Source organism: Emys orbicularis, chromosome 14 (assembly GCF_028017835.1).
Source record: "Emys orbicularis isolate rEmyOrb1 chromosome 14, rEmyOrb1.hap1, whole genome shotgun sequence".
In the NCBI taxonomy this organism is placed as follows: Eukaryota; Metazoa; Chordata; order Testudines; family Emydidae; genus Emys; species Emys orbicularis.
In genome coordinates, this window is record NC_088696.1 from 46,110,931 (window position 1) to 46,237,522 (window position 126,592).

General features: G+C 54.9%; 3 protein-coding genes across 3 annotated transcripts; 1 reads left to right on the top strand and 2 right to left on the bottom strand.

The window, feature by feature from the left end:
• The first annotated feature begins 485 nt into the window (after window positions 1-485).
• On the top strand, window positions 486-93,389 carry ZNRF1 (zinc and ring finger 1). The gene is made up of 5 exons (XM_065416763.1): window positions 486-912; window positions 78,493-78,588; window positions 89,627-89,732; window positions 91,420-91,510; window positions 93,344-93,389. Exons 1-4 carry the CDS (start codon window positions 486-488, stop codon window positions 91,475-91,477), a joined length of 687 nt encoding a protein of 228 aa, XP_065272835.1. The 3' UTR covers window positions 91,478-91,510; window positions 93,344-93,389.
• Window positions 93,390-101,090: 7,701 nt separating this feature from the next.
• Window positions 101,091-112,323, bottom strand: LDHD (lactate dehydrogenase D). The gene is made up of 10 exons (XM_065416838.1): window positions 112,258-112,323; window positions 108,803-108,915; window positions 107,861-108,002; window positions 105,931-106,072; window positions 104,806-105,252; window positions 104,562-104,690; window positions 103,975-104,102; window positions 103,266-103,356; window positions 102,111-102,222; window positions 101,091-101,256 (listed from the first exon to the last, which is right to left on the bottom strand). The coding sequence occupies exons 1-10, from the start codon at window positions 112,321-112,323 to the stop codon at window positions 101,091-101,093; spliced, it is 1,536 nt and encodes a 511-aa protein (XP_065272910.1).
• A 639-nt stretch (window positions 112,324-112,962) lies between these two features.
• Window positions 112,963-118,047, bottom strand: LOC135888797 (chymotrypsinogen 2-like). Its single transcript, XM_065416582.1, has 7 exons — window positions 117,996-118,047; window positions 117,456-117,559; window positions 116,309-116,388; window positions 114,975-115,053; window positions 114,477-114,662; window positions 113,914-114,042; window positions 112,963-113,124 (listed from the first exon to the last, which is right to left on the bottom strand). The coding sequence occupies exons 1-7, from the start codon at window positions 118,045-118,047 to the stop codon at window positions 112,963-112,965; spliced, it is 792 nt and encodes a 263-aa protein (XP_065272654.1).
• Window positions 118,048-126,592: the final 8,545 nt, after the last annotated feature.

The following is a 126,592-nucleotide window of genomic DNA, read 5'->3' on the forward strand; positions in this document are numbered from 1 at the left end:
GCTGGGCTGAGCGGCGGGAGGCTCCGCTCCATGGAAAGGCCCCTTGCGGGCCTGAGCAGGCCGGAGGCTGAGCTAGCCTCGCTGCGGGCTCCGGCGGCGGTTGCCGCCTCGGCGTGGAGGAGCTAGCGCAGATTGTCTCTGTAGGCTGCTAGCCGAGTCCCGGCCCTGCAGCCAGCCAGGCAGGCAGGCAGGCGGGCGGACCTTGCCTGCTGTTCCCCCCGGCCTGCAGCCAGGTGGGCGGACCTTGCCTGCTCCCCCCCTCCCTCCAGCCCCGGCTGTGGATGAGCGGCTGGGGGCCTCTCGGGACCTGGCGGGGCGAACATGCCGGAGGCGCGGAAGAATTTTAATTCCTAGTTTGTCGTCCCCGCCTCCTCCCTTTTCGTCAGCCTCCCTTTCCCCCCCCGCCCCCCGCCGAGGGGGTGTCTGCAGGGGCTAGGTGCTGAGCGCTCTCGTTCGGGCGGCGGCAGGCCGGGCCGGGCCTGCCCATGGGTGGCAAGCAAAGTACCGCGGCCCGCTCGCGGGGGCCCTTCCCGGGGGTCTCCACCGACGACAGCGCCGTGCCCCCGCCCGGGGGGGCGCCCCACTTCGGTCACTACCGGGCCGGCGGCGCCGCCATGGGGCTGCGCAGTCGCTCCGTCAGCTCGGTGGCTGGCATGGGCATGGACCCGAGCGCGGCCGGCGGGGTCCCCTTCGGCCTCTACGCTGCGGCTGCCCGGGCGGCGGGCGACCCCGAACGGGCCCCGGGCGGCGGCGGCGGCTCGGGCGCAGACTCCACCTACGCCCATGGCAATGGTTACCAGGAGACGGGAGGCGGTCGCCATGGAGACGGGATGCTGTACCTGGGCCCGCGAGCCTCGCTAGCCGACGCGCTGCCCCTGCACATCGCGCCCCGCTGGTTCAGCGCGCACAGCGGTGAGTCCCGTGGCCGGCGGGGAGACGGGGGGCGCGGCCGGGCTGGGTTCGGGGATCGGGCTTCCTACGGGCTCCCCGGTCTCCTCCTGCCTCGGCACTGGAAACCGGAAGGGGGGTTATTCAGTTGGCTTTCTGGCATGTGTAAGGAAACGGGGGGCCCGCTGGAGCTCACTGGGGGTCCGAGGGGCACATTGGAGTTACCTGGAAAGGAGCAGATTGCAGCCACGCTTTTAAATTCGGAGAGATTGGGCCCCAGGGGCTCTCCCCAAGGTAGATGATAAAATATAAAATAAATGATCAGTGGCTGGGACCTGTCGCCACTGGTTGGCTGGGGTATAGAACTGCACATGGGCCACGCCTGACTCAGGGCAATGCCTGCCCTTTACCTCCTTAGAGTGCCTGGTGTAAGAGTTGAGGCTGGCATTAACTCTTGTGGTCTGTCTCATGGCAGGAGGGGAAGGAGAAAGGGGGAGGCTCCCTAGAGAAAGGATCTTGATCTGCCTTCTAGAAGTGTCAAGTGGGGGTCTGGCAACTTTGACAAAAGTGGGCTGAGGCTGGTGTAAACTCACTACAGTTCAAGCCATTGGCTTGGAAGGATTGAAATGGGTTTTGGTATTGTATGTGAAAGGGGGTTGGTTACAGTCCTTATTGTCCAAATATCCTTAGAAAAGAGGAAGGAGAAGAGAGGGTCACGGGAACCTCAGAAAACAAGAAGTAGGAATTTCTCATTTCTTCTGATAAAAGGCCAGGAAGAGGCCAAAGGGGGGTTTCCCATCCTACTACCTGTTATGGTCATGATGCCCTGGAGCAAGTGGAGAGAAAGAGAAAATGGCTTCTTTGGCCTGCTTGACTAGCCTAGGGAGCCAGTTGGGCGCTGCTACAGGAAATATGCTAGGCTGAGGGGAGGGAGGAAGCTCCCTCCCCTGTTCCTGACCTCCACGCTTGAACCATTCCATTAGCTGGGCTGGGTGGAAAGAACCTGGCTCTCCCAGTGGGATTGTCTCTGACCTGGGACAGGGGAAGAGGTGGGAGCCCTCCCTGCTATGAAGTCATTTCAGGGATGTTGTCTTGTTTCCTGGAATAGTCTGGGACTTCTCTTTTCCTCCGCCCCCTTCCTGAATATTGTAAATGTTCTTGTTATGTGACATGGTTCTGGGAATCTCTGTACATCTTGGGAAAATGCCTCATTTCAAGAGGGGCTTGAGACAAGGGAGCAAAACATAGTAGAGGGGAATTGAGTACAAAGCAAGACTCATAGGACTTGTTTCCCACTCCTCCCAATTCATAGGGGTTGCTGCAGCCACTCAGATGGATGCTGTCTGGTGTCCTGTGTTAAGTCCTAGATTGCAGAGTGCCACAAGCACAGTTACTGCTGTTTACTGCCTGCCTGATTATCTGGGTTAAGTCAAGTAGCTGGAGCACAGGATTGGGAGTTAGTACTCCTGGGGTCTGTTCTAGCTGCATTGGCGTGTGACCTTCTGCAAGACACATCATCTGTGTTTGCCTCTGTTTCCATCTCTCTTTTTAAAAAGAAGATACTTCTATAAGGCATTTTGTGATCTCCTGAAAGCTGCTACAGAAGTTCAAAGTATAATTGTTGCAGTAGAATCTCACTGATTTGCACCTCCCAGCAAAGATTTTATTGCAGAGATGGTACTGTAGGCCTTGTATTCCTAAGGCTTCATTATACAGAATATACTACAGTATTCTTGATAGCATTCTCTGTATGTGATGGCACTAGTTCAATTAGAGCTAAGTACCATTCTCAAAGTATCTTTCTGAGAGGCAGAATCTGAACTTTTGAAATGTTTTCTCGCTTACTAGCTAATTTGAAAAATGGATTTAAAAAACCTCCTGGGTCTCCCAGTCGTTAGTGTGAATTAGTGAAGGTTTGTGCTTTTACTTAGACCTTAGTCCATCCCGTGCTTTGCTGCACACTGGGCTTACCCACATTTGCCATCCTTGCCTGTCAACTGCCCTTCTCTCCAAATCTTCCTATTTCGTGTTGAGGTGCTGATGTTGTTCAGAACTGTTAGTTTCCATGTTACGTGCAGTCTTCTCTTTTTTTCTTGCGTTTTCTGGCTTCCATTCAAGGGCGGTATTTGGTAAGTGTTCTTTTTCCATTCTCAGCACGTGTCCCAGCCACTGATGTCGTCTTTTGTAGATTATTTGTGAGAGGGTACCTTTTCCAGTAATTTTTCTGACTTCTTCACTCATCTTCCTATCTCTATATGTTATTCCCAATATTCTTCTCAGACATTTGTGATGAAATGCATCCAGCATGTCTTTCTTCATAAGTTGCCATGTCTCACTGCTGTATGTTGTGATGGCAATAACAGTTGCTTTGTACACATTCAGTTTTGTCTTGAGGGAGATGTTTTTGAGTCTTCCAAATGCGTTTGCCTTCCTTCTTCTTCTTCTTTCCTTGGAATTAGTACCATCTTGGTTGATGGAACTTCCAAGATATGTAAAATTGTCCACCTTCTCCACTTTCTCTTTTTCAGTTTTGATTTCTGTCCCTATCCCCATTAACTTTACATTTCTTTGCATTGAATCTCAAACCTATCTTCTCCATTACTTTTTTACTTGGCTTGTACATTTTTGTAATCCATTGGCATCTTCACTGATAAGAGCGATTGTTGTCAGCAAAGTCTAGATCAAATAGCCTTGAATTGTTCCATTTTAGGCCATATGTATCACTGTTGCATTGTTTTTACTATTGTGCTTCTACTACTGCCCTCTAAAAATTGCATATGAAATGCTTTGCTGTCTGTGTGACACTCTAGGCACTTGGTCTCTCTGGTGTCTGCTTCAGGGTCCTGTAGGATGTTGTGGATTTGCTCTAAGAAGTGCATTGCACTGTTTGGCCTAAGCCAATAACCCTCCATGTGGTGGTGCCCCCTGTGCTACTGATAAGAGGAGAAAACAGGAGCACAAAAAACTAATAATTCTGGAAACTTGTCTGATTTTTTTGGTATTCACCTCCCATGTCTTCCATGTGCGGGCATGTCTGTGGGGAATTTTGTAGAGGAGCAGTTTGAGGGAGGGGGAAGCAAGCTATCTGGCTAGTGTAGCCTTTTGTTGTCCATGGTTAGAATGGAGTGGGGGGGGGGGGAGAATTCAATTCACCACAATAGATCGTCCTCTGCCATTCCTCTTCCTCTGTGGTCCCACTGCTGCCTGGAGCTAAACCACTCCCTATTAGCCACAGTAAAATGCTGAAACAACAAAGCTTTGGTAAATGAAGAGGAGCCTTGATATTGGCTTGGGTGACTTTACCATTCATTTGTTAGGGGGACTTGAAAATGAGAACAGGGAGAGTTGCTGATACATTGAACTGCATTTGGAGTCCATACATTTGGTCCTAAATGCACTTGGTCCTTTGTTAGAATAGATTTTAATCTCCTTCTGCAAGGAGGAACCTTCAGAGCATGTTCCCTCCTTGCAGAACACAACTGATTGTCTGAGGATCTTATTTATATTGCAGCAGTGTCAAGAGGCATCAAATGAGATCAGAGCCTCCTTGTGCTAGGCACTCGGCATACTCCTCAGAAGAGACAGGCTATTTTTACTGAACAGCTGCCTTCCTTGTACTGCTATTTCTTGGGTACAGTGACACAAGAACAATACTACCTCTTAACAGCCTCTAGATCTTCCTAGGAGAGATGTGAAGAGACTGCAGACAGAATGATTCTAGAAAACAGCCCTGCGAGTGGGTTGGTTAGAGTTTCCTGTCAGACTGAGTGTCCTCTCCTTAGGGAAGGAGTCTCCATTGTTTACTAAAATGAATTTTGCTTCCTAGAGGGTTTCCTTAGGGGGGTCTAGCTCCACAGTTAACTGTGGTTGTCCTTTTAACTGGAGCTGTGATTGGAAAGTCATGGTCTTATTTGGTGGTCATGGCCTTTCTTATGCTTCATTTGATTAGGAGGCCACAAAGTCTCTGATAACGTGTGGATTTGCTTTTAGGACATTGGCTCTTCATAAGATCGAGTAGGGGATGATTTGTTTGTTTGGTTTTTTTTTGTGAGGGAGAACAAATGGCAGGGAATAACTCCTCTAGGCCTTTTCACAGAAGCCAGTGCTAATATATAATTATGAAGGGCCACAGTAAAATGAGGAATGTATGGCTGGCTGACATATCCCCAGCCTTGTTTGGGCATGCGTACCTCAATCCATGTCATGCTGACCGCACGCACAGCTTCATCACAGGAGGTTGTGAGAATTGTACAAGATGTAAATGCGCTAAATGTACCTGGAAAATCCACCAGCAGCAGCCCCAGAGTTCCCAGTCCTTGAAGGTCTGAAGCTCCTTGAAAAGCCAGATCGCTTTATATGATAGTCCTCTGCTGATCTCCGGAGATGCCCAGACATTTGTTTTGGTTTGCTGTGTCTTGTTGTTAGGAGTATCATAAGCTTTCTAGGCATCAGCTCTGACAGGACACACATTATGTGTGGTTAAACTGTTGTCTTAAATGTCTTGGGCATTGTAAGCAGTTGAGCCATTTAAACCCATTCTTGCTGTGACAGTCTCCACCCTGTATTTTCAAAGTGAACCAATGGGTTCTCTGCAGCTTCTCCCACCCTTGCACAGAGGGGCTACAGATGTGCACTATGCGCATCTGAGAATGGGTGTCTGGAGGCGACAGACCAAGATCAGGGTGGTGGCAGGTTTGGTAGAAAGCCCAATATGCAGGAAGCTGCTGATTCTAGTCTTCTTGCAAAGGAACATGTATGTGTTTTTTGGTCGGCTCTTCAGAAGGCAAGCTGAGAGTCCCAGCTTGTGTGTGTCTGTGTTGGAAGAGCATATCCTCCCTCTAGTCCTGCTCCCTACAGCTAGAGAGGAGGCATAGGATGATGAGCTGTAGTAGTAGAACTTGGATGTGGTGGGGCCTGAAGTCCCAGAGCTTTCTCATAGCTGCTGAGTGACTTTATTCCAAGATCCTGGTCTGCATTTGAACCCTCTGACTCAAGACCTGAAACCAGCCCAGTCACAAAAAGAGAGCTTCCTTCTGACTTGCAGGTCAGCAAGCTGCTGATGAGCCCAGAATGCAGCTGTTTTGGTTGGTTTGTACAGATCTCCAGTACATAAATATAACCACTCGTCCTCTCCCTCTGCTCGCCCCCTCAGCCTCCACAGCCAAAGTTAGAGAAGAGTGTCTCCAAGTCGGGAGGCAGTCACCACCAAGAATTCATCTTTATTAGTGGAAATGTCTGGGGGGCTGTATCTGGGCCACCGTACATTAGCACGGTGCCTGTTACTCTTGCTAGCTATCTGTTGGGGCTTACAGGTCTGATCTCCAACCTGGCCGTTGGGACTGTACTTGTAGAGGGAGAATCAAAGGTCTGATCTTGACCCACCCCCAACAGCTTTGCCCCACCACGAAACCCCACCCTAGTGCCTCCTTTCTCCCAGCTCAGCCCTGCTGGCTTGGCTGCACTGCTTTGTCACTCTCTTCCTTCCCCCATAGTTCTCTTGTGTGTGTGGATCGGGGATGGCAGTGTTGTTAGGGTGTCTAACTTGATACTGAAGTTGTGTGTGAAGTTCACAGTGGATTATCTGTCTTGGAGACAGGAATCTTCTCTTTCCAGAATAGCTTACAGCACTGGGAGTGGCAGGGCTAGCTTCCTCTGTGTTGCTGGCCAGTAAGTCTTGCTGCTGCTCTGGAGATGGTCCCTTGGCCTTTTTGCTGAGCCCACTGAGGAGGGCACTAACTTCACATGTGGATGGATTTGATTGGTTCATGTTTCTCTCCTAAATTCCATGTTTTCCCTACATATAGAGATTTTCATATTCATCGCACCCCACACACGCTCCAGTCATGCTTATCAGAGATCTGGCCAACCCATTTCCCTGTCTGAATTGTCTTCCCTGTCCCTGTTCATGAACTAGATTTATTCCAGACTTGTTTTGTTTATGTTCCACTGCCTGGAAATGCTGTAAAGGCTTTTTGCGTATCGCTTATTTATTAACGTGTTGGTAGGGTTTGTGTGTCTCATTCATTGCTCTGTGAGTCAGTCAAACACAAGCATCCTCAGTGAGGAGATGATCCTAAATAATAGGAGGAAATACAGTTACACGGGGAACATGAATTTCAATCCTGGAAGAGAGTGCCTTTTCCCACAGATCTAGTCTCCTCTGTGCCAAACCAGACAGGCTGTAGAGAGCTCGTTTAATGAATACCTCTGAGATGGCGAACAAATCTCTTGGCACCATAGTAGCCAAGTGGGCTACCACAAGATAGGGCTAATTAACTCGCCATTAACTTGTGGTAGCCTCCAGATGTGTCCAATAAACAATGTGAGTTTTTTCCCTTTGCTAGAACAAATATATGCACCAGTTTTTCTCACTGGATTTGAGCCAATATCTCTGATCACAGAGACTCATGAGTAATGTACAAGAGATTTCAAGCTTAACTCACCTGCTGAAAACCACATGAAAGAAAGGCTAGAGGAACATTGTAAAACAGACAGCCCAAGGTCTAGCTTTCCTTAAAATACTGCAGTCAAGATGTCTGTCACTCCACTGAGGTCCGTGGGTTTACTCTTGAGTTACCCGGATATAAGTGTGGTCAGAATTAGGTCCCAACTCCCTTTTTTTTTTTTTTATTTCTCAGTGCCCTTGTGGGATAGACAGGGTTAAATCTGCTAACCTAAGAGATGCAGGAGCTGCAGATGGAGAGGTGAAATAGGTTGCCCACAATAGCACAGGTAATGGCTGAGTGTGACGCAGTAGGGAGCGGGGCGGATTGACCTGGGAATGTCTTCTAGTTTTACTGGTTTCAAAGTAGCAGCCATGTTAATCTGTATCCGCAAAAAGAACAGGAGTACTTGTGGCACCTTAGAGACTAACAAATTTATTTCAGCATAAGCTTTTGTGGGCTACAGCCCACTTCTTCAGATGCATAGAGTGGAACACAGACAGAAGATATTTAGGCCTTGGCTACACTCGCGGATTCACAGCGGTGCCGCGGCAGCGCTGTGAAGCACGAGTGTAGTCGCGCCGCCAGCACTGCGAGAGCTCTCTCGCAGCGCTGCAAGTACTCCACCTCTCCGAGGGGAATAGCTTGCAGCGCTGCGAGCGAGCGTGCAGCGCTGCAGGCGCTGATTACACTGGAGCTTTACAGCGCTGCACTCGCTGTGCTCAGGGGGGGTGTTTTTTCACACCCCTGAGCGCAGCAAGTGCAGCGCTGTGAATTGCCAGTGTAGCCAAGGCCTTATACATACAGAGAACATGAAAAGGTGGAAGTACGCATACCAATTGTAAGAGGCCAATCAATTGAGATGAGCTATCCGTAGCAGCAGAAGAAAAAACTTTGAAGTGATAATCGAGATGACCCATAGAAGGTGTGAGGAGAACTTAACATGGGGGGGGGGGAGAATTCAATTAGTGTAATGACCCAACCATTCCCAGTCTCTGTTTAGACCTAAGTTAATTGTCTAATTTGCATATTAATTCGAGTTCAGCAGTCTCTCTTTGGAGTCTGTTTTTGAAGTTTTTTTGTTGCAAAACTGACACCTTCAAGTCTGTCACTGAGTGATTAGAGAGGTTGAAGTGTTCTCCCACTGGTTTTTGAATGTTATGATTCCTGATGTCAGATTTGTGTCCATTTATTCTTTTGCGTAGAGACTGTCCAGTTTGGCCAATGTACAATGTTTTACTGGGACTGTCTGTATGGGGGATGGGAGAGCAGGGGATGTCTTTATTTGAGGGATGATACCTGAGCCTGTAACGTGAGCCAGGAGGGGGTTGGGGCCAGGTGACACCTTTCCCCCGGGGAAACTGGACAAAGGGCTGCTTTTGGGCTGGCTGAGAAGAGGCAGGGAACCCCAAGTCTGGGCTCTAAGCTCCTTGCCCCCCAGAGGGACCTCGCTGAGGGGTCCTGGTTGTACCTATAAGCCCTGCTTGGGACTGTGTTCCTGTCATCTAATAACCCTTTTGTTTTACTGGCTGGCTGAGAGTCATGGTGAATCGCAGGAAGTGAGGGTGCAGGGCCCTGACTCCCCCACACTCCGTGACACTGAGCTGGGAGTAGAACCCAGGAGCCCTGACTCAAGTTCCCTGCTCTAACTGCTAATATACTCCTCCTCTTTGAAAGTGACTCTTTAAAAGAGACGAATGCCAGTAAGTGTTGGTGGCAATAGAAGTTGCCCATTTGCTGCAGGGAGACGGAGTCTGGAAGAGTGCAGCACATAACAGAAGCAGTGGGTCCCTTCTCCATTGTCAGACCTGAGTGCGATGGGGAACACCGAAGCAATACTTTCTTGTACCTTTGCTGTCTTCTCGGGCTGATGTTGTGGCTGCATCATCAAAGAGATGCCCCAGAGTGGGTTGCTGCCGGGTGCTTTTGGGGCTTGCACTAACTCCAGTTTTGGAGGGCCAAAGTAACTCTGGAAGCTTGCTCACTCCCTGGCATGCTGCTGCTGTGCCTGTGAGCCAGTCGGAGTGGCTTGTGTTTGTCAGACCTTGTGCCTGGGAATTGCCGGAGCGTGAGTGAACAGGCCCAGTCTCTGGAATGTGCCTGGAGGAGTTCCATGGGCTGTCCGCTCCTTCCTTCTCTGGAGTCTTTGCTTGGGCTGCCTGGAGTGTGCAGTGCTGTGAACCCCATCCCTTCCCTTGCCTGTGGCTAGTCTGACTGCTCAAACTGTCCCCCTCCAAACTCTTCTGATCAACTGGTTCTCTGTAAAGAGGAGGAATGTCTTAGGGGAAATGGAGGGCCAAGCAGGAGTCTGGGGAGCAGCTGCAGGAAGTCAGTGATCATGGTGGCTTGGCCTCTGTAAAAACACACCACCTGATCCTTGTACAGTTGCGCACCACTTCCTTTGGGCAAAGCAAGAAAGAGCCTGCAGGTTTCCTGTGCTGCTCTGCTGAAGTGTGGGGTGGGAGGGGGCTTAGCAGACTTCCTGCGGGGGTGGGGGGAGGGGGAGATGAACACTAAGAGGAAACACCAGTCCTTTTTTCCCCCCCTCGAAACTGGACAGCTTCCCAGTGCTGGTGCCTGTAGTGCAGAGGGCTGGTCCTGTGAGGTGTTGAGCACCCAGATCCTAGCCGAGAGAGAGGGAGTTCAAGATGGTCGGCATCGCCTGAGCCCATAGCTTGTATCCAAGGCACCAGTGGCAGTGGATGTTTTCAAGAGGAGACTGCTTGGACCTTTGCTTATTCTGCACTATTTTGAGATAGTAACCATAATCCAAGAGCTCGGGTGACACCTGCGTAGTCAGCATCCACTGGGCACAGACTGGAAGATGCAGGAGTTTGGGTGGCTGCCACCCAGATCTCTGGATGATCCAGGTCAGGAGCCAGTGACTATCTGCTTGTGTTAGTGGCTGTGTAAAGTGCTGCTCACTTTCTCTGGGTACAGAAGCCTCCCAGACCAGGTATAAATATATGGAGATATACCGATCTCCTAGAACTGGAAGGGACCCCGAAAGGTCATAGAGTCCAGCCACCTGCCTTCACTAGCAGGGCCAAGTACTGATTTTGCCCCAGATCCCTAGGTAGCCCCCCTCAAGGATTGAACTCACAGGTACACAGACTCACTGACAGGGCTCAAGCTAGCACACTAAAAATAGCTGTGTAGATGTTGTGGCACCAGTGGCATCTTGGGCTAGTTGCCTGAGTATGGATCTACGCGCCCAGCTGAGTCTGAGCTCCAGTACACATGGCTGGCTATACTGCGAGGCTGTCTACCCGAGCTGAGCAGCTCGCTCGCTCGCAGCTGCAGTGTCTAAGTACCCTGTGTGACTTGGCTGTGCAGACACTCGTGTGGTGTGCTTCTGAAGGGAGGCTGGCATATGGGGCTACTCTGAGCAGAGCGCGGTGACTTGTAGGGGATCTGAAGGGAGCTGCGATGAAAGGGAGGGATTTCCATGTTTAATGAATCCAAAAGGGACCCCAAAGCCTGTTGCAGCTTGCTAAAAACTCTTGTCTCGCATAGCAGCCGACCCTTTAAATGCTTGCAGAGATGCCAGTGCTCACCTGTGTGCTGGCAAGAGAGCTTGCAGTGATCCGTCGCCAGGCCCACTCCTAGAAACTGCCTTGGTTCCTTCCAGCCGAGCACAGGCAGGCATTGCTGAGTGACTTGCGTTGTCCCACCCCCAACACGCTCTTTTGCATCCTGTGTGCAGAGGAGACGTTTCCACAGGAGACCAGGCTTGTAAGCACTGAGCTCAGTATGGAACATGGAGGCCCGGTACAGAGGCTGATGCAGAGCTCTGAACTGGAGGAGACTCTGAGTATCCCCTTGTTTCTGCACTTACCTGCTCCCAAGGTGTCTCCTGGGCCACCTCACTTTGGTTTGCTGCTAGAAGAATGAGCTGTGTTCTGCTCTGCTTCACACATCAACACAATTGCTAGGCAAGCTTGCATTCCAGACTTGGACAACCCCGGTCTCTGCCTTATGATGGCATTCTATAGCTACCAGCCTGAGCTAGCCGGGTTGGGAACGGTTTTGAGCATACAGAGACAGGCTTTCTATGGAAGTTGCTGATAGGGAACAAATAGCGAACCTCACAATGTGATGATTGGGGTTCCTTTTCTGTGTCTATACTCTGGCAGATAGTCCCACAACGCAGCGTGAATTTCGTTAGGCCAGGAGACTGGTTCATAAACAGTTTATCTGCCACCTCTAGAGATCATGACTTGTGGTGAGGCCACAATGACATATCCTCTAAAAGCTCAGAATGATGATGGAAATCTTTACCCTGTTGCAAGGTTAGTACCAGTAGCAGAAAATGCCAAAATCTGGATTCTGTATTTCCCCCCACTCCAGTAGCTCTCAACCTTTCCAGACTATTGTACCCCTTTCAGGAGTCTGATTTTCAGCCCCAGGCCGAAGTCTGAGCTCTGCTGCCTGGGGGGCTGAAGCATGTATTTTAGCTTTTGGGGGCCCCCTGTGGCATGGGGCCCCAGTCATTTGCTCTGCTTGCCACCCTCTAACACCCGCCCTGCATTTGTGACCCTCCCCAAACCCATCCCATGACCCTGTTGGGGGTTGCAGACCCCAAGTTGCGAAACACTGATATAGTGTATGTAGAGCAGTATGAACAAGTATGAAATTTTAGTTTGTACTGACTTTGCTAGTGCTTTTTATGTAGCCTGTTATAAAACTAGGCAAATATCTAGATGAGTTGATGTACCCGGCTGGAAGACCCTGTGTACCGACAGGGGCACGCGTGCCCCTGGTTGAGAACCACTGCCCCACTCAACACCCATAATTCTTCCTTGTCAGGACTACTTCAGGTGTGTAACCATAGTTTCATAAGAATATTGGACTTACTTCAATGCTTGTTCTTGAATTTAGTAAAGAATGAAAACAGGTCTTGGCACAACCAGGAGAGTAGATGCACATGAAGAATATAATTAAATGCAACTTAACCAGTCTTACCTGGCTTCAGAGAGAAAGGGCAGGAGTGTGTCGAATGAATGGCCGGCTATTTTTAGAGGCTGTTTGTCTGTGGAGCGTGGCAGAGGGAGAAGCGTGGAGAAGCTTTCGTAGCAGCCTGGTTTGTGTAGCCACTCTGTGCTGGCAATAGCCGCAGATGTGCATGCCCAGCTCTGGCTTGCATTCGCTCCAGACTGCAGAAGCTGGGAGTACAGTGAAGCTCCGGTGCGACACGTGGCGTGTTACAAAGAGGTAATGTGGTCCCTTTGTTTCAGCCCTTACAAGTGAGTGGCCTCACGCTCCAGCTTCTTCACTGCTCTCTGGAAGCCCTCCAGAGTCTCTTGCTGCCCTGCCATTTGTTCCTGTATCTGGTAACTCTGCCCTCTTGAGAGGTGTGAAGCTTGAGCTGCCTGTGAATTTTTGTTGAGCGTCTCCAAACAAGGGTATTGACACGAGGTGATGGCCAAGGGGAGTGGAGAAGGTTATGGTGGGGTGAGGTGAGAGCAGCCTATGTCTGAAACCCGGTAATTGTTGTTCAGGGCCAAAGGTGTTTAATGAGCTCTGCAGTGGAGTTAAGGATCCGGCACCCCACTGCGGCTGCCTGCTGGTTTTCTCATTCCGTCAGCAGCCACTGACCTGAATTAAAACGAGCCTGCTGGCTGTGTTGGCTCGCTTGCTTGCGTGGCTGGCTGGGGTAGATCAGACTTGGGATTTCGTAGCGTGGAGCAGTTTAATAACAGAGCATTTCTGGAGGGCCTTCCTTGGGGAGCATCAGTTCTAAATACCCTTTCTTCCTTTGCCCTTTTGGGCTCTTCTCCCCAATTCAGTTTCTAACTGGCTTGATTCTTATGGCATGCCTTGGGCTTCAAACAATGGGGAGCCCTTCCCAGCAATCTGGGACCTATAGGCAAAGGCAGCAGCACTTCTGTTGGGTACAGCTTGAGAGGGATAGGCTGCTTGGCATGTGGGCTAGTGGGGGGCCATCGCTAGGTGCCCTAGTGGATTAACGTCTGCACCTGGGTAGCTGTGCCTTTGGTCAGTGTTGAGACTGGTCTTTCCTGCTCTCTAGAAGACACTGGGCCCCTCTCCCAACACTGCTCTAACCAATGGGGTGGCCATTCTCTGAGCAGAAAGCTTGGAGGCAAAATGGGAATGAATTGGCAGAACTCTTCGTGTGGGTGCAGAAGGACAGCAGGGCCAGGGCTGGAATAGCAGGGTGGTGTCAGGTGAGGACTGCAGGATGTTGTTAGAGCTGTGAGGACTCTGTAGTCTGGGGTGCAATAGCAGAGCTATGTGCTGGGAGCTCTCCCTGCCCCGGAGCTCTAAGGCTGTTACTTCGTCAAAGGTGGCTGCAGCGTCCCATTTTCTGCAGTACTAAAATACACCAAATATTCAAGCAGACAAAGCACTGGCCACACTGAATTGGAACAGGGCAGTGACTCCAGGGGAATCTCTTCTGGCTTGTGGACAGTCCAGATGGTGAACCAATGTCCAGGTTGAATAGCTGTTTGTTGGCACCTGCTGTGTTTTGCAGGCTTGTGCCCTTAAGCACGGGTGCTCTGCAACCTGGTGTCTGATGCCCCCTGTTTCTGGCTACAGTCTCATTGATTCCCATATGCTGTTAATAAAGGAGCTAATCGTTGAATTTCGAGTTTGCCTTTGTGTGCAAGAGCCGTGATCAGGGTCAGGGAGGGCTTGGTTTGTGCTAGGCGCTTAGGAGGAGAATTTCAGAGACAGATGTAGATGCCTAACTCCCATGGACAGTCAGTGGGAATTAGGCACCTCATGACCATTTGTGCCTTTGAAATTCTCCCCACTTCCCATCAGCGTGGGGTGGGAATCAGTCCAGGTGTGAATGGACAGATCTAGCACAATCTCTTGGGTATGCCTCTGCCACTGGGGAGAGAAGGCTGGAGGAGGGGCTGTGTCTGTGATTCATGCTGGAGTCTCTCTGTGGGAAGTGATGGAGTTGCATTTCCTCAGAAGTATGCTGCAGAGGAGCTAGCCCAACCTTTCAAACCATTCATCAAAGCGCCTGCACTTCCCTTAGCCAAGGATGGGAAAGAGGCACGAATACCAAACACACACAGGTGCTCTGCATGCACAGCCCTTAAATAAATGGTGGCTGGTGGGGAGGGGAGACAGTCAGTGCGGATCAGGACTGGCTTTTGGCCACTCTTTAATATTCTAGTTGGCACTTGTGTGGGATCGGGTCAGGCTGAGCGCTCTACCCTGCTGTGTAGCTCTTGCCAGTTGCCGGAGGCACTGTCCCTTCTAGGAAAAACTGAGTTCCCTCCCACCTCCAGTTTTTCATTTGACTGCAGTCCAGTGGCATAATCCCCTTGTTCCTTCGATGAGCATCAGTTCAGCCATGTGTGGCGAATCCTCCCAACCTGCTGCCCTGAAGAACAGGTAATATCCATATTGCCGTGCTATCTGGGCACAGTTTATTTTCTGACTCTAATCTCTCTGCCTCTAAGCAATTGTCCTTTGGTCCCTGTTAAGAATTTGCAATGAGTTACAGCTTTTGTCTGTCTCGTTGGGAATAGTTACTGTTCACCATTTTCTTTGTAGGTCACTTTTTTTTGTCTAAAGTGTACACTTCCTTCTGTGTGATTTTTTTTTTTTTTAAGTATTTTCATACACAATGGTATTTGCTAACCCGTGCACCCATAAAAAGGAGGGTGCAGGTTACCCCTAAATGGGACAGTATGAGGGTATCCTAAGCCCAATGAAACAAGCTTGGCAGGGGATCTTGGATTCCTTTCAGGTCCGCCTGCTTCAGCATGTGATTCCTGGCCCTTTGGTTTGGGCTCAGGTAGCACAGAGAAGATGGCCTAGGAGGAAGCCATGATTGCTGTAGAGGGCAAGATGGGAACAGCAGGACAGGGCTGTATCTGGAGGGTTGGTTCTAATAGTGATTCAGCAGGCAGCTAATAAGCCATCTGACCCAAGCAAGGCTTCTTGCTATCAGGTACTGTTTTGTGGTGAGATCTCTGCACTCTGGAATAGCAGCGTTTATGACTGTGTTTATTTTAGGCATAGGCTGGTGCTCTGGGCAGAAGCATTGCAGTGCACTGAGTTGTGGGGGAGAGACGGCAAGGGATTTCCATTACAGAAAAGGGCAAAGTGATCCCGGTGACTGATGTGCAAAGTGTTGGTTTAGCTGCTGCAAGTGTTGCTTGAACAATAACCGTAACCGTACCCTACAAGTAAGTGTTGCGTTGGCTGCATAGCCAGCCAGCTGCTGCTGCTTAACCAAGGCAGCATCTCCCTGCCTTCAGACTGGTGGATCTGTTGTAGGCGGGACCCTGAATAGCTCCTCCGTGCCTGCCTGGGAGGAGGAGGAGAAGTGCTTCATACTCCTGAGGCTTCGATTGCAGTACTGGGTGTCTCCTGAAAACCAGGCTTAGCTAAACCACCTCCAGCAGCCTTACCTATGCTGAGAGAGCCAGCAGGAAATCAGCTGGCAGTGCTGCTCCAAAGCCAGAGTGTGAATCTGGCTGGTGTGGCTCCATTGGACTGCAGAGGTGCAACCACAATACAAGTGGTGGAGCGTAGTGGGCAGACTGGGGATTGACAACCCAGGAGAACAGCCATGTGAATGGGCACCAGCAAGGTGACACGTCTGTGGGGAGTATGTGTCCCCCATCCCACCCATCCATCAGGTGGTATTGTATTGCAATGCTGTTGCCCGGCCCATGTGGAACATATGCTTTCCCTGCATCCGGAAGAAGCAGGCTTGTATCTATGGTAAACTGTGGAAGTGCTGACTGTAGATTGGCACCTCGCTAGTATGTCCAACATCACGTTCCTCACTGATGGCCAGGGGACAGGATTTCCTACAAAGCACCTGTGCTGCTTTTTGAGTGGCCAGAGGCTCCATCTCCCATATATGTAAAATCTGCCTCTTTCCTGAAAGTGAGGCAGAAGGAGCTGGAGCCAGACCTAGCATGCAGGCCAGCTCTGTGCATGCTTCCTCCACTTAGCACTGCGCCCCCAATCCTGACCTGCAGCGCACTTTGTTCCTCCAGTCCTCGGTCCAGCCTGCCCCTCTGCCAGTGCCCTGCTAGTCCAGTGCTGGGCTCCTTGCACAGGCCTGCCGGTGCACCTCAACCCTGATGTGCTTCACTGCCCACTACCCTGGTGCTGGGGCTCTGAACTAGCTAAAATATCATTGCAGCTGCATGATGTGGATGGACTTCTTGTTTGAACCCAGTTCCCTAGAGATGAAAAGTCACTGCAGAAGAGCATGATGCTACTTCAACCCCGTGACATCCCCTGTGTGGCGGGAGGTGGAGGGGGCTTTTCTGACTTATAAAAGTAGCCTTGGAAGAGTGAGCACAACAGTGATAGTCTGGAATGTGCAGCCGGTGTGTGTAACGCGTGTGCTTAGCTTCCCTGGGTGCTTCCTTTGCCCCCTTGCCCTGGCAGCCGTAAGGGGGAACCAGCTGAAATGGTATCCACCTTTGGGGGAGAAGCCCTCTGCTGCTTGTCATGAACAGCTGTGTAGCATTGTTGTGCTGTATTCCTCCCTGGATGGGGTAGATGAAGCCACTGCTGTATGCTGGTTGGTACAGCGCTCTGGGGTGAAAGGTGCCATGGAAGCTGTCCCTCTCCCTGCTGTAAACGTAATGGGGGGGAAATGCAATCTGAAAGCAACTGGATGCTGGCCAATACTTTAGCCAAACTGTCTCAGGGTGATCCCAGTTCTGTAGTGTCCTTGAACCCCCTGGGAGGGTGGAACCAAGCAACAGGTTTTGTCTTGCTATGTATGAGGAGGATGTCCCAAGGCGAGGGATGGATAGAAGGATATGTACTTGGCGTGGGACTGGGGGAAAGACAAGACTGGAAACTAACTCTGCCGTTTCTCCCACCTAAAGCTATTTTTTAAGGTACCTTTCTGGGGAGACCTGCAGTGTCTGTCCGTTTGGACTCAGACACCCCAATGATCCCTCAAGACCATCCAGATTAAACCCAGCACAGTTTATATTCTGCTCTGTGAAATCTGGCTTTTTGTAATGCCCCTTGTCATGGGGTGGCTGGCCCCTTCAAGGCAGATGGGCTTCTCACAGGTGGACTGGGCCTGAGGTGTGGAAAACAGGTCATGTGACCCAGTCAGGCCCTCTGGGATAAGTAAGGGGGATGCCTGAGCAGAAGGGGTTTGCCTGCTGATCTCTTGGACTTGGCTGAGGCTTGTGGCAGGACCTCAGGTAGGAGAGGTCTAGGAGTGGCTGCTTGAGTTATTGCAGGACTTTGAGGGTGGTATGAATTGTTTTGAACTATGTTAATAGACTAGATCCCAAGAAGGGCTGTTGGATTTGTGTAGCTCTCTTGTGATCTGAGGGGAGACTGAGGCAGGACTCCATAGAGCCACCCCAGGCCACGAGGGGTGCTCAGGGGAGGCAGTCACCGACCTATGCCCCTCATCCTGAAGGATCCCAAGTGCAAAGCATGTTTACAACATATAGAAACTAGTTCATCCACCACTGCAGTGGGACTGCCTCCGTAGGCCAGCGGGGTAGCTCTTTGCACCATTTCAGCCCAGAAAGCGAAGAAAAGTCAATCTCCCCTGCGCCATGGCTGTCCGTACACTGTAAGGACAATACTGATGTGGGGAGAGCTTTCAGGGCTTATACACCTCTACACCGATAGAACGCTGTCCTCGGGAGCCAAAACATCTTACCATGTTATAGGTGAAACCGTGTTATATTGAATTTGTTTTGATCCACCACTTTAGTGCGGTATATCCGAATTCGTGTTATATCGGGTCACGTTATATCGGGGTAGAGGTGTAGTAAATAGCCACAAATGCCGTCAGTCTGTGTAGGATCTGTATTGTATTGGGTGGCAGTTCACAGGCTGGTGCTTGGGCCAAGGCACAGCTTCATGGAGCAGCTGGTACGAGAACCCACAAGAGGAGAGGCAACTCTAAATTTAGTCCTGAGTGGAGCGCAGGAGCTGGTCCAAGAGGTAACTATAACAGGACCGCTTGGAAATAGTGACCATAATACAATAGCATTCAACATCCCTGTGGTGGGAAGAACATCTCAACAGCCCAACACTGTGGCATTTAATTTCAAAAGGGGGAACTATGCAAAAATGAGGGGGTTAGTTAAACAGAAGTTAAAAAGTACAGAGACTAAAGTGAAATCCCTGCAAGCTGCATGGGCGCTTTTTAAAGACACCGTAATAGAGGCCCAACTTCAATGTATTCCCCAAATTAAGAAACACAGTAAAAGAACTAAAAAAGAGCCACCGTGGCTTAACAACCATGTAAAAGAAGCAGTGAGAGATAAAAAGACTTCCTTTAAAAAGTGGAAGTCAAATTCTAGTGAGGTAAATAGAAAGGAGCATAAACACTGCCAAATTAAGTGCAAGAATATAATAAGAAAAGCCAAAGAGGAGTTTGAAGAACGGCTAGCCAAAATTTCCAAAGGTAATAACAAAATGTTTAAGTACATCAAAAGCAGGAAGCCTGCTAAACAACCAGTGGGGCCCATTGATGATCGAGATACAAAAGGAGCGCTTAAAGACGATAAAGTCATTGCAGAGAAACTAAATGGATTCTTTGCTTCAGTCTTCACAGCTGAGGATGTTAGGGAGATTCCCAAACCTGAGCTGGCTTTTGTAGGTGACAAATCTGAGGAACTGTCACAGGTTGAAGTGTCACTAGGGGAGGTTTTGGAATTAATTGATAAACTTAACATTAACAAGTCACCGGGACCAGATGGCATTCACCCAAGAGTTCTGAAAGAACTCAAATGTGAAGTTGCGGAACTATTAACTAAGGTTTGTAAACTGTCCTTTTAAATCGGCTTCTGTACCCAATGACTGGAAGTTAGCTAATGTAACGCCAATATTTAAAAAGGGCTCTAGAGGTGATCCCAGCAATTACAGACCAGTAAGTCTAACGTCGGTACCGGGCAAATTAGTCGAAACAATAGTTAAGAATAAAATTGTCAGACACCTAGAAAAACATAAACTGTTGAGCAATAGTCAACATGGTTTCTGTAAAGGGAAATCGTGTCTTACTAATCTATTAGAGTTCTTTGAAGGGGTCAACAAACATGTGGACAAGGGGGATCCAGTGGACATAGTGTACATAGATTTCCAGAAAGCCTTTGTCAAGGTCCCTCACCAAAGGCTCTTACGTAAATTAAGTTGTCATGAGATAAAAGGGAAGGTCCTTTCATGGATTGAGAACTGGTTAAAAGACAGGGAACAAAGGGTAGGAATTAATGATAAATTCTCAGAATGGAGAGGGGTAACTAGTGGTGTTCCCCAAGGGTCAGTCCTCAGACCGATCCTATTCAACTTATTCCTAAATGATCTGGAGAAAGGGGTAAACAGTGAGGTGGCAAAGTTTGCAGACTATACTAAACTGTTCAAGATAGTTAAGACCAAAGCAGACTGTGACGAACTTCAAAAAGATCTCACAAAACTAAGTGATTGGGCAACAAAATGGCAAATGAAATTTAATGTGGCTAAATGTAAAGTAATGCACATTGGAAAAAATAACCCCAACTATACATACAATCCGATGGGGGCTAATTTAGCTACAACAAGTCAGGAAAAAGATCTTGGAGTCATCGTGGATAGTTCTCTGAAGATGTCCACGCAGTGTGCAGAGGCAGTCAAAAAAGCAAACAGGATGTTATGAATCATTAAAAAGGGGATAGAGAATAAGACTGAGAATATATTATTGCCCTTATATAAATCGGTGGTACGCCCACATCTCGAATACTGCGTACAGATGTGGTCTCCTCATCTCAAAAAAGACATACTGGCACTAGAAAAGGTTCAGAAAAGGGCAACTAAAATGATTAGGGGTTTGGAACGGGTCCCATATGAGGAGAGATTAAAGAGGCTAGGACTCTTCAGCTTGGAAAAGAGGAGACTAAGGGGGGATATGATAGAGGTATATAAAATCATGAGTGATGTGGAGAAAGTGGATAAGGAAAAGTTATTTACTTATTCCCATAATACAAGAACTAGGGGTCACCAAATGAAATTAATAGGCAGCAGGTTTAAAACAAATACAAGGAAGTTCTTCTTCACGCAGCGCACAGTCAACCTGTGGAACTCCTTACCTGAGGAGGTTGTGAAGGCTAGGACTATAACAGCATTTAAAAGAGAACTGGATAAATTCATGGTGGTTAAGTCCATTAATGGCTATTAGCCAGGATGGGTAAGGAATGGTGTCCCTAACCTCTGTTCGTCAGAGGATGGAGATGGATGGCAGGAGAGAGATCACTTGATCATTGCCTGTTAGGTCCACTCCCTCTGGGGCACCTGGCATTGGCCACTGTCGGTAGACAGGATACTGGGCTAGATGGACCTTTGGTCTGACCCGGTACGTCTGTTCTTATGTTCTTATGCTCTTATAATTACAGAGAGCCTCGTAAATAACCTGGCTGCAGAGGGTGCCTTTAGGGGGGGTCTGTGGCACTAGAGCACTGCTTTGTGCTTCCTCTGCTTTTGTGAATGCCAGCCTGGCTGATTGGCTTGCTCTGAGTCCTCGCTGCTCTCTCTGCCCAGGGTTGGGTTTTTAAAGGAGCACAAAACTGCCATGGCCTCAAATTTGAATCTACTCTAAAAGTGCCCCAACTTTCCTCCTGATCCTGAAACACCCACACAACCCCACTTCCTCCACTCCCTGAAATGCATGCATGCACACCTTCCCCTCTGCTCTGTCTGTGGAAGTTCCCCCACCCAGCCTGGTGTGCCTGCCTGTGCCAGTTTAATTGTGGGCCCGGTCACCTTGCTGGTGTCTCCTTGAGCATTCCAGGCAGTTAGATGCTTCTCTCAAATGGTTGTGCGTTTTAAATGCTCAGGCCTGCAGTGCTGCAGGACTCGTGGGTGCAGGCTGCTGCTGGATGATGGTGTGGTCTGCTGCCTTTGAGTTCTCCTGGGACCCTTGAGATATTTCTAAGTCACAACAGTGATCTGTGTGTTAAAACACACAACTGCTCAAGGCTGCTAAGAGAGGGAAGGACTGCTGGGGAGGGGCATCTGATTTTGGGCCTGACATGTGGCTGCACCCCTCTGGTCTACTGTCTTTAATCATAGAATATCAGGGTTGGAAGGGACCTCAGGAGGTCATCTAGTCCAACCCCCTGCTCAAAGCAGGACCAATCCCCAATTTGTGACCCAGATCCCTAAATGGCTCCCTTAAGGATTGAACTCACAACCCAGGGTTTAGTAGGCCAATGCTGAAACCACTGAGCTTGCCCTGCTAAACCCAGGGTTGTCAGTTCAATCCTTGAGGGGGCCATTTAGGGATCTGGGACAAAAATCTGTCTGGGGCTTGGCCCTGCTTTGAGCAGGGGGTTGGACTAGATGACCTCCTGAGGACCCTTCCAACCCTGATACTCTATGATTCTATACTGTCAGTCTCTCTGGAACTGTTCAGCAAATCCTAGGTCCCATGAGCATGCTCACGTGCTGTCTCGTTGCTTTGGAGAAGCTTGGCGTTGGCTGACCCTTGAGACAATGGGGTGGTGGGCCATTACCTTGCAGTTGGGAGCTGTTGGTTCCTCGCCGTTCCCATACCTGGCAGTAGCCGTGCCCACAGGATGTGCGCTCTGATAACCACTAGTTGGCGCTGAAACAAGGAGTGTCTGGTTTGGGACTGGTTGGTGGGAACCAGCCCAGGGGGTGTCCAGCTGTCTGCTCTGTAGCTGCAATCGGATTGGCCTGGGAACAGTGTTTCCTCCCTCGGGCACTTGTTTTGCGTATTGCAGGCTTGATGCTGGAGTGGTTCACAGCTGTCAGGAGTTGCCATGGCAACTCTAGCCATAGGCCTTTCGCTGTCCACCTGCATGCAGTGTGTGTAGGAGCAGCAGAAACACCTGTCCCAGCCAGCCGTGCCCTGTCTCGGGGCGGTAATGCCCATCAATACACCTCCAGAGCAGGCGGGGAGGAGGGCTGACTCGTCTGTATGGCATTAGTTACTTGTCGTATGTCGGGTAAAGTGTGACGCGGCTGGGTAGCTTGCCGAGTGCTGGGACCAAAGAGCATCATCCCAGGATACAGACCCAGGTGGGCAGAAGCCAGCGATGGGGGCATGGTTCCCTGGAATAGCCCAGGGTTGATGCCTGGTGGAGTGATGCTGGGACTGCAGGCTGGGTTTATTCCCTGCTCAAAGTGGAGGATTGGTGTAATCTGGAATGGCACTGGGCCGAATGGGTCGGGAGCCTGAGCCTAGTGTGCAAGTGGCTGCTTAGCACGTGTCTTAGGGAGCAGATGGGATGGCATTCGTTCGCGTTTGGTTTGAGACTATGCAGTTGCTGCTGCTGCTGCTTTGAATTCTTCCAAACAACCTCCTCTCTCCTGGCCTACGGAGCAGATTCGCCAGACTGCTGCAGGGAGAGGGCACCTGTGTCCAACCATTGCTGGCTAGTATCCTGAGCTCTGCTCCCTGTGGCCTGTCGTGTGTCTGGTGAACTGTCCCCTTCGTCCTGAGGCATGTCAGCCAAATGGCCAGGGATTAAGGAACTGATCCTGCTCCCGTTGATATCAGTGGCAGATCTCTGTGGCTGAATCAACCGCAGCATTAGGCCCTGAATGAGCAGCGAGTGCCAGCAAAGCAGCAATATCCCATGTGTCACTGCAGGGTTCTAATGCACGGCCTGAGACTTAGCTAAGCTTGGAGGCAAAAGTGCCCACTGGACCAGGGCAGGGGACTTCTGCATCTGAGGATTGACGAGGCACCTTCCTTCAGAATGAGCTTTGTCTCAGCGGGCAGAGTTGCCCATGTGTCCTGGTGGTGGATTCCTGACCCTGATCAAATCTTACCCATTGGAACATTCGCACTGTCTGTCTCCTGGTCAGGGGGTTAACTGTTCATGCTGGGTTACTGTAACAGGCTGTGAAATGGCTTGGCCTCTAAAACAGGAAGTGTGCACAGTAGGCTTTTTAAAGGATGGCATAGTAAGAAAAGTGACTCATCTTATGGTTCCCTGTGCTGAAGTCTCATCTCAATCTCCTCTAGTCCCCTTCTGCCAAGTTTTCAAAGCCAAAATCTCTGTGTTGGTAGAGCACAGCCCTCCAGTACCTGCCAACCCAGTGTGTTCTTCCGCCCTCTAACAAGCCAAGATTAAGTATATCACTCCTCTTGCTGAGCCGTGGCCGGCTTCTCCCCTAAGGGCTGGTAGTAAAAACTGAACTCTCTACCCCCTGGAAATCCGCTAAGGTACTAATGGTGAATCTAGCAAACAAGCAAAAGTAGTAGTCCTGGTGTCTGTGCAAATGCATTGGGTGCTGGGCTGAGACGCAGGGAGGAGAAAGTACAACAAAGCCAATTCAAACACACCTGCTTTGTGTGAAATCTCCCATGCGTGGTGTGTAGATAAGCAAGGCTCTCCTGCTGGCACTGCAAAGTAAGCAGAGATGACCAGCAAGGTGAGAAGGTGCCAGGCTCACTACAACTGCCCTGCAATATAAATACAGATGTAACCACCTGGCAGGCAGCCTGTTGCCCTGCTGCTGTTCAGCACACCTCTCCCGGTGAGCGCTCTGGGCCTCCTGCCTGCTGGTGGCTTTGACAGCCCTGCAGGGAGAAGGGGAGAAAGTCAGGCCAGCATCTCTGGGTGCTTAGGGCCCAGGAAAGAGAGATTGGCTCTGCCCCTGTACGCTCTCATCCTCATGTGCTCAGCAGGTGTGACTAAAAAAAAAAAGTGCGTTTCAGTGACTTGGTTGTTAGGTGCTGCTCCGCCTCCCGCGGTGCCTCCCACACGGACATGTCCACACCGCCCATCATGCCAGGGTTTCGTGGCTCCAGTGAGTCCCGAAACTTACCTGTGACTCAGAATAAACTTGAACTCAGCCGTCCCATGGTGAGAATCTCTGGTGTCAATCCAGTCTCTTTCCCATCACCGGCTGCCCCTCCGCTTAGCCTTGCTGCTCATCCCGATGGTCACATTAGCAGTGTGCTCCCAGTAACTTTTTGTTTTAAAACGCCTGTTTCCCAAGAGCCTCTGGGGGCATTCACTTGATTAAAGGAGAATCCTAAATGGGACTGAGTGGAAAACTGACACAACCCTTCCTGCAGGAAAGTATGCCCTGTTCCCTCCGTTCAAAGTGCTGCAACGTGCCCTGGAGGTACTGAGCTGGGGCTGCATGGGACATGAATTCCAGGTCCAAATCCCACCCACCTGCCTGCCAGCTGCTCCCCAGAGTTCCTGTCTGGGAACCGCTAGCTGTAGCCTCCTGACTGCACTGTCACCTCCTTGGTGCATGTGAATTAAAATCCCCAGGATCCAGGCTGTGTGGGAACTTGTAGGTGGCAGATTGCACCCATAAACCGGGGGAGGGGGGAGATGTTCAAAGGCAGAGAGGGCAGTTGGACACCTAGCCAACCTTTGAACAAAACAGAGAGCCTGTGAGAAGGGAATCTACAGGCAGAACATATTGTATTGCATAGCTGATAGTTTGGCTCAATCTGCAATAAAGTAGCTGCCACAAAATATCTAAAGTATCTCCAAGCTGTCCTAGAAATCTCCAAGCTGTCCTAGAAATCTCTTTCCTGTGACGAGAGGAAGGGTGACCTTGTGGTTAAGGCACAGGATTAGGAGGTGTTTGATTCCTGGCTCTGCTACAGATTCTCTGTGTAACCTTGGGCAAGTCACTTAATCCCTCTATGCCTCAACTTCCCTTCCTGTAGCACATGAATAGCCCTTCCCTTTCTTGTGGGAGGAGTCCATTGTTGTCCCATGGGCCTAGCTGCCATGGGGATCAGAAAAGCCTCTGAATAGAAGTTATTAAAGAAGAGTGGCTGCACAAAGAGCCTTAACATTCTGCCCTGCTACAGAACTAGTGTGCCCATGTGTGCGCGTGCACATACATGTCGTGAGTCTCCCCTCCCCCAGCCCTCTTGATGAGTCTATTTTTCTCCCCTTAGGAGCAAGCAGAAAAAATCCTAAAATAAATGGCAAGCAATAAATAGCAGAGGCCCTTGTGCCTGTGGCGCATGGTGATGTCCTGGGATGGCTGGTTCCCTCTTCTGTCACTTGCGTATCACTTGTTCAGTTTGAATGTTAAAGCTTTAAGGGTGGGGTCCTTTTTGGGGAGGAGGGTTGGCCTGGAAATTGGTGTCAGGGACAGAACTGTTCCGGCCAAGCTCAGTGGAGAGGAGGGCATCCTGGCTGAGGGCGTCTTCTCTCTGCAATCTGCGGGTGGTGGGGTGGCATCATGGAGTTAAATTAAAGCAAATGACTGTAAAGCTGACTCCCCACCCCTCTTTCCACATGTTTGTGTATCCCCACACCACTGAAAGAGTCCTCTCGGTGATCGCAAACCTCACCACCTTCTACTCCAAGTGCAAGCCGCCTTTCATTTTAATGGGCCTTCTTGAATGTAAATACAGAGCAATGTATTGTTAACCCCCCAAACCCTACCAAACAAGACACTCCACTGCACATGCCTCGTCCTCTGGGGTGAGGAGGAGAGAACAAACATGGGACAGATGTTGGTCATGTTGCTTGATTCACTGCTGGATAGTGGGTACTATGGTGATGAGCGTGGGGTAAAAATCGATGTGGGATAGCAGCAGGGGCAGTGAGCGGTGCTCGTCTGGTGGAGTTCTTGGCACTCGACTAACTCTTGCCTGGTAACTCTGGCTCTTTGAGTAGGATACTAACAGTGCAATGTAAGATCTTTGCTGCTGTGTACGGTGAGCCAAGCTGGCACCGGTGTCAGTGGAGTTGAAACTGTCATGGTCCAGAGCTAGCTCCACTTTTGACCCCTCAATCTCTTTTGAGCCCACCCTTCCAGGTGTTGGGCCTCTTGCCTTTCCCTGGCCTGGGGTGGAATCCCTTGATTCTCCCAGTTTCAGATCGGGTCCCTGTGATGCAGTGTCTGGGCACAAACTGTTGGCTCAGCAGACCTGGCTGGGTTTGGCAACCTGCATGTCTTCCCTATGAGAGCTCTGAGCAGCGCTGACTTAGTGACCCAAACCAGCCTTCTCCAAATGAGTAACACCCAGCTCGTATTAAGCCTTATCATCCTTTGATATCTGAGTGCTGCGCAAAGAGGTCGTGACCATGGGAACACAACTCCATCAGCATCACTTCTGTCGGCGGCTTGCTTGGTATGGCTTGCTTGGTATGTTGTTAGGGTGGAAGATCAGCAAATGAAGAAGTGCATTCACCAAGGGATGTCACTACCTGGCCGGTGATCATGTGGACACCAGAAGCCGCACTGGTGCAGGAATATCGCCAATGATTGCCAGGCTGAACAGCCTGCCAGATTGTCATAAGGACCTAGCAAGAGACTGGTCCACATGACACTTGATCTGCAAGTGGGTGACCACCCCTTGGGGTTTGCCTCACTGAGCAGGAACATAACAGAACCAGAGAAAAGGGCTCTTCACGTCCCAGTCTTCCCAAAGGCGTAGATAGGCCCAGCTTATCCCAGGCATCTCAACTCTGGGGCATGGGGTTCAGCCTGCTCCCCAGCAGTCTGCCTCTCACTCCCTTGTGTTTCAGGGGCTGTGGTTTTTTTCCACCCCAGAGTTCTTTGTTTCTGTCCTGGATTTCCCCTCTGGTGCTAGGACAGGTTGCTGAACTCAGCATGCTCAGAGATGAATGTCAAAGGGAATGAGCTCTGCATTTACCCTTTAAGTATCGAGTAAATGAGGTGTGGGCTGCTTTCCTGTTTGTGCTGGACTTACCCCTGTGTAATCGTGTGGCCAGCTACACACGAATAATCGCCAGGCAGACAGAGCAGGTAATAGTCACAAAATGTTAGACTGCTTCTCTGTCCTTCATGGTGATCTCTTACAGGAGGCCTGGGTATGTGCTCATGCCTCTAGACTGACTGCTCCCTAGGCGTTCCCATGGGAGAGCAGAAGGAGCTATGGGGAAGATGGGATAAGCTGCAGGGCAAGGCTGGATCCTGCAAGGCGCAGAGCCCTCTGGCCCCAAACCAGCCAAGTGCTTAGGCACATGCTTTGCCAGATTGGGACCAGAGTGCTGAGCACCGTGCAGCTGCCTGCCTGTCCCTTACCGCTGCAGCTCCAGATGTCTCACTGCAAAGCAGATCTGGCCTCAGTAGCATGTTTCTAAAAGAATCTCACTTCTCCTCTAGCTAAACTCTCTTCCTCCCAAGTGCTCTGAGGCTTGCAGACGATTTGCCTGCAGGGTAGAGCACCTCTAATCACCTGTCTCGAGGATCCTGCCCACCCCTTGGCCACTGCTAGAGAGTGACAGTCCCTCTGCTTTGAAAGGCGAGATGCGACTTCTGTGGGGCCATCAGCATGGCTACTGAAATAGACAAAGGGTTGGGAAGGAAGGCACTTTCCGCTCTTGCCCTCGCTTCCTTCAAGGGCTGCTCACCCTGCTCCTCCAGTGCTTGCCCTCAGCCAGTGCCTGGGTGAATGGCTTGAGTCTAATCTGATGCTACCGCTTGCCCAGTCAGACCCCCAACTACCTGACTCTGCTTGTGCGCATGGGCTCCCATTGGGAGGTGAACTGGGGCCCATATGGTGCTATTTATGCACTTGGGCTTCAGCCAGGATGGGAGCCCCCTTGTGCCAACTGCAGTACAGCCTCTGTCCCAAAGAGCTCAGTCTGGACAGGCCAAGTGTGGGAGGGGGAGCAGGGAGCAGAGGTGTGGTGAAAGGAAGTGACCCTCCCAGCTCGGAGCAGCCAGGACTGGAACGCGGGAGCTGTGTCCCAGGCACTAGACCCCACGCCGGCCTCTGTCATGGGTAGCACAGCTCTGGAGCCAGTTGCTGGAAGTCACCTGTGTGTTTCTGCTAGCGTCTTTCTTGGTAACTCTCCCTCCTCCTCCTGGCCTGCTTCCTAGGCAAACGCTCCAGCTTGGTTGTGGTGGTGTGAATGCACTGTCTCTCACTGGGAGCCTGCTCTTGGAGAGACTGGCAGCTACCAGAGGAGTTAATGACTGAGGAGCGGTCAGCAGAATGCTCCCTTTCCTTGCTGAATGTCCATGGATTCCCTGCACAGTCAAGGAGGCTGACACGTGGCGATTGCTGTTTGCTGCCTCTCTGTGCATGGCTGCCGGCCTTTCCGGTACAACTGGTGATACAGCAGAGGGAGGAGATGCAAAGCTAGGTTAGACTATAATTAAACATAATTGGCTGAGCTCTCCCCCTCCCCCTTGTGGAATTAGGACTCTAGTGTGACCTGCTTCCCTGTTGGCTGGAGCCAGCTGTTCATTGCTTTCTGCAGCCTGGCTGCGAAGGGGAGATGGGAAGGGGAGATGGGCTGCGGTAGTATGTACCTTGCTGCGTGAGGGCAAACCGCTACACCACCGCCCTCATTACATGAGCATTGGGTACACAGCGCGGTGCTGAGAAGTTCGGTCTGGGTGGGGTGTACGTGTGCAGTGTGGCACCCTTAGGAGTTGTTCTCTGCTCTGACATCCCCCTTTTGTGTAGGTGACAGGGTGCCAGACAGGTTTTTCTGCTGCTTTTTTTCCTTTCATTTGTGGCTTCATGACACTCTTCCCCCCACTCCCCCCCCCCCATACACACACTTCCCCAGTACACTTGGTGCTGCTTCTCCTCTTCTCTCCCCCCCCCCCAAAATCTCATAGTTGAAATAGACCAGAAGTTTTTCTGCTAAACAATCCAACTTTGGAAGGGGGGGGGGTTGAGCATCCAGAATGTAGCTGTAAGTGTGAACTGGTGTGGGTTCTGCTACACTGGTATCTCTTAATCCTGTTGAGATGCTGTGTGTTCAGGCTGGCTGGCCTCGCTCATCTCGTGTAGATGCTTGGCTCATCTGAGAAAACAAGCATGTTTGTCTGGCTCTGTCAGTATAAATGCACCTGAGCTTCCCATCTGTGGTGGGACTGACTCTTCGGGCTTGTCTACACTACCAAGTTTTGTTGACAAGATTTATTGATACCCAAAAGTCGACAAAACAAAAATCCAAAGGGTGTTCACACTTGCTCCCTGTGTCGACAGATCATGTGCACAATGGGGACACCATCATCGACAGGGTGAGCAATGCACCGTGGGTATGTATCCCACAGTGCAGTGTTGTGGGAAGGAAGAGCTGATCGCTGCGCATCTTGGGATTCTCTCCGAGTTCTCCCACAGCCCCCTCCGCTGCCGAGAGCAGCATCCCGAGTAGCTCTGTGAGCTCTCCATGTTGAGGAATGGCAAAGCAGCACAGCAGTCTGTCCCCCTCCGCCTGCTGCTGTGTTCCTAGTGCCGGGCAGAACAGGAGCAGTCCAATGATTTGCTCTTTGTTTCCCAAACGGAGCAGCACGCAGATACTTCCCGGAGCTTTGAAAGGGGAGGGCACATACCTGCAGGGTAGCAGAGATCAAAACACTGAGCAGAGCAATCAGCGCAGGCATTGTGGGATACTGGCAGAAGCCAGTTCTGTTGACAAAACTCTGTGTTTCTGCTAGTGTCTTTCAGTGTCTGCACTGGCTCTTTGTCAACAGTGAAGGGAGGGGAAAAGACAAAAGTCTCTCGTAGGAGTGGAAGTTTTTTGTTGCCAAAAGTCCCATTGTAGTGTGTACGCTCTTGCTGTTTTGTCACCAAAAGGCAGTTTTTGGCGACCTAAGGCCTTGTCTACACTACCAAGTTTGATCATCTCTGGGCACTTGTGCAACACTAGCCCAGCAGCATGTTTGTGTATGCATGCCTTAGGGTGAGGATGTGAAGGTGAATTTCATGTCTCTTGCTCATTCCAGGAGATGAAGCGGCAGCCTATGGCATGAGCTAAGACCAAGTCTGTCCCAAACACATTGCATTTGGGGTTCCCATCGCTGCCCAACAGCGCCTCGCTGGTTTGGAGCTACTGTGCCACCTCCCCGAATAGCTGGCTCCTACAGAGTGTAGTTTGGTATTTTCAGGCTTAGCAATATGTTAGCTACTGGAAAACAAACCCCAGAAAGGAGGCTTACAAGGACGCTGAGTGCATATTTTTGAAAATGTTTTTAAGAAACCCCTCTTTCTTTTTCTTCCTCTATCCACTCCCCAGACTCGAAACTGCCATCTTCCCCTACTGAATTCCCCTCTTCGTTTGCAAGCATATGCTGGTATCTGTTATCATAGGGCTGCCGTATGACTATTGAATGTATATATGATATCTTGGTTTTATTTAGAGCACCGTGAACCATTTAATTCTTGTGGAAATACCACACACAAAGAGTTGGCAGGGCCTCTTCAAACCAATATGTGACCAAAACAGGGCCACGCTGAGGCCTATACAGAAACTGACAGTAGGAATGGGGCCCTGAAACAGGCAATGAAAATGATTGGAAGTGTTGAAAGACTTTCCACATAAGGCAAGATTTGGACTCTCTTGTTTAGAGAGGAGATGGGTAAGAGGGAACGTGATCGTGTGCACAATAGCAAGTGATACAGAGGTGGCAAATCCCCTCTCCTAATACGGAATAAGGGGGCGTCGAAAGGAAACCATTTTAAAAACTAATAAAAGGAAATACCTTTTTTATTTGTACACAGTATACAACTAGCTTGTGGAACTCATTGCCACAGGATATCCTGTGGCAATGAGCGCTTTAGGCTTTGAACAAGTGCGAAATCCACAGTTCTGTTAGCTAGGATAGATTGCTGTAAGGGATGGAAACCCAGCTGCTTCTGAGCATTACAGCAGACCTGGTACCGGCAGGGGTTAGCAATAGACTGCTTCTGAGTGCTGGAGCGGCCTGCTGATCTCGGTAGCGGGTTTCTTGGACCTCCCAGTGAGAGATCTGCTGTCTGACAGTGGCCAGTACTAAATATCACCCTGGATGGGGTGCTGATTTGATCCTATCAGGCAGTTCCTATGTTCTGCAGCCTCCTGTTCTGCCTATGCTATATCACTCTCTTTGAACACTGAAAGGCATCTTGCCATAGGTCCTCAGCTGTGGGCTCCTCAGTATTTTAATCCTACCTTGCCAAACAATCCCCCAAATGGACCAACTCAGGCACAGTGTGCTTGCCTTCCTTCTCCCGTGCAGCATGCACCGACTGAGGACCACTGCCCTAACAAGGCTGCCTTCAGGCAGTAATGGACTGTTCATTTTCCATGCACTACCAGGTTGGGACAGGGGATAGAAGATCTCTGCTCTGCAGACTTCCTTCCCCCAGCCATAAAGGCAGTGACCCCGCCCTGCTTCTCCCTACTAGCCCTGCATGGACCCACTGAGGCTTTGGCCTTGTCAGCCAGCTCCCTGATGCTGTGAACGCAGGTTCCATGTGTGCAGTGTAAATCCGCCATCTTCCTCCTTTCTCCCACCTGTACCCTGAGCTGCAGAAGTATCCGACTAAACCTCCATGCTGGGAGGTTCCCCATAGGAGGGAAACGCGCTTCCTCTTTGGACATGTTTCCCACCTTCCCTATACTCTTTAGAGGCAGGGAACTCTGGGTCTGGGATTAGAATCCCCCATCTGAGTGCGCCCTGGGATGCACTGCTGTCCACGTGGGGCGGGGAATGGGAGGAGAGGCACATTCCCTGGAAATGCCTGGAGAGATGGCAGTGGGGAGGTGGGGTTTCGCTCTTGGAGCTTTGCCTCTCTAATGCACCCAGTCTGGGGAATATGGAGAGCCACCCTTGTGTGCAGAGCATGAGCAGTGTTGTGGGTCAGGGCTGTAGGACCCTGAGGCGTTTGTGCTGGGGGGAGGGATTCGTGTGGCACGGCTTACAGTTGCAGGTGGCTATGAGAATCCTAGAAATGTGGGGCTGGGAGGGACCTCCAGCCAGGACCAAAGTGCATAAGGCTGCAGAAATCCCCTCCCTCTTTCTAGTCTGCTGACCCTCCTCACTTCCCGCCGGGGTAAATGTGCTGTGTAGTACAACTCTCTGTAGAACTTGTCATGAGTGATGTACCCGAGTATTCGGATTCTAATATCTAACCTGTATTGTTACATTTATTCACCTAAATTGGTTGCTGATTATGCACTATATGTATCCTATGACTTTTTTTAAAACAAACTTTGTATTGTGGATAATCTAAGCACTATACCCATATGTACAGACACTCTTTTCTTAACCTGTGTAATATATATATTTATTTTTAACATTAGTTTTGATAATTTTAAATCTATTCCCTGGGGCAGGGAAGAACTTGCTCCACACCCCATCCCCCAGCCCATCCGACTTCTCTCCAGCAACAGCAGGATGTCTGAAAGGCAGCAGAGTCCAGGCCAGGCTTTTAATTACATTAACACGTCTCCCTCCCAGACTGATGGACTGGAGCCTGAATTAAAGATTCCCCCCCCCCCCCCAATATTGGCTTTGATTTTTAAAGCCAATCTGTCTCTTTCAGCATCCATCCTGCAGCCCCTATTCGTGTGGCACCAGTAGAAGAGCTTAGGGAGCAAGGTGAGTCTCGAAGGGAGGGGTGGGAATTGTTACATTTTGACAATGAAGTGTGGTTGGGTTTGCCAGCGCTGCAGCTGCAGGGGGCAGGAGATCCTGTGTCAGGGAGGGGGAGGGGCAAAGGCCACATGGGCTGAAATGCCTGCAGGTGTGTCTTCTCTTTGAAATCCTGTCTTTCCTCAAGTAGCTCTAACCAGTGATGAGCTTCCAAAATCGTAACAACTGGTTCCCTCCTCACCCCACGAGGGGGTCGTGGCCCGCCCCCACCCCCTGGGACTCCTGCCCCATCCAGCCCCCCGCATTCCTTGACGCCCCCCCTCCGGATCCCTGCCCTGTCCCCTGACTGCCCCCCGCTGCCCCATCCAACCCCTCCTCTCGTTCCTGATGGCCCCCCGGGACCCCTGCCCCATCCAACCATCCCTTCTCCCTGTGCCCTGACTGCCTCCCACCACCCCATCCAACCCCTGCTCCTTCCTGACTATCCCCCCCTGTTCCCTGCCCCCATTCAATCCCCCCCTGTTCCCTGCCCTCTGACCGCCCTGACCCTTATCCACCCCCCCACCCCCCCGAACTCCTCTGCTCTTTATCCAACACCTGCTCCCTTACCGCGCTGGCGGCTGGGGCCAGGGCCGGGCCGCCTCGCAGCGCCTGGAGCCGGGCCAGCTGTGGGGCAAGCTGAAGCTGCAGTGGAGGGGGAACAGCTGGGGACTAGCCTCCCTGGCTGGGAGCTCAGGGGCCGGGCAGGAGGGTCTCGTGGGCTACCGTAGTGGGTGCCCACCCTGCCCCTAAGAGCCAGAGGGACCTGCCAGGGGGCGAGGTGGGGAGTCCTGGCGGTGCTTACCTGGGGTGGCTCCCGGAAAGCATCCGGTAGGTCCCCCTGGCTCCTAGGGGCGGGGTAGTGTAGCTAGGGGGGGAGCAGGGGGTTACTTGCCGTGGCGCGTGGCCCTCCTCACGCCCCCTGCCCCAGCTCACCTCCGCTCTGTCTCCCTGGGCCTGAGCGCGAAGCCACTGCTTGCTTCTCAGCCCTCCCAGGCTTCCCGTGCAAACAGCTGATTTGCGGGAAGCGGGGGGGGGGGGGGGAGCGGGAGGAGAAGCAGGGCGGAGCATTCAGGGGAGGAGGCGGAGCAGAGGTGAGCTGGGGCTGGGGCCGGGGAGCTGCCGGAGCTTTACTGGTTGTTAAATTTAAAAGCCCTTTTAGAACCTGTTGTCCTGCACGGGACAGCCGGTTCTGAAAGGGCTTCTGAATGTAAGAACCGGTTCCCGCGGACCGGCTCCAGCTCGCCACTGGCTATAACCCTCTGGCCTCGTCCTCCGCTGGTGTCAGTCGGCCCGGTTCAAGTGAAGTCAGGGAGCCTGCAGCTCGCTGCTCACAGCCGCTTTGGGTGAACATGGGTTAGCTTGCTAGCAGGGGCAAGGCTGGACGAGGTGGCCTTGCAGTTAAAGCTCCAGGCTGGGATAGAGGAGGACTCTAGTGCCTGGCTCTGCCACAAGACTCCCTCCGTGCCTTAGTTTCCCCATCTGGACAACGGAAATAATTGGCCTTTGTTTTCAGACTGTGAGCTCTTCGGGGCAGTCGGACTCTGCGTGCAGCGCTGGACCCGGTGGGGCCCAGTCTTCACTGGGACACCCAGGTGCTTCTGGTACCCAAGTGGTCAGTAGTAACAACTAGCTAGTTGACCAGGTGTAAAACAGCTCCAGGAAGGGCAGCTCCATTACCCATGTAATGGACTCTTGGTCCCTGTGACCTTGCACCCCATAATGCTTTATAGAAATATGCTTATGAGTGTAAATGACTTAAAACATATTCCAGTTATGCTAGATATGCAATGTAACATATCTTTGCAAAGGTTATGATCTACTGAATATATTCATCCTATTTGTATGCATGTATCATTTTTATATCTGAATTTGAGTGTTGGCTCTGCTCGTATTTAAAGCGTTTGCTGTAGGAAGCACATAAGACAGATTTGGTCAACATAGTGTGAAGGGGTTATTCAAGTAATTGGGAGTACTTATCTAACAATGGACTTTGGGAGATGCCAATCCACATCTAAGCTTTCCTGGGAACATTCAAACTAACATGTAAACAATGGCGTTGGCCTGCAAAAAGCTGAATCATTTATAGACATGTGACTTGCCCAGGTGACTGCAAAACTCCATCTTGTTGAGGGGATTTTACACAGGAGAAGAGAGGGGTTTCCACCCACAAGAGAGACTATATAAGCCCTTGGAAACCCCTCCATTTTGTCTTCAGCTGGCTCAAGAGAGAGCCTCTCCACCCCAAAGAGATGCCTGAAAGAAACTGGAACAAAGGACAGTAATTACGGGGGTCTGAGTGATTGTTGGAGCCAGACTAGGAAGGAGTCCAGTCTGTCAAAGAAGCTTATTGGAACATCTCTGAGGGTGATTTAACTGCATTTAGTTTCCTACTGTATTAAGCTTAGACTTGTGTGTTTTTGTTTTATTTTGCTTGGTAACTTACTTCGTTCTGTCTGTTATTACTTGGAACCACTTAAATCCTATTTTTTATATTTAATAAAATCACTTTTTGCTTATTAATTGACCCAGAGTAGGTAATTAATACCTGCGGGAGCAAACAGCTTTGCATCTCTCTCTATCAGTGTTATAGAGGGTGAACAATTAGAGTTTACCCTGTATAAGCTTTATACAGAGTAAAACAGATTTATTTGCAGTTTGGATCCCATTGGGAACTGGGTATCTTGGTGTTGGAGACAGGAGCACTTCTTAAGCTGTTTTTGGTTAAGCCTGCAGCTTTTGGGGGACATGGTTCTGACCTGGGTCTGTGTTTGTAGCAAGCTAGCGTGTCTGGCACAACCAGGTGAGGTACTGAAGTGCCAAGCTGCCAGGGAAAACGGGCTTAGAGGTAGTCTCAGCACATCAGGTGGCAGTCCCAAGGGGGTTTGTGTGACCCAACCTGTCAGTCCCCATACCTCTTGGGGCTGCCAAGGGGCTCAGGGATAGGTTAGGTGTTGTGGAGAAGGTTAGGTGAGAAGGAGGGGTTTTGTGACGGACCCCAGATCAGCGTGGGCACAGAGAGGGACCTGCTTGTTTCAAAGCCTGTTGAGCCATAATATTGTAAAGCATAGGAACACTGTCAACTGCTGCTGACCTGCGCGAGCTTTGGACAGTGCTGGGTTTTGCTAGAAGGATGCTGCAGAGTTCTATGCAGGCGGTAATCCCTTCTGTAAATACTACCCTCTGTTCTGTTTCTGCATTGAATTGTTAAGGTGTAACGTCCTGCGCATGCCGATACAGCAGAGCTGGGTAGAGACATCCGGGAGCAGTAGATTCAGAGACTCCAGCAGCTCTTCTAAGAGCAAGAAATACCTTTGCTGAAGCTGTGCATAGCTGAGTCCAGCTCTCCCCTAAACTGCTCTGGCAGTCTCTCTTCTCCCAACAGATTCTGGAGAAGGGCCAGGCTCAGGAGGGCAGAGACCCTGTGCACTAACTCCTGGGTTCCAAAAAGGCTTGCACTTAGATTGCCCTTGGCTCCCAGTGGGAGGGCACTGGGCAGGGCTCTTTGCATTGCCCAAGGTATCCAAGGGAGTGGAGGCTGAACAAAGGTGGGCAAATCTGCTTCTCCTTTCCTGCCCACAAGGCTGCAGGGTGTCCTGGGGACGCTCATGTATGAGAAGGTTCTGTCTCTGTAATTCGAGGGAGCTGTAGTGCAAAATGACAATCACATGCAGTGGGCTAGAGCTGTCCTGGCCGAAGTGCCCCAAAGTCTGACAGCTGCTCTCCTTGTCCCCTCCCTCCCTCACACTTTGGAGTCGGAGTGGGCAAGAGAGGGACAGAGGCGTGGGAAAGAGGAAGGGGTGTGGGTGGGGAGATGGGGCATGACTCCCATCTTCTCCCTGTCCCTTTCCTCAGCCCGTGCTGCCATTTACCTCTTTACTGGGCCCTTCCGTGACCGTCTCTGGAGCCTGGGCTGGGGGAGGAGGAATGGTGCAAGCAGTGGAAAAGCCAGTGCTGTGGGCTGACCAGACCCCTGGTATGGCCTGTGCTGGGGTCCCCATCTCCTGAGCCTGCGATCAAGCCATGCCCAGAGAGTCTCATTGAATGGGGTCAGCCTTCCTTCCCTAGCTCTCCAGGGCCACAATTGGCTAAAGGAAGGTACACCCCCCTCGGGTCCCCAAGCCCTCCAGTCACTGTCTTCCCCCTTCCTTAAGGGAAGCTGGAGCCCATTGATCTGCTGCTGGCTCTGAAAGATCAGCGCACTTGGCATCCAGAGGTGGAAGTGCTTTGCAAAGGTGGAGATGCGTCACTCCCCACAGGTGGGCTGTCCTTCCGGAGTAGAACCCACACTGCCCAGTCCGCTCCGCTGTGTTTTGCTCCCAACATACCCCAAAGCAACCAGGTCTCTGTCATGAGCAGTCCACGGCATGAAAGTTCTGGGCTCAGTGGAAAAAGCTGGAAACTTTGGGAGCATTTCTTTTTTTACTGTCAGAAGAGATTCTGTGCAGCCTGGAATAGCTCCACAGCTGTGAGGGTTAGCGCAGGTTGTGTTAAATGTTCAGCGGCAACGGGTTGTATGGTGTCTGGGGAGGCTTTTGTTCAACCCAGTGCTAGGTCTCTCACTGTGCTCATCGTGCGTACGATGGCACATCTGCTCCAGGAGGTGGTAGGGACACTGTGGATGGGAGAGCAGCCAGCAGGTGCACATGCTTTCGATTGCTGTCACAGCACCCTGTGGACTCCTTTGGATACATGCCTCTTCTAAAGGAACGATCTCTACAAACAGCAAAAGCAGATTGCTTGTAACTGGTGTGTTTTAGCACCGGTCTAGTTTGGGGGGAGGGGAAGGAGTTGGCATCTTAGGAGTAACCTAGTATGGTATCAGAAAAGGGGGGAATTTTTAATATACGGCATCTGGTTACACTTAGCCCATCAGGGCATACGCTTTACTAGCAAATGATTCACAGCGGGTGTGAAGCACCTCTGGCTAATACTAGATCCATCTTCAACTGCTGTTAGAACCGTCTGCTGCATCTCCTGGGTTGGCCTTGCCTACTGCTGTATCTGGCTGCCATTGGCTCCCCTGACAAGTCAGTTTCTTTGAAGGACAGAATGTGGAGATCTCACCGGCTGTTGTGCTTAGCTCACCTCACAGGGATGTCTTCACTGCAGAGTCTGCTCCAGGAGAGTAAGCAGCCACATTGCAAAGCCCTGTCCAAATTGCCGCATCCTCTCTGGTGCCACGCTCCCACATGTAGCTCACTAGAGCTGCTGAGGCCACGTCCCATCGGTCTCTGTGCTGCAGTCAGCTGGGCCGTTTGGATTCTCTCCCACAATTTGCTGGGAAAGCTCCTCTGCTCTTGTGGGCACATGGTGGAGGGAGGGGGAGAATGGTGGGAAGACATGGGAGGACTATCTGCACTCGAGTGATTTAACTTGCATCCTTGCTGCAAAGTGGACAGGTTCCAGCCTGGGTTGAAAGCATCACCTAACTCAGGAGAGAGGGTTTTGGGTGTGGCCAGCAGGGAGGCTTGTGGCAACACTTGGATAAGAGCAGTGACAACGTGCCCTGAGAACAGCAGCACAGTGTCCTTCAGACATGCATGTGCCAGCTGGGGCATTTAGTGCTTACAGTACAGTTGGCAGTCAGCATTTCTACTTGGGCTCCACTGAAATGCCTTCTGAAGTGACTTGTTGCTTCTGTTTGTAGGGCTGAGGAGATCCATTCCTGCAGGAGGTCTGCCTGAAAGGGTAGTCAGGCCAGGCCTATCATCCCTGACCTTAGGTCTGGTGGTATTTCTACTAGTGCCTGGCAATCTCTCTTCAACCTTCATTCTCTTTTATTACTGTAATGTATCCCTCTTTGTTTTGCACTATTGCTTTGCTGTTAGATTAGAATGAAGTGCCCAGTTCCACTCTGGATTGAGGTTTGCTGCTGCTGCCATTAGTTGGCTCAAAATTAGAGCCTATTACAGTTACGGCAGCTTGTATATTTCTATCCTTGCTTTTCTCCTTTCTCAGCATGAGCTTGTTCCCCTGGACCCACCTTGCCGTGGAAGGCACTGAGTGAAATGGCCTCTTTAGAAGCTGGAAAATGAAATGCCTGAGGATTGTGTCCCCTGCTTTCTGCTGCTATTAATTCAGAGATTCCAAGGCCAGAAGGGACTATTGTGATTATCTAGTTTGACCTAGTGTATAGCACAGGCCAGAGACCTGGCCCACCATAATGCTTACGGCACATGTTTTTGAAAAACATCCAGTCATAAGAACATAAGAGAGGCTGTACTGGGTCAGACCAAAGGTCCATCTAGCCCAGTATCTGTCTACCGACAGTGGCCAATGCCAGGTGCCCCAGAGGGAGTGAACCTAACAGGCAATGATCAAGTGATCTCTCTCCTGCCATCCATCTCCATCCTCTGACGAACAGAGGGTAGGGACACCATTCTTACCCATCCTGGCTAATAGCCATTTATGGACTTAGCCACCATGAATTTATCCAGTCCCCTTTTAAACATTGTTATAGTCCTAGCCTTCACAACCTCCTCAGGTAAGGAGTTCCACAAGTTGACTGTGCGCTGCGTGAAGAAGAACTTCCTTTTATTTGTTTTAAACCTGCTGCCTATTAATTTCATTTGGTGACCCCTAGTTCTTGTATTATGGGAATAAGTAAATAACTTTTCCTTATCCACTTTCTCAACATCACTCATGATTTTATATACCTCTATCATGTCCCCCCTTAGTCTTCTCTTTTCCAAACTGAAGAGTCCTAGCCTCTTTAATCTTTCCTCATATGGGACCCTCTCTAAACCCTTAATCATTTTAGTTGCTCTTTTCTGAACCTTTTCTAGTGCTAGAATATCTTTTTTGAGGTGAGGAGACCACATCTGTACACAGTATTCGAGATGTGGGCGTACCATGGATTTATATAAGGGCAATAATATATTCTCAGTCTTATTCTCTATCCCCTTTTTAATGATTCTTAACATCCTGTTTGCTTTTTTGACCGCCTCTGCACACTGCGTGGACATCTTTAGAGAACTATCCACGATGACGCCAAGATCTTTTTCCTGACTCGTTGTAGCTAAATTAGCCCCCATCATGTTGTATGTATAGTTGGGGTTATTTTTTCCAATGTGCATTACTTTACATTTATCCACATTAAATTTCATTTGCCATTTTGCTGCCCAATCACTTAGTTTTGTGAGGTCTTTTTGAAGTTCTTCACAATCTGCTTAACTATCTTGAGTAGTTTAGTATCATCTGCAAACTTTGCCACCTCACTGTTTACCCCTTTCTCCAGATCATTTATGAATAAATTGAATAGGATTGGTCCTAGGACTGACCCTTGGGGAACACCACTAGTTACCCCTCTCCATTCTGAGAATTTACCATTAATTCCTACCCTTTGTTCCCTGTCCTTTAACCAGTTCTCAATCCATGAAAGGACCTTCCCTTTTATCCCATGACAGCTTAATTTACGTAAGAGCCTTTGGTGAGGGACCTTGTCAAAGGCTTTCTGGAAATCTAAGTACACTATGTCCACCGGATCCCCCTTGTCCACATGTTTGTTGACCCCTTCAAAGAACTCTAATAGATTAGTAAGACACGATTTCCCTTTACAGAAACCATGTTGACTATTGCTCAAGAGTTTGTTTTTCTATGTGTCTGACAATTTTGTTCTTTACTATTGTTTCAACTAATTTGCCCGGTACCGACGTTAGACTTACCGGTCTGTAATTGCCGGGATCACCCCTAGAGCCCTTTTTAAATATTGGCGTTACATTAGCTAACTTCCAGTCATTGGGTACCGAAGCCGATTTAAAGGACAGGTTACAAACCTTAGTTAATAGTTCCGCAACTTCACATTTGAGTTCTTTCAGAACTCTTGGGTGAATGCCATCTGGTCCCGGTGACTTGTTAATGTTGAGTTTATCAATTAATTCCAAAACTAATAAAATTAATTCCAGTCTCGATTTAAAAACCATCCGAGATGGAGAATCCACCAGTGACCCTTGGTATATTGTTCCTGTGGGCAAATACCCACCTTTATGTCCAGTCTGAATTTGTCTAGCTGCAACTTCCAGCCATTGGATCATGTTAGACCTTTGTCTGCTAGATTGATCAGCCTGTTATATATTGGTTTCCCATGTAGGTATTTATTGATCAAGTCACCCCTTAAACTACTTCATTCAGCTAAATTGCTATACGGGAGGTTTTCAAAACTTTTAATCATTCTCGTGGCTCTTCTCTGGCCCCTCTCCAATTTATCAACATCCTTCTTGAACTGTGGGCACCAGAACTGGACATAAGTTTCCAGCAGCGGTCGCACCCGTACCAAATACAGAGGTGAAATAGTCTCTCTGCTCCCACTCGAGATTCCCATCCCAAGTTCACATTAGCGCTTTTGGCCACAGTGTCGCACTGGGAGCTCATGTTCAGCTGATTATCCACCACGGCCCCCAGATCAGAGTAGCTTCTTCCCAGGATAGAGTCCCCCGTCCTGTAACTCTAACTCTCTTTGCTTTCTTAAAGTACATGTTCTGTCTTGAGGAGAAGACCTTGCTGACTCCTGCTTAACTTTTTTCTTCCGAGTCATTTCACCAAGGTACATGGTGCCTCATATTGTGTGTCCCTTTCCCTGCCTTGCTTGCAGCATGAGGCACTAGTAGAGCAGTGACATCTCTGGTGTGATGGGCAGTGGAATATAATAAGCTCCATCCTCCACAGTTGAGAGTAAGAAGCCATTCAAAGAGCATCTCTCTGCTCAGCAGGGAGGGTGTGAAATGGTGCTCTGTTCATATAACCTCCCCCGGTTACATATACAGACACAACAAGGGCTTTTAAGCACTTGTGGCAAACATATCAGCCTTCTGTCTTTGGCTCTGATCCTGTTGTCACTGCTGTCTGGTGCCTCTTTCCACTACAGAATCGGTGTCACGTAGGTGACAGGCTGTCAGGTTTCTCCTGTTTGTTTTTTTTCTGGGCCTTTCTCTCCATAGGAACAGATGAGATTTTGCATGTCTTTGTTGTGCAGGCTTGGTTTTGTTGGGTTTTATAAGGCTGGAAATGTCGCTAAGAGTAACTCAGAGAGCTGCTGGGGAAGGTGGGCTTCGAGAGTATAAATGAGGTGGTGAGTTGTGGCAATTGCTCAGCTGAGTGCTGGCCAGGTTTCTGAACCACTTGGGCCGCTGTGTCTGCACTGCAGCTGGTGGAGGGAGTTGAGATTGCAAGCAACTTTTTTGGCTGTGGTTTGTGGGTGTGTTACCCCCCCCCCCCCCCCAAAAGTCCCTACGCTTACATTGGCTGCACTGGAACTGTATTAACGAGGTACGAATTAGGAGGCGAGCTCTTGGGATGGGTACCATGAAGTAAATAACTACACCAGCAGTATTTGCAGAACCTTATGGCACGGAGTGGGGGTGTCAGATGCCGAACTCCCTTTTGCACTGTGGTGAATGCATGTCAGAACTTGTTATATTCAAAGCCTATTGAATTGCACTCCAGACAGCAGCCCTGCCTGGGGAAGGGGTCTGGCACTTCCTTCAAGGACCAGTGGGAAGAGCCATCACGAAGCTACCCAGAGCCAGCAAGTTGGATTGTCTCTCATTGGCTGGCCCACCTCTATGGACCAGTGGGGCACCCATGACTGGGGTTTGGGGGAGGGGCTGTTGGAGCATCCCAATGAAGCATGTGGCAAGAAGAGATACTATTTAAGAGCAGCATGCAGGCAGCCAGCAACCATCACCACACATAAGGAGGCTGGGTAGGAGGGACTCTGCCCAGCCTGAAGTGCTGACACCCCTTGGACTCCTAGAAGGGGTGAGATCAGACTTGGGGGTGACAAGCACTCAAGTTCCAGATATTTAAGAGTGAAGTCAGTACGGTTAAGAAATCCCTTTCCAAAGCCTGTGGTCCTTGCTTTCCTGTTATGTTGTCCCTAAATGGGTTAAACTAGCAGCCCGGATTACCCACAGCGAGTGTTCTCCTGCAGGTAACATAACTACTCATTTAAACTGGGCATTTGTACTTGCTAGCAGGTAGCTAGATGCATAACTGGCTACTGGTGCGGGTTTGTGCACGCAGTCATTGTAATGGAGAGTAAAGAGCGCAGGATCAGGCCCTTTAGTCATAATTTAATTGGACAGAAGTCTAGCAATTGGAACGCTTGAAAGTAGCATACAAGTGGAGGCAGACAAGCATCCTGCAACAACTAATTCAACCGCATAACACATCTTTGAACTGTCTAAGGCATGCCTAACTACTACATGCTACCAACAAGAGTAAATACTCCAAAGAGAAGGAAGAGTTTGTGCAGCAAACTCCTCATTTACCTCCTTTTCCCTTCCTTGCTGCCCCTGTAGTTCTGCCTAGAGACCACCAGGTCCTTGAGTCTGTCTTCAGTCTTGCATTGTCTAAAAGAGCTCATTGGTGTATTGCAGAGACAGAAATCTGGAGTCATGGCTATGTGCTAGTACTTACCATGCAGAGAGGGTAGGATGCGTGCTTTGCTCCTCTCCAAGGGACGAAAGCCCAATGGCCAGGCAGAACTGCATTGTCACTGGTGTGGGTGACCCTCCTTGAGCCACTGCAGAGGGGAGTGGATTGTGGAGGAGACAGGAGAAGTCTGTTCCAGTGAGTCGTGTTGCTAGGCTCCCTGTTCCTGACACCAGAGCAATGGTGGTGCTGCTTTCACTGCACTTAGTCATGAAAACACAAGAGGCCGTGAGACCGGGAGCCAAGAGTCACTCCAGGTTGTGTGACGCTTGTCTTAACAGAGTGGTGGTGATTCTGGCCAAGGTTGCCCCATTCCAGTTCCTGCTCTCCAGCCCTCCTGGTGGGAGCTCTAGGGATGGGAAGATGCTGGGGACTAAGGGTACGCCTACACTACCTGCCGGATCGGCGGGTAGTGATCGATCTATCGGGGATCGATTTATCGCGGATCGTTTTATCGCATCTAGTGTAGACGCGATAAATCGATCCCTGATTGCTCTGCCGTCGACTCCGGAACTCCTCCACGGCGAGAGGCGGAAGCGGCGTCGATGGGGGAAGCGGCGGCTGTCGATCCTGCGCCGCGAGGACGCGAAGTAAGTGATTCTAAGTCGATCTAAGATACGTCAACTTCAGCTACGCTATTCTTGTAGCTGAAGTTGCGTATCTTAAATCAATTTCCCCTCCCCCCCCCCCCTCCCCCAGTGTAGACCAGGCCTAAGAGCTGCGCAGCTAGTGGCTGGATTGAACCATCATCACCACGCCACATACCCATATATGGTACAAGTGTGGATGCTTGCACCCCACCCTAGACTAGCCAGCCCCAGGTTAACTCTGCCCTGGCACCTGGAAGATTAAAGCGCTCTAAAATTAATCCTCCAACCTTCCTAAAAATACTCTGAGGGCTCAGAGCACAGCGTGCTCGGCGTTTCTAGACCAGGCCACTGGGGAGATGACATCACAGCAGAGTCAAACCTTTCCAAGAGCAGCAAGCCCTTGGATTTTCAAAGCCTCTTCCACAAGAGGCCTCCTCATACTCTGCTTAACCACGAGGAGAGCTCTCTGGCTAGAGGAACTGCACAAGAACTTCACAGCCATTCTGATTATTAGCTGGGTGGGGAGGTCAGAACAGAGGGTGCTGTGGGAAACCTATTAGAGGAACTGGGGAGTTGAATCTGGGGGCTCTTAAGTGATCTCTCTGTAGTTTGACAGTTCCAGTCTGGGAGGGATTTGGCCTTTGAAGCCTGACTTCTATTGGAGGTGGTTAGCGGAGGGACAAGTCACACCCTCGATCACCTCCGGCAGAGGTTTGGCACTTTTTACAGTAGCTAGCAATACTGTGCCAGACTGGGCCCAGGGCAGGCAGTGTTTGCTGGAGGGAGCAATACAGAGAGGCTGCACGAGCCAGTAGAGATCCCTGCCTGCAGCATAGCTGTATAGCTCCCCCGTCCCTCCCAGCCCACTGACCAGCTTGGCTCTCCAGCCTAGGTAATGAGATGGCAACGTGTTGGGTAAAACACAGGTAAGCATGGACGAGGTGAAGGTGTGTGGGGCATAGTGTAGGGCTACCGGGCACAATGACAGTTCTTGGCCATTTGTTCCAGTTGCTTATCATTTGCATCTCTGTCTTGGCTTGCACCCCATGCTGGGGCTGCCTGGGATCCTTGGGGGTGTGTGCAGCAGCAGTAGGAGGGGGAGTAACTCCAGGAATGTCCCTGCAAAATCTGTATGGTGCCCTGGTTTGGAATGGGCCTCTAGGTACCGCTCACCTACCACCACCATGGCCCTGAACATCTGAGGCTAGCAGGTCGGAGGTGGGGTGGGGGAGGTTTCTCTGCACCTTTTCCAGGCAGTTCTGGTGTTGAGTGGGGCCAGAGGCTTATTTCCCCTGCTTGCTGAGGCTGCTCATAAAGCCAGTTGTGATGAGCATCTTATCCCTACGTGTATGTGGGGGACGGGGGATTCTCGAGGGCCCAGCGTTGTGTGGGGAACCCCTCCTGTGGCTGTCAGCAGTGCTCAGAAGCTGTTCCTGTATGGAAGGGGAGCTCGGTCTAGTTCCCAAGCTGCCCACTGCCATTGGAGTGGGGGCTGGATCTGCAGGCTCAGCAGAGCCACCTGGGTGAGTGAGGCTCAGCTGTTTCCCATCTCTAGAAATGCGCCCTGCCCGGTCCGGGCTGGGGAACGGGGCGGCGGGTGGGGGACGCTTACCCTGCTGCATCTCTGCTGCACCTGTTCTGTGGACAGAGGGCATCAGTCTCCAGGGCAGTCAAGCCAGTGACTTTCACCAGCACTAACAGACTGTCACTGTCCCTTATCAATGGACAGTATGATGCAGAGGGGTGGGTCACACCTGCTCCCTCTGTCTTGGCTGCAGATCAGAGCTGTTGCCTGGACACCACCTACCATGAGTCAGACTGGGCAGAGCAAGTGAGTGGGACGGTGCTGTGACTGGGACAAAGCAGGGACCCCCCCCCCCCAACAAACAACCCAGTATGCAGGCTCCGGTGTGGGAGTGTCATGCAGAATGCCCCGGAGCCCGACCTGGTTATCCTTCCCTCTGCGTTGGGAGCCCAAGCTTAGGCTTGTTGAGTTTCTCCATGGGGGTAGTGAAGTGGCTGAGCTGGTTTGTAGTGGTGTGAGCGTTGAGCGGGGGCTGTGGGATTCTGGGTCTGTTCTTCTGTAATGGCTCTCGATCCAGGCCCTGCTGTTTGGGGGATGTGCATGGCAGGGGTAGTTAACTATTATAACACGGGTAATTGCTCTGTCTTAGGGGCTTGGTGTCTCTGCTAATGGAAGCAGTGTAAATAGCCCTGGTCTAACAGAACTGGCTTTGCCTGCTTGGAAAGGGTTAATGGGTATGGAGGTGGGGGGTAGGAGAGACAGTCCGGGCCATCTGTATGCCAGCTGGCACAGAAGCCTTTGCTTCTGTTAGCTTCCCTGCTGCATCCCTGGTTATTGGTCATCCTTCTGCTTCATTCTCTCCCCCTGCTCTGGCTGCGCTCTGCATGTCTACAGTGCCTTTCCGCAAGGGAGCTTGAAGCACCTACAGGGAGCAGTCAGTGCTGTCAACCCCCTCTTACACCTGGAGCACCGAGAAGCGAAGAGACTTGCCTGAGGAGAGCCAGGATTGGAACCCAGGACTCCTGACTCCCAGGCCTGTGCTCAAACCATCAGGTGACACTTCTTTTCTGATCCATGGCTCGCTGGAGCCCTGCTGTGGCAGCAGTCTGCTTCCCAAAGCCATTGCAATTCCCAAAGCATTCTGGATGCTGCAGCACGTGGAAGGGTTAAGTTGTGCAAGAAGGATGCAGAGTGGGAGACTCGGGGGTGAAGAGCAGACGCCCTGGGCTTTTCTGGGCAGCTGATGAATGGAGTGTGTGAGGCCATAGGTGAGCTAGAGGCCTGATGGGCTGAGATAGGTGGGGAGGCCAGTAGCTGGCTCCCATCTTAGGACCTGGGTGTGGGAGGGGCATGGGAAAGGAGGAAACTCTTCCAGGGGAGGCAGACATGAGGGGCAGTTGAAGTGGAGCAGGGAGTGATTTGATTTGCCAGGTGGTAGCTAGAGAAGTAGGTAACCAGTTAGCAGGGCCGAGGGCAACTGTAGGGAAGGGGTTTAACCCCCACTTGCTATGGGTCCAATTACTCAGTAGCTGGCGTGGTCTGTCTAGTGCCTGTGCTCTGCAGGATGACTACAGCCCTTGGGCAGGGGGGAGATGCTACCAATGCCCAGGGGAGGGGTGGAAAGCCTGCTCTCTGAGCATAGAGACCCAGCTGCCTGACATCTTGGTGGGTTCCCTCTGGCCCTCTTCCTGCAAAGGCTAAACATGTGCACGGGCCAGTCTCCTCGCCCCATCTTGGGGCAGTGCGCTGCTGCCAGTTTCCCCTGTGCGCTATCGTCCACCTCTGGGTGAAGGCAGCCCTGGGGCTGGGGTAGGTCCTGTGATAAAATCAAGGAGGGGCATGCAAGGTAACATTTGAGGCCTAGCAGGAGGCTTGTGGGTGGCCGATTATTGAGCTGATCTATAAGTAGAAAAGCGAGGTTCTGCGGGAGCTGCCAGTGGGAATTGGGAGCCATCCAACTGTGAGGCTCATTAGACACCTCTGCTGCTGCTTCTCTTCTGGGTGTGGAAGCAAAGCCTCCTGTCGTTGGTGCCTGGGGGAGAGCAAGCAGTGGCATGGTCCGGCCCTAGCAGGAGACACAGTGAGGTGGGGGGGATCCCAGTTCTGCGTGACCCACTCCTGGTGGGCAGAGGGTCCTGCTTGTCTTGTGCCACTGGCTGTGGGGCAAAGGAGGCTGGCAGCGGTCTCCAGCATGCTGAAGGTCCCCTGTAATGTGGAAGGTGTAGGGAAGCCCCAGCTAATCCCTGTTGGGCAGTTGGTGCAAGGAAGAGTCAGTAGTGTGCTGAGCTCCAAGGGCAGGGCAGCCCTGGTGAACAACACAATCAGGCTGGGGGCTAGAGCAGCTGGAACTGAGGCTGGGGGGCTGGACGTGCCTCCTCCATCAGCCCATGGAGGGGGACAGCGAAGAGCAATGGCCCCTCCCTGAGGGTAGGGGCTGGAGCTGTCTGCCCCGGGGGTGTTCTAAGCCATGTCCTTGCAGCTGCCAAGTTTGAGCTGGAGGAGACTGGGCAGCAGGTGGCTCAGGGTGATGGAGCCTGTGACCCCCAGCTCACCAGTCTGGCTGTGAACCCAGTTACCCTCCAGCGATGGGCGGTGGCCAGTGGGAAAGGAGGGTGGCTTTCCAGGTCAGTCGGGAGTTCAACAGGTGCACACAGCGTTCATCTGACAGCAACTGGTCCCTTGGTGACAGGCTGAGCAGAGGTCTGAGGATTGAATGTGCCATGGAAACCGAACTCCCCAGAGCTGGTCCCGTTAGGATGGGGACGCAGCATGCTCCTTGTGGGGGGGATGGCAGTGTGCATGCTATTGCCCCTCAGTGCATGCTCTGAATAAAGAGCGCCTCCATCTCCTGGGCTGTCAGGTGGCACCTTTCCTCACTTAAAGCTCCTAGCTCCAGATCCCTCAGGCAGTGTAGTAGTGTCCCTTTCCAGGTGTTGTGCTGCTGCTGCTGGGGCCCCTGGCAGGAGAGGGGAGGAGCACCCAGGAGGAGAATGGCAGGCGGTTCTTGGGACTGGCTGGCTCTTCCTGGCATGTCTCTAGAGGAAGCTGGTAGTGACAGTTGAGGTTACATGAGCGTTTCCATTCTAAGTCCCTATCTCCAATTGCTCACATCTGCTCCCTTTCAGACAGGACAACATCCTGCCTTGGTCTCTGCCCAAAGGTGACCTGTTTTGAAAAGTTGCGGAGGAGGCGACAAAGGATGGTCCAGTGGTTAGGATACCAGCGTGGGACTTGGGAGACCTGCGTTCGTTTTCCTGCTGGGCCACAGATTGCCTGGGTGAACTTGGACAAGTCACTTAGCCTCTCTGTGCTTTGTTTTTCCCACCCTGTCAGATGGAGCTGACAGCAGTGCTGTGCCTCCCAGGGGTGTAGCGAGGATAGAGGTTGAGAGGCGCTCAGATACTGTGGTGAGGGGGACCAGATAAGTACCTCCCATGGATGATGCTTTCCGCACAGCAAAAGCGCAGCCAGACAGGCTTTACACAGGGCGAGACCTCAGCTGGGCACGTGCTGCGACCTGGAAGGGAAATGGTCCGTGCTGCGCGTGTCCCAGCAGCAGCCTTCGAGGTGGGTGCTCTGCTGGGCGCAGGGCGCGCTGCACGCCTGCCTTCCCTGAGCTCTGTGTGTGGTCTAGGAAGGCCACCCACACATGCAGGGCTAAGCTAGTTGTGCAGTCAGGCTGGCGTTCGGGCACCTCCCTCCCTCTGGCAGCCCCCTTGGGACACAGCATTCTGCTCTGCCCAGGCCAACTGGGCAGTGGCCGTGGGGCTCCATTTGGGTTAGGAAGGAGTGTATGGTGTTCAGCCAGTGCAACTGGCTCGGTTTTACTGTGCGCTGTGCACACTATGTGCCGGGTGAAGCAGTGAGCCTGGCTGTCTGCCCTTCTGTCCTCCCCTGGTCCGAGAGCAGCGGGGCTATGCTCTGGATGGAAGGTGAGCTGCTGGGTCAGTGCTGCTCTGGAGATGAGCACTGGTCTGGCTCACGGGGGGGGGGGGGGCACCCACACAGCAGCAGCTGCACCCCACTAGCGATCTGCCTCCCACCAGATGGCCCAAAGTCATCCCATAATCCCAGTGCCCCCAAAGGATCGTGGGATGTGGTGGGTCACAGTGGGACTCTTTTGGCCAGCCTATTGCAGACCAAGCAAATTTGACAGGCAGCGTTCTGCGCTGTAGAAGTCTGAGCTAGACTCTCTCCTTCAGTGTCCAGACCTTGGGCTAGAACTGGGCTCCTCCTCCAGTCCCGACAGAGGTACTTGGTGGGTGGGTGAAACGTCCAGTGAAGCCTGTCATCTCAGCCCATAATTGGGGAACAGGTGTGTCGTGCTAGCCCCATCTGTTCAGTCTCGTGCCTCTGTCTTAGCTGGGCAAGCTCTAATCTGCTCTTCATCTCCACCCAGCATCCTGCGCTCTCCTCTGCTGCGGCAACTTCCCGCCTCCTCCAGGTGTGTGCGCCGAGGAGTCCGGTGGGCGGCTGGAAATGCTAAGTGAGCAGCGCAGCAAAGGGAAACTGGAATGAATCTATCTGAAGCTGGCTATTTCCAGCGTGACTCAGCTGCGTGTGTCTTGGGGAGACAGTCCCTTGGGTTACATGACAGCCAGCTGGGGAATGTCCCGTTTTGTCACCGCACCTGGTGCAAGGGGTGAGCATGCTTTGTTCCTCGTCGTCCTCATCCGTCTCTGATCTGGGCTGTCTAGGAATCTCCCCCGAACTTTGGGAGGATTCCCTGCAAGTACCAAAGTAGGGCAGAGGGCTCTTGGATGTAGCTAAACACTAAGCAGCTCCAGGGGGAAGGTGTCCCTGGGTTCAGTTGAGTTGATCCAGGGGGTAGCTGTATTCCAACGCAGGCTGCGTTGTCACCCCAGGTAACTGACATACCCCCAGCAGGTAGAGCAGGGGTGGAAGGAAATCAGCTCTGCGGGAATTTCCCCATCTGGTGAGCTGCCGTTTCATCCTTGGACCAGGCTTGTTCCTTTCTCTGTCTACCAAGAGACTTGATAACCAGGGAATGAAGCTTTGAGAGCTGCCATGACCTAGGAGGAGGTGAAGACTCCTAAAGAGAAACGATCAAATGCAATGGATTCAAATGCAGACACATGGCCAGGCAGGCTCGCGGGACAGTGTGAGGAGAGGCTGCTCTAGTGTCTCCAGTAAACAATCAGCACTGGCGCTAGCACTGTGCCTCCTCCCAGCCTCTGTACTAGCTTGGCTTGCCCAGCACATGGCTTCCGGGCCAGGGCTCCTGCCTCGATGTTGGTGAAGTTGACTGACTGACTGTATTTTCCCCACTCTTAAGGCGACCTAGTGGCTCATGTGCTGTCCTGGAGTTTAGGAGACCTGGGCTTTCGGCATGCTAGTATCCACTGCCTTTGGTGGCTAACGTCACAACTCTGACCTGCTGAAGCCTTTGGCAAGTCGCTTCCCCAACCTGTGCCTCCATTTCCTGATCTGCTTGTTGAGCTGAGGAAAGCGCTTTGGGGTCTGTGGCTGAAGCCCCACTGAAGTGCGCCTGGTGTCTCTTCCCTGCACCTTTGGCCTTGTGTCTCTTCATCCCTGGGTCTGCGCTGAGGGAAGCCTGTTCTCTCAGGAACTCCTTGTCCATTCCATTCCCGTTGCTGTGCCAGCCGCATGGGTCAGCTGAGATGGTGGGTGAGGTGGGACGAGCAAGCATGAGAGGCTTGGCACACAGTGCCTCTCTCGGTGTTGGGGGGGACCTGGAAAGTGGGGATGTGGCTGAGCACAGCACTGGATCTCACTATTTTCCCCAACTGCCTGGAGGTGGTGACGAGCTTAACGTCACCCATCAGGTCGGTGGCAGAGCCAGGACTTAGACCCCAACTCTCCTGAGTCCTAGTCTGGTGCTCTAGCCACTAGGTCATGCTACTCCCTGTCCTGTGCACCACAAGGCGGGTGCCTGGGGTTTGGACTCTGCCCCAGCCCTTGGGAGGTCTGGCCCCTTAGGGACGTTCCTTTCCAGTGCTCCCCAGTGAGGCTTCTTCCCATGTTGTCTGAGCTGCTGGGCTGAGCCCAGTGCCTGCTGTTCTGCCGGCAGAGAATCCACGGGGGGCTGGTGGCCCCTGGATACCTCGTTCCTCACTTCCTCCTCTGCGTCCGAAAGCAGCTGCGGGTGGGATGGGGTTTGCGTGGAGGGCGGAGAGGTGGCAAGGCTCTCTGCTGCCTCTCCTGTATCCCAGGGGGCCTGATGGGAATGGGGCCACTTTGGGGCTTACGTGGCAGGGCTGAGTGACTGGGGCATAGCCAGCTGCCTCGGTGCTCGTGGTTGGGTGTGGGGAGGAGCTGGGAGCCTGCTGTGGTCCCTGTATCTGAGTTTACAGGGCCGGAGTGAGGAGGGCGAGTCTCGTTCCATACGGCTGGGCAGATCCTTCCTCTCTGGGAAGCCTGTTTAAAGCATGGGGGAGGAGGGCGCGAGGCAGGCGAATTTTCCATAAGCAGTTGTCAGTGTAATCTACAGCGTAGCTCGTGCTGGCAGCTTAAACTGACTGGAGATCTCCGGGAGTGTGGAAAATACCCACCATGGCCCAGAGGGCGGGTAGCTGCTCTCTGGGAGCGTGCTTGCTGCCTTGGGGGAGCGCAGGGGAGCTGCCTGAGCACCATACAGTTGGAATGGGCTCAAGGGGATATAGGCATCTGAACTCCTCTGGCTTCAGGAAGAGCTCTAGGCGGGCACCAGCCAGAGTCAGTCCTGCTGGCGAAGGCTGGGCCTGGCCTGCTTGCCGTGCCTGTGATCCAAGAGAGGCCGCTGGAGAGCTGAGCCCTGGGGAAGCTTCTGCTGTTTGCCCACCGCGGTAGCCCTGCGTGCCAGTGTGTTTCCTGCTCCAGTAGCCAGCCCTGGGGTTTGGCTCAGCCGTTTGGAATCCCTAACCCCCTGGCTGGGCTGGGAAGCAGAGAGCTGGCGTTTGGCCATGACTGGGCCCACACAAAGCCAGGGGAGATGTCTGCCACTGCCGGCACACGGTGGGTTCATATTGCTGCTCTTGGAGTAACAAAACATGCTGCACCTTGCTCTGTGGCCGGGGGCAGGAGCCTGATAGAATGAGTGCAGGCTGGGTCCCTGGAATCTAGCAAAGCTGGCGCCCCCCAGATGTAACTGTCTATCTTGATGTCCCTTCTGCCTCCCCCCGCTCCTGAGAACAGCAGTGTTCTGTTCCTGCTGTTGGGGGTGCCCAGACTCCCCTGGCACAGAGCATCACCCGGCCCAGGAGATGGACCATTCGCTGAGGGCTGTGCCCCCACGTCTACTGTGGGGGTTTCAAGGCTCAGCACCACCTAGGATCAGATCCCAAATGGACTGTTTTTCCCTGCCTCCCCCACCCCAACAACCATGCAAATGAGTCTGCACCCCACCCCACCCCTTTCCTGTTCCTGGCTCAGCTGGGGGAGGGGGTGAGGTGTGGCGTGTGTCATGTTGCTCTCTAGCTCAGGCTGACCCTGGTTTCCTTTCTCGGCTGCGGGGAGGCTCAGGCAGGATGTCGTCATGTGGCTTTGCATGTTGCCGTGTACCCTGCATGCCTGTGTCTGTGCGCCCAGGTGTGTAATGGTGAGCAGAGAGCCAGGAGCGTTTCCCATCCCCTCTAGCTCTGGTGCCCTTCCCACCTGGCGAGAGGGGTTTGGTTGGATGTTCAGGACCCCTTCTCACTGGCCATTTGCAGTCTGGTACCAGGGCACCCACGTGCCCTTGACCCCTGGTGCTTCTGTGACCAGCTCCTCTGCCTGGGGAGCCGGAGTATAAATCTCTCTGGCTCCCATGGCTGACTGCCTCCTGGTACTGCAGGGTTTCTCCTCCCAGTGCCCAAGGGAGAAAAGTCAGTGTTCCTAGCCCTGTTTTACAGATAGGGAAACGGAGGCACTGAGGGATGTGACTCTCCTGAGATCACCCAACGGGCAATGACAGAGTGGGAATAGAGCCTCGATCTTGTGGTTGCTATCCCCTGGGCCATGTGCTAAGCCATATATGGCATGTGCCTCACCCCTTCCCCTGCTGCCTGCCAGAGACTCGGGTGTGCAGTGGGCAGGCAGGAATTCAGGGTGGTATTCCAGGACTTGGTACTGTGTGGAAAGGAGGTATGTCGGGGGTGGGGAAGGGACTGAGGCGTCTCGCTAAATGGTCTCTTGCTACCTTGTACTGTTCATTCCCCGGAGAGCTTTATCGATGGTTTTGCCCTGTGACCCAAGGCCCCGCTCTCGTACCCTTCCTTGCAGAGCCCCGTGGTGAGAGGTGCAGGTCACGCACGCTGACCCGTCCAGGCGCACAGATGGTTCTTCCAGCCAAAGCCCTTGACTCACTGCACAGGGGCGCTGGTGGTTACCCAACTGCTTCCGCACATCCAACCCTGCTAGCACCCCAGCCTGCTGCAGGGGCTGTGAGACAGTGGAGGGTGCTCTGCTGGGCAGCTTGGGAGCCCCCCAAGCAGAACAGTGTTTGCAGCCTACCCACCCCGGGCCTTGCGGAAGCTGTGACCTCTGTGGGTTCTGAACAGACATCCTGCTTTAACAGCTCGCAGTCTCATAGCCTCGGTTTAACCCTCTCCTCTCCTCCACATTCAACAGTATTGAAAGAGGGAGGGAAAGCTTATCTTTATTCTCAAACCTTTCCCCTTTCCTCCAGTTCTGAAACCCATTGTCTCCAGCCCTGAATACAGGCCATTCTCCTCATTGTAATCTGGCTAACTCCCTTCCATTCTTGTTTGGGGCAGACGCCCAGTTGCTCTTGCGATGCCAAGTATTTGTGGAGACAGCTGGGGTGCAGAGCTCCTTGTAGTTATTGGAAGGCTTGTCCATTGCTTGTGTCATATGGTGGCTGCCTGGCTGCTCCATGCCCTGGGCTCGCTGACTCCAGCTCAGGCTGGGGAATTTTCGATGTTGCACTTTCATGAGGTTTTCTCTCTCCTTGCGAAATTGGAAGCCAGGAAAGCCTCAAATTGCATGCTTTGCCTGGCCACTTTCCAGGGCCAGCTCTGAACTGATTTGGTGTTTAATACCCTGTAGTTAAGGTTCACTTCCCCTCTCTTAATCTCTGCTTTATGTGGGTAATCTAAGCACGTTGATGGTAATTGAACATTGTAAATTGTTCTGAACTGTCCCATGGGTTGCTAGCCCCAAAAATTCAGAGCCCTCAAATTTCTGCCCTGATTGGTATCCTCCACGGCCATCCTGCCAAACAAACCTTGAAGCTTTTTTGATTGACTGAGATTAGCAAAATTATTACAAATTGATGTCAGTGGAGGGGGGGGAACCCACCTCTGCCAGCTGCTGTTTGCGTGGAAGCATCCTCTGTCAGACGTAACTTCCCCACCATGTGTTCCTCGAATGGCTGTAATGTATGTCCGTACACATATAGAGCCAAGGTATTTGCAACCTGCACTGCTGAAATGCGGCTGTGTCTGGGGTGGAAGGCTGCAGGCGGGCAGCATTGCAGTGTAGAACAGAGTGAGGAGATGGAGCAGGAGAAGCTTTGGCGAAGGACACTAGAGCTATCAAACTGTGGCGCTCCACTGATCTACCTCGGGAGGCTGAACTGACGGGTTGGCTGTGGAATCTTTGGTATCAAGCAGCCTTTCATATCTGGCCCCACAAAGCCAACCCCCAAGCCTGTCTGCTGTAATCAGCCAGCCCCCAAATGCTCCACCACACCCACACCCACCGCCTTTCCTGCTGCCCAGGGAGGGAGCAGGCAAGCCCCAAGTTGGTCTAAGACCGGGATAAGGGCGGATACCTGCCAGCTCTCCAGTCAGGACAGCCTGGTGGAGGATGACCACTGGTGTCTGTGTGTTGGCAGTGTGGCTAGCCAGAGCAGCTGGCCATATTGGGAATGCTAGAATAGACCCACTGCAGTTGCCAGCCAGGCCAGGTCTCTACCTGCAGAACTTCTGCCCACCCAGTCCCCTGCCCTCCAAAGAGCTGTCCTGGACTCTGCTCTGGGGGAAGTGATGGACAGAGAGGGGTTTGTGACCCTCAGTTCTGGGTGCTGGCTGCTGCTGCCAGTCTTCTTCAGCATGTCTTGAACTGCTTAGCCCTGGCATGAGCAGCCATGCGGAGGTTCAGGGCAGTAAATGACAAGTAACCTACTCACTATAGCCTCTGGGGGTGTTGAGGCTGGTAGATTGGAGTTGGGATTTCCCCTGGACACCAAGGTTAATGCCCCGGGATTGCTAGCCAGGGCATCCTATGGTTGTCTCCCAAAGCACAGCACTGCCACTGTCTCAGCTCCCTCCAGGACATAGTTCAGCACTGACTGGGAGGGAAGAGTGCCCCCTGCTGGGTCACCAGTACCGTGGGGAGCGTTTCCATTGCTGTCCCCACAGGCTAGTTTGAGATCTGGCAGCCAAGCCAGAAGGGCTGGGGTTTGCTCTGGTGGTGGTGGGGGAATGTGTCTGCAGAAGCAGGATGTGTTTGGGAGGAAATCTTCATGGATTCTAGGAGCTTCATCCACCTACCTCGACCCCAGCAAAGCACCATGCAGCCGGGCCAGCAGGACTCCCCTCTCTGAGTACCCAGAGACTGCATGTGGGGGTAGGGCTCTTCCCTCCCGCATGGAGGTACAGCTGGGCATGCGAGCTGCTCGCAGCTGGGCAGGGAGCTAGCCAGCTTGCGGTGTCCGGCACAGCTCGGCCAGCGCCAGGACAGCGTGCATGGCTGGTGCCTGAGCCAAGTGTTCATTGATTTTTATAAAGCAGGGGCTGAGCCAGGTAACGAACCCTGCTTCAAACAAAGCGGGAGGCCAGCCGGTTGTGTGTCCAAGCCGAGTGCTCTGTGCCGCCTACACAAGAGTCCTGTGTCCCTGTCCCACATCCTGCTTCTCGCTGTCTGGGGCTGGCAAACTTTGTATCTCAAACCACTTAATGGCACCAGCACATCCCGGTCCCAGGTGTGTGGAGGGGTCTTGGCTAAGTGGGGCCAGGTCATTGAAAACTGGGCTGCCATGGGACAGCTTTCTGGGGTGGGGAGGACTGGAAAGCAAGCCTTGAGCTGGGGTGTGGTTGGGGAGCTCCCGCCATAATAGAGCCCCTTGCCCACCTCTGTTAGGGCCGCCTCACATCCTGTCCCAGCCAGCACCCCCAGGCCAGTGGCCACGGTGCAGGGTCTTGTGGGAGCCTGAGAAAGGAGAACGGTCTGGGGTGTCCTGGGGCTCTGCCAGTGCCAAGAGTGTTATTTCCTGAGGAAGTGCCAACCTGGTTTGCACCAGAGCAATATGGAACGGGTCAGGCACTATCGTCAGTGAGGGGGCTGGGCATGCAGCAGCTGTCTAGCTGCCTGGGACTCCATGGACATAGCCCCAGAGGCCAGATGGGCTTTTGCTACCTTGGGGTGACTCTCCTGCTGCTGGGGAGGAATTGCTGGGGGATTCCATGCAAGCAGCTGGAGGCTGAAGTACTGAACCTTGGGTTACCCCAGGTGAGTTGTTTGAATTGACCCATCCATGTGCAGTGATCCGGTTGGTCTCCCTGGAATTAAGGGGCGGGGCGAGACGAAGGCAGATGGAGCTGTTCAGAGCTGGAGGAGGCAGCAGCTTGTGCTGACATGTTTCTGGCAGCTCGTGGCTGGTTGTCTAGAACGCCTGAGTGCCTGAAAGTCCCAGCAGGCCTCGCTGAGCTCAACAGCAGTCAGAACCTGAGCACCAGCTGAAGAGCAGGATCCCAAAATAGCCAGCGAGCAGTTGGCATGTCGGGTTTCTTGATCTTCCTCTTTGCTGGCTCCACTGTGTGAAAATAGCCTGTATCTGGGAACTGGCTTCAGGGTGAAATCAACAGAGCTGGGATCACCCAGGAAATCCACCTGAAGTCCTAAGCTCCCCCAGTCTGATCCGTTTGTTCTTACAGCCCCATGCCATGCATGGCCTTGTGGCTGAGTTGGGTGATTGGGTTCTAGTCCCAGCTCTGCCACTTAACCTTGGGCAGGTCTGTTCCCTACCCTGTGCCTCAGTTTCCCCGTCTACAAAATGGGGCTGCTTCTTGCAGGAGGCTGGTAAGTCCCAGCTCCTGAGATAGAAAGCCCTACATAAACACTGATGATTAAATACCATGTCAGTCTCTTCTCCCACGTGGCCACCGTGGTGGGTATTTCAGCTAGCAAGCTTCGTCTGGCTAAGTTCCTAACCATAGATCACCATCCGGGCCCTGGAAGGGTCAGTATAGCTGAAGGAAGCATGGGATGCTGACATACCTTGGCCTAGTTTTCATACAAATCTAAAGAATTGCCTGGGCATGCCAAGACTGTGCCAGCAGCTGGGGGCTTAGGTCAGAACAGCCCCCCGACCCTGCCCTTTCTGGGAGTGGCGCTGTTAGTGCACAGAGACATGCCCTGTGGGGGCTGGCATGTCTCATTCCCCCCCACGACCCCTCAGCGCTATCTCACACATGTCGTTCACTAAGCCCTCTTGTGTGAGGGGGTCCAGGGTAAAAACTCTGTGCTTCTCTGGCCTCTAGTAGCCTCTGCCTGTCTAGTGTCTGGGGATGTATTTCTTCTCTCGTTACTCGGTTGCCTGGTATGTTGTCTTAGTTGCTGCCTGCTGGGTGGCCAGCCCTTTGCCGAGGGGTCCTGCGATAGTGCAGGGCTGTGTGAGTGACTGTACGTAAAATACAGGCAAGCCACCTGTTGGAGTCTGTGGGTTCTATTTAACGTGCGTATGGAGCATGTTGATGGAGCAGGATGTGTCCCATGTGACTTACTGGAGTAAATCTCTAAAATAAACCTGCTGGGGTCATGCCCTGGCTTTGAACCTGTGTCATCTGCTCTCTTTAGCTCTGTGTCTCACCACCTTTGCTTTATTCTGCCCCCTCCCCTCCGAAATTTTCCTGCCCCTGGAAATAACAGCTGTTGCAGAACGGGCCAGGTAGCTGGCTGCTCCTGCCAGGTGCCCTCAGCATGTCCCAGACGGTGGCATGGTGCGAGGAAAGGGACTAGTGACCTGGCAGTTGGCAAGGGGTTCTCCTGGCAGGGCAAAGGAGAAGGCGCCTGGGATCTGTTGCTTGCTTAGAAACACCTGTTGTTTGCTACAGGCCTGAGTAGCCCAGTACCCTTGAGGCTTTCCCAACAATCTGACAACGTGAAAATTCCCAAGAATAAGCCCTTCCTGGCACATCCGGCCAGTGCCGCATGGGCAGCTGCAGGGGGCGCTCTTCAGGCTTAATGTGGCCTAAACAAAATGCGAACTGCCTATAAGGCTGCCGTGTCCCCTCTGCTTCCCCATTTGATGCTGGCTGCGAGAGGAACCACTCCTGGTGCAATCAGAAGACTGCTTGGTGACCTGGATCTGAAGGGAGTTTGACAGTTGCAGTCCCGATCCCAGAGAGCTACCAAAGTTGACGCGTCCTTCCTGGCACTGTTGGCAACATGATTTGTGAGGTGCACTTTGACCTCTACCCCCTCTCGCGCTCCATGTATATTTAGCGGGGTGTTAGAGGACTTTCCCTTCACCCCCTCCCCTGGTTCTTGTCACGCAGACAGAAAGCAGAAGTCCGAAGTGCGGACAATGCAATGGTTTTTGGGGTTAGTTCCAAGCAAACATATCCAGAGCTCTACATGCGGCAGAGTCTGTTTCCCAGTGTTCCGTTCCCAGCTCTCACACCGCAGAGCCTTGCCTGTGTCCCTGTTCCCCATTTCCCCCTTCCCTCCCTATTCCTCCCTCTTCCTTCTGAGGCCAAATATGCCTGCAATGCATGCCCACAGTCCTCCTGGGAGGGGTAAGGAATGAGGTTGTGCTGCGGTCCCCTCCCCCCCCCCCCACCCCCCAGCCTCTTTACCTTCCCGACTGGTTGCTTGACTTTGGATAGGGGTTGAGGCAATCTTAAAGTGTGCTCTGAGTAACACTTAACTGCTCTCATCTGTTCCTGTTGTATTAACAAACAGTCGGGGGCTGCAGCCTCCTCCAGGGACTCCCCTGCCTTCTCCCTGCGCTGCTGCAGTGTCTCTCTGTCGCCAGGCTGTGATCGATAACGCTTCGAGGACAAGGCACAGGATCGTTGGCGGCTGGCTTGTGGGGGGTGGAAATTGCTTTGCTGCTGTAACCAGCCCCATAGGAGCATGCCTTATGTAGTTCCACTCCCACCCCCACCCCGGCTGTGTCTGTGACATCAGCATGGACACTTGTCCATGCAGAGCAGCGGCAGAGTACCAATCAGGGGCCAGCCGATGTTAGAGCAGAGCACTACCCTATGGATTGCCATGCCAGAGAGTCTTGGCACCAGGCTGGGGCTGGTAAGACTTCAGAGGGCTCACAGAAATGCAAGGGATTGTTGCAAAGGGACAAAAGCAGGCAAGCTGAAAACCAAAGGGAATACTGGATCTGACCCAGAACCTGTGGAAATCCATAGAACTTCAGGGGGCTCTGGACCTGGCCCTTCGATCCCAAAGGGCTGACTGGCTGTGGGATCTGCCTCGGGCAGGGTGAACGGTGGGATCTCCTAGCCTTCGGGCCTCTCATGTAGCAGTGGCTTCTTTTGACAAGGGAGCTGTGCAGTCCCACTCCTCAGGCACCGGTTTGACTCCAGCCTGCTGTTCTGGAGCATCAGGAGCCAGGGAGCTGGAGGCCGGCTTGTTGGAAAAGAGCTTTTGGGTCCCATTTGTGCTCCTGCGTCCCCCATCATGCACCCCTCCAGCATGATGGGTACAGCTGAGTGGAGAGGCCTGGGCTGGGCTGTCCCCTAGATGCAGTCCCTGCCAGTCTGAGAGGAGGCACGTTGGCATGTCCGTGTAGGGAAAGGTTGCCCTGCAGCTGCTAGGGCCATCCAAGGACATCACACCCTCTTCCAGCATCTTCTCCCAAACCAGCAAAACTGCACTAGCTCCACAGCAGCTCCTAGAATGGTCCTCCTGTGCCATGTTCGAGTTCAATTCCTTCCCCATAGCACGTGTGCACTCGCTGTCCTCTTTACCCTGCTAGTTTAGCTGTAACGAATCCCCCAGAGAAGGGGCTGCTCTCCCCGGGAGCGTGTGGTTGGGACATCAAGAGCCAAGGAGTTGGAATCGCTTTATAGGGAGGGGGTTGGTCTCTTTCCTGCCCTTAAGGCAGAGGCTGGAGAACAGCGAGCCAACCTCCTGCTGTCGTATTCGCTGGCCTGGCAGGGACGCAAGGGCTGTGGCTCTAGCAGATCGGAAGCAGAAGATCTCATCTGAGCTCTTCCTCTTGCTGTGCCGCTTGACCGATCCCTTCAGGTGATCCCAGAGGGGGGCAGAACTGGGGCAGCTGTTAAAATAGCACGTCAGGTGGGGGGCTGGGGCTGTGAAACGCTGTTTAGCAACTGCCAAGTTCAGTGAGAAATCAGGGCTTTAAAGGAACACGTACCTGTTCTGGGCTTGGCACGCTAAAAGCCTGTGAGTAGTGGACACGCATTGCAGGGACGGCGAATGCCCATCTGTCAGCCAATCGCTGTTAGCTCCTGCATGGAGCTGCCTTGTTCTGATGCTGCTTTTAACGATGCACAGGGTCACTTTGTAGGGCACTGACTGGAATGGGCTCAAAGGATTGTTCCTGGGATCAATTTACTATAGTATATAATTATACTATAAAAATAGTACTCCTATTCTTCCTGGGATCTGGCACTCATGCAGCAAACAGAGGATCTTTGCAGCCTTTGAGGGTGCCCGTTGGCCTGGCATGCAGATACCAGTGTGGGCTCCCAATGGAGGCCTGGACTGGACAGCACCAGCTGCATGCACTGTGATGTACAGGCAGACTAGATACATACCATCTTCTCTTCCTCTCCCTCCCTGTGACCCACAGGCCCCGGGGCGACTCTCATGGGTTGCAGGGAGGGTGATTTGCAGTCCCAGCCCTTAGCTGGGAATCTTGCCCTGAACCGGATATGGAGTTGTCGTCCCTGGACTGTTTCACTTTAAAATGGGAGAAAGGGCTAAAAGGCTCAGAGTGTGCAAGACTGCTCGCTGGAACCAGGCTCCAGCTGCTGCCATCAGCCTCTGCCGATCGCCATAGGGTTCGGGCGGGCCCCATCCTCAGGGGGTGGCCAGCCCAGCCCCCATCCAGCGCGCTCTGCCTGGGACGTTCCAAAGCACTGATCAGTCAATGGGAGACCTTCGCTCTGCTTTAGTGGGAGCAGTGGAGCACCTTCCTGTATCAGAGAGCTGGATCAATGCTGACCCAGGCCGCTGCTCACCTCGCATGGGGAGGGAGGCTGGGCCAGCCTGCATCTGTCTCCTGCACCCAGAGGGGTGCTGCAGCCTCTCCTGGGGCTGCCGTTCTTGCCGATGTCTCTGTGGCTGTGTGGAATCCGGACTGAAATGGCCAGGGGTGTGGGGGTGTCCCCCCATGCACTCCCAGAATCCCTCCTCATGGGCAGGTGGGGGGCCCCTGATGGGCTGAAGTCACTGCAGGTGCTTACCCAGTGGGGTGTGCAGAAACAAGGGCCATGGAGAGTGTGGGTTGTAGGGGAGTCCGTGCAGAGGACAGAGATGGAGCGGTGGGGATGCAGCCTGCTGGAGCCCTGATGCACGCTGGAGCTCTTTGTGCTGCTAGAAGAGCTCGCCCAGCTTCGGCAGGGAGCCCTGTGCTCCAAGTGGCTTTTCCTTGTTTGTCCCCACAAGAAAGCAAGAGACTTTGGCATGCGATAAAGAGGGCGCTGAAGGCAGGGCAACGTGTGCCTGGTTGCTAGGTAACTGGGAAGGCATGCCCCTTGGTTGCCTGGCAGACAGGATGTGTCTGTGGTCTAGGTTGCTCTTTGTTTGGTCTGGTATTTTCACCCCTCTGAACGCTGGGCTGCTGATTCCTGTTAATGCCTCTTCCAACCGAAGTTTAAACTGCCCTTCCAGGGAAGGAGTGCCTCAGACTCTGCCACTTCCATTCAGCCTTTCCTCCTTTTGTGCCTGGGGGTGCCCCTGAGTTTGTATCTGAATGGAACAGCATGGAAATGGGTCGCTCTCCCCTGCCCCCAGTCTGCCATGTAATATGTCACCACTCTTGGATCAGTGCTCCTGGCCCAGGAATGGCAAGGAACACACCCATCGCTTACAGCCTCTTACGTTATGGGAAGTAACCATAACAGTGCCACTGTGGACTCGGTATCTGTCCTCTCTCTGTGAATTCCAGTTTTAAATCTGCCCAGTTTACAGCTCATGCTGTTTGTTCTACATGGCAGCTCCTGCCACCCCTGCTTGGGATCTGAGAATCAAGCTGGGTTCTTTCTGGCTCATCAACAGTAAAGAGTCTGCAATCAGAGCTTGGCTAACTAGTCTGTTGGCAAAGCACGAGCCTGCAGATTCCAGTTCCCTCTCCTGGGGCTCGGCTGGCTGGGCAGGGCTAACAGAAATGGGAAGCAGTAAAAACTTATTTTAGTCACTGAAGTAAGCTGCTCTGACTCGGTCCTGAGTGTCTGGGTAAGAAGATGCCTTTATTTCTGGTCACTTTCCAGGGGATAATCATAGTTGTAAGGTGTAAGGCACTCGGTTCCAGCAGGAGGCGCTGCTGTGTGGAGGAGCTGCAGAGTGCCCCGTTCCTCTTGTCTGCCTGCTGTCATTTCCTGGAGGAACCCCCCCCCCCCCCTTTTGGCAAGACATTCCCCCCAGGGCAGTGGCAGCTCGACAAAGGAAAATGCAGGCAGAGCAAGCCAATGGATAGATTCGCACTGGCGTCCTGTGGATCGGGGAGTGCTGGGCCAGGCTTCTCAGGAAAGGGCTCTGGAGAGATCTGTCGCCACCTTTTGTGAAGCGCAGCTTGACAGTGCTCTGCACTAGGTAGTAAGCACAGCCTGTCGCAGCCAGAGACACACTCTCCCTGCAGGGGTGGGCAGGAGAGGTTCACATACATCTTCCCTAAGTATGTCTGGCCCCCAACCTCCTGTATCTGGAGCTCTGGAAAGGCACCGGTCCCATGATATACATGCTCTGTACTGGTCTGAGTCAGACCATGCGGGCGCAATCGGAACCAGGATGTGTCTCTGTCCCAATCTGGGACTCCCTCCCGGACAGCATGCCCTCCTCACAGCTTGTAAGGAGCCGAACTGAGTGGGAAAGCTTTGGGGCCTGGTGCAGAAGGCCCAGGTGGGTGCTGGCATGTGCCCCACATCAGACTGCCCAATGTACCCCCTCAAGCTGGTGGAGTTTGGTTATGAATGTTCTCCAAGGATAGGCAGTGATTGCTTCAGCGTCCCCGATCATAGAGGAGGCAGACCCGTTTCTCTTGCCCTTAGCCATTGGGGTGGAGAAGCTTATTGCTTTTGACACAATCCTTGGAAAGGCCTGGTTGGGGGGTGCTAGGATGCCATACAAAGGTGATGGGGCTACTCTCCTCCACGCTGGGATTTCTTACCCAGCAGGTCACTTTTCCTGCTGGCAGTTACGCTGCTCAGTGAGCCAGCGTCAGACCCTAGTGTGAATCATAGAATATCAGGGTTGGAAGGGACCTCGGGAGGTATCTAGTCCAACCCCCTGCTCAAAGCAGGACCAATTCCCAACTAAATCATCCCAGCCAGGGCATTGACAAGCCTGACCTTAAAAACCTCCAAGGAAGGAGACTCCACCACCTCCCTAGGTAACCCATTCCAGTGCTTCACCACCCTCCTAGTGAAAAAGTTTTTCCTAATATCCAACCTAAACCTCCCCCACTGCAACTTGAGACCATTGCTCCTTGTTCTGAAAGCAGCTATCAAATCCCCCCTCATTCTTCTCTTCTGAAGACTAAATAATCCCAGTTCCTTCAGCCTCTTCTCATAAGTCATGTGCTCCAGCCCCCTAATCATTTTTGTTGCCCTCCGTTGGACTCTTTCCAATTTTTCCACGTCCTTCTGGTAGTGTGGGGCCCAAAACTGGACACAATACTCCAGATGAGGCCTCACCAATGCCGAATAGAGGGGAGTGATCACGTCCCTCGATCTGCTGGCAATGCTCCTACTTATACAGCCCAAAATGCCGTTGGCCTTCTTGGCAACAAGGGCACACTGTTGACTCATATCCAGCTTCTTGTCCACTGTAACCCCTAGGTCCTTTTCTGCGGAACTACTGCCTAGCCATTCAGTCCCTAGTCTGTAGCTGTGCATGGGATTCTTCCGTCCTAAGTGCAGGACTCTGCACTTGTCCTTGTTGAACCTCATCAGATTTCTTTTGGCCCAATCCTCTAACTTGTCTAGGTCCCTCTGTATCCTATCCCTACCCTCCAGCATATCTACCACTCCTCCCAGTTTAGTGTCATCTGCAAACTTGCTGAGGGTGCAGTCCACGCCATCCTCCGGATCATTAATGAAGATATTGAACAAAACCGGCCCCAGGACTGACTCTTGGGGCACTCCGCTTGTGTGGACAGTGTGCTAGGGAGACTGACCTTCTTCCCCAAGACGTTGGTGGATTTCTCCCTTCTTTATGCTGGCATTATTGCAAGCCCCTTCTCCACCAACTCCCCTGACTTCCGCCTGCAGGGGTCCATAGCCTTTAAAGCTCACCTAGGATATGAACGCTCTGCACCCTAGCTCAGCAAGCCCTTCGTTGTCCAGGAGAAGCCCTGTCTACATGTGATCACTGCTCCATAGCAGCCTTGCAACTTCCAGGTCATGTCTAAAGCACATTGGGGGGAATATCGACACTGCAGTTAAAAACCTGTGGCTGGCCCGTGTCAGCTGACTCGGGGATGCAGGGCTGTTTAATTGCAGGGTAGGGATCCAGGCTTGGCAGGAGCCCAGGCTCTAGGACCCTCCCAGAGCTCAGGCTGCAGCTGGAACTGCTACAGTAAACCGCTCCTTTGCCCAAGCCACACCACCCACAGGGGTCTAATTGCAGTGTAGACCTACCCGGTGCCTGGGGAGGAGGTTAGCTTCTGCAGCCAACCTCTAATCCATTCCTAGGCAGAAGATTTGCAAGGTAGCCATTGGACGGTGTTTTGTTGCTAAGACTCACTCTCACAGCAAACATGGTTCAAGGACTGTTACGGATCTCTTCCTGGGCTAGGGGTGCTCCAGTTCTTCTCCCCCCCCCCCCAGCCCCCGTAGGTGGGTTGTTGCATGTACCTTAGCCCTTGCCATTGTTCCTTTAAAACCGTCTGTTTGTGGTTTCGGTATGCTTGCGAGTCTTGCTCCACATCCTGTTTTCATTGTCAGTTGCAGCAGCTTTCGATTTTTTTTCCTACAAAGCTGCAAGCTCCTGCTCTATTTAAAAGGTAGCCCTGGGGTGTTCGGCCCCAGAAGTGGGGGGGTGTACTAGGGGCCTCTGTGAAGAAGAGCGGATTACTGCAGGCCTTGCTTACACAGGAAGGCCTAACCAGTCATGCAGGAATAAAGTGTCCACGCAGGGGTGGGGTTATTCTGGTGTGAGCGGCTTTTCCGGGTTCTGTTTAAGCTCCTTCCTAAGCAGCTTACTTAGGTAAATGGGAAAATGCCACTATTATTCCAAAATAAGTGTCTGTGTGAGGGGCTACGCCGGTAGGACTCTGTTTAAATTCCCACCTTGCTCATTGCGGGAGAACTGCCCTGTGCAGACTGGCCTTCCGTGTGACTGTTGATCCCTGAAGACTACCTAGCCCTCAGGTCACCAGTCTGCCCTCTCCCTCATTGTGGAGAGGTCCCCAATAACTTTCAATGCCCATTTCAGAGTGTCCAGCCGCTTTGCTTAGAGAATCTGAGAACTGGGAGTGGTTGTGGCTTCTGCTGTGGGGCTTGGTGTACTGGTCTAAGCGCAGGACTGGTAACTAGGACTCCTATAGTTCTAATCCAGGTCTGGCCCTGATTTTTCACTGCCTCTCAGCAAGCCAGTTCATCTCTTTCCCTGTCTGTAAGTACATACCTAGCTCTCAGGGAGGCTTGATGAGTTTCAGGGGTGAAGGATGGTATGTTGATCGCATCCTTGGTAATACCGATAATCACCACAGATCCCTCCTCTGTGGGCCCGTCTGGCTGAGGTCTCACTGCCCTGTCCTGGGATTTATCTTTGATTTATGTTGTTGGCAGTTTCCTGATGGCCCCACAGAGAGCTGCACTAGTGGCCTATGTACATCCATCGTGTGGCAACCGTAGAAACCCCAATGGTGCTGCATGGAGTGCTGGGTCTCCCTTTGCGTTCCCCCCGGTGCCGGGATGAGACCCAACACACAGGCCCCTATCCATTTTATGACCACTGAAGGTGCCATGATTCTCTCTGCAGATTTCCAGGCCTAATGTCAGCTCAGGCAAGTACCTTCTGTCTCCTGCCCTGTCCCCCAGAGACAAGATTCTTAACTTCCTGTCCTGACCAGTGCGGCGTTGTGCGCGGTTCAACAGCCCTGTGTGGCACCCCAGAGATGGCCGCCTTTCAGTGGTGGATGAGTGATGTGTGTGTTGTAATTCTTTTGGCCGCCTTCATGCTGAAAAGTGCTAAATAACGTATATTTTGCATTCCTATTGAGGCCAGTTTAAGTTTACAATCGTTATTCTGGCTCTGTGCACAGCAAGAGTCTGAACTCTCTCACTCTAGTTAAACCAGGGGGCATTTGCATATTGAGACCCGCTTTCAAGAGCGAAAATGACCCAACTAAAGCCATTTGGTAGCAGAGAAAAATCGGATTCATCCTTAGTCAATTTGTATACGTTCCTTCACCTCTACGGGCTATGCAGAAGGCTCTTAGCACTGCAGTCACACCTAATCTAAGGACCTGTCTTCTTAAAGCTATTTATCCTCTCCCTCTCTGCAGGCAGGGAATTTCCTGAAGTGCACGAATATTCTGATACAGATCTGCGTCAGTAGCTTATGAGCGCCGGCTGCATCAGAGAGTGCTCTGCTCCACTGAGCCCAGGGCGGGCAAACCGGTAACTGACTGCGTAGCTTGGCCACGCCTGCGCTAGTTCAGCACGCTGCCTTCTGGAGCTCTGTGCTGGAAGAGGTGGCTGGTTGGTAAAGGGTTGGACTGGGCAGTACTGAGCATGACTGCACGGGGGTGTGGGGAGAGACAGGGCCAGCCCGCCTGGCCTAGGGTTAGCACTTGCCCTTTCAATGCAGGAGGGCTGGGGTCTGGTGGGGCTGTGAAGGCAAAGTTCTCAATTGGCATGAGTCCCTTGCACTGCTCAACAGCAGTTCACCAGCCCTGGGGGAGCAAAGGTTCTGCCACCCCCTTGTCCTCTAGATAGGAGAACATAAGAACATAAGAACATAAGAAAGGCCGTACTGGGTCAGACCAAAGGTCCATCTAGCCCAGTATCTGTCTACCGACAGTGGCCAATGCCAGGTGCCCCAGAGGGAGTGAACCTAACAGGCAATGATCAAGTGATCTCTCTCCTGCCATCCATCTCCATCCTCTGACGAACAGAGGCTAGGGACACCATTCTTACCCATCCTGGCTAATAGCCATTTATGGACTTAGCCACCATGAATTTATCCAGTCCCCTTTTAAACATTGTTATAGTCCTAGCCTTCACAACCTCCTCAGGTAAGGAGTTCCACAAGTTGACTGTGCGCTGCGTGAAGAACTACTTCCTTTTATTTGTTTTAAACCTGCTGCCTATTAATTTCTTTTGGTGACCCCTAGTTCTTGTATTATGGGAATAAGTAAATAACTTTTCCTTATCCACTTTCTCAACATCACTCATGATTTTATATACCTCTATCATGTCCCCCCTTAGTCTTCTCTTTTCCAAACTGAAGAGTCCTAGCCTCTTTAATCTTTCCTCATATGGGACCCTCTCTAAACCCTTAATCATTTTAGTTGCTCTTTTCTGAACCTTTTCTAGTGCTAGAATATCTTTTTTGAGGTGAGGAGACCACATCTGTACACAGTATTCGAGATGTGGGCGAACCATGGATTTATATAAGGGCAATAATATATTCTCAGTCTTATTCTCTATCCCCTTTTTAATGATTCCTAACATCCTGTTTGCTTTTTTGACCGCCTCTGCACACTGCGTGGACATCTTTAGAGAACTATCCACGATGACGCCAAGATCTTTTTCCTGACTCGTTGTAGCTAAATTAGCCCCCATCATGTTGTATGTATAGTTGGGGTTATTTTTTCCAATGTGCATTACTTTACATTTATCCACATTAAATTTCATTTGCCATTTTGTTGCCCAATCACTTAGTTTTGTGAGATCTTTTTTAAGTTCTTCACAATCTGCTTTGGTCTTAACTATCTTGAGTAGTTTAGTATCATCTGCAAACTTTGCCACCTCACTGTTTACCCCTTTCTCCAGATCATTTATGAATAAATTGAATAGGATTGGTCCTAGGACTGACCCTTGGGGAACACCACTAGTTACCCCTCTCCATTCTGAGAATTTACCATTAATTCCTACCCTTTGTTCCCTGTCCTTTAACCAGGAGGGGGTGTGAGATTGAGACGGTTTGAGACTAAAAGGCTGGGGGAGGGGCCCCAAGGGCAGGTGGGGGTGGAAACCTGTTGGAGCAAGAATAGCTGTTGGGATGTGGCTTTTGCTCCTGGAGGCCTGCACTGGAGGGGGAGGGGAAGCTGCTGTTCCTTGGCCCTCAATCAGCCTCGACCTTTGCTGCAGCCTGGGTGCCTGGTAGTACACACTGCACACAGTGCTGTTGCTCACTGTGGGCTTGTCTACACACAGACTTGTTCCTCGTTAGCTGCAGGTGTGGAGACTTTGCTCTGGAATAAGTGTGTCCATACATGGAGTTAATCGGGAAGAACTTTGTGTAGATGAGCCCTTAGAGCAGAACATCAACACCCTCCCTCTCTCCTTTTCTGTCCCTTCCCCTCTCTCCCATGGTTATGTTCATAGAAATGAATCCAAGTCTCTGATGCAGCTGGAGTGCTCCAGGGTGGCATGTTGGCATGACAGCGTGCGTGCTCCCAGCTGAGGTATCATTTCAGAAAAATGGTGGGGGGGATGCAAAGTTGTAAATCACATCTAATGTTATCTATGCTGACACATTATATGCAAAGTCTGGAGGGGGTGGGGGACAAAAAGTGGAGCGAGCATATAGACCTATGCAAAGCTGGGGAGGTAGGACATGCCCCTGCTTCTGACACAGTGCTGGTCCCCATTCATGAGGCTCCCAGGAGCCTTAGAGTTAGTGCGTGGCGAGCCAGGGTGTGAACATACAGCGCACTGGCCTGCCGCGGGCTAAGTGGCTGCATGGACCCTGCGTCTGTGTGCTTTGATGTCCTGCTTTTTGAAATGGGAGTACATCGAAGTGCACTAGGGAGCTTTTGGAGCGCGGCAGCAGGGTCTGCACAGGGCTTTTGGGGTGCGCAGGTGGGCTAGGGTGCTGTATGTTCACACACTTGTTTGCAGCGTACTAACTTTCCATGTAGATTGTGAGGTAATATCTTTTATTGGACTAACTTCTGTGTGTGAGAGAGACAAGCTTTCGAGGAAGGGGAAGGGTCCTCTGTGTCACAGCTAAATACAAGGCAGGACACTTCCTTAAGTATAAGGAATTAACACATGTTGCAAGAAACACCTTTAAAGGAGAGTTATGGGTTACCAGTTGTGCTACTGAGACATAAAGCCAGTATCACTGTGGGGTATCATCAAACAATTACAGCCCACGCTTGACGGTGACCATGTCCTGGAAGAAACCTTTCCCAAACCACCTCTTCAGGCCTTCAAACAACCTCACCAAGCTCATCAGAAGCAAGCTCCCCACAGATCACGACACACCAACTAATAGCGGCATCAGACCCTGCCGGAACAACAGATGCCAACCCTGCAGCCACATCTCCACTGCTATGATGATCAACACTCCCCACAACATGCCTTTCAGGATCCAGGGGTCCTACGCATGCCTATCACAACACATGGTGTACCTCACGCAGCGCATCAACTACGTGGGTGAAATCAGACAATCCGTGTGCGCTCGAATGAAGTCACGCAGAAAAATAAGACCGAAACACCACAAAATGATTGCTCCATATCTGACTTCTCAGTCCTCCTCCTCAAAGGAAACCTTCCCAACATCTTCAGAAGACGAACCTGAGAGCTGAAATTCATAACTCTGCTGGATACCAAAAATCATGGACTCAACAGAGATGGTGGTTTTAGCTCGCATTACAAGGACCTGTAACCCAGTAACTCTCCTTTATCCTGCAGAGGTGTTAATAGCCACTTCATTTGGAATTGTCTCTTGCAAGGCATGCTAACTCCTTATGCTTAACAATCTGGTCCACCTTGTATTTAGCTGTGACACTCTGAGTCCCTTCCTCAGACTAGGAGAGCTTCGGGGCACTCAAGTTTGTCTCTTTACCAACAGAAGTTGTCCCAGTAAAAGATATTACCTCACCCGCCTTGTCTCTTTTAGATCCTGGGACCAGTGCAGCAACAATGCAGCATGCAAGCAGGTAAATTGTGACAGAGATGGCAATTTCCTGGACAAACCTTAAAAGAATTAAGTTTAAGTATTTTAGGAGTTCAGTGTATTCAAAATGCAAATGGTTATGTATTGTAGTGAGACTGTGTAACGTCCGTAGGGGGCAGCCATGACTAATGTAAACTCTGGGAAGTATTCTGAGCCTCAAAAGACTGTTTGAAACAATGGGCCAGACAAGAGTGAACTTTGAAAGTTCTGTGGTTTCCCAGGAAAGCTCTACGGGGAAGTGTTATCATAGAATATCAGGGTTGGAAGGGACCTCAGGAGGTCATCTAGTCCAACCCCCTGCTCAAAGCAGGACCAATTCCCAACTAAATCATCCCAGCCAAGGCTTTGTCAAGCCTGACCTTAAAAACCTCTAAGGAAGGAGATTCCACCACCTCCCTAGGTAACCCATTCCAGTGCTTCACCACCCTCCTAGTGAAAAAGTTTTTCCTAATATCTAACCTAAAACTCCCCAACTGCAACTTGAGACCATTACTCCTTGTTCTGTCATCAGGTACCACTCAGAACAGTCTAGATCCATCCTCTTTGGAACCCCCTTTCAGGTAGTTGAAAGCAGCTATCAAATCCCCCCTCATTCTTCTCTTCTGCAGACTTAAACAATCCCAGTTCCCTCAGCCTCTCCTCATAAGTCATGCGCTCCAGCCCCCTAATCATTTTTGTTGCCCTCCGCTGGACTCTTTCCAATTTTTCCACATCCTTCTTGTAGTGTGGGGCCCAAAACTGGACACAGTACTCCAGATGAGGCCTCACCAATGTCGAATAGAGGGGAATGATCACATCCCCTTCTATGCAGATGTCTGCAAGAACTCAGCCTCTAGAAGCTTTGCCCCAGGGAGTCTACTGCTCACTTGTTACATGAGGACAAGCTCAGAACCCAAACTGTGAAGTGGTAACTCACAGCATGGCGCATGGACGTGCTTGTTCTGAGCAACAGGTGTTAGGAACTTGCAAAGCCTTGCAAGCGACTGGAAGCCACTGGTTTCACTTGGTGTGGGGTTTGGTAGAGTCTCTGATGTTGGGCTGCTTGACAAGACTACAGCCTTGGGCCGATGGGACCGACTGGCTGATGGAGGAGGGAGTTACTGTCCCCACACCTCCTGCTGAGTCCCTCCAAAGCAAAAATGGCCTTTGGACTCCTGTTGTGCTAGGAACTGGACTGAAACCCACAGGCCCTGAACAACCCTTCAAAGACTCCTCCATCACTGCTGACCTAGGATGGACTGGCAGGGAAGCCTAGATGTTGAAGACTGTACAGCATCATATCAACTCTCTGAGCCAGCCAGTTCCTCAGCCCTTCGGATTGTGCTGGGGCCTACCCAGCAACGGCACCCTCGTCAGCATCTCAGGCCAGCTGCAGAGCCACTACCACTGAAGGAGAAATGGCCCAGAGGGGCTGGTATTGGACAGGCTTTCCTGTCACAGTGGGGTCACAGATCTCTCTTCTCCCCCCCCCCCCCAAGAGACTTCCTGTTTCCGTTTGCTGGGGTTAGCTCTCAGTGCAGACCTTGTTCATTGCCTGCTCTCTCTTTCTCCATTTCTGCTGGGACCAGTCCCATTGCTGGGAGCTCTGGGGTTAACAGGCCAGCTAACACAGTGTTTGTTTAAAGCCTGGGCCCTGGCTGGCCCTGACCTTGTGCTGCCGTGTTTGGAAACAAACAAGCTCTCTAAAATTGTGTTGAGTTGCTTCCTTCCCCCCCCCCTTCCTCCCTCGCAGACCCATGGGGATTGTTCAGGGCTCCAGCAATCAGAACCAGATCAAGCAGGCTGAGAGCTCTGTTACATCTGGTGCTAGCAGAGACAGGCACTGTGAGAGCTAGGTGGTGTCTTTGGCAGGGCTGGATCATTTGAGCAGAGTTCACGTGCCTGTTGGCCCCCTTTGCCTGCCACCTGGGGCTTGGGTTGACCAGAGCCATTCCCTAGGGAGAGAGCTGTTAACTTTTTCATCTTAGGCGGCAACTCCTCCCAGTGCTCTCTGAGATTCCACATGCCTGTCACACTGTGTGTCCAGGGGACATGTTAGAAACGTGTCTCTGTGTGCCCACTGTAAAATTCCAGTGCTGAATTGAGGCAGATTTAGGTGGTGGTTGGAACCCAGGACCCCGTCCTGTGGCAGACTGGTTGACTTTGGGCAAGTCACTTACTCTCGCTCTCTGACTGAGATTACCTCCATGTACAGACGGGATAAAACCACCGAGGTGTCAGCAGAGGTTTGTGAAGCACTCTGGGTTTGCCAGTTGGTATCAGGGTACAAACCATGTCTTGGTGGGAAGTAAGATGGGAACAGGAATGCCAGCAAAAAAGGGACTTGGAATCCCTGGCGGCTAGGTGCTGAGAGCACGAAGTGCAGCATAGTGAAGAAAAAGAGGGGTGATTAAATCTGGAACAGGTTGGAGAGCTGCTAATGAAGCCATCCTGAAACTGAGCCTTGGCATGAACAGAAGGCTGCCAAGGGGGAATTCTGGCAGCAGCAGATGCCTTGGCATTCACCGGTTCCTACCAGCAAGATGACATTCTGAAGGGAGAAATAACTGCTGTTAGGAAAGGATCCAAGGCATGGCCAGTGGGGGACATGCGAACATTCCTATTACGAATGGCAAACCGTACGTATGTGTGAAATGCAAGCTAATCTCTGCTTTGGGGGAAAAGGTAGAGAGGACTTGGGCAGCAGTTGAATTTTAAGAAGCCAAACTGGATGGAGAAGATACTGTAGCCAGTTGGACAGGAATCCTGTCCCAAAGACCGGTCCCAGAGGGAAGATGCTGCAATTTGAAACCGCAAATAGGAAGGAAAATGGAAGAATGAGTTGTGAGGGGAAACCAGCCATGGGGAACAGCAAATGGTTGAGCAATTTCCCCTGGGTCCCAGCGAGAGGAGTACTGCCCTCCAGGAGACCCAGCAGGAGAAGACAATGGGGGATGTTCAGCAACACTCGGTGTTGACCGATCTCTGCTCCATTGATCTTTCAAGTGTTTTCCCATCAACTGCAGTGGGAACCTTGGGTTCTGGTTGCACTTTTCCTCGCACCTCCTGATCTATGCACACCCCATCCATAGCCCCACCAAGTCACGAGAACTCCTCGTCAACCTTCTCGTGGCTCTGGCCAAAGTGGCCATCCACCATACCAGGAGGATGCTGGGCGGAGAGGTGCTCTGTGACTCTGGGGCCTATTTCTGTTTCTCCCGTCTCTCCTGCGTCCGGGCAGAGTTCCTCTGTACTGCGTCCGCTGGCTCCTAGACACCGAGGAGCAGTGGGCACTCTCCGGGGGTCTCTGCTCAGTGTCCCCCTCTGGCTCCCTGCTTTTGACCCTATGACCTCACTGTTCCTGCTTTTCATTAGATGTCCCCTGACCTCATTTGAGCCCTGGGCTCCTCCCCTTAGGCCCCCCAGGAACTCAGTAGGTCCAATGGGAACAAAGCTCAGCCAGCGAGCACCGTAGGAAAGCCCTTCCCGCCCAAGCGAGAAGAGCAGCCAAACCAGGAGCTGAGCACTGAGAGGAAGCCACCAGCAAGGAAGGCAGTGCAGTAAGCCTGCTGGATGACTCCAATAGAGTAACCTGGGCCAGGTGGCAGGATAAAGCATCTACTAAAGACCCCAGAGGTCCTTCAGCGAGCTAGTTACAGTCCATGTGAGGAGGAGTGACGCCCCTGCAGGAAGACATGGCGCACTGAAGAATCGTGTTAGGTACCTGGGAAGGGAGCTGCACTGGGGCGGATGCGGGTGATCTCTTCAGAGCTATGTGGTACCAAGTGTGAGCAAAGCCAGGAGACCAGCCCACGGGCTACTTATCTGTGGGGAGAGGAGGGGCTTGCATCCATGGAGTACTACAGTAGGGGTGAACGCACCCTCCTCATTCAGTGGGTGCACTAGACTAAACTGTTGAGGGGGCATGGACCACTCGCAGCAGAGCACAGCATCCTAATCCTGGCCTGGTGTGGAGGGGAAAGCTGGGGGGTGGAGAATGAGTCTGCCCCCCACTCGCCCCACAGGTAAGTGCTCCTGTCCTGTGGGGCTGGGCCTGGTTCCCTGCTCTTGGCATTGCAGCCTGGTGCACGGAGCGGCAGCGCCACTCAGGTTTGGCCCAACTGCCCCTCTACCATGACAGAGGGCCATATGGGTTAAATTTGAACGAGCGTCTCTATGGCTTTGTGCCAGGTTGCAACAGCTGGCATGGGGAGCTGGGGGCAGGGACAGGAGCCACTGCTGTGGGGTGAGTGGGAGGCGGGCTTGCTCCACCACCCAGCGGGAGAAGTGTGTGCCTCGTTTTGCCCCCATGGTTTCATGATTCCTGTGGGTGCAGCTGAACCCGTTGTCCATGCTAAAGCCACCCCTTTAGAAGAGCTTTCCTGGGGGACACCTGTTAAGGTTCAGTCTCCTCTTAAGCAGCATTGGTCACCAACCACCTGTGTTCAGAGCTGCATCTAGCTCGTGTGCCGTACGCCAGGCTGGAGCAGGGTGGGAGGGGAACTTCTGCTTAACTCTCGGGGAGTAACCCAGCTGGAGCTTCCAGCATATATATGAAGCAGAAGAGGAAGCTGCTGTGGCACTAGGCTAATCTGTGTGCACCCAAACGCAAAGAGCATGGGAATGCCAGAGTTATTAAACAATGGTTGATGCCACTTAGTGGGAGAGAAATTCTCCTAGCCGGAATACCTGTGGAGATGGCTTCAGTCTGGACATGGAGAGATCAGGAAGGTGGGGGGATGGGAGGGGAGGGTGAATGGTATGTCGGAAGTATGGCCCGTGGGAACGTGCTACAGTTTGTCACTAAAGAGGGCAGTGGTGAAATTCGTCGATCCCGTGGCCAGGAGGGACCATGGTGGTGATGCACAGCACAGGCCAGAGACCCGCCCCATTGTAATTCCTAGAGCAGATCTTCCAGAAACAACCAGTCTTGATTTTAAACATCGCCACTGATGGCGAATCCACCTCAACCCTTGGTAACTTGTTCCAGTGGCTAATTACTCTCTGGGTAAACATTTTACGCCTTAGTTCCCTTCCTTTGGGTCCGTATCCAGGAATCCAAAGTCAAGATCTCTTCCTGAGCCGTGGCTAGGAAAGTCAGGAGATATTTGAGGCCATGTTGCATTCTCTGCCTGTTGGGGGTGAGCTTTGGACAGCATGCATTCAAACTGGCATAATCCACGGAGGTTCCTAAATGAAGGAGAGGGGGCAGCTTTATGATCCAAAGCAAGGTCCTCGATCTGCTTCTTACCCCCAGGAAGGAATAGACTGTGGTTATGAGGGAGGTAGGGAAATGTCATTGGTGTCTCCCAAGCACCTGAGTTCTGTGGTTATGGAAGGACTCTTGGGATGTGGGGTATTGGATCCCGGGAAGCGTGTTTGAGGAATTCAGGGATCTCGTGTGTGAGGTGCAGTGGGAGGAGGTCTGACACCCCACCAGCCTAGGAAAGAAGACCAAAGGCCCAGCAGGCTAGGTTTCCGCTCCAGGAGAAGCTGGCAAGGTCTCCATGAGGGGCAGCTTAGAGGTCTGAAGGCAGAAGTCTCGCTATCCTGGCAACGGGTGAGGTAAGCAGCCACACAGGGCTGTTAGTTCGAGGCTTGCAGGACAAAGGTACAGGCTGCAAGCAAGCCAAATGCACTAATGCTAGTGAAAGGGGGTCAGAGGGATGAAGAGCAGCTGTTGGAGAGCAGGAGAGGAAGGACTAGAGGGGATGTCGTCCCACTGATCACTGACGAGGGACCTGAGAAGAGTGGGTATGTGTATTTTCCTCAGGCAGATTTAAAGTTGAGATAATTTAGAGAGGGGGGTTACCTGTATGCATGCATCCAGCTCAGCTGGGCCAGAGGGCTTGGAGGTGGAGGAATTGACAGAATTGACAAACACATTTGTCCAAGTGATGACTGCTTTGGAAAAATCATTGGAAACGGGGGTGTTTTTAGGAAAGCCCTAGAGACTATAGTACCGGCCTCTTCTGAGGGGAAGAGGGGCGGTCCCTGCCCGGCCAGTCTAACTCCTGTCCCTAGTGAGCGAGTGGAATGGATAACTATGGAGAGAGAACATGATTAAATCTTCCGAGCCTGGGGCAGTTCACAGCACGGACCCGGCCTGCTCTCTATGGCTCTGTCCTGGCGCATGCGGGGAGCACGCTAGATGGAATGTAATCGGCATGGAGTGTAGTGAAGCCTTTGCAACTGTCGCCTCATCTATTGCTCACAAGTTCAAAGCGGCTGCTAGGAACACAGTCCCATAGGTTGACTTCTGTCTGAAGGGTTGTAAACAAGGGGTAATGATGGGTGTCTAATGGAGCACTGCAAGGGTCTGGGTTAGATCCCCTCTTAGTAAATATTTCTTAATTACTTGGAAGGAGAAAACAGCGTGTTAATGAAATTCCCAGATGGTACCAAATTGGTCTGAATTGCTAACAGAGAAATAAGACAAAGGGATCTAGAGAGATTAGAAACACGGGCAGGTGCTAATGAGAGGAGCGGCAGCTGAAAATGGTAAGCTCCTGCATCTGGTGGGGAGGGCTGTGATGGAGATTCCAGGGGAAGGGCCAGGCCGGGGAGACAGCTGCAAGCAGAGCGCTGAGGGGGTGAGTGGAGAGTCATCTGCTATGAGATGTGGCAGCAAACACAACTTTGGGTGCAGAGCACAGAGGTGTCACATCTAGGGGTGCCAGTTTTGTGGGATGTATTCCTGGAGGTTCCATCACATTACATACTCTCTTAATTCCTGGAGACTCCAGGACAGCCCTGGAGCATTGGCAACCCTAGTGGTGCCATGGACCAGAGAGCTGTCCCTTTCCACATGGCTCGGGGGGAACTTCCCCAGGTTAACAGACTGCAGAGTGGCTGGGGAAGAGTAGCAGGGCTGACGGGGGTAGAGGGATTGGCGTAGGAGGAAAGACTGAGTGAATTGGGCCCCATCTACATAAGAAAATTTCTCCGGTTTTACTAGATTGGTTTAGAAACCAACTGGAAATTGGTGCAGCCCGCTCCTTTGCCCGCTGACGCGGAACCACGTCCCCACAGCACGTTAGTGCCACTTGCTCACATAGTCCAGGCCTCCTGAGTGTTGCCTGGCATGGAGGTGACCTAGACGGTGCAGGGGCTATACCCCTGCTGGCGGACATGCAAACACCAGAGCTCACTTTCTGTCTCTTTGCATTGCCTTCCCCAGCACTAGCCTTGATACCCCAATTGACCCGTGACCCCCTGCACCTAGAAAGCCCTGCCTACCCTGAGCCCAGCCTGCACCACTCTTCATTCGAGTCCCCTTGTAACCCAGCTTACCTGTCTGTTGGTCTGAAAAAGGGCAAGAGCACCAGCTGTGCCCCAGCCCTAGCCGAGCAGCCATGTTGTGCTGCTGGTGTCCCCCCATCATCTCCCCCCCCCCCCCCCCGAGGCTTTGCGCCCGTTCATTACGTGAGCTGGGTTAGCGTGTAAGCTCCTCAGCGTGGATCCTCTGCGTGTCCGCACAGATGTGCTGTGTGCTAGCAGTGGCAATACAAATGCTCCAGAAGGGAGGGGAACGAACACTCTGGCTGCCAGGAGGGGGGATCTGAGCTTCCAGCAGTGGCTCTTTCTGACCCAGGCCTACTGGGAGAGGTGGGAGCTCCATTACTTGTAGTGTCTAAACCTAGGCTGGAGAAAGCTGTGGGCAGTGCTCGCTAGGGAGGTGAGCTGGCCAATAGTTAGCGTTCTATGGTGGTCATGCTCCAGACGGGGGTCTCTGCCTCTGTTCTGCCTGCGTTCACATGGCAGCACCACCACTGCTCACAGAATACATTTGCATTTCCTGTGTCTGGCAGCTGGCAGGCGGGTTCTGGCCTGTGTGTCATGCGGGGAGCAGCGGCGGGCCGGGCACAGGGTGCTAGCAGAGTTGTAGGTACTGAGCAAGGGGTGTCTTCGCTCCTGGCAAGAGCCTTTGCTAACACCTGGGCAGTGTTGGCTGTCTGCTCGGAGCAGGCTGGTTACTGCATGCCAGGGCCTGCCGTCTGGCAGCAGCAGGCCTGCAGCCCGGCTCCATGTGTGGGGTTGGGGTGCAGGTTGTCTAATCGCGGTTCCCTCTGCTTCTTTCCAGGTTTCAAGTGCCCCATTTGCTCCAAATCTGTGGCTTCTGACGAGATGGAAATGCACTTTATCATGTGTCTGAGCAAGCCCCGCCTCTCCTACAACGGTAAGGGCTCCCTTTGTGCGCAGCTGCTGGCTCGCGAGCCTGAGGGAGGGCCAGTAAACGCCAGAGGGTTTGCTAGGCAGCTCAGCACAGGCCACGAAGAAAAGCCTCATTGTAGTGAGACGTGCTGCGTCTCTCCAGGAGAGACCGCTGGCTCACCTTGCTGCTGTGGGGTGAGAGGGCTCAGCTGTCGGGCTTGGAGGGGTCAGCCTGAGTTGCCTTGCTACGGGGGAGCATGCCCAGACGAACGCTCTCCTGGGTTCTGAGTTAGCCCCACCCGCTGGATACAGGAGCTGCCCCTGTCTCGGCCGTGCCCTTGGGCAGAGTGCACTCAACGTAGATTGTCTGGTCCCACCCATCCCAATGTGCAGAGGGGTTAGCAGCAGAGAGCTGCCTGCGCAGATTCTCTAGTGCAGCAGGTGAACAGGGGCAGTGAGCAGCTGTGGTAGGTGGAGCGAAGTCTGGAGCGTGGAGGAGCTGGGCGCAGTGTGACAAAGGGGAGAGCCCTGCAGACGGGGTGCTGCAGACAGACACAGCGCAGCATTTGTGCTGCAGTCTCTGTTGCGATCAGCCTCCAAGCCATCTCTCTGCGGAGATTGGGCAGTGGGGGAATGATGTTAATACGTGTTCAAGGCGAGCTGAGAAGCTGATGCTTTTTCAGTGCAAAAACTGTTTCAGCTCAGTCACGCAGACTTCACAGCTTCAGGCTGTTACTCTGCAGCCCCTGTATTCTCCTTTGCTCCCCTGCCGAGACCATGTTCATGGGGGTGTGTTTGCCCTGTGACTTTGGAGCCCCCGGGCTGTTCTGTGCTCCCCACGCTGGGCTATGTGTTTGTGATGTCAGCTAGCCAGGGAGCCACAGGGTGCTGAGCTTGGGGCTCGGCGGATGGGTCGAGGGACCGATCGAAATGTGTTAAATGTTCATGTCCCTCCGATAGTCTGATGTGCCACTTCCTGCAGCCCACCTGTGACACAAGGCCTAGAGTAAGTCACTGTACGAATGAGGAGCTGGGAGCAGCTCTGTCAGTGCTCCGTCGCCTCCTGCTGTTAGTCCTGCAGCCCTCCGTTTCCTTCCAGCTGCCCCTTTGGCCTCTCACCCGGGGCGGGGGTGCTGGGTGCGGCGCTGAGTATTAGGAGCTGGTGTCAGTCCATGGGTGGGGACGGGGCGAGGCTGTGATCTGGTGGTGGTCTCCTGAGGTCGGTCGGTGCCCTGGCTGCCATACTACCCTTTGCTACTCCCACTTCTGGATCCCGCACAGCTCCTGCATTCCACTTGGCTCCCGACCTGAGACAGGAGCTCTGGTTTCAGCATGTCCCTGCCCTTCACCCTGCTGGCAGTCTGCTTAGGGCGCTGGGGTTTTGACACCGCCAGAGCAGCTGTCTGGCCCTGGCTGGGTGTCCTCTCCCTCCCGCTGACCTCAGTCACTTTCTTTCTTTATCTCAACTGCTGGCGTCCTGGGCTCTGCCAATGGCCTTACCCTGTGTGCTGCCTCCATGCATGCCCAGCCCTTCCAGGTCTGCCTGCCACGCAGGCCCTGGAGCTTCCCCCTTCTTCATGGTGCCTTGAGGCCCAGCTTGTTCTGTCCAGCCAAGCAATAGGCTCTCCGGCGCGTGCCCCTTTGCAGGAGGTGCGGGTACGTACTCTGCTGCTTAGCTCGTGCTGCCCCCCCTCGGCCTAGTGAGCTGAGAGTCAGACCTGGTTCTGTTCCAGTGTCTGCGTACCACCGTGGGCATGAGGGGGGAAGCTCCAAGGTGTGCACGTCCGTTCCTGCCCTGCTCTGCCATGGTCTGCATGCCCATGCATCGGGCACTCCTCCTCGCTGTGCAGTGGCGATAGCGGGGCTCCTGTCCCTTGGCAAAGCTATGCTGCTGGTGAGGGCAACACACATGGCTGACACTCAGTAGGGCCCTGAGTCTGGCCTGGGTGGTGGACTTTGCAGGCAAGCAGGGCCCTGGCAGGTGTGAGTAGAGACAGGTGACCCAGCAGTGCAGCCTGCATGCTTCCGGAGGTTGGTGTGAGAGCACCCTCACCTGCCAGTGTGGCATTTATCCTTGCGAAATCAGGGCCAGCTGCAGAGGCAGAGAGTCTGTTAACAGCAGCTCCCGCTCAGCACAGTCTCTCCCCAGCGTGGCGGGCTCCCCAGTCTGTGTTCTCGTGGCAGCAGCAGGTAGGGATTCCGTCCCCGCCATATCCTGTGATGAGCCGGGCCGACTCCATGGCAGCAGGTTTTTTGAAGGGGCTGTCTCCTGTGTGCCAGCTGGCTCAGCTGGAGTGGGCATGGTTCTAAGCCGGAGCATGGGCACAGAGAGGGGAGCCAGTGATGAGGCCCTGGAGCAGAGCTCCCAGGTGGAGAGCTTGGGTGTGAGCAAGGGGCCGGGTGCTTTAATCACCACCGTTGTGTGTGGGGGCAGGGATATGTAAACTTCTAGCCACCATCTGGAGCTGTCTGCACTGGCCCCTCCCACTGCTGCCAGCCCAGGAGGATAAAAATCCCATAGGTTTAAACTAAAAAAGTTCAATTTTGATAAAACAATTTCAAATTAAATTTGAAATTGACAACCTACATCAAGGCCTAAATGTGTTTATATCTATTGTCATTTAAATTAAATACAATAAATAATATTAAGCGGTACGTGGTTGCTGCCAAGTTTTAAAGCAAGTCCCCCCCCCGATCTGCTGGAAATCATCAGCGAAGCACCTGGAACCAGAGTTTGCTGAAGTGCTAAACCAGCTTTTGACAGCAATAGCCTCTTCTGCAAGTGCAGCAGGAATATGTTCCTCATTTCACTTTATTCGACCTGGTCAGTTCAAGGGCCAGTTCATTCAAAATGAAGAAACCAATTGGCAGTTGAAAAGGCAGGAAGGCTTGTTTTCTTCTTCCAATCCAGGAATAAAACCTGAGGATGAGAGGATGAGTTCTGCTAGTTCTAAAATCTTGAAGGACCTGGTGACCAGAAACAATCAGTACAATTCCTTAACTACAGATTATCCTGCCTTTGTTTGCAGATCAGTCAGTTTTAAATGCAAGACATATTTTGATAAACTTTCCAATAAATCTTTCTTCTTATGTAGCCAGCATTTTTAAGGTAGCGGTAGTTAGTTGTTAATAAAACAACACCAGAACCTTAAAATGCTGGTTTTGTGCATTTTTAACTTTGAATTTCTATCCAGATCACAAATTAAAAAATTAATCTAGTGAATAAGAAACACATCATTCAGCATTTTCTAACACAATAAATGTAAAAATTAAGAGTTGGAATAAATTTTAGGATAAGTTATGTAAGTTGCTTAAATGAATGTCATTACTCCTGGGGGACTTCTGTGCCTAAAAATTCTGTGCACAGTATTTTAAATTTCTGCAAAATTCTGCATATTTTGTCAAAATAGCACAATATAATCTCACCAGTTTCAATTATTTTTGGTCATTTATTTCAAAATCCCTGTCAGCAAGTATGTCTATAACAATACAGACAACAAAAAACATTCGGGAAATGTTTTTTTGACAAATAGATTCCGTACTAGGCATACTAATACAGAACTCTGATTAACAATTAATTTAAACTACAATACCGAACTGTATTTCCTGCACCCCTCAGAAGCAGTGCAAAGGCTTGGGGGTGTCAGGGGTAATGGAGGAGCTGAGGGAGAGGGAAGGAGCTGGGAAGGAGCCTGGTTGTGAACTTGTAGGGTTGTTGTGTATGGGTGGGAAAAGTATGGAACAGGTTTTTTGAGGGGGGACAGGGAGGGATTATTAGGGAGCTTCCCTCATGTAGACCCTGGCTGACCCCTAGCCTCACCTTTTCAGTCAGGCCCATCTGCCCCTATCCCTATGTGGCTCTGTACCCTTTCCCCTGTCCCCATATGTCTCTGTGCCCCCACCCAGCCACTCCCCTTTTTCCTATGTAGCTCTGCACCCCTCCCCATCACCATATGGCCCTGCACCTCCCTCCCTCTTGTGGCCCTGTGCCTCCACTCCCATTCAGCCCATTAGCAGCTGGTTGAATCCCCCAGCAGCCCCACACTGTCTCCCCATAGCCCATGTCTCCTGACCTGGTGTGACAGGCTCTGTGAAGAAGGCAGGCTCTTTCTCTTCCCTAGCTGGCTGGGAGCTGCTGCTGTGTTCTCTCGCCACAGCGCCGTCTGGTGGGCAAAAGGCAAAACTGCAGCAACATTTTGACAAGCTTTTTTCTGCACAAAAAAATAAAAATATGCAAGGCTCATTAATTATGCATGCATGCAATCGCACAGAATTCCCCCACGAGTAGTTACATGTGTACAGAGCTAGTGCTACCCTCTGGGTTAGCAAAAAGGAACCTCAAAATCAGTGTAAAGCGTATATCTGGCTGCAGATCCAAGTTTCAGTGGTCACCAGTGAATGAGACTCAACCTTTCCTTAGAAAAATAATTTAAAAGTACAAATTTAAAACACAATTAAAATTAATTATTTAAGCCCAGGTTTCCCACTTGCTGCTTTAAATCATGATTAAAATTTGTGATTTAAATTGCTTTGATTTAAATCTCTCCACCCTGCTGACAGCCATGGTGGGGAACTCAAGGCAAAATAATGTAGTGCAGAGATTGCTGGAGTGCACAGAATGGTATGGAATGAGCTGCCTGGAAACCAAGGTGGTAAGGGGACTGGGGGAATGGATCTGGCCATACTCCTGGGCCCGAGTAATTTGCCTGCTTCTCCGCTCCTGTAGCTTGTTGGTGTGGTGTTGCCCACGTACAGTTAACGTGTATTTGAACTCCTCTCCTTGGGGGGGTTGCTCACTGCAGCGCCGTTGGGTTTGTTCAGCTGCCACTGTAACGGTGTTGAAGCAGTTTACAGTGTGGTGGGTGCTGGAGGAGTGGCTGCAGCCCTGGGCTGGGATTTCGGGGGCTCTCACAAGTGTCAATCCTGTTCTGTACTCGCAAGGAGACTTCCAGGGAAGTGGGGTTGGTGAACAAGCAGGGAGCGGGAGTTGAGTGACCCAGCGCCAGAGCATGTTTTTAGGGGCTCGGCGCTGCAGGAGGTACCGCCTTTCCAATTGGCATTGCCCAGTTATCTTGGCCACACTCCAGCTGGAAACCCTCTGCAGTTTCAGTTAAATTTGGTAGTCCTCACTTCGTGTCCAGGAATGAACTGATATGGCTGTGCACTGCTAGGCTGTGCTCCACCCCAGAGGCGGCCGCAGTGCCATGCTGGGTGAGGTTGTGTGGCACGCTAGGAGTTGGAGGGCATTCTATGGGCACTGTTTCCCAGAGGAGCCATTGCAATCAACTTGCCTATTTACCTGGGCATCGATATTCTAACTCAGTGGTCGGCAACCTTTCAGAAGTGGTGTGCCGAGTCTTCATTTATTCACTCTAATTTAAGGTTTCGCGTGCCAGTAATACATTTTAACGTTTTTAGAAGGCCTCTTTCTATAAGTCTATAATATATAACTAAACTATTGTTGTATGTAAAGTAAATAAGGTTTTTAAAATGTTTAAGAAGTTTCATTTAAAATTAAACTAAAATGCAGAGCCCCCCGCCCCCCCCCCAGACTGGTGGCCAGGACCTGGGCAGTGTGAGTGCCACTGAAAATCAGCCTGCGTGCCACCTTCGGCACGCGTGCCATAGGTTGCCTACCCCTGTTCTAACTCTTCAGCGAGGTCCTCTTCCACTTGGATGTGCCCGTGTATCCCCGTCCCCACAGAGCACAGTGGCCACCAGACAACCTGCTTGGGTATGGGAAACCTTCCTCTGGGCACACCGCACAGCTGTGAAATCCTAGCAGAAACTGGCCCCAGCTGCAACCAGACCTGGAGCGAGCAGCCCCTTGCATAAAGCTCACAGGGCAGCCAGCATGCGGAGGGGCCCAGCTGCACTCCACGCTTCCCAAGGCTCATTCAGGAATTTCGCAGAAGCCTGCAGTGCCTGGCAGGATGTGCCCAGGTCTTGGGCTGGGCGGAGCCTCGTCCAGACTGTTAACAGCTGTGAGCGCACTCGACTGGCTGAGCAGGAGTGGGGCGACTGGCAGCAGAGCCTCTGTGCCAGAACACACCCATTTCTAGCTGGGATGAGGCTGCAGCCAGCCCCCACTCTGCCATGGAAGCAAACTAGCCGGGCTGTCTCCCTGCTGCCCAGAGACCCCGAAACGTGCTTCTATGGGTCCTAGCAGAGGGTGGGTAGGGCCCCTCCAGACTGGACTCAGCATGGCTCCTAAAGCCCTGGAGGCCAAGTGTGGTTGTTGGCTTGCACCCGTGCTGCAGCACAGGTGGGCCTGGTGCTTTCCAGGCCCTGTCCCCAGGACCCACACCTGCTAGACACGGGTAAGGGGGGCTGGCCGGGAGAGCAGGGCCTGCCTTTAATGACCCTTGGCCAACCCTCCCTCTCTGTGGTGCTTACACTGAGCTGTCTCCCTGTGGTTTGGTCTCGCACAGCTCCCTGCCCCACCGTTCAGAGCCTGACTGGGACCTGGCTCTGCAGCCGAGCAGGGAAATGGCCTTGGGATTTATAACTATTCCCGTTAAATCAGAGGCCCCCAGAGCCCAGCGCAGGGACCCCACTAGGGACTTGCCAGCATCCCGAGTCTCTCGCGTAAACTGCTGGCTTCCACGACTGGCACTGCTGCTGTGCGAACGAGGAGGTAAACCCCCCCCCACCCCAGGAACGCCAGGGATTTGCCAACTGGCACCATCCCAACCGGTAAGGGCAGGAGGTGATGCAAAGTGCGGTTACACTGGCACTTGGCACACAAAGCTGAGTTAAACACAGGGGTTTTTTGCTTCGCTCCCCACGCAAGGTGGGCAGCCTGGGGCCCCAGCTCTGGGCATTGGGCCTGTGCATCTGTTTCATTTTCAGGCCGGTGAACCCTGCCAGTTTGACTGCCCTGCGGCTGTAGTCCTGAGCACAGAGGCCAGGTGGAGCCCGGGGCAGTGGTGCCAGCCCATGCTCTGGTACAGCGGGAGCAGGGCCCCATTGCACCTGGACTCTGTCCAGCCTATTCCTGAGCTGAGGGGCAGCAAGAACAGCCTGCCCAGGGAAATGGGGGGTTGGCACAGCTGGGTGAGCTACGGAGGCTTGCTTGTCTGTGGTCCGTACTTGGGGTACGGCCGGGGGCAGCCGCGGCTCCGCACCTGCCCAGCTGTAGCCAGCGCCCGGGAGGGGTTGCTTGGAGGAGAAGGGAGCGGCTGTGCAGGTTATATTGCGGTGAAAGCGGGAAGGGGTGGACGCAGGTTCTGGCATGGCTGTCCAGGCTGGGCACGCTGGCAGAGCCATGGAAGGCGATAGCAAGTTACGAGGCCTGCTAGCCATGGCGGGCTGGCCTGGGAGCTGTGGGAGGTTCGGGGGTGAGCCGTCACTGGGGCAGGAGGGAGCTGAACAGTGTGTGGGGTGGGGAACCAGCCAGCCGACGGTCACTGAACAAACAGTGCTGCGGCCCGCAGAGGCCAGTGTGATCTCCTCTGGGGTCACTCCCATGGTACCAGTGGCCTGGCTTGGCAGTGGCTCTGGCCTGTGAGCTGATGCTGGCAGGCTGGGGGGGATTCATGGGCAGGGCCCAGTCCAGGGGCTACCCTGCTGTTGTGGTGACCCCCGTGGATAAAGATGGGCTCCTGGCAGCTAGAGCGTGAGGAGAGGAGCTAGGCAGTGGGTGCCAGGGCAAGGGTGCGCTCGAGAGGAGCGGGGTTGGGAGTTAGACATGAGGGCCAGAGGTGACAGGAGGCTTGCGCCCGGGGCTGAGAACCAGGGTGTCCTGAGTTCTAATCCTGGCTCAGGCATGGGCAGTATGGCTTTGGGCACCTCGCCCAGGGTCCATGGGCACAGCAGCAGGAGCCGCGCTGGCAAGGGCATCACAGCTCTGTGGTGGCTCAGCTCCCTCAGGCAGGGCCAGGGCCCTGATCTGCATCCAAGGCCTCTGCACAGCCCAGGTCAGAGCCCTGCATGGCAGAATGGCATGGGGCTGGCACTCTCTGTGCTGGGGGGTGGCCCTGGTGCCAGCTGCCCAGTGCTCTGAGTAAAGCAGTCGCTGCACAGGCACTGGGAGTGTTCCTAATCTTAGCGGGGTAGCAGTGCCAGGGATCTCAGGGGCAGCAGCAGGTGAGACCAGGTGCGTCTCAGGGCAGCTGGCAGGTACGAGCATGGGGCTGCTTTGGTGCCAGCCCTGCGCTCTCCTTGCTGGTGCCGCCTCCCAGCTCTGGGGGAGGGAACCTGCCATGGGAAATAGGAGCAGCCTTACCCCCTCTCGGTGATTGAGTGGGCCACAGCTGGGCAGGCTGTGCTCTGGTTAGCCCCCTGCTAGGACTGGGATGAAATGCCAGGCGAGCACGAGGCTGTAGTCAGGCGCCACCTTCCCCTCCGCACCCTCCCGCCAGTGCCGTGCAATCTGGTCCAGCTGTCCGTGTCAGGACTGTGCTGGCACCACACCTTCCCCGTCATGTGGGGGAGTCTGGCACGCTGTGAGCCGGGGCTGGGTCCCTGGGAGCTGGAAATCAGGTCAGGGGGAGGAGACTGTCTCTGCGTCGCAGGCTGGGTCCCCCTCCTCCCAGTGTGACGGATTAGAGAGCGCGCTTTCATTGTTGCTGGGCAGCTCCCCGCTCTGGCACATCACCCTGCCACCCCCCTGGAGCAGCCCCCTCCCCTCCTGGGGCTCTGGGAATCAGCCAAGCAAGCATGTCCCCTGCCCGTGTCTGCCAGACCTGTTCTAGCAGCCAGCGCTTCTGCCTCTATTCCCGGCAGTGCTCCTCTCCGAGAGCTGGGGCTGGAGCAGCGGTGTTCGTCTGCCCTGCTCTTTGCAGCACCTCCTGCTGAAGTGGCACAGCTCTGAGCTCCCTCCCCAGCCCGGCCAGCATCACCCCCCCCCGCGCCCAAGTGGAGGTAGCATTTTCGTGTGCTTCCTGCTGGGGTGGCTGGGAAGGGAGGCACTGGGAGCCCCTGCAGCCCTTGCTCCAGCACTAGTCCCTGTGCTTCTCCCTTCCCCCCCCCCCCCCCTCCGGTGGTGCACTGTGGGGTAGGGCTGGCTCTGGCTTCCTGAAGCCGGGGCTGGGTTGGCTCTGCAAAGCCCCAGCCCAGGCCGGCAGGTCTATGCCCTGCACTCATAGCTGGCGCCTTCAGTCCATGCCCGGGGGCTCCTTGTGTCAGAGCCATGGAACCCCATGGCCATGGGTCTCAGCAGGCTGTCTGTCCACACTCTGGGAGGCAGGACAGGGGGACAGCAAGGAGACTGCAGTCCCAGGAGAGGGGGCAGCCGGCTTGCTCCCAGCTTGCTAACAACTCAATCTGCATGGTCTCCGCCAACCCCGGCCACTCCCCGCAAGGACACAGCGATGCCTTTGCTGGCTCATGGAGCGCGTGAATTCAGAGGCTGGTTTTGGCCCTTGTGAAAGTGTGGCGCCGATAACGCAGGCATAAAAAGCAGTGCACTGCTTGAGCAGCCTTTGCCATGCTGGGGCTCCCCACACAGCTCCGCCAGCCCCCTGTCGTTCCAGTCCAGACCCGCCTCCCACAAGGGAAAAACTGGCCCTTTGCATGGGACTGAGCCATGGCCCGAGTTGCCAACTAGTCTGCGATTCCTAAGCTCATCTCCTGAATGACTCGGAGAGCCAGTTCTAATGGGCAGAGCCCGCACGGCGGGCCCAGCTGATGTGCACTGGGCATGGAAAAAGCAGCGCAGGTTTGGAAGCGGGCAGTGTGTGGGCTCTCTCTGGGGGTAGTTCTGCCTCATTCGCTGGCGTTTGCCTGGCTGTAGGGCAGGCACTGTGCCTAGCTGGCAGTCGGATTCCTGCCTCGTGGCCAGATGGGCTGGGGAATTGAGCACAGAGCAGCTGGTGTGCCATCGCTAGGCACCTTTTGTCTGTGCCGGGGGGCAGAGCGCAGAAATCCTGTTTTCTTCCTGCCAGGCCCTGGGAGCTGCTGGCACAGTCTCAGGGCCAACAGCTTTGCCTTCATGTGCCCAAATGCTGGGGGCCTCCTCACCCCCCAGCACACTCCTCCCAGAACCATTTAGCACCACGTGCTCTTGCTGCTGTGCCAGGCCACTGGAGAAAGCAGCCCTTCGGGGGCAGGAGGTGCTCATTTCTCAGAGCTAGCCAGGGCCCTGCGATGGCAATAGACCCGCTTCCCTGCCTGGCGTGTGTCCAGGTGACGCAAGGCAAGGCTCCCTGCTCGCTGCTGGATTTGCTTCAGAGACCAGGTGCAGCCTGGATCAGCCGCTGGCCTGCCAAATAGAAGGGCCCTTGGGCAGCAGGGCAGGCAGTTGGGGGTGAAGGAGCGGCTGGTGACCTCCGTTTCCTGCTGGGCCTGGGCCTGGCTCTGGCATGGCTGCTAAAGCTGGCTGAGGAGCCTTCGTGTTGCGGGTGGCTGTGTCTAATGCACTGTGCGGGTAGAAAGGATGGGCTGGGAGCTGGGGAGTCTGTTTATCTACCTTTGTCCTGTGTGGCCTTGGCCAGGGCACTCTGTGCCTCAGTTTCCCCTCTGGTGACCCAGGGACAATGGTTCATTGGCTCGCAAGGGTGCTTTGAGGTTTTCTTTGTATCTGCACAGGGCAGTAAAAAGACAGTTACTCAGTAAGCACCTCCAGGGGTGCAGGACTCCCCTGGCGCCCCCAATGATCGGGACCATGTAGCATTCTGTGGGGACATGGATCGCCACCTGTCTGTGTAAGGGGCCCAGGAGCTGCTTGGCCAGTCCAGAGGGGAATAGGATGGGTTGTGGGGAAAGGGAGAGGCTCCTGGCCCTGCACCCAGCCTGGCCATCGGGCCAGCTCCAATTTGGGGGGCCCTGTCACTTTACTGGGGGGGAGCTGTTCACATCCATCCTGCATGGAGATATGACCGATGCGAGCTGTGTGCATCCTGCATCTGGTCCCCCACCCACCCCATGCAGCAGCCTTCGCGGGGCCCTAGCGCCCGGAGTCCCCCATGCCTGTAGTGATCAGCGTGGGGGGTGAGCAGGCAGAGTTGCAGGGTGGCGCGGGGGCCTGGTGCACGGCCCTCAGGAGCTGCTCGCTGGGGATGGCAGTTGCCCGGCATGCTGTCTGCCTCCCTCCTCATTTCTCCTCTTTCGGCCCCTTTTAGATGACGTGCTGACTAAAGACGCGGGCGAGTGCGTGATCTGCCTGGAGGAACTTCTACAGGGGGACACGATAGCCAGGCTGCCCTGCCTGTGCATTTATCACAAAAGGTACCGGGCCAGGCATGTGTCACTTCCTGGGGAGCTGAAGGAAGGGACAGGGCTGGCTCAGCCTTCCTCTGCAGAACGGCTGCTATTGGGCAAGCCCTGGGCATACCCTCCCACTTGCCCAGGGCGTGTGCCTGCAGCCCCCTTTTCCCCTCCGCCTCATCTCAAACAGAGCTCTGTTCCCAGCACTGCCACTGACTAACTGGGTGGCCTCAGGTCCTTCCCCTCCCCGTGCTACTGTTGCCCTTGCTGCCAGTGGTGATGATCCCCGCGCCATGTGTTCGTTGCCAGGCTTCGATGGCTGCAAAGTGCTGGGGAGCTCTGGCTTCACCCCCGGGAGCTGGGCAGAGTCCCACGCTGGCTGTGGGGAGCGGCTGCTGCCCCGCGCTGTTGGGGAAGGGACCTGGGGGAAATGGATAGGACAGATGAGTGGGGTCTGTTGCATTCCCAGCGGGAATCAATTTCCCTTCCCATACCCCTTTGCTCAATGCTGAGCTCTTGGCTACCAAGCAAATGTTCCCGCACACATCTGCGGAGTGCCCGGTTGTGCCCTGTTTGCTCCTGGGTGTAGCAGTGCAGTCAAAGCCTCTCAAAGGGCTTCCTGGTTCGCCGGCTAATGCTAGAGGTATCCTAGGGGATTAGACCACAAGAGCTCAGCCCCTCAGCTGGACATCCTTCCAGTGGCACGGCGGCCCCTAGCACCGTGCTGGGCTATTGGCTGAGCCCTGGGCTAGAAGGGAGCATACCCCCACAAGTGACAGCACCCTTGGTTTTCTCATAAAGCCCCCAGTCCAGGCAGGCCCTGACCCTGCTCAGCTCGTGACATCTGCTGGCATCGCGGCACCAGGTAGTGTGCCTGGAAGAGAGCCCTCCAATGTCTGGCATTTCCCCAGAGTGGAAGAGGACAGGCCACTAATGCAGGGGAGGCTGTGAGCCAGGCCAGGGGGCACCTGTCCTGAGCCTGCTCCAAGGACCTGCCTTCATGGCAATGGTGGGTGCTGTGCCGAGGCCAAGCCGCGCATGTGGTGTACACAGAGCTCACCGTCTGTCCCCACAACGCTGAGACAAAGCAACAGCGCGAACGAATCTGCCAGCAGTGAGTGAAAGGCTGTGGAACATGGCCTCTTTGGCAGCCTTCTGTCTATCTGAGCCCCATCGCTGGGTTATCTGAGCAACTCCCAGGCTTCAGTAGATCTATCCTCCTGGGGGGCAGGGCAGGCCCCCATTGGGCAGAAAGGGAAACTGAGACACAGAGTGACTGGGGGACTTGTCCAGACACCCAGGGAGTCTGTGGAAGAGCAGGGAATTTAACCTGCTCTACCGAGTGCCTGGCTAGTGCCCTGACCACAGCCCCACTCTTCCTCTCCTAACACTGGCTACCCTGGGTGCTGAACCAGGACTCCTGGTATGGCCTGAGCGAGCCATCCCCCGGGCCACCTCACAAACCTATAGCAGAGTCTCCTCTACCCCAGCTTTCTACCTCAGGTGCAATGATGCAGGGTGCCCCTCCCACCTGCTCAGCAAGTCCTTCCCTCCTGGCACTCAGCTGACAGCGCTGGGGTGAGAATTCTGGGCATTTCATCTAGAGAAGCTGCCTTATGAAGCAGTTTGAGCTGAAGGAGGCACCTGGTAGAGCGAGCTCACTGCCTGCTCCGTGGGTACAAAATGACTGTCGTCTCTCTCTCCCCAGCTGTATAGATTCATGGTTTGAAGTGAACAGATCTTGCCCAGAGCATCCTTCTGATTGACCTGCTGGGCATGCCTGCTGACTTCTCTCTAAGGTGAGGCTCTTTCTAACGTAGGATACCCCACCCTGCCTCTGGGTGTGGAGCCAAAGGGATTTGTAGCCTCTGGATTTCTGCTCTGTTGTGCAGCTCTGTGATGGATAAAGAAGGCTTTGGAGCGATGTATGTCCTATAGGTTTCTTTTACCTTAGTGGTGTCAAGTCTGGATGTTGGAGGATCTCTAGGAGGTCTTGGAGGTGGTTAGTAGAAGCTCATACACCTTCACTGAAGAGGCAGGAGTGGATGAATTTTTTTAAATTACCTTTCTTCCAAGTGTGTGTGTCATTGAAATTGAATAGTAAACCAACCCCAAAGCAAGTATTCACCTGTCTCAGGATCTCCCCTCCCTGGGGCCAGATGAGAGCAGTGTTAAATCTCTCCCCCAGGGTGGGAGGCTGATCTCTGGTTGAGCTGTAAAGAAAATGCTTTGTTTTGCAGTGACAGTGTCAGAGCGCTGAGCCAGTGTGATTTGAAATAACCCGGACCTAGTATGAAAAGCAAATTGGGGGTCATTTGTTTTTATTAACATTCAAAAGCAAAGTGTCATCGTTTTAAGTGCAGTTCTGCTGCTCAAAATGACACTAAAAATAGCTGCCTCTTCTTTAATCTCCCTGGGGGCATCTGTCAGAGCTGCTGACTCCTGTGGCTAAGAGACAGGTCTGCTGGCTCTGTGGGGCCAGCCTTGCCCCGGGGGAGGGAATGGGGGCTGTTCCTTCCTGTGCATCAGCACCAGAATTGAGCCCTATGTTTTAATCAGCTGCACCTGTGCAGAGCCCACTGCAGGTGCATGCGCAGGGGTCCCGGGCGCAGCACGTGGCCTGCGGAGCCTGCCTTCCCGGTGATGATGTCCAAGAGGGGAAGGGGCTGGCAGGGAGAAAGTTGTTCCTTCGGCTTGTCCAGTGAGCCACTTTGCTAGGGAATGGCTGAGTGAGTACAGCCGGAGTTCCCCGTACCAGGGCTAGCACTTGAACCATCTCCTGTGTCACTTGGGATCCAAGCAGCGCTGCCAGCAGGCAGGGCAGGGTCCACCTGGCTTCACGCTAGCCAGGCTGGGAGAAGGGCAAAGGGCCGACCCTTGAAATTGGGCGACTGTAAATGAGGCCGGACACGTTCAGCGGGAGGTTCCAAAGCTCTGACTAATGCAAGTGAGAGAACGTCCCTCCTGGCTGAGGTGATCCAAGACAGCTAAGAAATCAGGACTCGGTTTCCCTAGGCAGATTGGAGAATCCCACCTTGTGTTTCAGGGTTTGTCCACACAGCCCAGCAGCAGGGACTACGGGGGCGAATTGCAGCACACGCTGAAGTGTTGCGCTGTAACCGCTCCATGGCGTCTCCACTAGAGTGAACTAAACGGCACCAAGATCACGTTCACTAGTCCTGTTTGAAACAGGGCTAGCTTAGCACCAGTTGGGTACCTTTTAGTTCACTTGAGCAGGGTCTACACAGGGCAGTTACACTTCGGGGCTGGCTGCCGCGATGCGCACTGCGGGGCCGTATAGACGTAGCCTGAAGTCCGACGTTGTCCCTTAATGTCTCCTTGTCCTCCAGGGATCGGAACGCTCAGCGAGTACGAGTTTAACCCTTTCCTGGTCACTGCACAGCTCCCTGCTTGTGGGAGTGTGTCCCTTCTGCAGCACGGGGCGGTGGAAGCTAGACATGCACACGCTGTGTGGATGTTGCAATGCACTGGGGGCGGCGGGTCGGTCTGAAGGCCCGTCTGCATGCACTCTGGGCACGCAGCCATGGGGTGCTGTCAGTGCATTCCCCCACAGAGCTGGCCTGGCCAGGCGAGATGGGTGTGGTGACATTGGGTTGTGTCTCTCTCTACAGGGCACCTTGCTGTACCTGCCATTCATCCTCTCCCCTTCCCACCCGCCCCAGCCGGAGTTTCGGGCTGACTCTTCAACTCCTCAAAAACCAGAAACTTGAATCCACTTGGATGCTGCCAATTTTTTTTTTTTTTTTTTTTTATTTAAAGGAAAAATCAATACAGGTGAGCCTGTCCCTGCAAGCAGAGCTGCCTTCTCTCCGTACTTTCACCTCCACAGCCACTGACCTGGGGGGAGAAGAACCTGCTAAGCAAGGGAGAGGAAGCGGGAGCAGTGAATTGTGACCCTGAAATGAAATTCTGTCATGATGTTTGGCTTAAGGGCCTTTTCTTCCAGCCGTGAAAGGAAAGCTGACCCGGGACAGAGCTGTCATGGGCCGACTGGCCAAATGGAGCACGTGTTATTTATTCCTATTGAAACCCAGGTGAATTCCTGTATCCCAAGCGAGCGCCTCCGCACTGGACCGGGCCTGGCACTGCGAGCCCTGCTCACTTTTGCACTGACTACGGATTTTTTTTCCCTTTGAGGACACCAAACTGTAATCAGCCGAACATGACAGGAGACGAACGGCCCCCAGCAACGGGGGCAGCTTCTGTTCACCTGCAGGAGGTGGTGTAGGTCTGTCTTTAAAGTGTTTACAAAAAAACCAAAACAGTTCAGTGTCGACTGGTGTGTTTGCCTGGTGATGTTTACGGACTGACCGCTCTTGAACTGGGCTATTACCACTCAGTGACTGAAATAGCCAGATGCCACCCAAAAAGCTTTCATCCCCTCACCCACCTCCTCCTACTCAGCCTATGATACCTAGTGGCCAAAAAAAGGATTCCTTATTTCTTTTGATGAGTCTCCACTGAACTTGTGTGTGTGTGTGTGTATGGGTGTGTGTGTGTGTGGGGGGGGGGGGGGGGGTTCATTACAGTTAAAGGTTCTAAGTCACAAGCATCCTGCAGAGGATCCTTTTTATTAGACCCATGTGGATTTTTTTTGTTCCAGCCAGAAAAAGGAAAGAGGTGGGATTTTATTCAAGCAAACCTCCCCCCCGCTGTTGAGGAGAGCAGCACATGGGAGGAGCATTTTAGCCATGGCAAAGTTCCCCGGCGGTGGGCTTGGGCCCTGCCGGAAAGGTTTCTGTATTTATATATTTTAAAAAAAAATTTTTTTTTTTTTTTAAATTTAACAAAAAAAAAAAATGTGTTCAGAGCTTGGGGGGGAGGGGAGCTTTCTTCATTAGTCCAGGTGTTTTGATATGGTATTAAAATACTGTTCAATAACCTCCTCGCTGCTTTATTTCAATGGTATTAGTGAAGCAGTGTGGCATGGGAACCGGATGCTGCCGGGGCCCCGGCACCAGGTGCGTGGGGCTGGAGTGGCAGATGCCTTTCAGTTGCTGCAGCTTACATGTGGGAGTTGCTGGGTATGGGGTGGGGCATCCTTGTTCGGGGCATTGGATTGGACAGTGCTGGTGAGGGGGTGGGGCTAAGGGCACTAGATCCCCCCCCCACACACTGCTCATAGCCAAAGGCCAGAACATGCCATCATGATCATCTAGTCTGACCTGCATGCTGCAGGCCACAGAACCTCATGTCCTGTGATTGACCCCTAGCCTCTGGCTGAGTCACTGGAGTCCTCACATCATGGTTTAAAGAGGTCTAGTTACAGGGAATCCACTGTTTACTCTAGTTCAATTCAGCAAGTGACCCGTGACCCAAATTCCTTCCTAACCCCAAATACAGTGATCGGTTAGACCCTGAGTATGTGGGCGAGACCCACCAGCCGGACACCTGGGAAAGAATTCTCTGTAGTAACTCAGCCTGCCCTATCTAGTGTCCTGTCTGCAGCCATTGAGGATAGTTGCTGCTAGCAATCACAGATTGGCTACAATGGCATGCGTCCCATCTCATCACACCATCCCCCTCCCTAAACTTATCAAGCTCTTGAAGCCAGTTGGGTCTTTTGCCCCCATTGCTCCCCTTGGGATGCTGCTCCAGAACTTCACTCCTCTGACGGTCAGAACCTTCATCTAATTTCAAGCCTAAACTTGTTGATGGCCAGTTTCTATCCATTTGGTCTTGTGCTAATATTGGCCCTTAACTTAAATAACTCCCCCCCCCCCCCCCCCCCCGGTATTTATCCCTCTGCTGTATTTATAGAGCTCCCCTCAGCCTTCATTGGGTGAGGCTAAACAAGCCGAGCTCTTTGACTCTCCTGTCGCAAGGCAGGTTTTCCATTCGACTGATCATCCTAGTACCCGTCTCTGCTCCTCTTCCACTTTGAATTCATCTTTCTTAATTATGGGAGCCCAGAAACTGCACACCGTATTCCAGGTGAGGTCTCACTAGTGCCTGGTATAATAGCAATAATACTTCCCTGTCTCTACTAGAAATACCTCGTCTGATGCATCCTAGGCTTGACTTAGCCTTTTACCAGTGTATCACATTGATCACAGGATGACTGAGCCATCGACCCATACGCCCAGGCCTTTCTCCTCTCACTTCCAGCTGGTATGTCCTCAGTCTCTTGGTGTTAGTCCCTAAGTGCATGACTGTCCACTATTAAATTTCATCCCATTTCTATTGCTCCAGTTTTCAAGGTCCTCCAGCTCTTCCTGTATTATATTCCAGTCCTCCTCGGTATTGGCAATGCCTCCCAAATTTGAGTCGTCTGCAAATTTTATTAGCACAGTCCCATGTTTTGTGCCAAGGTCATTAATGCAAATATTGACGACGACTGAGCCCAAGGCCAATCCCTGAGGAACTCCACTAGCCTTTCCCCTTTCAGTAGTCCCCCTTTAACCAGTTCTTTATCCAGTTTTTCCATTCTTGTGTTAATCACAATTTTCTCCAATTTAACTAATTTCCCATGCAGACCTGCATGAAATGCCTTAAGGTAGGTGGCATGGTGAGCACCCTCCTGATTTATGCCACCTGTGCCACTCTAACACAATGCGATGTTAACAGCCCCCTTGCCCTGTGGCTGCTTCTGCAGTCAAGGTTGCAGTGATAGTGGTGGGGGGGGATTCCTGGCTTCTAGAGAAGATCAGAGTGGTGGTATGAAGATGACAGGCCCTTCCTTGCCCCTACTCTGCCTTAAATCAGCTTGCCCAGCAACCTGTCTCTGCTCCCACAAGCAGCAGTGCAAAGGGGGGCTCATGAGTTTGATGACAGTAGCACCTAGAAGCTGCCAGAATGAGTGGGGCACTGTGGTGCTGGGAGCTGCGCACCGGATCAAAGTCAGACCTTGCCCTAAATGTGGCCCTGATCCTGTTGGTGGCCCTGCAGTGAGACCCATCACCCTCCTCCAGGGCTGGCGAGTGAGCACAGCAAGGCCTGTCCATTTCAGAGCAAGGGCTGTAATCGCTGCTACGGTTGATCAGCTTCCCGTGTGCCCGCAGGGCTCAGCACAGGACAGGTCGGGGCAGTGGTGCCACTCTCACGGGCAGGCAGGTTGGGAATCCATTTCTGACATGAGTTGATCTTATCTCCTCTTTGTAATGGCACCCTGGCAAATCTCTAGGTCACCCCCTGTCCCATGGCAGCAGCCAGGACTGCCAGAGATTCCTGCTCCACAGGAGCCCTAGAAAACAGGCATGCTCTGAACAGTGACTGTGCTACAAAAGGCCCCTCTGTAATAAATCTGCCCCCGCCTGTAGTGGAGTAAGAGCTCCTGGAGGTGCTGGGAATGGGATTTACTGCTGTGGTGCTCTGAGCTTGGCCAGCCCATCCGTGGGGAAGGGAGCTGGAGCCTGTCCCTGCAGGGCCGGCCTGGCCACGGGGAGGGAGCCAGTCTGTCCCTGTGAGGCCTGTGGAGTGGGGGCCTGTCCCTGTGGGGCCTGGCTACAGGGCGAGAGCCACAGGCTGGTCTAACATCATCACCGGAGTCTCAGGTATGGTTCAGTTGGTGGCTTGTTCCAGTTGCTGATACATGAGGCAGCACGAACCCGGTGAGGTTCTCAGCTCTCAGGCTTGGCAATTGGAAACCTCCGGGATTGCAAGGGTGAGCCCCCAGAGTGGGAGGGGTGGGCCCTGGGGCCATTTGGTTCAGGAAAGCACCTGTCAGAATCGAAGGGCTCAGCCCAGACTGGCCTTGGCCCCACTGCCTGGGCTCCTGCGCAAGCTAAGATGATGAGGGGTCCTTGCACTGCGGCGTTTGCACTCTAAGGGCCCAGGTCGCCGAGGGCCCCACTCCCCCGGGTGTGTGTGTGTGTGTGTGTGTGTGCGCCAGCCCATAATAGTACTCAGCACCCCAGGGACCATCGTGCTGGGCTCGCCTACACCCCTAGCCAGGGGGCTGCAAGTGCAGCTGCTGGGAGTGCTAATTTAGGGCCAGAATGGGTGCTGGTCGCTACCCAAGTGGGGGGGTGGGGGAGGGCTGGATGCAATAAAAGGCCCCACAGTCACCAACCAGCACCATGGTGGTGCTGCCCCATGCCAGCTGGAGCCAACCCTGAGTGCCAGCGGGGTTTACTCCTCCAGGCCAGGCTGTGTGTGAATTCCCACTGGGCGGGAGCAAGCCAAGCCTTGCCCTGGGGTGCCCCATGGCTGGCCCTGGGTCCGTGCTGCTGTGCCTGCCGGAGAGAGGGTGCTCCGGGCACTGCATGCTGCAGTGAGGGCACTGCAGTGAGGGGGCACCCACAGGAACACTCTCATGCAAAGTGCTTACGCAGGTGGGCAGACGCAGGATGGGCACATGTACAAAGCCATGTGTGTGCACACTCACGGCTCACGGGCACCACACATGGCCAAACACATGCATCTTCGCTTACCACAGCTGGGAGCACTAATGTAGAAGTATATATAAGTTCCCCCTTCGCTCAGCCCATGTCCTTTCCCACATGCACTGGGGGGCTTTTGCTTTGCCTCCTTGCCCCCAACCGCGTGAAGGACTGTCCTGGGGGTGAAGGGCCCTGGCCGTTTGGCCTTGGGGTGGTGTTGGGGCCCCAGGGGCTCCCTGGCAGATGCAGGGAGGGGCCACAAGGACAGAGGACTCCACTGGGCTGATCCAGGGCCTCCCTCCCCAGGTTGGGGCTGAGGCCAGACTGGCCCGTCACTGGGCCAGGCTACTGCTCGCAGCTGGAGCTCCAGCACCAGGAACCTGCCCTGCAGGGTCGGGGGCTCCAGCTTGCCACTGTGGGGAACCATGGCAGGACCCCCCACCTTGCAGCATGGGTCTCCACCAGGCTTTGCTCTGCAGGCCCAGGCTCTGGGGCTGGACCCTAGGCTCCCAAGCAGCCTTGGGGAGCAGGGTAGGGGGCCCAGCTGAGCCATGCTATGCTAGTGCCCCAGTGGGCCAGGCACAGGTGATGGTGGAGAAGGCCACATGGCACCTGCAGCCCCTGCCCGGCACAGACAGCGCGTGCAGCTGCCAAGGGCGGTGGTGTCCTCTCTCTGCTGGGCAGCGCTGGAGGCTGGGGCAGGTGGGATGGGCACAGAGGGCTGCAGGACTGGGCTCCTGGGGACTGAGGGAGGCACATGTAGCTGTTGGGCAGTGGGCGGGATGGGCTCCCAGCCAGCCCAGCTAACCTGCAGCCCCTCAGGGCCAGTCCCCAGGGAGGTGCTGGCTGGCAGGGGAGCCCCATGCTGTGCCAGTGGGGAGCAGTTCCCCCACCCCATTGCCCCCTTAGTGGAGGGTGGGGGCTGTGCATGCTCCTTCTGGGGCAGGCAGTCCCCTGGGGGTGCAAGGAGAGGCAGGAGCTTGCTGGCAGCGAAGGGTGCTGGGGGCCCCAGCAGGATCCTGGGGCAGGGGGGTGGCTCGACTCTTCCTGCAGGGAAACCCCTTGGGCCTTGCTGTCAGCTGCTCCAGCTTGGAGGCTGCCATTGTCTCTGGTCCCCTTAGGGAGCTGGGGCTGGTTCATCAGCCAGCATAGGCCAGGTGCAGCATTGACCCTTGTGTACCCGCTGGGTAGCCAGGCAACTAAAACGGAGGCAGACATTGGCTTTAAAGCTGTATTCCAAACAATTCCCACATTTGCTACAAGCCGCAGGCTGAACACGGGGCTTGCCCCTAGGCTGTGCTCCAAGCAGAGCCCTGGGGCAGCCAGGCTGCAGGGGCAGTGGGGAGCCATCCAGGCCCCCATAGACTGGAGAGGGGCCAATTTCCATGCCCAGCAGGCCCCATGAACAGCATGGCACATGTGCCCCCCCAGCCCTGTGCCTGCCCAGCATGCCCTGCCCTTGCCTGGCTGGAGCTTCGCACTGGGGGGAGCAGGGCGGAGGTGTTCCAGCCTCTGCCATGGGAAGCTGGCACAGTGGCTGCCACGCTGGGCCAGGCTCTCAGCACCTAGGCTGGATGCCCGGAGCCATAGAAGGGCATAAAGCCGTGCTGGGCTCCAGGTGCCGTTCAGGTGGGCCCTGGGCACTGCCGGGTTTGGGGACCTGCTTTGCAGAAGGTGAGTTTATTGACTGAGGATTGAGGGGAATACCCTCCCCCACACAGCCCCTTGCCCCTGCCCCCGGGCAGGAGGTCACTCCGCCCACAGCGAGCTTTACACCTGGCTTTGGGTGGGGGCTGGATTTCCGTTAGCCAGAGCCACGGCTCTGCTGTGCGGGGTGCGTTGTCCTCTCATGGGAGAGGTGCTGGCAGAATGGGGGGTTGAGGGGTGTCAGTGCTCCAGTGCTCTCCCACTCCTCTATCCATCCCTGGGAAGGCCCCTTTGCAGTGTTACCCTCGGTAGGGTCACGCTCTCTCCCTGGGGTGAGCCCTTTGCCTCCACCGCCAGCCCATGGCCTCACCCCGTGAGCTCCCGTCAGCGTCCCCTCGGCCTGCCCACCCCAAGGGAGCAATGCAGGCAATGCAGTCCCCGCCTGTTTAGCCTGCACTGACTCAGTCAACGTGTAAAGCAGCAGGTTATTGGAAGTGGGGAACACAGAGTAGGAAGTTACCGCACAGTCCAACTGGGTCTGGCCGAGTCCGTCCTTTGTCTTCGTTTGAGACACACACATCCCCTCGGCCCTCTCCAGTCCTTTGCTCTCCCACGGGCTGGACCCAGTGGGTTCCAAGTTGGGCAGGGCCGTCTGGGCATCAGTGGCCAAGTTACACAGTGTCCAGGCCAGGCTGCTAGGCGGGGTCACACTTGGGCCTCTGCAACACCAAACCCCCTCGCCCACCCCCTGGTTAAACAGCAGCACGCAAGGGAAACTGAGGCCCACACAGTATTCATACAAACTCTTAAGAAAATTCCCCACATTGTCACAAGGCCACAAGGCAAAGCCGGGGTGGGGGTCCTAGGGCTGGGAGAGGCAGGGGGACCCAGGGAGAGCTGAGGGTGGGGAGCATGGGGCTGGAAGAGGTGAAGGGGGGGCAATAGCAGAGCTAGGGGGAGTCACAGGGCTGGGAGAGGCGGTGGGGGGAGCTGGGGAGTCCTAGGGTGGAGAGAGGCAGGGGTGGGGGGGCTGAGGCAGAGGTGAATGGGGAGCCCAGGGCTGGGAGAGGTGAAGGGGAAGCCCAGGGCTGGGAGAGGTGAAGGGGGGCAGTAGCAGATCTGGGGGGGAGCCCAGGGCCAGGAGAGGAGGGGGGGCAAGGAGGGGTTTGCTGACATTAAGCCTGCTGCCTTCTAGTGCTTCTAGTCCTTCCTTCCCGTGGCACAAACAATCCACTGGGCTCAAGGGCCGAGACTTGGGGGCTCCCCCCTGCCCCTGCTCCGAGTCACTGTCTGCATGGGGAAGGGGAGTGACAGCTGCAGGCCTGGGAGGGAACCTGCCTTGCCAGCGCTGGGTGCTCTGGGCTGGCTGGGCAGGGGTGGGAGATGCCGCTCACAGCACCTTCCCAGGGTTCATGAGGTTCTTGGGGTCCAGCGTGGCCTTGATCTGCCTCATGATGGTCAGTCCCAGCTCCCCGATCTCCTCCCACAGCAGATGGCGCTTGCCCAGCCCGATGCCATGCTCGCCTGTACAGGTTCCGTCCAGGGCCAGGGCCTGTCTGGGAGGAGAGGAGGCAGGATGTGTTAGCAGGAGGACAGGGCAGCTGCGGGGAGCATGGCTGGGGGTGGGGTGGGGGCTGCAGACCAACTGGCAGGGGGTGCTCAGGGGTTCAGGGACCCCAGGATCAGATCCATGCATGTGAATTCACCGCAGGGGGCAGGGGAGGGCTCAGCCGCGTGCCAGCTGCCCGTAGAGGATGCTGCACTGCCAGGAGCATGCCAAGGGGAGCGGGTGAGGGGGCAAAAGGGCAGGGTGCAGCCCCAGGGCGTGGTGCACCCCGTGTGCAGCCCCCACCCTTCATCTCTGGGACAACTACTGCCCCCGTCTAGGCCCTGCCCAGCATGGCTGCGCTGCAGGGCCCCGTGCGAGGAGCAAGTACCGGACCGCTCCCCATGTGCCAGGCAGCTCCGGTCTCTCGTGTGTCCTGGGGGGGCTGCCTGTGCTCTCAGCAAGGGGCCCAGGACAGGTGGCTCCTGGGAACTCTTCTGGTTGCTTCTCCTGCCACCCTTGCCCTGAGCTCTGGGCCCCTCCCTGGTGTGCCCCCCCCCCCCCACACCGTTAGGTCTGTGCCCTCCCCCAGCCCCACCCTCAGGTCTGGGCCCAAAGGCCAGTCAGGGCGGGCCCCATTTGCCCCCTGCAGGATCCCATGAGTTGCTTCTGCCCTTCAACACCAGAACTGGGCCAGGCAGGGTTGAGCGGAGCAGGGCAGAGCAGAGCCAGGCTGGGCAGGGCAGGGGCGAGCTGGGCTGGGCTGGACAGGGTGGGTAGTACTCAGCAGAGCTGGGCAGGGCAGACCTAGGCTGGGCCAGGCAGGACAAGGCAGACCAGGGCTGGGCAGAGCTGGCTTCCTACCTGGCCAGTCGGGTTGCAAACTCCTTGACGCGCTGGATCTCGGCCAGGTCGGCTGGGTCGAACACCAGGAGGCAGTGAAAGTTCCCGTCGCCCACGTGCCCGACTATCAGGCCTGAGGGGACACAGACCAGCTGCTCGTATGGGGAGCCTTTCCCAGCCGCCCCCCAGACACCTACTGCCTGGCTCCCTCCCACCTCCCCTCCAGCGAAGCCCCTTGCCCTGTACAGCCCACGCCAGAGTCATTGCCCACTCCTGAAATGCAGCCCCCTCTGGCAGAAGGGGGCTGTGCCCCGGGGCTTGGGGAGGGAGCCCCCTGCCCCACTGAAATGTGGGGGGGATTAGCTCAGCAGGGATATCCCCCACATCGGGATCTGGCCAGGGCACGAGGGGCCGCACGTCCCGATCCCTCGGAAGGATGGCATCTCCAGCAGCGCAGTGCCCCGGCACCGGCTGGCTCAGCCGTTGGCTCCTCCCGTCCATCCTGCCCCAGCATGGGGGTGAGACTGGATGAGGTCACAGCATGGGGGCACAGGAATGTCCCCCAGAAACCCGCACGGCCCAGGGAGCGCGTTCCCTGACAGGTGGGGGTCATGGCAGGCCCAAGGCTAATTAGTTCCAGCTCTGGGGAGCCAGGCTGGCTTGGTCCCCTTGCAGCCCCACTGAAACATCTGGCAGGTCCTGCTCAGCACAGCCCCAGGGCTCGGATACCTGGGATCGAGGAGCACTGCCAGAGCTGTGGGTGGAGCATGTCAAGTGCATTTGAAGCATCTGATGCATGTCTGATGAGTGTGAAGCGTGTGTGAAGCGTGTCCACCTGCCCTGTTCTCTGCGATGGTGGGCATTGTCGGGCCCTCCCGCCGGTGAGGCCTTCACCCCAGACAGGTGCACTGTGGGTGGTTTGCGTTTAGGGGCCGCGTTTGGATTTATTACCAACCCCTGCGGCAATGGGGGGCAGAGCCTTTGCCCCCTCTGTCTGCAGCACCCAGCCCCGTGGCTCCCACACCCAGACAGGACAATGGCAGGCAGGCCTGACAGCAGGGGGATGGCAGCAGCGCCAGCCCCGTCATGTCATCCCTTCTCCTGCTGCCTTGCCTGACCCCGGTGAAGTGACCCCCAGCTGCACAGGCCCTGACCCCAGGCTCAGTGGAGACCCACCTGTGAGCCCTGACTCCTGCAGGTCTCTGTGGGTCTCTCCCACGATGTGGGGCAGCCGGGAGATGGGGACGCACACGTCTGTGGAGTAGCCCTGAGGGGGACATGGCAGAGGGTTCACTGATCCCCCCCGCAGAAGTGACAGGACACATCTGGGCACCCCGATCCCGCCTCACTCGGGGGGCGCACACTGGCCTCGCCTGGGCCCCCGGAGGATCCCAGCTCCCCCTGCGCCCCACTGGTGGGACCTGGCTCAGTTTGGGAAAACCCTTGCTAAGCCCTCCCAGGCCTGGGGCTCGGGACGTGCTGTTCAGCGGGGTCCCCTGAAGGCCTGGGGAGCACTGACCCCAGGACACCCGCTGGAGAGCGGCTCTCAGCAGTCAGGCTGGGGCAGAACAGTCCTGTGGGTGGGCACTGGCCCCCGACCTGGGGAAAGCCCAGAGTCTCATGGGGTGAGGGGCTGTTCCTGGCCCACCAAGAGCCCCAATATCACTCCCCAGTCCCCTCCCCTGATGCCCCCCAGTCCCTTCCCTTGGCACCCCTTACCCACTCCCCAGACCCCCTGTCCCTCCGGGGACTCCCCCACCCTCTTCCCAAGTGACCCCCTCTTCCCTCAGCCTCCCCCTACCCCCTCTCCTCAGGCACTCCTCCACCCTGTCTCCAAGTGATCCCCCTTCCCCCCGGCATTCCCCATGCCCCAGCGCTAGCCCACCTTGCTCCCAGGGCGCAGGGCCAAGGCCGCGTACCAGGCGTTGTGCCGAGCGGCCCACAGCTTGTTCCTCGCCTCCAGCTCCCGGGCCCAGGCAAAGTCCGAGCCACCGTTCAGCTGCACGATCTCCTCTGCAGAGGGAGAGACCCCCTCGCTGTCAGCCCCCTGCCCCCCGGAGCGGGGCCTGGCCGCCAGCCGTCTCTGCCAGGCAGGCTGGGGCAGGGCAGAGGCCTGGCTTCCCCCCTGTCGCTGGAGACCTAGGCCAGGAGGGCTGTGGGACCAGGTGAGAGATCCACTCCCTGGCATGGGCAAGGGACTTGGCCAGGGCAGGACAGAGCCACTCTGCCCCCTACAGAAAAGGGGAAGGGCAGCAACATCCCACCTCAGCCATGAGCTGGGCAGCCAGCCACCCCCCAGCTCCACTCAACCCCTAGGCGCCATCCAAATACACCCCTGGTGCCACTGGCAGTGCCCACCTGCCCCAGGGCTGCTGCTCCCCCGCTGCGCCAGCAGGACAGAGGGCCCCCTGCAGGGCCAGGCCCCCAGCCTGTGCCCCCCCAGGCATCACCCCACTGGCGTCGTGCACGTACCTGCCTGCCGGACCTGCTCCTCCACGCTGCCAGGCGAACCGTGGAACTCCAGGAAGAGTGTGGGGGACACGGTGTAGCTCAGGCCACTGAACCGATTACAGGCGGCCATCATGACGTCGTCCAGGAACTCTGGAGGAGCAGAGAGGCTGGGGGTCAGAGCCTTGGAGGGCTCCGCAGTCCACTCGGGAGCGATGCCCCCTGCTCCCCAGGGCATGCTCTGCAGGGCACGGGGCTGCCAACTCACCGATCCGGGCCACGGGGATGCCGGCCTGCAGCACCTGCACAGTGCAGCCCACCGCCGCATGCACGCTGGGGAAGGCGCACACGGCCGCCACCGTGGCCTCAGGGCTGCCATGGAGACGCAGTGTGGCCTGGGTGATGAGGCCAAGCGTCCCCTCGGAGCCCACAAACAGCGCTGTCAGGTTGTAGCCGGCAGCGCTCTTCCTGCAGCAGGGCGAGAAGGGGCTAGGATGAGATCTCGGGGCAGGAGTCCTCTGGTGCCCCCCGCCCCCGAGCCGCAGCCCCCGGTACCTGAAGTGGCGGCCCCGGCCGGCCGTGTGCAGCACTCTGCCATCGGCCAGCACCACCTGCAGGTTGATCACGTTGTGGCGCATGGTGCCGTAGCGCACGGCATTGGTGCCTGAGGCACTGGTGGCCGCCATGCCGCACAGGGAGGCGTCAGCGCCAGGGTCTACGGAGGGAAAGGGCACAGCCGGCAGTCAGTGGTCATGGGGCATCGCAGAACCAGCACCCGGGGGAACCTTCCCCCCTGCGCCCAGGGCAGAGCTGGGCCCAAGACAGAAAGCCGCCCACCCCCGGGTTGCTGTGCCATGGGCGCTCCCAAAGCTGGTCCAGGCGGAGCCTCGGGCAGCTGCCAGCACCCAGCTCAGCATGTCGTGGCCACAGGGACATGGAGGGAGTGGCCAGGTCAGAGCTCAGGCCCCTTCACCCCGCGTGGCTGCAACACAGACTGTGCCCACGATGCCCTGCCTGGCACTGCCCACCCGTGGCCCAGGCGGGCCGTGGCCTGCATGCTGAGTGGCCAACGAGGGGCCTGTGGCAGGATTGATTTTCATGGCACGTCCACTGGAGTGGGACCCAGCTGCTCTGTTCCCGGCAGCCAGCACCACTGCACTGGGCTGGATTGGGGCGGAGGATCTGGGGGCGAAGCTCATCAGCACATTGACAGCCCACAGCCCAGGCATGTCGCCCAGCACAGCTGCCACTCGCCAACCTGTGCCAGCTTCCTGCTCTGACACCACTGAACCCAGCTGCAGGCCTAGGCATTGGCTGTGTGCTGGGAATGGAGCTGGGACCCCTCGTCCCCCACCACTGGAGGGAGCCCCTCGCCCCGTGCATGGCATCATACCAACAGGGAACCAGAGGCCAGTGTCCCGCAGGTAATTGTTGAGCGCTTTGCGGGTCACCCCTGGCTCCACGGCCACAGTGAAGTCCTCAGTGCTGAGCGCTGTGATGCGATCCATTCGGGTCAGGTTAAAGCACACGCCGCCCTGGCCCAGAGAGATGGGAGCAGACATCGGAGCTAGCCCCACAGCGCTCCCTGGAAAGGGTCTGAGATCTGCTGGGTCACCCCCTGAACACACACAGGCAGGCGGAGCAGGGCCAGGACACTGCCACGCTGGGGTTCCCCTGCTGTGTGCCCCAGTGGTATCTCACCACAGCTGCCCTGGCATCGCTGCCCAGCCGGGGGGGTCGTCAGAGCTCCAGGCAAAGATGAACCACCCTGACCCCCCCAGGACTGATCCCCCAAGGCTCACGGTCGCCACGGAGCCCAGCACGGCTGGAGCCAGGGGCTGCCCTCCTGGCACGAGGGGAAGCGGAGCCTGCCTGTGAGGAACCTCCCCAGAATAGCCCTGGCTGGGCCGCGTGCCCACCGGCCTCTCCACGCACTGCCCTGCTGGGGAGAACGGGGCAGCAGCCGGGGGCTGGGCCCACTGGCTCTAGTCGAGAGGGGAAGACTCGCTGTGCCAGCCCCGCCTGCAAAAGGGCCAGCACGGGGGTGGCAAGGGTCTGGGCTGGCACCTCATCTGGATGAGTGGGCAGAGCGCCACCGGCACTGGAGCCCCACTGGGTTACGCCAGCTGGGGATGGGATCTGTTGCACCCTATGGGGCAGGGAATGCTCACTGCGCTGCCCCCCTGCTCCATACCCTCACTACGCTTCCCCCCGTACCCTCACCATGTTGCCCCCCCACTCGATACCCTCACTGCTGCCCCCCCACTCCGTACCTCACCGCACTGCCCCCCCGCTCTGTACCCTCACCACGCTGCCCCCCCGCTCCGTTCCCTCACCGCGCTGCCCCCCTGCTCTGTACCCTCACTGCGCTGCCCCCCGCTCCGTACCCTCACCACGCTTCCCCCCGTACCCTCCCCGTGTTGCCCCCCAACTCAATACCCTCACCGCTGCCCCCCAGCTCCGTACCCTCACTGTGCTGCCCCCCCCCGCTCTATACCCTCACCGTGCTGCCTCCCGCTCCGTACCCTCACTGCACTGCCCCCCGTACCCTCACCGCACTGCCCCCCGCTGTGTACCCTCACCGCACTGCCCCCCCCGCTCCATTCCCTCACTGCATTGCCCCCCCTCCGTACCCTCACCGTGCTGCCCCCCCGCTCCATACCCTCACCGCTGCCCCCCTGCTCTGTACCCTCACCGCGCTGCCCCCCGCTCCGTACCCTCACCACGCTGCCCCCCTGCTCCGTACCCTCACCACGCTTCCCCCCGTACCCTCACCGTGTTGCCCCCAACTCGATACCCTCACCGCTGCCCCCCCGCTCCGTACCCTCACCGTGCTGCCCCCCCGCTCTATATCCTCACCGCACTGCCCCCTGCTGTGTACCCTCACCGCACTGCCCCCCCGCTCCATTCCCTCACTGCATTGCCCCCCCTCCGTACCCTCACCGCGCTGCCCCCCCGCTCCGTACCCTCACCCCATTGCCCCCCACTGCGTACCCTCACCGCGCTGCCCCCCTCCGTACCCTCACCGCACTGCCCCCTGCTCCGTATCCTCACCGCTGCCCCCCTGCTCCATACCCTCACCGCGCTGCCCCCTGCTGCGTACCCTCACTGCGCTGCCCCCTCTCCGTTCCCTCACCTTGCTGCCCCCCCTCCGTACCCTCACCTTGCTGCCCCCCCCCGCTCCGTACCCTCACCGCTGCCCCCACACTCCGTTCCCTCACTGCACTGCCCCCCCTCCGTACCCTCACCACGCTGCCCCCGCTCTGTTCCCTCACCGCGCTGCCCCCGCTCTGTTCCCTCACCAATGTCCCCTCACTCCATACCCTCACTGCGTTGACGCCGCCCTCCAGGCCCGTGCCGGTGCTGAAGGGGATGATGGGGACACCGTGACTGTAGCAGATCCCCGCCAACTTGCTGACCTGCTCCACGTCCTGGGGCCAGACCACGGCGTCCGGCGGGCTGCACCTGCAGGTGGGTGAGAGCCCTGTGTAATGCCAGCTGCAGGGGAGGGGGGGCAGGCTGCCTCTGCACACAGCGTGTGCAGCTCCACCTGGGCCGAGAACACAGCAGGGAGCCAGCCGCATGCCAGGCTGGGCGGGGCAGGGCACAGGGCGGGCAGACAAGGCCTTGATGAGCCAGGGGGAAGAGGGGCTTTGAGGGCTGAGCAGGGCACTGGCTCCTAGCCCCACGGGCTGGCTCCCACACACTGATACGGAGGATGCCAAAGGGCTCAGCTCCAGGGCCTGTGTGCACCAGCTGGCAGGGCATGGGGGGAGAAACTGGGATTTCAGCGGCGCCTTGGAAGCAACTGTTCGGCACAGCTGCGGGGAACCCGGGCAGGGCTGCACCTGCTGGGGCTACACTGGGCACTGCTGCAGCAGCAATGGGACTGCACAGCGTCTGCGACATGGGGGGGCGGATTCCCTGTGGGTGTCCGGCCTGAGCCCAGCGAAGGGCTTGCTCTGCCTATGCACCCCAATGGCCGCTGAGGTCCAGAGCCCCTATCCCTGGAGCCCGTCCTTCCCGTGGTCATGTCACTGCGCATCCCTGGATCATGCTGGGTGCTGCACACACATCACCGTCCTGCTGGGGGGATGGGCTCCTCCCAGGGCACGAGGGAGCCAAGCCAGCAGAAGCCCTTCACAGCCCCCCAGGGAGCCCAGTGGCCCGGGTCAGCGATGCTCTAAGAGGCTCCCCAGTCCACACGGGCTGTATGAGCCGGCCTCTGGGGAGTGTGTGGCGTGTGCTGGGAGCTCCCCAGGTACCTGTGCATGGATTCATCCCTCCCGTGCTGCTCCCGGACGGCCAGGGCTGTGGACACGTTCTGGCTCCCCACCACAGCTCGCAGGGCCTCCACCAGTTCTCCCGGCAGCTGGCCCTAGAGAGAGTTAAAGGGCCGGCGCGTTACAAGCACCTGCCATGACACTCCCCTTCTCTGGGCGGCAGCAGAACACCCGGGCACGAGCTCATAGAATCATAGAATATCAGGGTTGGAAGGGATCTCAGGAGGTCATCTAGTCCAACCCCCTGCTCAAAGCAGGACCAATTCCCAACTAAATCATCCCAGCCAGGGCTTTGTCAAGCCTGACCTTAAAAACCTCTAAGGAAGGAGATTCCACCACCTCCCTAGGTAAAGCATTCCAGTGCTTCACCACCCTCCTAGTGAAAAAGTTTTTCCTAATATCCAACCTAAACCTCCCCCACTGCAACTTGAGACCATTACTCCTTGTTCTGTCATCAGGTATCACTGAGAACAGTCTAGATCCATCCTCTTTGGAACCCCCTTTCAGGTAGTTGAAAGTAGCTATCAAATCCACCCTCATTCTTCTCTTCTGCAGACTAAACAACCCCAGTTCCCTCAGCTTCTCCTAATAAATAAATAAATGGAGATATCCTATCTCCTAGAACTGGAAGGGACCTTGAAAGGTCATTAAATCCAGCCCCCTGCCTCCACTAGCAGGACCAAGTACTGATTTTGCCCTAGATCCCTAAGTGGCCCCCTCAAGGATTGAACTCACAACCCTGGGTTTAGCAGCCCAATGCTCAAACCACTGAGCTATCTCTCCCCCCATAGTGTGCAGGCAAACCCCAAGCCTATGCAGAGAGATGGGCGCTCAACCACAGACACCTGTCTCTCCCCAGGGATGAAGGGCACAGGACATGGTGCCCATGCTGGGATGGTGGCTTGGCTGCTCCAGGAGAAGGCCTGATACCTTCCATGATGGGCAGCAGGGGTGGAGCTAGGTGGGAAAGTCCCTCCCACCATCTACCATTGCTGTCCCTAAGAGGTCTGTCACAGACACACAGATATGTGCTGTGTCTTCAGTATCAAAAGGGCTGGAGATTTCCTTTCAGTCCCCTCCCAGTGGCACCCTTCAGCGAGGATGGCCCCATCCCAGCTGATCCAGCGCTACGCGTGGATGCCAGGCTCTGGCATGCACAGGGACCTGGAGCACAGGAGCCAAACGCAGCTGGACAGCTGTCTGGGTGGAGACCTGCCTTACCAGAGCTCCCTCCCCCAGAGGCATTCACCACCACTACAGATTTGTCCGGATGTGTGAAAGAGAAGGACCCCCGGCAAGAGATGGGTTGGCTAAGGGTGCAGTTCAGCTGTTTAGCCAACATTATCGGCACCGGAGATCTCAGGTGCCTGGTTTCACCTCATCGGCCCTGCAACGCCTCTGGTCAGCACTTCCTGACCCAAATCCAGGGGCTTGGAAAGGAAATCTGAAGGGTTAGTGCAACACTTCCAAACGATCCGAGGAGATAATGGTTGGGTGGGTTGCAACTGGATCTGAAACAACTCCTCCATGTGGAGCCAAGGCCTGGCCTTCAGGGAGCTGGGGAAACGCCAGACCTCTAGAAACCACAAGGCCCCGAAGGAAGGCTGCATTAGGACAGAATAGGGCTGAGGTGAAGAGAGGCTCATACGCCCCTGGCCTGAGGTGCAGGCTGGCCGTGAGCGTCACCAGAGACTCTCAGAAGACACATAAGACTCTGGGCTTAGCAGCCAGGCTTGCTTCTTGATTTCTGGCCACCTCTCGCTCTGCAGTACTGTGGTGCTGCTCCATGCAAACAAGCTCTTTCTAAATGAGCACAAATTAAAGTCGGGGAAGAGCTGCCCCATGGTCGGTCAGGGGGTCTCCACTCGGCAAAGCATCAATGGGACAATGGCTCCTCCTGACGCAGCAGAGCTAGCGGAGTTGGAGTCGGAGCTGCGGAGTTTAGCGGCTAAGCTGTTTGCTGTGTTTTACCTGCGGGGCCAGCCCAGCCTCAGGGGAAGGAGGGAGCCTTCAGGGCCCACTGCCGCTTCTCGAAGCAGAGCCCCACTTTGCTGAGTCTGCCCCCTGGCCCAGCCGCCCCTCTCCCCACTTGGCCCGCACATTCCTGGCCTAGGGAGGCGGGTTTTTGAGCCCCCCCAACGCTCCCTGGGTTTCTCCCTCCTGGGGGCTGCCTTTGTCAGTGGTTTGACATTGCTCCCCTGCTGACCACGGCTGGGGGTTCACTCACTTGGGGTGTGATTCCTTCCCTTTCCGCTGAAACTCATCAGAGGTTCATTACTAACATCCCCAAATCCCCCCTTCTGCCCAGTGCCCGCAGTGCTGGGGGCGCAGCAGGAGGGCAGGGTCTGGGCGTTGCAGTGAGGGTTCCTGTGCCCAGGAGCCACCTTCCCAGCGCTGACTTGGTGTCTTTCCTGCCCTCCCCACCCTGGGCCAGGTGAGCTCTTGGGCTGCTAACAGCCTGTGCAGGTCAAATCCAGCCCCGCGGGCGGCGACGGACTCTGTGAAATGGGATTGAGTGGCAATACGGATGGGGTCCTGGTAGTGGGCCCCATGGAGAGCAAACACTCCCACCCCTAGACGTGGCCCTTGTGGGTCAGGCTGGAGGTGCCCTGGGAAGGTGGTGGGGTGAGCAGACCCAGCCACTGCCTGTCCCAGGGGAGATGGGGGGCTCAGTGCGCTGCTCTCAAGCCAGTGCGTGGAATTGGCTGTTCAGACAAAAATGCTGGATGCAGCTGCCGAGGCCAGAACGTGGCCGGCGGAGACTCCAGTTCCCCAGCATGGGCGGAGATGGGGTGGCATGGGGGGAGGTTAGGGTGACCAGACGTCCCGATGAAATCGGGACCGTCCCACGTCCCGACCGATCTCTGGTCGGGACGCAATTTTTGTCCCGATATTTTGCGCCACTAGCAGCACTCAGCTTTTTTTTTTTTTTGCCCCCCCACCGGTGTCCCGATATTTTTTTCATCTCATCTGGTCACCCTAGGGGAGGTATTGCCACCCCAAATTGTGTACGTAGATGGGGGGGCACAATTTAAAGGGGGCGGAGGAAAGTTTGGGGTCCAGCCCCCAATATAGATGTCAAACAACACCTATGCCCGTCGGCCCCTGGACTCTCCCCACCCTGCCCCAGCCAGGCCTGTGCCGGGCACGTAGGGTGACCAGATGTCCCGATTTTATAGGGTCAGTCCCGATATTTGGAGCTTTTTCTTATATAGGCTCCTATTCCCCCCCCCCCCCGTCCCGATTTTTCACACTTGCTGTCTGGTCACCCTACGGGCACGGTGCCAGCCCAGCTGGTTCGGGAGGGCACAGAGGGGCCTGTCTGGCTCCCGCCGCTGGCTCGGGGCTTGGCCCTGCCCTGCGGGGAGCTGGGTCGGAGTCACACCCGGCCCGAAGCGCGGGTGATGGGCAGGGCCCAGCTGGCCTCCTGCCAGTACCTGCAGGCCGGAGCTCCTCCTGCAGCCGAGCGCCCCGACGCCCCGGCACAGCCTCTGCAGAGCCATGGGGGCGGGCAGGGGTCAGGAGCCGGGCCTGGCTGTTGGGCCCCCCCCCCCGCTCAGTCTCCCAGTGTCCGCAGGGCAGCCCCCGCTGCTCCCCAAAGCGAAACCAGCCTCTCCACTGGCCCGGCCCCGGCTGGGGGCACCCGGGGAGGCCGCCCATGTTAAGGTGGAACCGACTATTAAGGTGGCGCCGACTGGCAGAGCCAGGGCAGCGAGGGCCGGGCAGCGGGCAATCTCCTGCCCACAAGGGAAGCGACTGTCACTGCGTGAGGTGGTGGGGTTGGCTCGGGGGAAGGCCGCTGGTGCTGCCTGCCCATCTGAGCGGCGCCTGGCATGACAGCCCTACCCTGGCCTGCGCAAGCCCATCGTGACCCCTCTGCAGGTGCCCTCGGGGCGCCCAGCCCGCAGCATCCCAGAGAGCTTGTAAGGGCTTTGGAGAACCCCCAGGGACAGTGGGCTACAAGGTGAAACTCTCCCAGCCCAGGGACGAGAGCAGGCGACGCCAGGGGGTCCCCACTGCCCCAGCTTTCTCCCCTCCCATGAGCCCTGTTGCGGCCCAGGAGCCAAGGACTGGAGAACACGGGCATGGCCAGTCTCTGACATTCCTTTATTGACCCGTCACGCTGAGAACATGCAGCTGAGTTAATTGGCCGCGATGGTTTGGTCGATCCAGGCCCTGAGCTTGGTGACGCGGGCGTAAACGCCGGGCGTGGAGGGGGAGCAGGTGCTGCTTCCCCAGGAGACGATCCCCACCAGGGTCCAGGCGCCATCCTTCTGGCACACCAGGGGGCCGCCGGAGTCACCCTGCAAGGACAAGCAGCAGGTTGGGGGGGGCGTCTCCTCCTAGGGGGGCGCAAAGCAAGGGGACCTGCTCATCCACCAGCTGTTCCCCCAATGCAAACGAGTCTGCGCTTGTCTGGATGGGGCCCTACGTATCCACTGCGAGCCTTAGGGCTGGGGAGAGAGATGGGGAGCGGGGATCGCGGGCAAGAAAACAAGGGGTGTTGCAGGAAGACTGGTCCTTTAAGAGGGAAGAGGCCCATGCCCCTGTAACTGGTCAGCTGCCTCCCACGTGGGCTTAAGAAAGGCTATCTGGGGGCGGGCCTGGCAGGGCAAAAAGAGAGGTAGGGGTCAGAGGTAGATCACATCACATCACAGAGCTGGTGGGACTAGCTAAAGGTGCAGGCCGTTCTTGGGGAGAAGGGCCCAGAGCTGTGGAGCCCGGTTGAGTTTTGGGAGCTGTTATGCAGAGACCCCTAGGAACAAGGGGAAGAACTGGGTTGGTTAGGGGGCACTGAGCCTGAACCATGAGGGTTGGTGCTGGAGAGGGGATCTGGGGCAGGACTGTGAGCGAAGAGGCACATGCAGTGGGACACCGGGGAGCCCTCTCCTGGGAGACCGGACTGGGGGCTCCAGGGAAAGAGCGAATCTGGGGGCCCTCAGGGTCATGGCTGGAGAGTGAGACCCCCTGGGGGTCTGGCACATTGCAAGGGTTCCCCCTAGAGATTGTTCTAAAGTGGGGGCCAGCAGCTAGGAGTGATGTGTGGCCAGAAAGGTGGGCACAGGGGGCCACGGTGCTGCAGAGCTGGGTACCATGCAAGAGGAGGCTCCAGCGGCACCAGCGCAGATCATGACATCAGCGATCCTGAAGCCCCAGTAGGTCTTGCACTGTGTGTTGGTCAGCAGGGGCAGGGCTGCCTGCTGCAGCTGGTCTGGGGTGTTCTGGGCTGGAAAACAAAAGGCAGGCAGGAGATGGCGTCAACCACGCAGCATGGGGCAGCCCCCAATCCCAGACAGTGCAGCCCCTGGCCTCGCCTGGCACTGGGACCTCAACAGGGAGGGAGGGGCCTGGAGAGCTCCCCCCTGGGGCCCCTCCGCAGAAGAAGGGGCCCCAGCTGCACCTGCCCTCCCGGGGCACGCACAAGACAGCTGTGTCCAGTCAGGCAGGACCCCTCGGGCCTCCCAGTCAAATTCTCTGGGTTTGGCCTGGGGCAGGGAGAGAGGCAGGGCCTGGGACTCTAGCCGGAGGGGGCAGAGGGCTGCCCAGAGCTGGGGGTCCTGAGTACGGCCCCCTTTCCTAGTCCAGTATGTACCCGGGAGGGGCGGGGGGCTGAGGTGAGGGGATGGGGCACAGAGTGGCACAGACACCCGGAGACATTACCCTTGGGATCAGTCAGGCCCCAGCCTGTGGTCACGCAGGTCAGGCCTCCAGGGAAGTCGTCAGTGGCCTCGGGCAGGCACACGGGGGACACGCGGGCTGTCAGCTTGGCTGGGGAGGCCAGCTTCAGCAGGGTGATGTCGTTCTTCACGGTTAACATGCTGAAACTGGGGTTCTTGAAAACCTGCCACAGGAGACAGAGGAGCATGAGACCACGTCCAGCCCCTGTACGAGACCCCACCGATATCTCGTCCACTCCATAGCAGAACCCACATAGGCCACGTCCACCCCCCCTCCAGCAGGACTCCCCAGAGACCGCGTCCACCCCCTGCAGGACTCCGCGGAGCTCTGCCTGTGAGACATGACACAGGCTGACCTGTGAGTGTACCGGGGGTTGAGGTGGGCACGAAGGGTCACTGGGGGACCGGTGTTCCAGGCCCATGGAGGGAGGACATGTGCAGCCCCCGAGGGGACCCCGCACCAGCCAGCCCCCTACCTTGGCGATCTGCAGGACTTGCACATCCTCGGCCGGAGAACGTTGGTTAAATTCCCCCAGAACCACACGGTGACTTGTGCTGCGGGGGGAAGAAAAGGAAGCCCCGAGTTCAGGGAGCGGTGGGGCAGGCCTGTCTCCCTGCAGCACCTTCCGTCCCCTCCGCTGGGCACTGCCCAGGCCTGGCGTGGGGGGTCTGTGCCCAGGAATTGTGGCAGGGCTGGTGGGAGCCCCTGGAACCAGCTGAGGGTACTGCCAGCCAGGCAGAGGATTGCAGGGCTGAAAGAAGCAGCCAGGGATGTGTGCCCTGAGCAGAGCTCCCTTCGTCAGGACACTGATGCCCGGGCCCCATCCCCAGCAGTATCTGCCAGGAGGGCTCAGTGCACGTGGCACATCCATCCCCTCTGTGTCCCCTTGCCCACCCGTCCCACTCTAGTGCCTGGGCTTCGTAGGGTCACCAGATGTCTGGTTTTTGACTGGAACACCTGGTCGAAAAGGGACCCTGGTGGCTCCGGTCTGCGCCGCTGACTGAGCCATTAAAAGTCTGGTCGGTAGTGCAGCAGGGCTAAGGCAGGCTCCCTGACTGCCCTGGCACCGTGTGGCTCCCGGAAGTGGCGATATGTCCCTCGGCCCCTTGGCGCAGGAGCGATTAGGGAAGCTCCGTGTGCTGCCCCTGCCGCCAGCGCTGGCTCTGCAGCTCTCATTGGCCAGGAACCACGGCCAATTGGAGCTGTGGGGGCAGCACCTGCAGGCGTGGGCAGCGCACCTCAGTCTAGTCCGGCCGCTTCTGGGAGCAGCGTGGAGCCGCTGCCAGGGCAAGCAGGAACCCTGCCTTAGCCCCACTGCACCACCGACTCGGAGCCATCTAATGTAAGTGCTGCTGGGCCAGACCCCAAACCCTGAACCCCCTCCTGCACCCTGAACTCCCTGCCCCAGGTTAGAACCCCCTCCTGCACCCTAACTCCCTCTAAGACCCTATACTCCCCACCCACACCCCAACCACCTGCCCTGAGCCCCCTCCAGGAGCCCACACCCCTGCCTGCATCACAACCCCGTACCCCAGCCTGGAGCCCCCTCCTGCACCTCAAACTCCTCTTACCCAGCCCCACCCAAGGGCCCGCACTCCCAGCCAGAACCCTCATCCCGCCCGCACCCCAACCCCCGTCCCAGCCCAGTGAAAGTGAGTTAGGGTGGGGGAGAGTGAGCCACTGAGGGAGGGGGGCTGCAGTGAGAAGGGGCAGGGCCTCGGGGAAGGGGCAAGGGTGTTCGGTTTTGTGCAATTAGAAAGTTGGCAACCCTAGGGCCTTGGCGCCCCGCAGCTCCTGCCTCGGTTCTACCTGACGCCGCAGTGAGCGGCGGTCACCACCCAGTTCTCGCTGATCAGGGAGCCGCCGCAGAAATGGAAGCCGGTGTTGTCCTGTGGGGAGGGGGAGAGCAAGCGGTGACTGAGCCGGCCCATGACAGCCACTTGCCGGGGACCCCCCCACTCTGCCTGGCAGGGGCTGCCAGGAACCAGGGGCGGGGAATTGGGGCCAGAGCATCAAACTAAGGGGGAGCAGAGGCTGAGACCCATCCCTGGGAAGTGGGCACCCCCTCTGGGCATCCAGTGCCCTCTGCCCCATCTGCCAGGCCCTGCTGGGCACAGATTGCAGCAGGGGCAGGCCTGCCCCACCCCGCAGGGATCTCTGCTGAGCCCGTGTGCTTGGAGGGGACCCAGGGCCTGCGATGCCCGGCAGGGGCTGGGAGCGGCAGGAGAGAAGCGGACTCGGGGCAGGGGAAGGATTCCCACCAGGGCCGTGCACCGGAGCTGAGGCTCTCTGGGGGCAGGGCCAGGGCCGCCCGGAGGGGGGGGGGCAAGTGGGACAATTTGCCCCAGGCCCCGAGCCCCGCAGGGGCCCCCACAAGAATATAGTATTCTATAGTATTGCAACTTTTTTTATGGAAGGGGCCCCCGAAATTGCTTTGCCCCAGGCCCCCTGAATCCTCTGGGCGGCCCTGGGCAGGGCCAGGGAAAGGCTCCTGGCAGGTGCCTTTGGAGCGCAGAGAGGCCAGGTTAGTTCATCCCACTGTCTCGGGCAGCGCTGCCCATCGGCGGATGCTGCCCTGGGGTAACAGGCCCTTGCCCCACAGCAGAGCAGGCACCGAACGGGGGCAGGGAGGCTGGGAATCCACCTACACACTGGAGCCAATCTGAGCAGCCAGGGGCAGCCCAGCCAGTGCTGCTGGGAAATGCACACAGAGCATGGAGGCAGATGTCCCAGGGAGCAGCTGAGGGGGGGTGGGGGGGCAGATACCACGGTGAAGGGCTTGTGCAGGACCTGTCAGAGGAATCCCCACTAGCACTGAGATGCTGCCTAGCTGCCCTGGGACACCATGAAATCACCCCCACCCCAGGTTCTCTAAGGGCCAGGCCTTCCTGCCTTCCCCCCAGCTTTGCTCCCCACAGGGGCCCCGGCCTGGCCGAAGGGGCTGCTGGGCTCTCACCTGTAGGGAGACCTGCCAGGGCCAGGATCCAGGAACCGCCGTCTCACCGTTCACGATTCGAGCGTAGCCGCTGATGGCAGGCTGGATGGCAGGGAGGCCACAGCCTGGGGGAGGGAAGGAGAGGAGTTACAGCTCCCAGGGTCCAGCGGGGAGGGAGCACAGGGCTAGGGCCCAGGCTGCTCCATGGGGCACCGCACCAGTGGGGTGGCAGCTGGGGGAGCAGTTGGTAGCTGGGGGCCTTTGCTACAGCCATGGGCATACGCTGCCCACTCCAATTCACCTGGGCACATCCCCCAGAGCCAGGGCCAGGGCTGTACAGCTGCCATGGGGGGCAGGATGGGCTGCGGCGGTGGGTGGCAAGCGCCGTCGAGCACAGCATGGTGTAGGCTGCATCCGTCTGTGCCATCAGCAGGGCCTCTCCAGCTGGGGCAAGTAGAGACAGGGCCAGGGCCTCGGGAGCTCCCTGTGGCAGAGAGACCCTTCCCCAGCTCTGGGCCCTCCAGCCCCTGCTGCCAATCGAAGGAGGCCAGTGGTACTTACCATGGGCAGTGCCCAGGAAGGCGAGGCAGGGCAGGAGCCAGAGGAAAGCCATTCTGCTTCTTACGTGGGTCCTGGAGACCGAGCGGGGTCAGCAGCCCTTTATATACCCCTGTCAGGAGGTGGCTGAGAAAGGGACAGGAGCCAATTTTCCACCCTGCTGTCCTTGGGGAGATAAGCTGGCAGCCCCAAGGGGCCGTGGGCAGAGGTCCAGGGGACAGGGCTTGGGACCACAGCAGCTGCTCCACGGAGGAGTGTGGGGAGCCACATGGGAACCAGAGAGCCAATGGGCAGAGGCCTGGAGCTGGCCGAAGGGGCTGCTGGGCTCTCACCTGTAGGGAGTCAGTGACCCTCTGCCCTCACACTGCCCCTCCCCCCTCTGGTAGTTATGAGCAAATTGCTCTGGCCTACAGTTGGCACTGCCTAATCCTCCCAGCACCGTGCATGGTGAACCAGCACCCTCCCGTGGCCCCCACCTCCTGTGGCCCCCACCCCAGCCAGGTGGGCCACTGCAGAGCAGGGACTAGCCCCAGGGTCCTCTAGTGTGTCTGTGATGTAGCTGCATGGAGAACCCAGGAGTCCTGAGCCCCAGTCCTGCAGTAGGACCCGCCCGCGTCAGTGCATATTGTCATGATGTGGTGGCAATAACAGCCCCATTTATACCCGTTATTCCCTCTCTCCTTGTGCTGAGCGTGGTGCGGTTTCCTCCAGAGTGCCTTTGGTTTTGCCACCCCTGCCCTGGACCGACTCCCTCCTCGCACTGGCTGGTTGCGCTGTCCCAGGGCAGGGGCTGGGATGCAGCCGAAGGCCTCCATCTGATAGCCCGTCTCAGGGTTCCTTTGTTCTGGGTCCCCCAGAGAACTGGTTTTTGGGCCGAGCTGCTGACCCTGGAGGGGGATTGCCCAGCCTAATCCTGCAGGAATGCACACTCTGGGCTGGAGGATGGGCTTTGGGGTCATGGGGGTGCTGCTGCTGCATGCGAGGAAGTGGAGTGGAAAGCGGCTGCCTGCTGTGACATCAGTTTGTGCCCTAGGCTAAGCAGAGCTGGTGGTATGATTAGCCTGACACCAGCCCAGCCCTGGCTTTAACCCCATGGGAGTTTCTAGCATCCATCACACCTCCCCAGGCCACGTAGGGCTGAGCCCTTGGTGTGGCAGATGCCAACCTAGCAAGCGTCAAGACAGGCTCATTCCCCCACTGGGCACCGGAGGCAGCCCTGGTTTCCACAGCGTGGGAGATTGCCAAGGGGCAGAGGAGAGGTCGCCCCCATGTGAGGAGAGGGCCCCTGGAAGGTTGTGTCGCCTCCAGAGGAGAAGAACTGGAGGGGATTTGGCCGAGTGGCTCAGAGTTGAGGAAAAACAATGAGGAGCAGGACTGGCTCTAGGAACCAGCAAACCAAGCACGTGCTTGTTTTCCAGGATAGGTTGTAGATCGTTGATGACGTGCTGGAGAGGTTTTAACTGGGGGCTGTACGTGATGGCCAGTGGTGTTCTGTTATTTTCCTTGTTGGACCTGCCCTGTAGTAGGTGACTTCTGGGTATCCAGCTCACTCTGTCAATCTCTTTCCTCACTTCCCCAGGTGGGTATTGTAGTTTTAAGAATGGTTGATAGAGATCTTGTATGTGTTTGTCTCTATCTGAGGGATTGGAGCAAATGCGGTTGTATCTTAGGGCTTGGCTGTAGACAATGTGATGTGTCCTGGATGGAAGCTGGAGGCATGTAGGTAAGTATAGCAGTCAGTAGGGTTCCGGTATAGGGTGGTGTTTATGTGACCATCACTTATTTGCACTGTAGTGTCCAGGAAGTGGATCTCTTGTGTGGACTGGTCCAGGCTGAGGTTGATGGTGGGGTGGAAATTGTTGAAATCCAGGTGGAATTCTTCATGGGCCTCCTTCCCGTGGGTCCATATGATGAAGATGTCATCAGTGTTGCGTAAATAAAGGAGGGGCGCTAGGGGACGAGAGCTGAGGAAGTGTTTTTCTAAGTCAGCCATAAAAATGTTGGCATACTGTTGGCCGCTGACTTGAAGGTATAAGTTGTCCCCAAATCTGAAATGGTTGTGGGTGAGGACATAGTCACAAAGCTCAGCCACCAGGCGTGCTGTGGCCTCATCAGGGATACTGTTCCTGACAGCTTGTAGTCCATCCTCATGTGGAATATTGGTGTAAAGAGCTTCTACATCCATGGTGGCCAGGATGGTGTTTTCAGGAAGAACACTAATGCATTGTAGTTTCCTCAGGAAGTCAGTGGTGGTGTCTCAAAGATAGCTAGGAGTGCTGGTAGCGTAGGGTCTGAGGAGAGTCCAAATAGCCAGATAATCCTGCTGTCAGGGTGCCAATGCCTGAGATGATGGGGCATCCAGGGTTTCCAGGTTTATGGATCTTGGGTAACAGATAGAATACCCCTGGTCGGGGTTCTGGGGGGGTGTCTGTGTAGATTTGTTCCTGTGCTATAGCAGGGAGTTTCTTGAGCAGATGGTGTAGTTTCTTTTGGTAACCCTCAGTGGGATTGGAGGATAGTGGCCTGTAGAATGTGGTGTTGGAGAGCTCACTACAAAAGCAATTTTCCCTCTCTTGGTATTGATACCTCCTCATCAATTATTGGGAGTGTACCACATCCACCCTAACTAAATTGGCCTTCAACATTGGTTCTCCATTTGTAAGGTAACTCCCTTCTCTTCATGTGTCAATATATAATTATGCCTGTTTCTGTCATTTTCACTCCATGCATCTGAAGAAGTGGGGTTTTTACCCACGAAAGCTTATGCCCAAATAAATCTGTTAGTCTTTAAGGTGCCACCAGACTCCTCGTTGTTTTTGTGGATACAGACAAACACGGCTACCCCCGATACTTGACCCCATGCAAGGCTCAGAGTTGAGGGAATCACGAAGGCTCATAGGTGCCCAACTCCCAAGGGAATAGGCGCCTTATTCCCTTTGTGAATGTCACCTTTGATCCTTTCTTAGGCCAGGAAACGGTGGCAGCGGGTGCTGCCCCTTTTGGCCAGGAAGTGAGGCCTGGCCAGTTGCTGTGGAGGAGGAGGAATGGAGGATGCGCGTCAGGAGTTTCTTTGGCTAGTTGCTCACAAAGAATGGCCTTGGCCCAGGGTGGCGGCCTGGATAGGAGGCAGGTCCAGCGCCCCTTTGGTCAGTTAAGAGGGTGGGGCAGCACTTGGCACTACAAGGGCTCAGGGAGACAGAGATGGAGTGGGTCACTGGGGGGAGGGCCAAAGGCAGCAGAGGGGTGGGCTGGCTAGAGGCAGGGGTGTAGCAGAGCAGGCTACCCCCCTCCCCCCATGTCTCTATGGTGGAGAGCTGGAGTCAGGGGACCTGCCCGGGGGAGAGTAATCTCCCAGCAGAGAGGCTGGGGGGGGGGGATCCCGCTGGAGGAGCATGCTGGCTTGCCAGGGGAAGGGATGGCAGGGACAGGAGAGGACTGAGGAAGAGCCTCAGTGTAGTGGAAGATGCCAGCGCATGGCATGTGCTGTGTCATGGAATTACGGGGACTGCAGCAGAGGGAAATTGAGGCAGGGACAGCTTGCCCACACCACAAGAGAGCCCTCGGGTGGCGGCTGCCCTGCTACAGCACACACAGTCCTGCTCCCCTGGGCACAGTAGGATTGAATGACAGCAGGCACTAGCTCAGACATCCCCAAGTCTGCCCCTGCAGTGAGCTCCATGCCCAGGAAAGCCCCATCCAGCTGCTTCCTCTCAGGGCCACGCTCCCAGCTCCTTCTCCAGGCTGCAACCTGCTCTCCTAGCCCATGTGTCTGTGCCCAGGGGACCCCCCCCCCCCCGTCCACTTGCCTCAACTCTGACATGCCATCAACCTGGTGCCAGGCAACATCAAGGGGCTTAATTGCTCCTTCTGCTGAGCCTGAGCAAGGGTGCTTGACAACCAATGGTTTGAAAAAGTCTGATAGTTTTCGGATCAGAGACACTCCTGTTGGCAGCCATCAGTGTCTATCTGCATAACAATATTATGTATACTGCCAATAAAAAGAAATAATACTTTACACCATTTATAATCAACCTGTGGAACTCATTGCCACAGGACATCATGGCATTAAGGACCGAGTCTGGATTTCCAAAGTGCTGATTAATCTCCTGACTTGGAGCAAGGTGTTTAGCTAGGATGCATGTGCAGGGTCACCCTGTCTTTGACTTGAGAACGTACGATTGTCAGAGGGAGTCTGGGGTAGTAGCTCCTTGGATGGAGCTTCACAACTGGCCAGGTGAATTGTGGACGGTGCTCAGCTTCTTCCGAAGCACTGGGGTTGGGCCCAGCTGGAGACAGGCCGCTGAGCTGGAAGGACCCCCGTCAGAGTGGGTGTGGCCCTTCTGAACCTTCACCTGCTCCCAGGTGGGTTATTTCCTTCAGATGAGTATTTCTCTTGTGTTCAGATAACTTACGTCAGCAACTGCCATGAAATGGCCAGTAGAGAGGCAGGGACAGTGCTTCCATAGCAGGAGGGAATCATGTCCCCTCTAGAAGGGCTGAGCTGTTTTACAGCAGTGATTCTCAACCAGGTGTATGTGTATGCCTGGGGGTACACAGAGCTCTTCCAGGGGGTACATCAAGTCATCTAGAGATTTGCCTAGTTTTACAGCAGGCTACATAAAAACACTAGGGAAGTCAGTACAAACTAGAATTTCATATGATTCGTTTATACTGTTCTATATACTATACACTGAAATGTATGGACTATATTTATATTCTAATTGATTCACAGGCGCCGACTTTTCAAATTGCTGGAGGGTGCTCGACCCCTGGCTCTGCCCCAGGCCCCGCCCCCACCCCACCCCTTCCCCCAAGGCCTCACCCCCGGCCCGCCTCTGCCCACCCCCACCCTGCATCTTCCTGCCCAGTTCTGCCACCTCCCCCGAGCGCACCGTGTCCCCACTCCTCCCCTCTCCTCCCAGCCTCCCTGACCGCCGCAAAACAGCTGTTTGCGGCAGGCAGGAGGCGCTGGGAAGGAGGGTGAGGCACTGATCTGCGGGCCCGCCGGCAGGCAGGAGGCACTCGGGGATGGGGGGAGCTGATGCATGGCTGCCAGCGGGTGCTCCACACCCACCATTTTTTCCCCGTGTGTGCTCCAGCCTCAGAGCACCCACAGAGTTGGTGCCTATGAATTGATTTATTCTTGATAAGACCTTTGATGTCTTAATCACACGCTTTGTAGCTCTCCCGCTGGGTAAGGAGACAGTTTTCTCAGCAGCGTGTGACGCTCCCAGCTGTGTGATCTCCCACATCTGGGATTAAAGGGCAAAGCAATGGACGGAATGGGGAAAAGCTCTTGGCACTGATGCAAGGCACAAAGCCCTGTGCGGTAAGAGGGAATTGTGGTTGCTATAGCAATGCGTGGTATCTTGGGCTGAGTCAGGATCTCCCCCCCCCCTCCCAAAGGGCTGGCAGCACTGTGCCCAGGACTAGGATGCGGGAGCCGTGGCTCTGCCATTAACTGGCTTCCCCTCTCCATGCCTCAGTCTTCCCTGACGCGCCTGTGACGCCCGCTGAGATCTCGGGGTGACAAGTGCTATAGAAGGGCAAGAAAGGGGTGCAAGGTGGAGCAGCTGAGAATGGACCCAATACAGCTTCCCCCCAAGGCCCAGAGGTGACGGCTGAGGGACTGATCCTCATTGTCTGGCGGCAGCTGGCCCAGCAACCCGCTGCAGTCTCCTTGCCCCGTATCCATTATCCAGAATGATGCACAGAGTGAATTCTGCCAACGGCTTTGGAGCAAAACATAGCCTGTCCAAGGTAATCCACAGCTGTTTGGAAGGACCGTGCGGGAAGCACAGTCTGCTTTGGTATCCTGATGAGTGTGATCCTCCGAGCCAGGACGCTGGGGAGAACGCGTGCGATTTCGGATTGACGTGGGCAGCAGGGGAGACCCCAAAGATAGGTCACAAATTGGAAATTTGCTTGTCATAAATCACTTGCACTATTAGCTCAGCGTCCGTGCTGCCTGCCAGTAAACGGGGTTGCTGGGACACCCAGGAGGAGCAAGGGGGAGCCAACCTGGGGACCATGAACCCAGATCGACGTTTGGGAGCAATACTGTGCAGGCCCGGCCCAGGGTTATCTCGGTGATCAGCACATTGGCTGGAAGCCTCATGCGAACTGTTCAAATAGATCCACTTGGGGCCTGAGCCACAGCTTAGGAAAGCCGATGAAAAGGCTTCCCCTGACTCCCCTAAAAGTATTTGTGACCTATGGAGATTGGAGCCCAGCCCACCCTGGATATTTCCTTGCGGGGGGGGAGGGGTTGTAAATGTTGCTTTTCATAGCTTCAAACTGCATCTTTGACTGATGCCAGATTGGCATTTACAAGGAGCCGCTGTAGAAAAAACTCGGGGTGGGGGGAGTGGGTTGTTTGAGGTTGTTTAGGTGCCTGGGCCAGGGAATGCAAAGGCAACCCAGAGAAGATGGAGGAAACAAATGCAACTGATGAACATGCACTGCCTGGAAGAGCCTGGAACCGACTGATCAGGGAGGAGATGGAGGGCTCTGGAGGGAAAATCTTGAAAGTCATCAGTTGGCAGCTGAGCAGGTAACTGGCGGCAGCATCCAAGCACAATGGGGGGCATTCACAGCAGAGCCCTGGGGTTGAGAAGAGCAGCTGAGGTGCCTCCTGCTGCCCAACCCATCCCCCACTTTCAGGTGGACATGTGTCTGGGTCAGGGCGCTGGCCGTCCCTCATGCGTAGCAGAAACCTTCTGGCACCTGCCACAGGTGGGGAAAAGCCACTAGGCGGGGAAAGCCCCGCGCCCCGATCTGAGGGCACTCTGGTGAGTTGAACAGGTGTCAAGGAAAGCCACTCGGCTTCTGAAGGGGGGCGGAAGTGCAACGGGTCTGTTGACTGTGGGCTGGGGAGAGCCAAATCCCTCCGCGCAGGGGACGCCCCAACTCGGTGCAAGGTTTAAGCCCAGCTAAGAACTGGCTGCAGAATTGTTAGGGTTTGGGTGTGAATTCCATGAGCTCACTGGATTGCTTCAGCTCCCCTTTAATTGGGGGGAGCCCCCACATCTCCCTTGACCAGTTGACTCCAGGCCCGCTCTGCAGCAGCCCTGCTTGCTGCTGACTCCCATTGCCAATGAGCTGGCCAGTTGCACCAGCCGAGGGCTGGGTGCTTGTGGAGTCCAGATGGAGGTGACCACAGTGAGATTTGGACTCGGGTTGGCGGGGGTGCCACAGCCCCTGCTAGTCACTGAGAGAGGAGATGCTTTGTGCCTCTCTGGTCACTTTGTGGGACTCGCCTGAGCCACAGGGAACAGGGCTGCTACAGCTACTAGCCTACGGAGAGAGCCTGTTAGCTCAAGCTGTAGCAGCTTATGCTCTTGGCTCTGCTGGTCCTAGGTTCAATGCCCTATGATAACAGGTGGTACCTTAGCTGCACACTTTACTCCTGGGGGAATTCTGTGCCTGAAAGTTCTGCACCCAATATTTTAAAATTCTGCATATTTTATTTGTCAAAATAACATAATATAATCATGCCAGTTTCAATTATTTTGGTAATTTATTTCAAAATATGTCAGCGAGTATATCTGTAACAATACAGACAATGAAAATGGTTCAGGAAATGTTTTTTGTCAAATAGATTCCTCACTAGGCATATTAATACATAACTTTGAGTAATTCATTTAAACTACAGTACAGGAATGTATTTCCTGCCCCTTCAGAAGCAATGCAAAGGCTTGGAGGAGTCAGGGGTAATGGAGGAGAGGGAAGGAGTCTGGGAGCGAACCTGGAGGGTTGTTGGGTGTGGGTGGGAGAAATATAGAACAGATTTTTGGGGCCGGGAAGCAGGGAGGCATTGTTAGGGATTGATGCAGACCCTGGCTGACCCCAAGCCTCTCCCATTCGGTCAGGCACATCTGCCCCTGTCCCCATGTGTACTTGCTCCCCATCCCCATGTGACCCTGCACCCCATCAGCCAGCCCCCTCCCCCATCCCAGGTGTCCCTGCACCCCCTTAGCCAGTCTCCTCCTCCCATCCCCATGTGTCCTTGCTCCCCATCCCCGTGTCCCTGCACCCCATCAGCCAGCCCCCTCCCCCATCCCAGGTGTCCCTGCACCCCTTAGCCAGTCTCCTCCTCCCATCCCCATGTGTCCCTACACCCCTCCCCCTGTTCCCATGTGTCTCTGTGCCCCCACTCAGCCACCCACCTTCCACCACGTGTCCCCGCACCCCCCCCATACTCACGCCTCCACTCCCATTCAGCCCCTGCCGCAGTCTGCCACTTGGGAGCGCCTGCTCTGTTCTAGTGCCATAGTGGTCCCTGGTGGGCAAAAGGCGGAACTGCAGCAACTTTCCGGCAGAAGTTATTTTCTATGAAAAAAATTATGCATGGCACATTAATTATGCATCTGCGCAGTGGCGCAGAATTCCCCCAGGAGCAATACCTGCTGCCTTCGTAACAGGCTGGGCCTGCTTGCGGAGGCTCAGGGCCAGCCGCATCTCTCAAAGCAAAGAGGCTCCCCAGGGTGGCCTGAGGGAGTAGCTTTGGCATTGTGAATGCAGTGTGCAGAGCAGCAGAGATACCTGCTGGTATGACATGGCACCCCTGTCCTGGAGAGCTTAGCTCCAAATGGCCTCCA

Coding starts and splice junctions, on each gene's coding strand:
- ZNRF1 (XM_065416763.1), top strand. CDS start 486: ATGGGTGGCAAGCAAAGTACCGCGGCCCGCTCGCGGGGGCCCTTCCCG. Junction 78,589..89,626: donor GCCCCGCCTCTCCTACAACG/GTAAGGGCTCCC, acceptor GGCCCCTTTTAG/ATGACGTGCTGACTAAAGAC. Junction 89,733..91,419: donor CTGTGCATTTATCACAAAAG/GTACCGGGCCAG, acceptor CTCTCTCCCCAG/CTGTATAGATTCATGGTTTG.
- LDHD (XM_065416838.1), bottom strand. CDS start 112,323: ATGGCTCTGCAGAGGCTGTGCCGGGGCGTCGGGGCGCTCGGCTGCAGG. Junction 104,103..104,561: donor GGAGCAGGTCCGGCAGGCAG/GTACGTGCACGA, acceptor CTCCCTCTGCAG/AGGAGATCGTGCAGCTGAAC. Junction 101,257..102,110: donor TTTGCAACCCGACTGGCCAG/GTAGGAAGCCAG, acceptor CTCTCCTCCCAG/ACAGGCCCTGGCCCTGGACG.
- LOC135888797 (XM_065416582.1), bottom strand. CDS start 118,047: ATGGCTTTCCTCTGGCTCCTGCCCTGCCTCGCCTTCCTGGGCACTGCC. Junction 114,663..114,974: donor AAGTCCTGCAGATCGCCAAG/GTAGGGGGCTGG, acceptor CTCCTGTGGCAG/GTTTTCAAGAACCCCAGTTT. Junction 113,125..113,913: donor CTGGAGCCTCCTCTTGCATG/GTACCCAGCTCT, acceptor TTGTCCTTGCAG/GGTGACTCCGGCGGCCCCCT.